Source organism: Amia ocellicauda, chromosome 1 (genome assembly GCF_036373705.1).
Source record: "Amia ocellicauda isolate fAmiCal2 chromosome 1, fAmiCal2.hap1, whole genome shotgun sequence".
NCBI lineage: Eukaryota > Metazoa > Chordata > Actinopteri > Amiiformes > Amiidae > Amia > Amia ocellicauda.
Genome location: NC_089850.1, coordinates 80,683 through 224,861, shown reverse-complemented (window position 1 = coordinate 224,861; position 144,179 = coordinate 80,683). Strand labels below are relative to the sequence as shown.

At 42.9% G+C, this 144,179-nt stretch overlaps 33 non-coding genes across 33 annotated transcripts; all 33 read left to right on the top strand.

Moving 5' to 3' along the window:
* The first annotated feature begins 33,500 nt into the window (after nucleotides 1-33,500).
* On the top strand, nucleotides 33,501-33,571 carry trnag-gcc (transfer RNA glycine (anticodon GCC)). The gene has a single exon. It is a non-coding gene; the product is annotated as a tRNA-Gly (tRNA).
* Nucleotides 33,572-40,201: 6,630 nt separating this feature from the next.
* Nucleotides 40,202-40,272, top strand: trnag-gcc (transfer RNA glycine (anticodon GCC)). Its single transcript has one exon. It is a non-coding gene; the product is annotated as a tRNA-Gly (tRNA).
* A 6,204-nt stretch (nucleotides 40,273-46,476) lies between these two features.
* On the top strand, nucleotides 46,477-46,547 carry trnag-gcc (transfer RNA glycine (anticodon GCC)). The gene has a single exon. It is a non-coding gene; the product is annotated as a tRNA-Gly (tRNA).
* Nucleotides 46,548-48,201: 1,654 nt separating this feature from the next.
* On the top strand, nucleotides 48,202-48,272 carry trnag-gcc (transfer RNA glycine (anticodon GCC)). Its single transcript has one exon. It is a non-coding gene; the product is annotated as a tRNA-Gly (tRNA).
* A 4,691-nt stretch (nucleotides 48,273-52,963) lies between these two features.
* On the top strand, nucleotides 52,964-53,034 carry trnag-gcc (transfer RNA glycine (anticodon GCC)). The gene has a single exon. It is a non-coding gene; the product is annotated as a tRNA-Gly (tRNA).
* A 2,056-nt stretch (nucleotides 53,035-55,090) lies between these two features.
* Nucleotides 55,091-55,161, top strand: trnag-gcc (transfer RNA glycine (anticodon GCC)). Its single transcript has one exon. It is a non-coding gene; the product is annotated as a tRNA-Gly (tRNA).
* Nucleotides 55,162-56,697: 1,536 nt separating this feature from the next.
* trnag-gcc (transfer RNA glycine (anticodon GCC)) lies at nucleotides 56,698-56,768 on the top strand. The gene has a single exon. It is a non-coding gene; the product is annotated as a tRNA-Gly (tRNA).
* A 3,021-nt stretch (nucleotides 56,769-59,789) lies between these two features.
* Nucleotides 59,790-59,860, top strand: trnag-gcc (transfer RNA glycine (anticodon GCC)). Its single transcript has one exon. It is a non-coding gene; the product is annotated as a tRNA-Gly (tRNA).
* Nucleotides 59,861-60,450: 590 nt separating this feature from the next.
* On the top strand, nucleotides 60,451-60,521 carry trnag-gcc (transfer RNA glycine (anticodon GCC)). The gene has a single exon. It is a non-coding gene; the product is annotated as a tRNA-Gly (tRNA).
* A 2,354-nt stretch (nucleotides 60,522-62,875) lies between these two features.
* Nucleotides 62,876-62,946, top strand: trnag-gcc (transfer RNA glycine (anticodon GCC)). The gene has a single exon. It is a non-coding gene; the product is annotated as a tRNA-Gly (tRNA).
* An 872-nt stretch (nucleotides 62,947-63,818) lies between these two features.
* Nucleotides 63,819-63,889, top strand: trnag-gcc (transfer RNA glycine (anticodon GCC)). The gene has a single exon. It is a non-coding gene; the product is annotated as a tRNA-Gly (tRNA).
* Nucleotides 63,890-66,245: 2,356 nt separating this feature from the next.
* Nucleotides 66,246-66,316, top strand: trnad-guc (transfer RNA aspartic acid (anticodon GUC)). The gene has a single exon. It is a non-coding gene; the product is annotated as a tRNA-Asp (tRNA).
* A 1,833-nt stretch (nucleotides 66,317-68,149) lies between these two features.
* On the top strand, nucleotides 68,150-68,220 carry trnag-gcc (transfer RNA glycine (anticodon GCC)). Its single transcript has one exon. It is a non-coding gene; the product is annotated as a tRNA-Gly (tRNA).
* Nucleotides 68,221-70,015: 1,795 nt separating this feature from the next.
* On the top strand, nucleotides 70,016-70,086 carry trnag-gcc (transfer RNA glycine (anticodon GCC)). The gene has a single exon. It is a non-coding gene; the product is annotated as a tRNA-Gly (tRNA).
* Nucleotides 70,087-70,934: 848 nt separating this feature from the next.
* trnag-gcc (transfer RNA glycine (anticodon GCC)) lies at nucleotides 70,935-71,005 on the top strand. Its single transcript has one exon. It is a non-coding gene; the product is annotated as a tRNA-Gly (tRNA).
* A 590-nt stretch (nucleotides 71,006-71,595) lies between these two features.
* Nucleotides 71,596-71,666, top strand: trnag-gcc (transfer RNA glycine (anticodon GCC)). Its single transcript has one exon. It is a non-coding gene; the product is annotated as a tRNA-Gly (tRNA).
* Nucleotides 71,667-73,849: 2,183 nt separating this feature from the next.
* Nucleotides 73,850-73,920, top strand: trnag-gcc (transfer RNA glycine (anticodon GCC)). The gene has a single exon. It is a non-coding gene; the product is annotated as a tRNA-Gly (tRNA).
* A 2,776-nt stretch (nucleotides 73,921-76,696) lies between these two features.
* On the top strand, nucleotides 76,697-76,767 carry trnag-gcc (transfer RNA glycine (anticodon GCC)). Its single transcript has one exon. It is a non-coding gene; the product is annotated as a tRNA-Gly (tRNA).
* A 1,183-nt stretch (nucleotides 76,768-77,950) lies between these two features.
* Nucleotides 77,951-78,021, top strand: trnag-gcc (transfer RNA glycine (anticodon GCC)). Its single transcript has one exon. It is a non-coding gene; the product is annotated as a tRNA-Gly (tRNA).
* An 872-nt stretch (nucleotides 78,022-78,893) lies between these two features.
* Nucleotides 78,894-78,964, top strand: trnag-gcc (transfer RNA glycine (anticodon GCC)). The gene has a single exon. It is a non-coding gene; the product is annotated as a tRNA-Gly (tRNA).
* Nucleotides 78,965-80,220: 1,256 nt separating this feature from the next.
* Nucleotides 80,221-80,291, top strand: trnag-gcc (transfer RNA glycine (anticodon GCC)). Its single transcript has one exon. It is a non-coding gene; the product is annotated as a tRNA-Gly (tRNA).
* A 1,679-nt stretch (nucleotides 80,292-81,970) lies between these two features.
* trnag-gcc (transfer RNA glycine (anticodon GCC)) lies at nucleotides 81,971-82,041 on the top strand. The gene has a single exon. It is a non-coding gene; the product is annotated as a tRNA-Gly (tRNA).
* Nucleotides 82,042-83,577: 1,536 nt separating this feature from the next.
* On the top strand, nucleotides 83,578-83,648 carry trnag-gcc (transfer RNA glycine (anticodon GCC)). The gene has a single exon. It is a non-coding gene; the product is annotated as a tRNA-Gly (tRNA).
* A 734-nt stretch (nucleotides 83,649-84,382) lies between these two features.
* trnag-gcc (transfer RNA glycine (anticodon GCC)) lies at nucleotides 84,383-84,453 on the top strand. The gene has a single exon. It is a non-coding gene; the product is annotated as a tRNA-Gly (tRNA).
* Nucleotides 84,454-85,043: 590 nt separating this feature from the next.
* trnag-gcc (transfer RNA glycine (anticodon GCC)) lies at nucleotides 85,044-85,114 on the top strand. Its single transcript has one exon. It is a non-coding gene; the product is annotated as a tRNA-Gly (tRNA).
* Nucleotides 85,115-87,297: 2,183 nt separating this feature from the next.
* trnag-gcc (transfer RNA glycine (anticodon GCC)) lies at nucleotides 87,298-87,368 on the top strand. The gene has a single exon. It is a non-coding gene; the product is annotated as a tRNA-Gly (tRNA).
* A 2,497-nt stretch (nucleotides 87,369-89,865) lies between these two features.
* Nucleotides 89,866-89,936, top strand: trnag-gcc (transfer RNA glycine (anticodon GCC)). Its single transcript has one exon. It is a non-coding gene; the product is annotated as a tRNA-Gly (tRNA).
* Nucleotides 89,937-91,519: 1,583 nt separating this feature from the next.
* Nucleotides 91,520-91,590, top strand: trnag-gcc (transfer RNA glycine (anticodon GCC)). Its single transcript has one exon. It is a non-coding gene; the product is annotated as a tRNA-Gly (tRNA).
* Nucleotides 91,591-92,235: 645 nt separating this feature from the next.
* On the top strand, nucleotides 92,236-92,306 carry trnag-gcc (transfer RNA glycine (anticodon GCC)). Its single transcript has one exon. It is a non-coding gene; the product is annotated as a tRNA-Gly (tRNA).
* A 1,583-nt stretch (nucleotides 92,307-93,889) lies between these two features.
* Nucleotides 93,890-93,960, top strand: trnag-gcc (transfer RNA glycine (anticodon GCC)). The gene has a single exon. It is a non-coding gene; the product is annotated as a tRNA-Gly (tRNA).
* A 1,852-nt stretch (nucleotides 93,961-95,812) lies between these two features.
* trnag-gcc (transfer RNA glycine (anticodon GCC)) lies at nucleotides 95,813-95,883 on the top strand. The gene has a single exon. It is a non-coding gene; the product is annotated as a tRNA-Gly (tRNA).
* A 1,286-nt stretch (nucleotides 95,884-97,169) lies between these two features.
* trnag-gcc (transfer RNA glycine (anticodon GCC)) lies at nucleotides 97,170-97,240 on the top strand. The gene has a single exon. It is a non-coding gene; the product is annotated as a tRNA-Gly (tRNA).
* A 1,002-nt stretch (nucleotides 97,241-98,242) lies between these two features.
* Nucleotides 98,243-98,313, top strand: trnas-gcu (transfer RNA serine (anticodon GCU)). The gene has a single exon. It is a non-coding gene; the product is annotated as a tRNA-Ser (tRNA).
* The last annotated feature ends 45,866 nt before the right edge of the window (nucleotides 98,314-144,179 follow it).

The following is a 144,179-nucleotide window of genomic DNA, read 5'->3' as shown; positions in this document are numbered from 1 at the left end:
ACAAGTGTCCTATCCACTCCAAATTTTAGTTGGGCACCCCCAATTTACCCTGTCATGTCTGTGCCAAATTTCAGACCCCTGTATTCAAAGGGTATATTGAAGGAAGTCTTGAAAGTGATCTGAGTGTATGGCATCCAAAGTCGCATATATATTTATGGGTTGTAACATCCAATCATGTGATATAAATCCCTAACTCCGAAACATGATGTCCAAACTATCAGGTGTCCTATCCACTCCAAATTTTCGTTGGGCAACCCCAATGTACCCTGTCATGTCTGTGCTTAATTTCAGAACCCTGTTTTGAAAGGGGCAGGTTTCAGGAAGTTTTGAAAGTGATCTGAGTGTTTGGTATCCAATCTCGCATATAAACGTATGGGTTATTAGATCTAATCATGTGATATAAATCCTTAATTCCAAAACATGATATCCAATGAACAGGTGTCCTATCCACTTCAAATGTTAGTTGGGCACCGTTAATGTACCCTGGCATGTTTGTTCCAAACTTCAGACCCCTGTCTTCAAAGTAGCAGGTTTTAAAAAGTTTTGAAAGTGATCTGAGTGTATGGCATTCATACGCGCATAGAGATGTATGGGTTGTTACATCCAAACATGTGATATAAATCCCTAACTCTGAAACTTGATGTCCAAACTATCAGGTGTCCTATCCACTCCAAATTTTCGTTGGGCAACCCCAATGTACCCTGTCATGTCTGTGCCAAATTTCAGAACCCTGTTTTCAAAGGGGCAGGTTTCAGGAAGTTTTGAAAGTGATCTGAGTGTTTGGCATCCAATCTCGCATATAAACGTATGGGTTATTAGATCCAATCATGTGATATAAATCCCTAATTCCAAAACATGATATCCAAACAAACAGGTGTCCTATCCACTTCAAATGTTAATTGGGCACCGTTAATGTTCCATGGCATGTTTGTTCCAAACTTCAGACCCCTGTCTTCAAAGGGGCAGGTTTTAAAACGTTTTGGAAGTGATCTGAGTGTATGGCATCCATACTCGCATATAAATGTATGGGTTGTTACATCCAATCATGTGATATAAATCCCTAACTCTGAAACTTGATGTCGAAACAAACAAGTGTCCTATCCACTCCAAATTTTAGTTGGGCACCCCCAATTTACCCTGTCATGTCTGTGCCAAATTTCAGACCCCTGTATTCAAAGGGTATATTGTAGGAAGTCTTGAAAGTGATCGGAGTGTATGGCATCCATAGTCGCATATATATGTATGGGTTGTTACATCCAATCATGTGAAATAAATCCCTAACTTTGAAACATGATGTCCAAACTATCAGGTGTCCTATCCACTCCAAATTTTAGGTGGGAAACTCCAATGTATGCCGGCATGTCTGTGTCAAATCTCAGACCCCTGTATTCAAAGGGAAAGGCTTTATGAAGTTTTGAAAGTGATCTGAGTATATGGCATCCATACTCGCATACCTATGAAAGAGAATGCCGTTAAGCATAGTGTGGGAGCAAATCAGGCTGAGAGAAGCTTGTTTTGTATGGTTTTGCAATATCATCAATCTGTAAAGTTAGATATGCTCAATTGCATTGCATGTGCTTACTAATACAATTTTACAACATTTTAAGATGTTTCAGGTTAGATCTGACTTGTTTTGTATGGTTTTGCTATATCTTCATTCTGTAAAGTTAGATGAGCTCAATTGCATTGCATATGATTAGAAATACAATTTTACAACATTTCATTTTGTTTCAGGTTAGAATTAACTTGGTTTCAAGACTTTGATTAATTGTTATGTTTCATGGAAAATAGTAATGAAAGGTCTTCACCTAAGAAAGAGAATGATCTTAAGTATAGTGTGGGAGCAAATCAAGCTGAGAGAACCTTGTACTGTATGGTTTTGCAATATCATCATTCTGTAAATTTACATATGCTCAACTGCATTACATATGCTTCCAAATACAAATTGAAAACATTTCATGTTGTTTCAAGTGAGAATGAACTTGGTTTCAAGAATTTGATGAATTGTATTGTTGTTTTGCAAATATAAATCTAAGCTCTTCACCTATGACAGAGAATGCCCTTAAGTGTAGTGTGGGAACAAATCAGGCTGAGAGAAGCTTGTTTTGTATGGTTTTGCAATATCATCATTCTGTAAAGTTACATATGCTCAACTGCATTACATATGCTTCCAAAAAGAATTTGACAACATTTCATGTTGTTTCAGGTGAGAATGAACTTGGTTTCAAGATTTTAATGAATTGTAATGTTTTCTTGTAAATATACATGTAAACTCTTCACCTGTGAAAGAGATTGCCCTTAAGTTTAGTGTGGGAGCAAATCAGGCTGAGAGAAGCTTATTTTTGTATGGTATTGCAGTATTATCATTCTGTAAAGTTAGATATGCTCAACTGCATTGCATGTGCTTACAAATACAATTTTACAACAGTTTATGTCGTTTCAGGTTAGAGCTAACTTGCTTTGTATGGTATTGCAATATCTTCATTCTGTAAAATTAGATGTGCTTCACTGCATTACAAATGCTTAAAAATACAATTTAACAACATTTCATGTTGATTCAGGTTAGATCTGATTTGTTTTGTGTGGTTTTGCAATATCTTCATTCTGTAAAGATAGATATGCTCAATTGCATTGCATGTGCTTACAAATACAATTTTACAACATTTTAAGATGTTTCAGGTTAGATCTGACTTGTTTTGTATTGTTTTGCAATATCTTCATTCTGTAAATTTAGATGTGCTTCACTGCATTACATATGCTTACAAATACAATTTTACAACATATCATGTTGTTTCAGGTGAGAATGAACTTGGTTTCAAGATTTTAATGAATTGTAATGTTTTCTTGTAAAAATACATGTAAACTCTTCACCTATTACAGAGAATGCCCTTAAGTATTGTGTGGGAGCAAATCAGGCTGAGAGAAGCTTGTTTTGTATGGTTTTGCAATATCTTCATTCTGTAAAGTTAGATATGCTCAATTGCATTGCATGTGCTTACAAATACAATTTTAAAACATTTTAAGATGTTTCAGGTTAGATCTGACTTGTTTTGTGTGGTTTTGCAATATCTTCATTCTGTAAAGTTAGATGAGCTAAATTGCATTGCATATGGTTACAAATACAATTTTACAACATTTCATTTGGTTTCAGGTTAGAATTAACTTGGTTTCATGACTTTAATGAATTGTAATGTTTTCTTGTAAATATACATGTAAACTCTTCACCTATTACAGAGAATGCCCTTAAGCATAGTGTGGGAGCAAATAAAGCTAAGAGAAGCTTGTTTTGTATGGTTTTGCAATATCATCATTCTGTTAAAGTTACATATGTTCAACTGCATTACACATGCTTACAAATACAATTTGACAACATTTCATGTTGTTTCAGGTGAGAATAAACTTGGTTTCAAGATTTTAATGAATTGCTAGGTTTTCTTGCACATAGTAATGTAAGGTCTTCACCTATGACAGAGAATGATCTTAAGTATAGTGTGGGAGCAAATCAAGCTGAGAGAAGCTTGTTTTGTATGGTTTTGCAATATCTTCATTCTGTAAAGTTAGATGAGCTCAATTGCATTGCATATGGTTACAAATACAATTTTACAACATTTGATGTTGTTTCAGGTGAGAATGAACTTGGTTTCAAGATTATAATTAATTGTAATGTTTTCTTGTAAATATACATGTAAACTCTTCACCTGTGATAGAGATTGCCCTTAAGTTTAGTGTGGGAGTAAATCAGGCTGAGAGAAGCTTGTTTTTGTATGGTATTGCAGTATCATCATTCTGTAAAGTTAGATATGCTCAACTGCATTGCATGTGCTTACAAATACAATTTTACAACAGTTTATGTCGTTTCAGGTTAGAGCTAACTTGCTTTGTATGGTATTGCAATATCTTCATTCTGTAAAATTAGATGTGCTTCACTGCATTACAAATGCTTAAAAATACAATTTAACAACATTTCATGTTGTTTCAGGTTAGATCTGATTTGTTTTGTCTGGTTTTGCAATATCTTCATTCTGTAAAGATAGATATGCTCAATTGCATTGCATGTGCTTACAAATACAATTTTACAACATTTTAAGATGTTTCAGGTTAGATCTGACTTGTATTGTATTGTTTTGCAATATCTTCATTCTGTAAATTTAGATGTGCTTCACTGTATTACATATGCTTACAAATACAATTTTACAACATGTCATGTTGTTTCAGGTGAGAATGAACTTGATTTCAAGAATTTGATGAATTGTAATGTTGTTTTGCAAATTTAAATGTAAACTCTTCACCTATGACAGAGAATGCCCTTAAGTATAGTGTGGGAGCAAATCAGGCTGAGAGAAGCTTGTTTTGTATGTTTTTGCAATATCATCATTCTGTAAAGTTAGACATGCTCAATTGCATTACATATGTTTTTAAATACAATTTTACAACTTTTCATGTTGTTTCAGGTGAGAATAAACTTGGTTTCAAGATATTGATGAATTGTAATGTTTTCTTGTAAATACACATGTAAGGTCTTCAGCTATGACAGAGAATGCTTTTCTAATGCTAGTGTAGGAGCAAAACAGGCTAAGAGAATCTTGATTTGGAGAGAGTGAATGACATCCATACTCGTATATAAATGTTATGGGTTGTTACATCAAATCATGTGATTTAAATCCCTAACTCCGAAACATGATATCCCAACGAACAGATGTCCTATCCACTCCAAATTTTAGTTGGGCACCCCCAATTTACCCTGGCATGTTCGTGCCAAAGTTCAGACCCCTGTCTTCAAAGGGAAAGGTTATTGGAAGTTTTGAAAGTGATCAGAGTGTATGGCATCCAAACTCGCATATAAACGTACGGGTTGTTACATCCAATCATGTGATATAAATCCCTAACTCCGAAACATGATGTCTAAACTATCAGGTGTCCTATCCACTCCAAATTTTAGTTGGGCAACCCCTATGTACCCTGTCATGTCTGTGCCAAATTTCAGAACACTGTTTTCAATGGGGCAGGTTTCAGGAAGTTTTGAAAGTGATTTGAGTGTTTGGCATCCAATCCCACATATAAACGTATGGGTTATTAGATCCAATCATGTGATATAAATCCCTAACTCCAAAACATGATATCCAAACGAACAGGTGTCCTATCCACTTCAAATGTTAGTGGGCACCGTTAATGTACCCTGGCATTTTTGTTCCAAACTTCTGACCCCTGTCTTCAAAGGGGCAGGTTTCAGGAAGTTTTGAAAGTGATCTGAGTGTATGGCATCCAAACTCGCATATAAACGTATGGGTTGTTACATCCAAACATGTGATATAAATCCCTAACTCTGAAACTTGATGTCCAAACTATCAGGTGTCCTATCCACTCCAAATTTTCGTTGGGCACCCCCTCATGTCTGTGCCAAATTTCTGACCCCTGTATTCAAAGGGTATATTGTAGGAAGTCTTGAAAGTGATCTGAGTGTATGGCATCCATAGTCGCATATATATGTATGGGTTGTAACATCCAATCATGTGATATAAATCCTTTACTCCAAAACATGATATCCAAACGAACAGGTGTCCTATCCTCTTCAAATGTTAGTTGGGCACCGTTAATGTACTTTGGCATGTTTGTTCCAAACTTCAGACCCCTGTCTTCAAAGGGGCAGGTTTAACGAAGTTTTGAAAGTGATCTGAGTGTATGGCATCCATACTCGCATGTAAATGTATGGGTTGCTACTTCCAATCATGTGATATAAATCCCTAACTCTGAAACTTGATGTCGAAACAAAGAAGTGTCCTATCCACTCCAAATTTTAGTTGGGCACCCCCAATTTATCCTGTCATGTCTGTGCCACATTTCAGACCCCTGTATTCAAAGGGTATGTTGTAGGAAGTCTAGAAAGTGATCTGAGTGAATGGCATCCGTACTCGCATATAAACGTATGGGCTGTTACATCCAATCATGTGATATAAATCCCTAATACCAAACATGATGTCCAAAATAACAGGCCTCCCTTTGTCATATTCTCTCCAAATTTTAGTTGGGCAACCCCAATGTACCCTGTCATGTCTGTGCCAAATTTCAGACCCCTGTATTCAAAGGGTATATTGTAGGACGACTAGAAAGTGATCTGAGTGTATGGCATCCAAAGTCGCATATATATGTATGGGTTGTAACATCCAATCATGTGATATAAATCCCTAACTCCGAAACATGATGTCCAAACTATCAGGTGTCCTATCCACTCCAAATTTTCGTTAGGCAACCCCAATGTACCCTGTCATGTCTGTGCTTAATTTCAGAACCCTGTTTTCAAAGGGGCAGGTTTCAGGTAGTTTTGAAAGTGATCTGAGTGTTTGGTATCCAATCTCGCATATAAACGTATGGGTTATTAGATCTAATCATGTGATATAAATCCTTAATTCCAAAACATGATATCCAATGAACAGGTGTCCTATCCACTTCAAATGTTAGATGGGCACCTATAATGTACCCTGGCATGTTTGTTCCAAACTTCAGACCCCTGTCTTCAAAGGGGCAGGTTTTAAAAAAATTTGAAAGTGATCTGAGTGTATGGCATCCATACTCGCATATAAATGTATGGGTTGTTACATCCAATCATGTGATATAAATCCCTAACTCTGAAACTTGATGTCGAAACAAACAAGTGTCCTATCCACTCCAAATTTTAGTTGGGCACCCCCAATTTACCCTGTCATGTCTGTGCCAAATTTCAGACCCCTGTATTCAAAGGGTATATTGAAGGAAGTCTTGAAAGTGATCTGAGTGTATGGCATCCAAAGTCGCATATATATTTATGGGTTGTAACATCCAATCATGTGATATAAATCCCTAACTCCGAAACATGATGTCCAAACTATCAGGTGTCCTATCCACTCCAAATTTTCGTTGGGCAACCCCAATGTACCCTGTCATGTCTGTGCTTAATTTCAGAACCCTGTTTTGAAAGGGGCAGGTTTCAGGAAGTTTTGAAAGTGATCTGAGTGTTTGGTATCCAATCTCGCATATAAACGTATGGGTTATTAGATCTAATCATGTGATATAAATCCTTAATTCCAAAACATGATATCCAATGAACAGGTGTCCTATCCACTTCAAATGTTAGTTGGGCACCGTTAATGTACCCTGGCATGTTTGTTCCAAACTTCAGACCCCTGTCTTCAAAGTAGCAGGTTTTAAAAAGTTTTGAAAGTGATCTGAGTGTATGGCATTCATACGCGCATAGAGATGTATGGGTTGTTACATCCAAACATGTGATATAAATCCCTAACTCTGAAACTTGATGTCCAAACTATCAGGTGTCCTATCCACTCCAAATTTTCGTTGGGCAACCCCAATGTACCCTGTCATGTCTGTGCCAAATTTCAGAACCCTGTTTTCAAAGGGGCAGGTTTCAGGAAGTTTTGAAAGTGATCTGAGTGTTTGGCATCCAATCTCGCATATAAACGTATGGGTTATTAGATCCAATCATGTGATATAAATCCCTAATTCCAAAACATGATATCCAAACAAACAGGTGTCCTATCCACTTCAAATGTTAATTGGGCACCGTTAATGTTCCATGGCATGTTTGTTCCAAACTTCAGACCCCTGTCTTCAAAGGGGCAGGTTTTAAAACGTTTTGGAAGTGATCTGAGTGTATGGCATCCATACTCGCATATAAATGTATGGGTTGTTACATCCAATCATGTGATATAAATCCCTAACTCTGAAACTTGATGTCGAAACAAACAAGTGTCCTATCCACTCCAAATTTTAGTTGGGCACCCCCAATTTACCCTGTCATGTCTGTGCCAAATTTCAGACCCCTGTATTCAAAGGGTATATTGTAGGAAGTCTTGAAAGTGATCGGAGTGTATGGCATCCATAGTCGCATATATATGTATGGGTTGTTACATCCAATCATGTGAAATAAATCCCTAACTTTGAAACATGATGTCCAAACTATCAGGTGTCCTATCCACTCCAAATTTTAGGTGGGAACCTCCAATGTATGCCGGCATGTCTGTGTCAAATCTCAGACCCCTGTATTCAAAGGGAAAGGCTTTATGAAGTTTTGAAAGTGATCTGAGTATATGGCATCCATACTCGCATACCTATGAAAGAGAATGCCGTTAAGCATAGTGTGGGAGCAAATCAGGCTGAGAGAAGCTTGTTTTGTATGGTTTTGCAATATCATCATTCTGTAAAGTTAGATATGCTCAATTGCATTGCATATGGTAACAAATACAATTTTACAACATTTCATGTTGTTTCAGGTTAGATCTGACTTGTTCTGTATGGTTTTACAATATCTTAATTCTGTAAAGATAGATGAGCTCAATTGCAATGCATATGGTTACAAATACAATTTTACATCATTTCATGTTGTTTCAGGTTAGATCTGACTTGTTTTGTGTGGTTTTGCAATATCTTCATTTTGTAAAGTTAGATATGCTCAATTGCATTGCATGTGCTTACAAATACAATTTGACAACATTTCATGTTGTTTCAGGTTAGATCTGACTTGTTTTGTGTGGTTTTGCAAAATCTTCATTCTGTAAAGGTAGATGAGCTCAATTGCATTGCATATGGTAACAAATACAATTTTACAACATTTTAAGATGTTTCAGGTTAGATCTGACTTGTTTTGTATGGTTTTGCAATATCTTAATTCTGTAAAGATAGATGAGCTCATTTGCAATGCATATGGTTACAAATACAATTTTACATCATTTCATGTTGTTTCAGGTTAGATCTGACTTGTTTTGTGTGGTTTTGCAATATCTTCATTCTGTAAAGTTAGATATGCTCAATTGCATTGCATGTGCTTACAAATACAATTTTACATCATTTCTTGCTGTATCAGGTCAGAACTGACTTGGTTTCAAGAGTTAGATAAAGGGTGATGTTGTCTTGCAAATACACATGTAAGGTCTTCACCTATGAAAGAGAATGCCCTTTAGTATAGTGTGGGAGCAAATCAGGCTGAGAGAAGCTTGTTTTGTATTGTTTTGCAATATCTTTATTCTGTAAAGTTAGATATGCTCAACTGCATTGCATTATGCTTTCAAATACTATTTAACAACATCTCATGTTGTTTCAGGTGAGAATGAACTTGGTTTCAAGATTTTAATGAATTGTAATGTTTTCTTGTAAATATAGATGTAAACTCTTCACCTATGACAGAGAATGCCCTTGAGTATAGTGTGGGATGATATCAGGCTGAGAGAAGCTTGTTTTGGATGGTTTTGCAATATCTTTATTCTGTAAAGTTAGATAAGCTCAAATTGCATTGCATTATGTTTACAAATTCAATTTTACAACTTTACATGTTGTTTCAGGTGAGAATTAACTTGGTTTCAAGATTTTAATAAATTGTAATGTTTTCTTGTAAATACACATGTAAGGTCTTCAACTATGAAAGAGAATGCCCAAAAGTATAGTGTGGGAACAAATCAGGCTGAGAAGCTTGTTTTGTATTGTTTTGCAATATCATCATTCTGTAAAGTTACATATGCTCAACTGCATTGCATATGGTTTCAAATACAATTGAACAACATTTCATGTTGTTTTAGGTTAGATCTGACTTATTTTGTATGGTTTTGCAATATCTTCATTCTGTTAAGTTAAATATGCTCAACTGCATTACATATGCTTACAAATACAATTGAACAACATTTCATGTTGTTTCAGGTGAGAATTAACTTGGTTTCAAGATTTTAATGAATTGAAATATTTTCTTGTAAATACACATGTAAGGTCTTCACTTATGAAAGAGAATGCCCATAAGTATAGTGTGGGAGCAAATCAGGCTAAGAGAAGCTTGTTTTGGATGGTTTTGCAATATCTTCATTCTGTAAATTTAGATGTGCTTCACTGCATTACATATGCTTACAAATACAATTTGACAACATTTCATGTTGTTTCAGTATAGAACTGACTTGTTTTGTGTGGTTTTGCAATATCTTCATTCTGTAAAGGTAGATGTGCTCAATTGCATTGCATATGCTTACAAATTAAATTTGACAACATTTCTTGCTGTATCAGGTCAGAACTGACTTGGTTTCAAGAGTTTGATAAATGGTGATGTTTTCTTGTAAATATACATGTAAACTCTTCACCTATGAAGGAGAATGCCCTTAAGTATAGTGTGGGAGCAAATCAGGCTGAGAGAAGCTTGTTTTGTATGGTTTTGCAATATCATCATTCTGTAAAGTTAGATATGCTCAATTGCATTGACTGTGCTTACAAATACAATTTTACAAAATTTTAAGATGTTTCAGGTTTGATCTGACTTGTTTTGTATGGTTTTGCAATATCTTCATTCTGTAAAGTTAGATGAGCTCAATTGCATTGCATATGGTTACAAATTCAATTTTACATCATTTCATGTTGTTTCAGGTGAGAATGAACTTGGTTTCAAGATTTTCATGAATTGTAATGTTTTCTTGTAAATATACATGTATGCTCTTAACCTATGAAACAGATTGTCCTTAAGTATAGTGTGGGATCAAATCAGGCTGAGAGAAGCTTGTTGTGTATGGTTTTGCAATATCATCATTCTGTAAAGTTAGATATGCTCAATTGCATTGCATATACTTTACGTAACTTCCTTATTTTCTCTCATATTCCATTCAATCGCCATCAAAACTCTTGTGCTGAAAGTGGCAGCACATTTCTTTCACTCATACCAAACTCCCTTTTTTCAGCTTCCCAAGCCTCATCAACTTTTAAACCCCTTGTCAACTTCCTCAAACATTCATCAACATCGCTCAGACTCTCTGAAAACATCACTCTGTATCCTAACAGCTGTTCTTTCTCCTTTTCCTAATTTCTTACTAGACAATTCAAGTTATATTTATTGACATGTATTATTACTTTTTATACACATATTTTGCTCCATTATTTGAGTTAATAAATTCAGATATTTGCCTAATAAAATATATTTTTAGAAAATAAGCATTTTAATTTATTTCAATAATGATTCCCAGATACCTCAGGAAAACTAATTTTCAAAACATTTGTTCAGTCAATGATTTCACCAATGAAGAGCCTGCTTGGGCACTAAGACTGTCCGCCTCATATATGTCTTTATTGTGTCACTTCCTCCTATTGAAGTCCAATCTACACCGGTACAGGTTCAGAAGAACTGTTCCCAAAGCCAGATTGAACTGATCAATAGTTCATTTCTTACCTCTACACCTTGTATTTAGGGATCTTATATCTGGGGATTTCAAAAACTCTTCATTGTGGAACTCACAGCTACCAAATGACCACACCTTTAATTTCCTGGAGTATCTGGTTATCTATGTATTCATATCTTCACCAAATTTCTCAGATTCCCATTTCAAAAATTCGCTCTAATTCAATTTTCCACATTTCATTTTTTATTTCTGGTTCGTAAAACTCATTCTAATAGTATTTGTATGTTTTATTTTCTCCTTCAAAATTATGCAATACTAATTTTAGCTCACTTATTCAATGCTCATAATTTATATTTCTATAGTATCCTTAAAATTCTTACCCTTTGACTAATTCACTCATCTTAAATCCAAGGTCTAATTTTAACTTTTATTTCAGGTATTTTATGCAATGCACCAATAACCAAATATTTTCTAAAATAAGACTATAATATGTCACTATACTGCTTACATTCTCCTGCTATGGATTTTACATCAGGCTGTCACTCAGGGCTGCACCAGAGTGCTGCTCCTGTGGATTCCAGCCTTTAGTTTTCCTTTAATTTAACTTTACAGAATTTGTCCATAATATGATTTTTAACAAACAAATTCTTGTTCTTCTAAATCTTAGAGGACACCGTTACTATTTATTTACTTTATTAGTATTATTAATCTATGTATTTAGTGTATATTTTTTATTACTTTAACATTATTATATAGAATGCATTATTAATTTCTTATTTCTGATGCTTTATGCACTCTGTATACAGTTAAATGTCTAAATCCTCATTAATCTGTTGTTAAAACATCAATAACTGTGTAATTGTAAATATAATTCTGAAATTATTGGTTACTTCCCTTCTCAGTCTTATTCTGGACTATGCACAATATTAAAAATACAAAGCATACAAAACAGACATTTACCTTACATAACCTTCAGACTAATGTTTATATATATGTACATAAACACACAAAGCACATACAGATTGAAATCCAAAGATAATTCAGATATTAGATTAGTGGTGTGTTTTGTTGACCCTGCAGCGTCTCAAACAGCCCTTAGCATTTATTTATTCATTATATTGTTCTTATTAAAAATCAGATATAAAATAATCTTTGAATTACACTACTTTGGGGTTTTCTTGATCTATTATGATCAATTTCTTCTCTAAATTCTTATTATTCAGACAAAGAATTATAGAAACTGTCGGTTTTTATCTTGTCTTTACCATTTTAAGTTTAACATTTTAAACTTGTAGGAATTCACATACAGACACGTATTTTAACGCCATTATGCCAATCCTACCTTTGCCAACGATGGGGCTATATCGCTGGACTTTATGTACCTCAGGTTCCGTCTGGCTTTGACTGCCACTGACTGTCTCAGCGTACAAAGGTTTCCTTGCTTAACCTGGGGCTCAGCAGGCCTCGTCGTACCTTTCGGTTCCCTTGGTATCTCTCCCCGCAGATCTATCTTACCTGGAGTTCACCCTACTGTGAACCTCCGCTGTACAGTCAACATTTCTATTTTTTTTACCTCAACCTCTCCACAGGTTCTCTTTAAATTACAATCTGAGAGCCTCACACAATCCCGAGATCAAATCTAAATATACAGGGTGGTCATTTTTAAAGCTACTCACCCATATTTTGTTCCTGGGAGTGGAGGCAAGTTCAGATCCTCGTTCGTGACGCCAAGTTGTAGAACCGTCTCAGAAATAAGTGGAGAAGTCGCGGAGATAAAGCAAATAGAACTTTAATCGAGCCGGCTCGGAAGCCCCACGTCAGAAATAATTCCTTCAGTGAGACTTAATGTTTACAAACATGAGTACAACTTTATAGGAAAAATGACGTAACATCTTATGGCCGTTCATCCAATCGGAACATACAGGACCATGTCCGTTTACGATCTGTCCTCCCGTGAAGAGGTGATGGATAGAAAAAGCAGATGTCCGTCTTTGATGTGCACTAGGAAGATGCGATCCCACGGTGGTCATTTACCTAGTGTCAATCGCTCATTAACAGAAACATTCCTGCCTATCTTGAGAAACGATTAAGTCATAAACAAATTCACAGCAGACATCTGTAGGCAATTTCAGCACTGTGTAATCTTTCATTACTGACAGGAGATTCTAACAAACCAACCTTGTTGACCCTTTACTTGTCCTGCTAAATCTAATCTGCTCAGTCTGTATACAAACTACTTCTAATGCTAGTATTAATATAAAACATTATATAATTATCACAAAACACTTTCTTCAACATCCTATACAGAGTCTTAACTGAGGTCTGGGTCTGATTGGTACTTATTCCTCGTTCTGCATAGAAGATGATGACTGCATCGTGCCATCCAGAGGTTCGTCTGTGCCTCATTGGCTCATGTTGGCTGCATCTTTCTTGTTTAATGGATTAAAGTTCTGATTGGTACTTATTCCTCCTTCAGCCGGTTCAAACACTTGTCACCTGAGCATTGGTCCTACAGTGGTAGAGTTCTTGCCTGACACGTGGGAGTCCTGGGATCGATTTCGGCCAATGCATTTTCCTCGTTCTGCATAGACGACGATGACTACATCGTCCCATCCGGACGTTCCTGATACCCGCGCCTTTGTAATCCCGAGGTCTGGGTCTCATCGGTATTAATTCCTCATTCATCCACTTGATACCCTTCTCACCTGAGCATTGGTCCTACAGACGTAGAGACCTCACCTGCCACTCGGGAGGCCTTTGCTTGATTCGCGGCCAATGGTTTTCCCCGTTCTATATAGAAGAGGATGGCTATTATTGTAAGAACCAGACATTTGTGTCTGTCTCTCTCTCTCACTCACTCATCTATCTATAAAGATTGGTACTTCTTTCTACATCGTCCCATCCGGACGTTCCTGTTTCCCGCGCCTTAGTAATCCCGAGGTCTTGGTCTGATTGGTACTTATTCCTCGTTCAACCACTTGAAACCCTTGTCACCTGAGCAATGGTCCTACAGTGGTAGAGTTCTCGCCTGACACGCGGGACGCCTGGGATCGATTCTCGGCCAATGCATTTTCCTCGTTCTGCATAGACGACAATGACTACTTCGTCCCATCCGGACGTTCCTGATACCCACGCCTTAGTTATCCCAAGGTCTGGGTCTGATTGGGACTTATTCCTCCTGCATAGAAGACGATGACTGCATCGTGCCATCCAGACATTCGTCTGTGCCTCATTGGCTCGTGTGGACTGCATCTTTCTTGTTTAATGGGTTAATGTTCTGATTGGTACTTATTCCTCCTTCAGTCGGTTCAAACACTTGTCACCTGAGTATTGGTCCTACAGTGGTAGAGATCTCACCTGCCACTCGGGAGGTGTCTGCTTGATTCGCGGCCAATTTTTTTCCCCGTTCTATATAGAAGAGGTTGGCTATTATTGTAGGAACTAGAGATTTGTGTCTCTCTCTCTGTCACTCACTCACTCATCTATCTATAATGATTGTTACTTATTCCTCGTTCAACCACTTTAATCCCTTGTCACCTGAGCATTGGTCCTACAGTGGTAGAGATCTCACCTGCCACTCAGGAGGCCTTTGCTTGATTCGCGGCCAATGGCTTTCCCCGTTCTATATAGAAGAGGATGGCAAATAATTGCAACAACCAGACATTTGTGTCTGTCTCACTCACTCACTCATCTATCCAATTATCTTTAATGATTGGTACTTCTTTCCCATTCAACCACTTAAAACTACATCGTCCCATCCGGACGTTCCTGTAACCCGTGCCTTAGTAATCCCGAGATCTAAGTCTCATAGGTACTTATTCCTCTGTAGCGTTATTTTGGGTGTATTTTGATAAGAGCATTTTGGCTCTGAGCTGAAGCACTGATCTAAAGAAGACCTCTCCCCCCCAAAGTTATCAGATTTCCTTAACTCATCAGCTTGGAACTGGTTTGCATCAAAGTGACAGTTTACAGGAGGATGTCACCGAGAAGAGGCCAAATAGTTTGGAATTCTGCTATGAGATGTCTGGAGAAAGGGGCCTGTAGGTGATCAAAACTCTTTGAAGTGGACGAGAGCCGAAATCCCGACATAGAGCTACGAACCCGGGCCAACCGGCATTTCCAAAAGATGGCATGGATTGACATCAGTCATAAATCAAGCCCCCCTCCAATAGGACACTGGGGGATGAAACCGAAATCCAATCTCAAGAACTCAAGTACCAATCACCTATTGATCTGACAGACTATAAGGAACAGCGCACGGTCTCTCTCTCTCTCTCTCTCACCTGAACCAGAAACTCGCTGCCACAGCTCAACCTGTAGCTCTGTTGCCCGAACCGGAACCAGAAACCAACCAAGTCTTTGCCGGCAACAGAAGAGTTAAACTGGGAGAAGGAGATTGAGCCGTACGAAGAATTCTTTTAAAGGACTTTATTAAATAAAGAACTTTACAGACTGCGCTGCCCGCCTGTGCCCACCTGATCAGTGGAGTTTTACAGCTGGACAATTGACTAAGTCGACTGTATACGAAAGTGTCAGTCATTTAAATAGCTATTTGAGTCTTAAGAAACTTGACCCTTGGAACAAACAGGGCCCTGCTTTCCTCAAAGACTTTGTCTTCAAGTAACTACGGTGGAACCCTGCTTACAAAGAAGATTTTGTGCACAACCTTGGAGCCTTCAAACCAGTGGAAAATCTGTTTGGAAAAGACTCTACATTCGCAAAACCCCAACTTCCAGGTGAGTAGATAGTAGGGTTTTTTGGGCGCGGCCTATTTTGTTATGACGTATGCCCTAAGCTTATTAATATTCCTACGTCATAATTGGGGGGCGTGATTTTAGGTAGAGTTATTTCCTTAATTATTCCTATGTCATATCCGTCAGAAAGTGTACACCCATAAAACCCTGAACAACAAGGCCGCCCATAACCCATTGTTCTTGTTGTTCTTGTTGGTTAACTGTAGAGTGTGAATGGGTCGGCTCTTCCTGTAGTGGTTGGGTGGTCTTTTTTAAATATACATGTAATGGTTTAGTAAATCTAAACCGTTATAAGATCAACAAGTTCTGTTGTCTGTAATGGTCCCAGGTCTTAACAATGCCAGTTTTGAATAGTGCGTTTATCATATTCACACTGTCTCTGTCTCTGTCTGTCTCTCTCTCTCTCTCTCGCCCAATCATTTTATAAGATCAACAAGTTCTGTTGTCTGTAATGGTCCCAGGTCCTAACAATGCCTGTTTTGCATAGGGTACTTATGTTATCCACACTGTCTCTGTCTCTGTCTGTCTCTCTCTCTCTCTCGCCCAATCATTGTATAAGATCAACAAGTTCTGTTGTCTGTAATGGTGCCAGGTCCTAACAATGCCTGTTTTGCATAGGGTACTTATGTTATCCACACTGTATCTGGCTCTGTCTCTCCCCTCAAATTTAATTAAAAATAAAATTAAAAAAGAGTGTGTGTGTGTGTGGGTGTTTGTGTGTATAGGTTAATTGTTTTTGTAAAAAAAAAAAAAAGCTGTGGTTATTTTTTATCTCTCACATAATGTGTTCATTCATTTTACTTAAATACATTCTAGGGTCTTAAAGCTCATAAGGGTTAGACTTAAGATAAGGATATGCTTTTAAGGTATTTTAGCGGTCTCAATCCCTGATGATAAGGAATCATTTAAAAAATAAAAACAACTGATCACTCAATGCTAAATAGATCACAACACTCAATGCTAAATCACTCACACCATGGGGGGTGGGGGTGGGCTCAGACAACAGTAGGTATGGCGTGTGGTATCAAAACATTCAGAAAACTTTTAACCTATATAATTTATAAGCTTTGTAAAATAAACCCAAATATCTCTTTTGCTGGGATAAATGCTGTTCTGAGTAGTTTGTGACTTGTTTAATACCAAACAAAGCATCGCTATTAAAAAAAAAAAAAAAATCACTGTAAAAGCGCTAGTTATTTTAGATCTTTATAGTTATTTTCTTGGCTCAGGTTGTTTTTTAGCGCTTATAAAGGCCTGAAATATTGTTAGTGGTTGTTGACTATAGGTCTAGATGCTTAAAAATGTTTTTTTGAGAGACCAAAAGGTTCTAATAAAAGTTTAGAGTAGAGAGGAGAGAGATCGTCTCCATCTTGGTTTCTATTTGAAATTTGATGCAGTGTCATTTTATTGGTTGGTTTTGATATGTTAATTGGTAACAGGGCGGCACAAAGGCCAGACCAGAACAATGCCTTACAAGCAGATCCGGCATGTGGCCATCAGTATAAGTATGAAGGTCTGGTCTTCAGCTCGACAGACTCATACTGACCTTTCGATTTAAGACTAAAGATCAACAATGTCCGGAAACAACATCAGCGACTTTTTAGGTAAGTCTTCAGATTATTTTCATTGACTCAGAGCGTGTTGTGTGCATGTATTGTAAATAAGGCTATAACATCTGTTTTAAGTTCTGTAAAATTATTTTTCAGCCAGTCAACAGGAGTTAATTCCCAACGCTGAGGAGATCATCTGGAACAACGACGGTAAGATTTTTGTGTTTGCGCTCATGGGTTCTTATGTATGGGTGTGTGTGGTTTTGAAGCGGCTCATTAGAGTTATGAAAACATTTTAATATATATTAATGCCGGTCTCTTTAATTACACAGAAACTATCGAAAGGCCTGTGATTAATGTGTCCGAGGATCGACCAAGAGAAATGGTTGTCCCTAGACAGGCTGTCTGCCGACCGGGTAAGAACTAAACCCCCGTTTGTTTGTATAACGTTTCTGTAAGATGTTTGAGTCCAGTTTTGTTAATTTAAAAAAATTATCCTTTCTAACAGTATTAAGAAACGTGGTTTGAGACAACGAAAGGCCTTCCACATCGAGGGCTTGTTTCGTTTTACCTTCGAGAACAGTAACCTTTCAAGAATCTGAAAGGCCGTCAGCCCCAGATCTGATAGCTATGAGTATATATCTGCAGTCTGTAAATAAGAGGTTAAAGCTTTTTATAAAGCGGTGTGGTTAAAGGTTAAACATGTCTCTTACCTTCACAGCGGTGCAAAAAGCTAAACCAGCCGAAAAACATAAGAAACGATTATTCTGTGGAGGTAAGTAAGATCTTTCAAACTTTAATGTTTTTAAAAGGGCTTTGTTTGCCCGTTGAGGGCTAATATTTAAGCGATGTGTGCCTGTTTCCTGTAGGGCGGGGGGTTCTGGGAAAGATCTTTAGAAGTCCGGACAGGTCTAGGCTTGTTTCTGGGGAACGTGTTTAGAAATGACCGATTGCCGTACCATCTGGTTAGGAAGTTAAGCCGTCCGAAAGGGTTTAGTAAGTTGTTTGGCTTATCTCCCACTATTATACTTCTGTTTTAAAGTGGTTGTGGGAAAAGGCTTGAAGGTGTTCATTGTATTTAATATTTAAACAGATCGTGAAAACGTTTGTGAAACAGGAAGTCCCGGGATCAGGAAGCGTTTACACTTGGAAGGTTCGTTTAAAAATGAAATGTTGTTGTGTGTGTGTGTGTATAAAAGTGTTTTATTAACAATATTACAGTTTTTAAAGAAACATTTAAGAAACAGTTTATTTACAGCGGCTTCTCTGTTTTACATTTATTATCAAGTCCTAATAAATATATTGTCTGTAAATAATAAGGCGTTGTAGTGAATGTCTAAGGCTATTTTCAAAGGTCTAAAAAAGCTAAAGGTTTTGAATGTCCTGGACATGTTGTTTTAAGTTTGATTTCTGTCACCGTTTAAAGATGTAAATGTAATGTATATTTTTATTCTTCCCAAGACTCTTGGGATAGTCATTCTCTGGATGAGCTATTGAGGACAATTACCCCGTCAGTGGGATCAAACATCTTCCCCGGTGAGATCACCGAGAGGATCCCCCATGGTGGTCTTGGAGACCCCCCAACATCTACTCAGGCCACAGCCTTCTGGGGGTAATTCAACACCCCAGATTCAGCCCGCCGCATTGTCGGGCGGAACAAATACAGCCATCCAACAACCTCAGGGGTCGCCGTCAGTCAGGGCTGACACACCACCCAACGACGGCCTGGTTTCAACATCGTCCCCCCAGACCCGTTTCTTGGCTACAGAAACGCGGAACAGTACCCCGCGCTTGGCCAGGGTGTCACCGCAAAGGCCTTCATGGTCTCCGTCCGTGAGTATACGCTCGCTCCCTGCCTCCTTCGACCGAGATTTACCGGAGCGACCATCCTTTGAAGCTGAGCCAGGCCACCAGCCTACTTCCAGCTACTTCCTGAAGGTCGGCATGAGTTGCTACATACTTTGTTACAAAATCAAAGACTTGTGTTAGTGGGGCAAAACCTGGTGATAGAGTGCCAAAACACCCTTATTAATACCCTTACTAACTAATTGTACCGTATTTAATGTTTTAATAGACACAAAACGCCTTACTATTGTGGGTTGTTGGAAAAATAAAAAATAAATTAAAAAATGTCCGGACTTGGTAAAAGAACTCACGAACTAAAGGATTATGAACAAGCTAGGGCCCCAAAAAGACCTTCCCGAGAGAACATCCCCGGCCCTGTTGTGAACTCCTCTGATGTCCCAATGAACCTGGAACTATTACAAATGATAAATGATTTAAATAACCCCCAATTACCACCGATAGAAGGTGAATTAACAGACTTACCGGTGAACCCCGACCTGTTACTGATGGTCAATGATCTAAATAACCCCCTCCCACCGGTAGCGCCTATACAGGTTCACCCCCTAGTTCACCCTGATTTGTTTGAAATGGTGGAGGCTTTGGAGGAGCTACCCCGACCAAATTCTGCCCCTATTATAAATTATTTGAGTCAATTAGAACACAGGATGGCTGCAGAAGCAGCCGTCACTATAGAGGAGGATCTTGACATTAACCGGTTGGATATCTTTGAAGGACTTTTACAGGCTTTAAATGAGCCTCCTCAAAAAGGGGGTTTTGTAGATGTCAGCGTTTTTTTGCAGAACTTTTAAATTGTGACAATTATGCAGAAATATTTGTCAACATACACGAGGCCTTGCAAAACATGCTTGAACAGGTTGCTGAAAGGGTCAGACCTCAAGATGTTGTACAGTTAGAACTCCGAGGGGATGATTTGTTTAGCAACCTATCTGTAATGCTGAGTGGAGATAATTTAGATGTTGATGAATTTCTGGCTAAAATCGAAGCGTTGTTGCAAAGTAACGCGGCCATCTTAGCTGATGAAAGTCTGTCTCTGGTAATGAATGTGGTTCGTAACCCTAAGGGTGGGGCGCTTAGAAGACTGTCGAAATGCTTGAAGAACGACATAATTAGGACCAAGCTCAGGCAATTAGTGGTGAGTTCCAGTGGGGACAATAAGCTCTGTTTTGCTTACAGTTTAATAAAACTACTCACCCCCGACATGCCTGAACCCCAAGCTCTGCAAGAGGCTTTAATGCTTCATCAGAGGGCCGGCTTAAACTCTCAACAGATGATTGCCTTTTCAGACATTACCAAGTTTGAGGAGTTGTTGTCTTTAAAAATTGTTGTGTGGTACCGTTGTGAGGTAAAGGAAGTATTTGTGAAATTTCAGACACATCCTGAAACCCATACACAGACTCTGTTTCTCTTCCTAAGTGATAGACATTACTTTGGAATAAAGAGTTTGACGGCTTTTTTGGGTTGTTCGTATGTTTGTCATTGGTGTTATAAGGCCTTCAATGATAAGCTTAAGCACCGCTGTGACGGTTACTGTAACGTCTGTTTCAATCCGCAATGTCGTAAGGATTTGGCCCCTACCATCCGATGTAAAGATTGCTTAAGGATTTGTCTCTCAGCGTTCTGTTTTTCCGAGCATAAGGAACAGAGGGCCGCTGCTGAGGGGGTAAAAAAACGGAGTTATTGTGATCAAACTAAATATTGCCCGCAGTGTTGCCTCCAGTACCGTTTTCATGAGGTTAAACCACACAAATATCTGGAGCCGAGATGCAGGATCTGTAATGCTGATTTAACCCCGGGGTCCGAGCACCAGTGCTTTATTCAGCCGGTTAAAAAGGAGCCTCCGCACAACCGGTATGTCTTTTTTTATTTTGAATGTCGGCAAGAAAACGGGGTCCATGTTGCTAATTATATACACTGTATTGACATGTTGGATCGTGAGTGGTCAGCTAGCGGTGAGAGTTGTGTCAAGGATTTCTTTACGCGGTATCGCGGTCCAAAATACCTCAATTACACATTTATTGCCCACAATGCTAAGGGTTATGATTCTTACATTTTGATGAAGTATCTGGTGGAAAATGGGGTGACCCCAAAAATAATAGCTCAGATCATGTGTTTCACTGACGAAGCTTTCAACCAACGTTACATAGACTCGTTAAATTTCCTCCCCATGAAATTGAGCGCTTTGCCTAAAGCTCTGGGTTTTGAGGCTCAGAAGAAAGGTTGGTTCTGCCATTTTTTTAATACTAAGGACACTCAAAATTATCGAGGGTCCTACCCGCCCGTCTCTTATTATGGGGTTGATACTATGATGTCTCATGAGAGGGAGGAATTCTTTAAATGGTACAATATGGTTAAGGGAGGTGTTTTTGATTTCAGAGAAGAGATGGCCGCTTATTGTAAAAATGATGTGGTGATCCTTAAAGAAGCCTGTGTGCGTTTCCGTGCTGAGGTTATCAACACCTCGGGTCTCGACCCTTTGCAAAGTGTGACCATAGCGTCTCTCTGCATGAAAATGTATCGGTCCAATTTCTTGCAGAAAAACGCTATAGCGGTCACCACTTCTGACAACTATCGTGCTAGACAAAATAACTTTTCGACTGTCTCCATACAGTGGCTGGAATACCTGAGTGCCAGGGATAACATCTTCATCAGACATGCTTTAAATCAAGGGGAAGTCAAAATGGGGCCTTACTACTTAGACGGTTTTAGCGGCGTACCGCTTATGAGTATGCTGGTTGTATTTACCATGGCTGTCCTCAGTGCTTCGACCCAAACACCTTTAACACCGTAACACAAAAACTCTGCGGTGATATGTACTATGATTTCCAGGAACGAATTGAAACTTTAAAAAACACCTATGGTTTGAACGTGCTGGTGATTTGGGAACACGAGTGGACGATCCTGAAGCAACAGGATGCGGGGGTACAACGGTTTATGGAAACATTGGACTTTCCTGAACGTCTAGAGCCCCGGGATGCATTATTTGGGGGTCGTACCAACGCCCTCTGTTTACATTATGAGGTAAAGGAGGGTGAGAGAGTAGATTACTATGATTTCACCAGTCTGTACCCTTATGTCAACAAGACCAAAATGTACCCGGTGGGGCATCCAACCATTGTTTATCGTGACTTTCTCGAAATCGGACATTACTTTGGTTTGATCAAGGTCACCATGTACCCTCCTCGTGAGCTGTTCTTACCAGTGTTGCCTTGCAGGTGTTCGGGAAAATTGATGTTCCCTCTGTGTAGAACGTGTGTGGAAACTGAAAATCAGACTACCTCTTGTCTGCACAGTGATGAAGAGAGAGCGCTGACGGGTGTCTGGTGTAGCATTGAGCTTGACAAGGCGGTGGAGAAAGGTTACAGAGTCGGTAAGGTGTATGAGGTTTGGCATTTTTCTGAAAAATCTGATACTCTTTTTGCTGATTACATTATGACCCATCTGAAAGGGAAACAGGAGGCATCGGGCTATCCCTCATGGTGTGTTGACGCCGCGGCCAAAGAGCGATACGTTCAGCAATATTTTGAAAAGGAAGGGATCCGTCTAGAGCCGGGGAACATAACTGTAAACCCCGCCAAGAGACAAATGTCCAAACTGATTTTAAACAGTCTGTGGGGTCAGTTTGGGGAAAGAAATAACCGTCTAAACACAACCTTGATTAAAACCCCTGAACAGTTTATAGAATTTATGTTTTCCAAACAACATGCTGTATCACACTTTCAATTCTTAAATGACCATGTGGCACAGGTCCAGTGGAGGGCCCCTAAAGATTTCCCCACCAAACAGGGGAACGTTAATGTTTTCATAGCGGTTTTTACCACGGCTTACGCCCGGCTTGAACTGTACAACTTAATGGATCAGTTGCAGGAACGCACGCTCTATCATGATACTGACTCTGTAATCTTTGTCACCAAGCCAGGGGATTGGGTCCTGCCCCTCGGGGACTACCTTGGGGAGTTAACGAGCGAACTAGATCCTCAGGACCACATAGTGGAGTTTATTTCAGGGGGTCCTAAGACTTACGCATACAGAACGGCTGCGGGTAAGACCTGTATGAAAGTTAAGGGTTTCACTCTGAACCATTGTAACAACAAGCTCATTAACATCAAGTCTCTGACGACCCTGGTACAAAGTTTTGTAACCGAGAAAGACACCTCCTCGTGAGATTATTACTGCCGGAAATCAGATCTATTGCAATAAAAAAGGGGTACACGTTGGAAAATAGATCACTAAACAAATGGTTCAGGGTGGTGTACAATAAAAGAGTGTTGAAGACTGATTATACCACTCTGCCTTATGGATATTAGCGGTGGTTTTGATAACAGACTTCAACACCCTTTCTCCTGTATTATAGCCGGTCCCTCCAATTCGGGTAAGAGCTATCTTATAAAGAACATCATAGAAGATGTGGACGCAACCGTGTCCCAAGCTCTTGACAACATAGTGTTGTGTTACTCTTTTTCAAGGTAAAAAAAGCCGCACTATTAATTTAAACGCCAATTATATAATTCTTTTTAAAAACCCCAGAGATAAACTACAGGTCACCGTCTTGGCTCGTCAAATGTACCCAAACCAGACCAAGTTCTTTTTGGAGGCATTGAGGATGCCACAAAAAAACCCTACGGGTACTTGATTGCGGACTTAAAAGCACAAACCCCAGAAGACTTTCGCCTCAGAACAGGTTTGTGCCCGCCCGATTGGCCGGCAGTGTATGTGCTAAAGAAAAGGAAATAAATAAGAATGTCTGTTCGGATTTAAAGAAATCTGCCGCTTTTGCAAATGTTATTTGAGGGGAGCCCGCACCATAGGAAAGCTGTGCTGGCAGGGGCCCCCTCGGATTTGATCGAGACCCTGTGTGAAATAGCTTTTAACATCTTACGCGGTAATATACCCCTAACCCCTTCTCAACATTCTAAACTCAAAAAACAAAAAGCGGTTATCAAGATCATCGCTAATAAGAAGTATTCTATTAAAAGAAAAAGAAAGAAGATTAATCAAACCGGGGGTTTTATTGGCCCGCTGTTGAGCATAGCCGTGCCTTTCCTAACCAGTCTTCTAGCTTCCAGAGTGGGTTAATAATGGAATATGCTCAGAAAATGTTTTTGATCCCTCAGGAGCAGCTTGAGAAACTGAGAAAAAATGTTGTCGGGCCAGAGCCCATTAGACAAACGGCCAAAAACAACCTGGACTCTGAAATGAAAGCTATACTGGCCAGGGCCGATTTAAATCAGTATTCCAAAGCCCAGTTGTATAGCAACACGTTACAGCGCTACCTCCGTCTGGTTAGACAGGGTGAAAAAGATCAAAACACTTTAACTTTAACCATGGCCTCTCAAGAAAATGGTTCTGGGGCTGATGCGGGGGCTATGGTTGATAAAGATGTTGCGGTGACCGAACCTGTTGAGAGTTCAGAGGGAGATGTTGTAACTGATGTTTTGAGAAACATGCCATCCAGATACAAAAGACATGCAGAATATATCCTGCACAAAATGGTTCAGAAACCGCAGGTAACGGCTTGGAATGAACAGGGTGAATTTGTTTTTAAAGGACAACTGATCAAAGGTTCACACATGTTTGATTTGTTGAAGAGTGTCACTAGCACTAATAAGGTACCCGATAGTCGCCGACCTGTAGGCTGGAATGCTTTCCTATGCTTTTCCAACAGTTCCTAACCAGGAAACGCGACAAAAAATCCGTCTGTGTAAAGAGGTGGAGACTGATCTGACTCCGATATCTCATTACTCTGACCGTGCTGAGCGACCATCCTCAGGATCTATCCATCGTTGTGAAGCTTATTAATCTCATGTTTTTATTTGTCCCCCCTGTAAATAATGACCCGACAAACAATTTTTTTTTATTTTTTTTTCAAATGTTGTACATTTATTTATAACATAACCCCTGCTTTGTATAAGAATTGTGTTGAATAAAAACAAAACTAATGATTCAAAGGCTGTTTTCATTATTTTTTCACCTTAACACGCATGACATCTTTTAAAATCCTCACAAGAACACCCCCTCTGTATACATGGCAGGCTAGGGTCATAAGTCATTGTGTTATAAGGGGGGGTCCACAGTGTCCTGACAAACTGCCACTTTTTTATCATTTTAGCCTAAATCCTCACTGTACAAGGCCATAATATTGGGGTATGACCTTCCTTTAGATCTATGATATAAGAAAAACACACATTGTTGACCACAAGTGAAGGTCTGAAGACTTTGTACTTGACGACCGCTGTAAATGGTTTCTTGACAGTTGTTGAGCAGAAAGTTATTGATCTTCTGAGGGAAAGTCTGAAATCCGGGGGGTTTCCATAGGAATAAAAAAATTCACCACGGTGGTCCTCCCTTAGATAAATAGCCAGCCAATGTTCTCCGGGCATATTTTTAGGGTGTGTGTTGATTATGTACATTGCAGGTAAATTCTTGATCTTAAATTTAGGCAGCTGGTCGCAGGCGTAGACTCCTTGAAACAGTTTCCGTGAGCCGGCCAGGGCATTCATGATGTGGTTGAGCTCTCTGGTGTTCATTTTAATAATAATCATACAGAACATTTCTCCTCTGATTCACCTCAATAATGTTGTCAAACACAGCGTACACGACCATATTTACAGTGCGTGGTAGAGGCTGCTTGAAACGCATCTCCAAACGCATATTGCCCGTCTTCATCAGTGAAAAATGTTGTCCACACTCTTCGTCAGGGGTCAGGTTGAAACCGTACAGGGTGTAACCGCTGCAGTATTCCCGGCGATCGATCAGCAGAGGTTGATCCTTGAGATGGCGACCCGTAGCCAGTACTAGACTGTAATATTCACGAACCGCATTGCCGTTTTCAAAGTCAGGTTGAAAAGGTCTGGATGGAACCTGCACACCATCGACGTACAACGCTATAAATTCCGCGTTATAATGTTTAAAGTTAAAGGGGTTCTTGTTGTAAACCCCGGTAAATGCATCATTATCCACGAGACCTATAATAACCTGTTTTGGGAGCTGTCCTAGAAACAGATTTTCCTGTTTCATCACCCGTGTCCCTGCGGGGATACTGTGGACTTTCATATAGACTCTTTCGATCGGGTACTTGGCGTTTGCCGTCATTAACGCCTGCGCATGTCCTAGTTTAACCGCCGGGGAGACGGACACTTTTTTCACAAACAGCGAGGCCGATAATATGGTCAGTTTATATTTTTCAGTATCAGGGGTCATCAGACAAAAAGCACTTTTACTACAGATCATTTTAATTTTAATGTCTACCCCGTTGAGCATGAGTTTTTCTTGGAAAAATATGTCTGCATGGATATGCCCCATTAGCTCAAAGGTCCGCTCTTCTGTTGAAAAGGCCGTTCTTTTTTGCAAACCCTTATTGAGTCCCTCTGGATCCTTGTCGTCCATAGCTTCCGGTGTGTCTTTGAAGAAAAGGCCGGGGCTGAACTGTTTGCTTAGGGTCTCCTCACTATAATTAAGGATACACTGCATCATGGCTCTATAGGGGTAAGTATTGCTGCTTTGACTAATGAGCCGATCTCCCAGGGTCACATCCACCTGTGAAAACATGGTGGCCACCGGGTAATTGATGACCCCAGCATTGGCCATCTTCTCGATTGCATCGCCATCCTCAGCAGTCACTTTACAGTTCATTAAAATAAATGTGTTATTCAAATCAATGTAATCCTCGCCATTGCCGGCTATAAAAAACTCCAGAGGGGCCGTGTCTGAAATTGCGGAAAGAGGGGGAATCTCTACATATATGCTCTTATCTATACTCGTTTGAGTGTATGGAACTGTAAACAGATCCAGTTCTGATTTGACGCATTCTTCCGATAGACTGTGGACAAAAGACACGTTTAAAAGATGTATCCTGAGGCTCTATTTGTCTTTCTTTGAGACTTTCTTTTTGCAGGTTTTTTCTTGTGCTGCTTCCTTCTCCGAGTGTTTCCACGATATGTTGGAGAATGAGCGATTCTTCGTTTTTTGTTAGCCACGGATCTTCGTCGCCCTGGTGGACACATGCTGTTTCTTCTTTTACCCCCCCTCCTCGCCATTACCATGAGACCCAAACCCTCCTGATGCTCATGGCTAGCTGCCCGGTTCATAACATTGGTGAACACATCACTAACAATGTTTTTAGCCGCTGATTTCAAGTGGGGTCTGGCTATAGCAAAGCCTCTCTTAAGCAGGGGTACGGCCATTCTAAAGAGACCACGAAAGAGCCCTCCTAGACCGGCACCATACATTGTGGGGGCTCCTACAAAACCGGGCAAGCCGTTCCCGGCTTGCGTCTTGTAATAATCCACATAGGCGCTAGGATCTACATAACCCCTCGAGGTAGCCATTTTAATAATGTACACACTGTTTCAGGGGTCGAAAATGTAGTTTGACAATAACGTTGATATTCTGATCCGATTTTACTTCGATCGTGATGTTGTCAAAGTGGGTCTTTGAGACTGGTACGTAGTGTGGCTTGTCATAAGTAATTGTGACCATGTCATTGCTTTTACCTTTAATAAGTACATTTCTCAAAAGGGGGACATAACTATCCCCGACCCTCTGGTGGGTTATGATATCCGTATACACATAAAGAGTGTAAAAGCCGCCCCTGATGTCAGCCGGGAAGGGGGCCACCACTTCTGAGAACCTGCTCTCTGTGTCAGAATAGAACCCTAATATACGCCCCAGTTGGCCGCTGGTTTGAATGCTAATACCTGGTTTTGACACCTTGTACACTCTGTTTTTAATAGGGTTGTAATATAGCTTGATGTTGGGGGTGCCTTCTGAGAACTGTTTATGCATCTCATCTAATATTTTATCCACATTGTCATAATAACCTCCTTGTATCGTGAATGTCCATTGACTCTTTTTAACATCATCAAAAATGGCGAAGGTGGCATCCTTATCTTGTAAAACAGCCCAAGTGTAAGGATACTGTATTTCCGCCAACCCCACTTCCCACGACCCCCTTAGATCTATAGATTTTCCAAATTGTACCGTGTAACTGGATATTTCATTTTTAGGATATATATCGAGAGAGGCGTTACTGGGTAGAGTCACGTAGAAGCCTCCTGATTCCATCTTGAGTATCGAAAGTAATGCCCCCAACACACCCGCGGGCATGTTGTTATAAGGATTGAATATCGCAAACCTGTTGTTCCGGGACCCAACTATTGAACTTTTCAGGCCATCCAAGCCATTTCACCAACACATATTTTTTCCGGTTCTGGGTTTTTTCAGCTAATATCTTTTCAACTCTGTATACACTGTCTTTACCCACAATAATTTTTTGTAACTCGGTTTCGTAAAACGTTCCTTCTATATCCTCCCCATCATAGTCTTTTAACCGGTACACGGGGGGGTCTCTAGCCAACTGTTCGGTAACTGTAAAATATTAGTCAGAAAATGTTTGTTCATAACCTTTGGCAAAAGTACTCCTTAGCTTTGAAACGCGAACCACATCACCGATGTTGAACTTATAAGTAGTTTTTCCCTTCTTAATAAATGGTCCCTATAAATTTTTATAGACCTTAAAAGAATTACTTTGATCAACATCTATAGGCTTCATTTTAATACTGGTGTGATACCCTTGGTTGTAAGCATCGATAAAATCCTGAACTTTATCAAAATACTTGAACGTGTTGACCGCTGTAAAATATCTCCACATTTTGGTCTTTATGGTGCGGTTAAACCTCTCCACTACCGATGCCTTAAGCTCATTACCGGTGGTGAAATTATGTATTTTGTGTCTCTTCAGTAGATTCTGAAATTCTCTGTTGAGAAACTTTTTTCCTTTATCAGTCTGCAGTTTTTTAGGAAATCGACCCTGGGACAATATATCCTCAAAGGCCGTTGTCACCGCCCGACCTGTTTTATTATGTAGAATGCGAGCCCAGGCATATTTTGATAACACATCGATACACATCAACATAAATTTGTGACCATTGTTATGTTTTGATAAATTTGACATATCGACTAGATCCATTTGCCATTGTGAGTCTATGTCAGTTGCATATACGTGGTTTCTTTTAAAGTTAATCCTGAGAGGTTTATTTAAGGTATAGGCGTCTTGTTCCCGTAAGCATTCTGAAACAACCACATCGTTAACCTTCACTCCGGCCTCAGCGAGTCCTCTTTGAAAACCCTTCTTACCCGCCAAACCCCCAACCTTGGCTGGGTTGTAGTATAGTTCCTGCATTTGGAGAGCTTGCCGAGTCATTCTGTCAAATAACCACACAGACCCACACTATGCACAAAGTTTTTATACAAGGTTTTTTATTCAACTTCAGGAGAGCAGATACCCCTTTTTAGACATTTGAGAAAAGTATAACATACACAACAATTTTTTCTACGGTCCAGACAAAAAGAAATCAGATGATTGGTTACTTGATCTATATCAACAAATACCTGTTTCTTTATCTTGTAGGCACACACCTCAGTTACATATGTAAATAAAACAACAAAAAAGTAAACAGGTGTATTAAACATGCTCAGTAAAAGGTCATACAGATGTTGATGAAATGGCCTAATATCATTCTTGGCCCCCTTGAGCGCTTCATCCCAGTGTTCGTACCCCCCGGTCTTTGTTACAGCAGCCATTAACTTTTCCTTTTCTGTAGAGAAAAGGCTTGCGTTGGCTACTTTTCTGTCAAGCACATGGTGTAATAGCGCTCTCAGGTTAGCTGCAGAGTGTTGATGACAGAACCAGTTGCAGAAGCAGTCCAGAACATTCCCCATATTCAAAGTCCCTTAGTTCAGGTCAGAGTCTGAATCAGTGGCGTAGATGTCGAATTCTTCGTCGCTGCCCCCAGCTTTAATTTCTTTACGGAAGAAATAAGCTTTTAGCTTGCCAGCGGTTTTTCTACTCGGCTCATCCAGGTCATTGAGCAGCTGACCAAGTTTCTCTATTATAAACGGCTCCTTTTTCAGCTCCAGCAAAATCTCATCTATGATTTTCTGGACTTGTCCCGCAGTGACATGTATGTGGGAGTAAGACAGCGCCTTGATTAGTGCCGGTTTCAGCCACGGTTTGTTCAGTCTTCTGTAGAACACGTTGAAATAGAACAGGAAATAGTTACGGTCTGGTTCAAACAAACAACTGTGTCTCAACTGACTGGGGTGATTCACGTCACACCCCCGACAGACTTCTTTCAGAGCTCGGTCGATGAGAGCACTCAGAATATACACCAGGGTGCTTTTAACCACTCTGCTTACTTGGTCACATACCCCGGGCATAAATCCTGCGTCTTCATCACGCCCCCGGGACAGTCCGATGCTCATTGGGTCGCCTGGTGGTTTGTGGGGTGTTTCTACATCCATTGGACTGACCCCCTCCTGAGACGCACAGACGGTAGACAGTTCGGCAAAAATCGAGGCCCCCCATGAGCTCCAGAGGCTGGGGATCACCGAGACTCATTTGGACATCCATCGCACCGCATGTTGTTTCGTCCTGAGGGACCGGGGTCTGAGGTCTTGGAGGGTAACCGCAGTCAGAGGGTTCCGGAGTGTATACAAAATCTGGGGAATAGAACCAGGGGAGATCCCGGGTTTGAAGAGGCATGTAGAGCCTGTCGACGTCCGCAGCTTTCGGGTAAGACATTCTCTTTAATTTTAAACCATGAATGAATTGTTGCGCCTTTTATCCTATCTCTTCACTACGTCACGACACACCGTCCTCTTAGAAAAGAGTAGCCCCTGAGCCGTCAGACCCCCCTCCAAAACCCCACACGTCGTCTGTTTTATCATCGTCCTCGTCCTTCAAGGGGGATATATAATCCATAATCCATCATATTCTCCTTCTAACCGAATCCAGTTGCGAACATTTGGTCAAGATGTCAAAACCGTCATTTATACAGGTTATGACCTCTTTCAAGAATGGCCAGTCCACGGCGTCAAACATAATTTCAGTAACCTGTTTTTCTGGATCCTCCACACCCCCTTCAATAGGGTTTGTAATCAGGGTACTCCTAAACAAAACCTTACGATCTGTAGTTAGAGATAGACTCTTCACCACTCTACCATAGTTCGGCAAGCTTTCCCATTCACACCTTTCAAAACCCTGAGTCGGAGACTCCGTTTCGCATTCTCTTGGTCCCTCTTGCAAGCCTTCTAGAGTCTTATCCACAAGCCCCAGATCTCTACAGGCCATCACCTTCAACCAGTCCTCATAAGAGTATTCAATTACCATCTCAAAAGGTTCCAACGTACCCTCCTTCTCTCCCAAAGCAAAAAGCTCCACTCCAACATAGCTGGGGTCCCTTTTAAAGCGGTAACCCCGTCGACCCCCCCAGAACAACACCCAGGAGCATTCAATCTTCAAATTGGTGAGTACAGGAACCCTTGCCCGGGATTGTTTCTTGCGGGGTTTCATGTTGATGTCGCTGGACATGTTGAATAAGCGGGATGTATCAGATGCTGAGAATTAAAGAGGTATTGCCTAAAAGCAGCGCGGGTTCTTAAATAAAGAGGAGAGTTTCGGGGCGTTGCCTTCAGAGGGGTGGGGGTATTTATGGGTGGCCTTGTTGTTCAGGGTTTTATGGGTGTACACTTTCTGACGGATATGACATAGGAATAATTAAGGAAATAACTCTACCTAAAATCACGCCCCCCAATTATGACGTAGGAATACTAATAAGCTTAGGGCATACGTCATAACAAAATAGGCCGCGCCCAAAAAACCCTACTATCTACTCAGGTGCATCGACTGAGTGGAAGTTCTTTGACAAAGCCGAACCGGACTGCCTTTGTTCCAACCACACGGACCTCATGCCGTGTGCTGTTATCTGAGCCCGAAGCCAGAGAGGCCTCTCTGCGACAAAGTTCAGATAAGTTTAACAGTTTGGAGTTCATGATTCATGACATTTGAGAAATCAAAAAGAAATTTTTATCTGTGATTCATAACTCTAGAATGTGTAATATCATTTAGTTTTCTTAAATATAAATGTGTGTTGCATTAAACTGTTTTGTTGATAATTTTAGAAATAAAATCTGTCAACGCCGAGAAATATCTTCTCATTCCTGTTTAACTGTTGAGTCTGAAATTGACACAAGTTATTAGACATTAGATTATTGGTGGCCCTGCCTATCCTTAATCATTGAATAATAATCAGTTAAGGGAAATTGTGGTAACAAATAATGATAGGATCTTTCTCAGCACCTAAACGTAAATGAGACTGATATATATATATAATGAGAAGTTACCTGACATAAATACTAACCTGCGTAGTTATTTAATGCCTGACTAATAATACTAACGAGAGATTCACCTTCGTCTTACTAACCGGTAATATAGTCAATGTGTTTATAACCTTTTTTGTTTAAGGACTTGTGTTATCATATGTGATCCCATGGTCTTTGATTTGGTCACGGAAGTGATTTGTCTTTGATTTGTTGATCTAGAGTTGAATTTTAATCAGTTTTTCCGTTTTGTATAATTAGTGTCTGTCTCACTAACTCATCTATCTATAATGATTGGTACTTCAATCTACATCGTCCCATCCGGACGTTCCTGTTTCCCGCGCCTTAGTAATCCTGAGGTCTGGGTCTGATTGGTACTTTTTCCTCCTTCTGCATAGACGACGATGACTGCATCGTGCCATCCAGAGGTTCGTCTGTGCCTCATTGGCTCGTGTTGGCTGCATCTTTCATGTTTAATGGGTTAAAGTTCTGATTGGTAATTATTCCTCATTCAACCACTTGAAACCCTTGTCACCTGAGCATTGGTCCTACAGTGGTAGAGATCTCACCTGCCACTCGGGAGGTGTATGCTTGATTCGCGGCCAATGGTTTTCCCCATTCTATGTAGAAGAGGATGGCAATTATTGTAACAACCAGACATTTGTGTCTGTCTCTCTCTTTCAATCACTCATCTATCTATAGAGATTGGTACCTTTTTCTACATCGTCCCATCCGGACGTTCCTCTTTCCCGTGCCTTAGTTATCCCGAGGTCTGGGTATGATTGGAACTTATTCCTCTTTCAACCATTTGAAACCCTTGTCACCTGAGCATTGGTCCTACAGTGGTAGAGATCTCAGCTGCCACGCTGGGAATTCATTGCTTGATTCGCGGCCAATGGTTTTCCCCGTTCTATATAGTAGAGGATGGCAAATAATTGATACAACCAGACATTTGTGTCTGTCTCACTCACTCACTCATCTATCCAATTATCTTTAATGATTAGTACTTCTTTCCCATTCAACCACTTAAGATTTTCATAACCTGAGCATTGGTTGTTCAGTGGTAGAATTCTCGCCTGCCACGCGGGAGGCCCGGGTTCGATTCCCAGCCAATGCATTTTCCTCGTTCTGCAAAGAAGACAATGATTACATCATCCCATCCGGACGTTACTGTAACCCGTGATTTAGTAATCCCGAGATCTAAGTCTCATCGGTACTTACCCTCGTTCATCCACTTGAAACCCTTGTCACCTGAGCATTGGTCCGACAGTGGTAGAGATCTCACCTGCCACTCGGGAGGTTGTTGCTTGATTCGCGGCCAATGGTTTTCCCCATTCTATGTAGAAGAGGATGGCTATTATTGTAACAACCAGACATTTGTGTCTGTCTCTCTCTCTCTTTCACTCACTCACTCATCTATCTATAATGATTGGTACTTCTTTCTACATCGTCCCATCCGGACGTTCCTGTTTCCCGCGCCTTAGTAATCCCGGGGTCTTGGTCTGATTGGTACTTATTCCTCGTTCATCCACTTGATACCCTTGTCACCTGAGCATTGGTCCTACAGTGGTAGAGATCTCACCTGCCACTCGGAGGTGTCTGCTTGATTCGTGGCCAATTTTTTTCTCCGTTCTATATAGAAGAGGATGGGAATTATTGTAACAACCAGACATTTGTGTCTGTCTCTCTCTCTCTCTTTCACTCACTCACTCATCTATCTATAATGATTGGTACTTCTTTGTACATCATCCCATCCGGACGTTACTGTAACCTGTGACTTAGTAATCCCGAGATCTAAGTCTCATCGGTACTTATTCCTCGTTCATCCACTTGAAACCCTTGTCACCTGAGCATTTGTGCTACAGTGGTAGATATCTCACCTTCCACTCGGGAGGTTGTTGCTTGATTCGCGGCCAATGGTTTTCCCCATTCTATGTAGAAGAGGATGGCTATTATTGTAACAACCAGACATTTGTGTCTGTCTCTCTCTCTCTCACTAACTCAGTCATCTATTTATAATGATTGGTACTTCTTTCATCTTCGTCCCATCTGGACATTCCTGATACCCGCGCCTTAGTAATCCTGAGGTCTGGGTCTGATTGGTACTTTTTCCTCCTTCTGCATAGATGACGATGACTGCATCGTGCCATCCAGAGGTTCGTCTGTGCCTCATTGGCTCGTGTTGGCTGCATCATTCATGTTTTATGGGTTAGAGTTCTGATTGGTACTTATTCCTCCTCCAGCCGGTTCAAACACTTATCACCTGAGAATTGGTCCTACAGTGGTAAAGATCTCACCTGCCACTCGGGAGGTGTCTGCTTGATTCGCGGCCAATTTTTTTCTCCGTTCTATATAGAAGAAGTTAGCTATTATAGTAACAACCAGACTTTTGTCTCTCTCTCTCTGTCACTCACTCAGTCATCTATCTATAATGATTGATACTTATTCCTTGTTCAACTACTCGAAACCCTTGTCACCTGAGCATTGGTCCTACAGACGTAGAGACCTCACCTGCCACGCGGGAGTCCCGTGTTCGATTCCCGGCCAATGCATTTTCCTCGTTCTTCAAAGTAGACAATGATTACATCGTCCCATCCGGACGTTACTGTAACCTGTGACTTAGTAATCCCGAGATCTAAGTCTCATCGGTACTTATTCCTCGTTCATCCACTTGAAACCCTTGTCACCTGAGCATTTGTGCTACAGAGGTAGATATCTCACCTTCCACTCGGGAGGTTGTTGCTTGATTCACGGCCAATGGTTTTCCCCATTCTATGTAGAAGAGGATGGCTATTATTGTAACAACCAGACATTTGTGTCTGTCTCTCTCTCTCTCACTAACTCAGTCATCTATTTATAATGATTGGTACATCTTTCATCTTCGTCCCATCTGGACATTCCTGATACCCGCGCCTTAGTAATCCTGAGGTCTGGGTCTGATTGGTACTTTTTCCTCCTTCTGCATAGATGACGATGACTGCATCGTGCCATCCAGAGGTTCGTCTGTGCCTCATTGGCTCGTGTTGGCTGCATCATTCATGTTTTATGGGTTAGAGTTCTGATTGGTACTTATTCCTCCTCCAGCCGGTTCAAACACTTATCACCTGAGAATTGGTCCTACAGTGGTAAAGATCTCGCCTGCCACTCGGGAGGTTGTTGCTTGATTCGCGGCCAATGGTTATCCTCGATCTATATAGAAGAGGATGGCTATTATTGTAACAACCAGACATTTGTGTCTGTCTCTCTCTCTCACTAACTCAGTCATCTATTAATAATGATTGGTACTTCTTTCTACTTCTTCCCATCTGGACGTTCCTGATACCCGCGCCTTAGTAATCCTGAGGTCTGGGTCTGATTGGTACTTATTCATTGTTCAACCATTTGAAACCCTTGTCACCTGACCATTGGTCCAACAGTGGTAGAGATCTCACCTTCCACTCGGGAGGTTGTTGCTTGATTCGCAGCCAATGGTTTTCCCCATTCTATGTAGAAGAGGATGGCTATTATTGTAACAACCAGACATTTGTGTCTGTCTCTCTCTCTCTCTCTCTCACTCACTCATCTATCTGTAAAGATTGGTACCTCTTTCTACATCGTCCCATCCAGACGTTCCTGTTTCCCGTGCCCTAGTTATCCCGAGGTCTGGGTATAATTGGAACTTATTCCTCTTTCAACCATTTGAAACCCATGTCACCTGAGCATTGGTCCCACAGTGGTAGAGATCTCACCTGCCACTCGGGAGGTTGTTGCTTGATTCGCGGACAATGGTTATCCTCGATCTATATAGAAGAGGATGGCTATTATTGTAATAACCAGACATTTGTGTCTGTCTCTCTCTCTCACTCATCTATCTGTAAAGATTGGTACCTCTTTCTACATCGTCCCATCCGGACGTTCCTGTTTCCCGTGCCTTAGTAATCCTGAGGTCTGGGTCTGATTGGTACTTTTTCCTCCTTCTGCATAGACGACGATGACTGCATCGTGCCATCCAGAGGTTCGTCTGTGCCTCATTGGCTCGTGTTGGCTGCATCATTCATGTTTTATGGGTTAGAGTTCTGATTGGTACTTATTCCTCCTCCAGCCGGTTCAAACACTTATCACCTGAGAATTGGTCGTACAGTGGTAGAGATCTCACCTGCCACTCGGGAGGTTGTTGCTTGATTCGCGGCCAATGGTTATCCTCGATCTATATAGAAGAGGATGGCTATTATTGTAACAACCAGACATTTGTGTCTGTCTCTCTCTCTCACTAACTCAGTCATCTATTTATAATGATTGGTACTTTTTTCTACTTCGTCCCATCTGGACGTTCCTGATACCCGCGCCTTAGTAATCCTGAGGTCTAAGTCTGATTGGTACTTATTCATCGTTCAACCATTTGAACCCCTTGTCACCTGACCATTGGTCCGACAGTGGTAGAGATCTCACCTTCCACTCGGGAGGTTGTTGCTTGATTCGCGGCCAATGGTTTTCCCCATTCTACGTAGAAAAGGATGGCTATTATTGTAACAACCAGACATTTGTGTCTGTCTCTCTCTCTCACTCACTCATCTATCTATCGAGATTGCTACCTCTTTCTACATCGTCCCATCCGGACGTTCCTGTTTCCCGTGCCTTAGTTATCCCAGGGTTTGGGTATGATTGGAACTTATTCCTCTTTCAACCATTTGAAACCCTTGTCACCTGAGCATTGGTCCTACAGTGGTAGAGATCTCAGCTGCCACGCGGGAATTCATTGCTTGATTCGCGGCCAATGGTTTTCCCCGTTCTATATAGAACAGGATGGCAAATAATTGCAACAACCAGACATTTGTGTCTGTCTCTCTCTCTCACTCATCTATCTGTAAAGATTGGTACCTCTTTCTACATCGTCCCATCCGGACGTTCCTGTTTCCCGTGCCTTAGTTATCCCGAGGTCTGGGTATGATTGGTACTTTTTCCTCTTTCTGCATAGACGACGATGACTGCATCGTGCCATCCAGAGGTTCGTCTGTGCCTCATTGGCTCGTGTTGGCTGCATCATTCATGTTTTATGTGTTAAAGTTCTGATTGGTACTTATTCCTCCTTCAGCCATTTCAAACACTTGTCACCTGAGCATTGGTCCTACATTGGTAGAGATCTCACCTGCCACTCGGGAGGTGTCTGCTTCATTCGCGGCCAATTTTTTTCTCCGTTCTATATAGAAGAGGTTGGCTATTATTGTAACAACCAGACATTTGTCTCTCTCTCTCTGTCACTCACTCACTCATCTATCTATAATGATTGTTACTTATTCCTCGTTCATCCACTTGATACCCTTGTCACCTAAGCATTGGTCCTACAGTGGTAGAGATCTCAGCTGCCACGCGGCAATTAATTGCTTGATTCGCGGCCAATGGTTTTCCCCGTTCTATATAGTAGAGGATGGCAAGTAATTGCTACAACCAGACATTTGTGTCTGTCTCACTCACTCACTCATCTATCCAATTATCTTTAATGATTAGTACTTCTTTCCCATTCAACCACTTAAGATTTTCATAACCTGAGCATTGGTTGTTCAGTGGTAGAATTCTCGCCTGCCACGCGGGAGGCTTGTGTTCGATTCCCGGCCAATGCATTTTACTCGTTCTGCAAAGAAGACAATGATTACATCATCCCATCCGGACGTTACTGTAACCCGTGACTTAGTAATCCCGAGATCTAAGTCTCATCGGTACTTATTCCTCGTTCATCCACTTGAAACCCTTGTCACATGAGCATTGGTCCGACAGTGGTAAAGATCTCACCTGCCACTCGGGAGGTTGTTGCTTGATTCGCGGCCAATGGTTTTCCCCATTCTACGTAGAAAAGGATGGCTATTATTGTAACAACCAGACATTTGTGTCTGTCTCTCTCTCTCACTAACTCAGTCATCTATTTATAATGATTGGTACTTCTTTCTACTTCGTCCCATCTGGACGTTCCTGATACCCGCGCCTTAGTAATCCTGAGGTCTAAGTCTGATTGGTACTTATTCATCGTTCAACCATTTGAACCCCTTGTCACCTGACTATTGGTCCGACAGTGGTAGAGATCTCACCTTCCACTCGGGAGGTTGTTGCTTGATTCGCGGCCAATGGTTGTCTCCGTTCTATATAGAAGAGGAAGGGAATTATTGTAACAACCAGACATTTGTGTCTGTCTCTCTCTCTCATTCACTCATCTATCTATAAAGATTGGTACCTCTTTCTACATCATCCCATCCGGACGTTACTGTAACCCGTGACTTAGTAATCCCGAGATCTAAGTCTCATCGGTACTTATTCCTCGTTCATCCACTTGAAACCCTTGTCATCTGAGCATTGGTCTGACAGTGGTAGAGATCTCACCTGCCACTCGGGAGGTTGTTGCTTGATTCGCGGCCTATGGTTATCCTCGATCTATATAGAAGAGGATGGCTATTATTGTAATAACCAGACATTTGTGTATGTCTCTCTCTCTCACTCACTCATCTATCTACAAAGATCGGTACCTCTTTCTACATCGTCCCATCCAGATGTTCCTGTTTCCCGTGCCTTAGTTATCCCGAGGTCTGGGTATGATTGGAACTTATTCCTCTTTCAACCATTTGAAACCCATGTTACCTGAGCATTGGTCCTACATTGGTAGAGATCTCAGCTGCCACGCGGGAATTCATTGCTTGATTCGCGGCCAATGGTTTTCCCCGTTCTATATAGAACAGGATGGCAAATAATTGCAACAACCAGACATTTGTGTCTGTCTCTCTCTCTAACTCACTCATCTATCTATAAAGATTGGTACCTCTTTCTACATCGTCCCATCCGGACGTTCCTGTTTCCCGTGCCTTAGTTATCCCGAGGTCTGGGTCTGATTGGTACTTATTCATCGTTCAACCATTTCAAACCCTTGTCACCTGACCATTGGTCCGACAGTGGTAGACATCTCACCTGCCACTCGGGAGGTGTTTGCTTGATTCGCGGCCAATGGTTATCCTCGATCTATATAGAAGAGGATGGCTATTATTGTAACAACCAGACATTTGTGTCTTTCTGTCTCTCTCTCTCACTAACTCAGTCATCTATTTATAATGATTGGTACTTCTTTCTACTTCGTCCCATCTGGACGTTCCTGATACCCGCACCTTAGTAATCCTGAGGTCTGGGTCTGATTGGTACTTTTTCCTTCTTCTGCATAGACGACGATGACTGCATCGTGCCATCCAGAGGTTCGTCTGTGCCTCATTGGCTTGTGTTGGCTGCATCATTCATGTTTTATGGGTTAAAGTTCTGATTGGTACTTATTCCTCCTTCAGCCGGTTCAAACACTTATTACCTGAGAATTGGTCCTACAGTGGTAGAGATCTCACCTGCCACTCGGGAGGTGTCTGTTTGATTCGCGGCCAATTTTTTTCTCCGTTCTATATAGAAGAGGTTAGCTATTATTGTAACAACCAGACATTTGTCTCTCTCTCTCTGTCACTCACTCACTCATCTATCTATAATGATTGTTACTTATTCCTTGTTCAACTACGCGAAACCCTTGTCACCTGAGCATTGGTCCTACAGACGTAGAGACCTCACCTGCCACTCGGGAGGCCTTTGCTTGATTCGCGGCCAATGGTTTTCCCCGTTCTATATAGTAGAGGATGGCAAATAATTGCAACAACCGGACATTTGTGTCTGTCTCACTCACTCACTCATCTATCCAATTATCTTTAATGATTGGTACTTCTTTTCCATTCAACCACTTAAGATTTTCGTAACCTGAGCATTGGGTGTTCAGTGGTAGAATTCTCACCTGCCACGCGGGAGGCCCGGGTTCGATTCCCGGCCAATGCATTTTCCTCGTTCTGCAAAGAAGTCAATGATTACATCGTCCCATCCGGACGTTACTGTAACCCGTGACTTAGTAATCCCGAGATCTAAGTCTCATCGGTACTTATTCCTCTTTCATCCACTTGAAACCCTTGTCACCTGACCATTGGTCCGACAGTGGTAGAGATCTCACCTGCCACTCGGGAGGTTGTTGCTTGATTCGCGGCCAATGGTTTTCCCCATTCTATGTAGAAGAGGATGGCTATTATTGTAACAACCAGACATTTGTGTCTGTCTCTCTCTCTCTTTCACTCACTCACTCATCTATCTATAATGATTGGTACTTCTTTCTACATCATCCCATCCGAACGTTCCTGTTTCCCGCGCCTTAGTAATCCCGAGGTCTTGGTCTGATTGGTACTTATTCATCGTTCAACCATTTCAAACCCTTGTCACCTGACCATTGGTCCGACAGTGGTAGAGATCTCACCAGCCACTCGGGAGGTTGTTGCTTGATTCGCGGCCAATGGTTATCCTCGATCCTTATAGAAGAGGATGGCTATTATTGTAACAACCAGACATTTGTGTCTGTCTTTCTCTCTCTTTCACTCACTCACTCATCTATCTATAATGATTGGTACTTCTTTCTACATCATCCCATCCGGACGTTCCTATTTCCCGCGCCTTAGTAATCCCGAGGTCTTGGTCTGATTGGTACTTTTTCCTCCTTCTGCATAGACGACGATGACTGCATCGTGCCATCCAGAGGTTCGTCTGTGCCTCATTGGCTCGTGTTGGCTGCATCATTCATGTTTTATGGGTTAAAGTTCTGATTGGTACTTATTCCTCCTTCAGCCGGTTCAAACACTTATCACCTGAGAATTGGTCCTACAGTGGTTGAGATCTCACCTGCCACTCGGGAGGTGTCTGCTTGATTCGCGGCCAATTTTTTTCTCCGTTCTATATAGAAGAGGTTAGCTAATATTGTAACAACCAGACATTTGTCTCTCTCTCTCTGTCACTCACTCACTCATCTATCTATAATGATTGGTACTTCTTTCTACATCATCCCATCCGGACGTTCCTGTTTCCCGCGCCTTAGTAATCCCGAGGTCTTGGTCTGATTGGTACTTATTCATCGTTCAACCATTTCAAACCCTTGTCACCTGACCATTGGTCCGACAGTGGTAGACATCTCACCTGCCACTCGGGAGGTGTTTGCTTGATTCGCGGCCAATGGTTATCCTCGATCTATATAGAAGAGGATGGCTATTATTGTAACAACCAGACATTTGTGTCTTTCTGTCTCTCTCTCTCACTAACTCAGTCATCTATTTATAATGATTGGTACTTCTTTCTACTTCGTCCCATCTGGACGTTCCTGATACCCGCACCTTAGTAATCCTGAGGTCTGGGTCTGATTGGTACTTTTTCCTCCTTCTGCATAGACGACGATGACTGCATCGTGCCATCCAGAGGTTCGTCTGTGCCTCATTGGCTCGTGTTGGCTGCATCATTCATGTTTTATGGGTTAAAGTTCTGATTGGTACTTATTCCTCCTTCAGCCGGTTCAAACACTTATCACCTGAGAATTGGTCCTACAGTGGTAGAGATCTCACCTGCCACTCGGGAGGTGTCTGCTTGATTCGCGGCCAATTTTTTTCTCCGTTCTATATAGAAGAGGTTAGCTATTATTGTAACAAGCAGACATTTGTCTCTCTCTCTCTGTCACTCACTCACTCATCTATCTATAATGATTGGTACTTCTTTCTACATCATCCCATCTGGACGTTCCTGTTTCCCGCGCCTTAGTAATCCCGAGGTCTTGGTCTAATTGGTACTTATTCCTCGTTCATCCACTTGAAACCCTTGTCACCTGAGCATTTGTGCTACAGTGGTAGAGATCTCACCTTCCACTCGGGAGGTTGTTGCTTGATTCGCGGCCAATGGTTATCCTCGATCTATATAGAAGAGGAAGGCTATTATTGAAACAACCAGACATTTGTGTCTGTCTCTCTCTCTCATTCACTCACTCACTCATCTATCTATAATGATTAGTACTTCTTTCTACATCGTCCCATCCGGACGTTACTGTAACCCGTGACTTAGTATTCCCGAGATCTAAGTCTCATCGGTACTTATTCCTCGTTCATCCACTTGAAACCCTTTTCACCTGAGCATTTGTGCTACAGTGGTAGAGATCTCACCATCCACTCGGGAGGTTGTTGCTTGATTCGCGGCCAATGGTTATCCTCGATCTATATAGAAGAGGATGGCTATTATTGTAACAACCAGACATTTGTGTCTGTCTCTCTCTCTCTTTCACTCACTCACTCATCTATCTATAATGATTGGTACTTCTTTCTACATCATCCCATCCGAACGTTCCTGTTTCCCGCGCCTTAGTAATCCCGAGGTCTTGGTCTGATTGGTACTTATTCATCGTTCAACCATTTCAAACCCTTGTCACCTGACCATTGGTCCGACAGTAGTAGAGATCTCACCTGCCACTCGGGAGGTTGTTGCTTGATTCGCGGCCAATGGTTATCCTCGATCTATATAGAAGAGGATGGCTATTATTGTAACAACCAGACATTTGTGTCTGTCTCTCTCTCTCATTCACTCACTCACTCATCTATCTATAATGATTAGTACTTCTTTCTACATCATCCCATCCGGACGTTCCTGTTTCCCGCGCCTTAGTAATCCCGAGGTCTTGGTCTGATTGGTACTTATTCATCGTTCAACCATTTCAAACCCTTGTCACCTGACCATTGGTCCGACAGTAGTAGAGATCTCACCTGCCACTCGGGAGGTTGTTGCTTGATTCGCGGCCAATGGTTATCCTCGATCTATATAGAAGAGGATGGCTATTATTGTAACAACCAGACATTTGTGTCTTTCTGTCTCTCTCTCTCACTAACTCAGTCATCTATTTATAATGATTGGTACTTCTTTCTACTTCGTCCCATCTGGACGTTCCTGATACCCGCGCCTTAGTAATCCTGAGGTCTGGGTTTGATTGGTACTTTTTCCTCCTTCTGCATAGACGACGATGACTGCATCGTGCCATCCAGAGGTTCGTCTGTGCCTCATTGGCTCGTGTTGGCTGCATCATTCATGTTTTATGGGGTAAAGTTCTGATTGGTACTTATTCCTCCTTCAGCCGGTTCAAACACTTATCACCTGAGAATTGGTCCTACAGTGGTAGAGATCTCACCTGCCACTCGGGAGGTGTCTGCTTGATTCGCGGCCAATTTTTTTCTCCGTTCTATATAGAAGAGGTTAGCTATTATTGTAACAACCAGACATTTGTCTCTCTCTCTCTGTCACTCACTCACTCATCTATCTTTAATGATTGGTACTTCTTTCTACATCGTCCCATCCGGACGTTACTGTAACCCGTGACTTAGTATTTCCGAGATCTAAGTCTCATTGGTACTTATTCCTCGTTCATCCACTTGAAACCCTTGTCACCTGAGCATTTGTGCTACAGTGGTAAAGATCTCACCATCCACTCGGGAGGTTGTTGCTTGATTCGCGGCCAATGGTTATCCTCGATCTATATAGAAGAGGATGGCTATTATTGTAACAACCAGACATTTGTGTCTGTCTCTCTCTCTCTTTCACTCACTCACTCATCTATCTATAATGATTGGTACTTCTTTCTACATCATCCCATCCGGACGTTCCTGTTTCCCGCGCCTTAGTAATCCCGAGGTCTTGGTCTGATTGGTACTTTTTCCTCCTTTTGCATAGACGACGATGACTGCATCGTGCCATCCAGAGGTTCGTCTGTGCCTCATTGGCTCGTGTTGGCTGCATCATTCATGTTTTATGGGTTAAAGTTCTGATTGGTACTTATTCCTCCTTCAGCCGGTTCAAACACTTATCACCTGAGAATTGGTCCTACAGTGGTAGAGATCTCACCTGCCACTCGGGAGGTGTCTGCTTGATTCGCGGCCAATTTTTTTCTCCGTTCTATATAGAAGAGGTTAGCTTTTATTGTAACAACCAGACATTTGTCTCTCTCTCTCTGTCACTCACTCACTCATCTATCTTTAATGATTGGTACTTCTTTCTACATCGTCCCATCCGGACGTTACTGTAACCCGTGACTTAGTATTTCCGAGATCTAAGTCTCATTGGTACTTACTCCTCGTTCATCCACTTGAAACCCTTGTCACCTGAGCATTTGTGCTACAGTGGTAGAGATCTCACCATCCACTCGGGAGGTTGTTGCTTGATTCGCGGCCAATGGTTATCCTCGATCTATATAGAAGAGGATGGCTATTATTGTAACAACCAGACATTTGTGTCTGTCTCTCTCTCTCTTTCACTCACTCACTCATCTATCTATAATGATTGGTACTTCTTTCTACATCATCCCATCCGGACGTTCCTGTTTCCCGCGCCTTAGTAATCCCGAGGTCTTGGTCTGATTGGTACTTTTTCCTCCTTTTGCATAGACGACGATGACTGCATCGTGCCATCCAGAGGTTCGTCTGTGCCTCATTGGCTCGTGTTGGCTGCATCATTCATGTTTTATGGGTTAAAGTTCTGATTGGTACTTATTCCTCCTTCAGCCGGTTCAAACACTTATCACCTGAGAATTGGTCCTACAGTGGTAGAGATCTCACCTGCCACTCGGGAGGTGTCTGCTTGATTCGCGGCCAATTTTTTTCTCCGTTCTATATAGAAGAGGTTAGCTTTTATTGTAACAACCAGACATTTGTCTCTCTCTCTCTGTCACTCACTCACTCATCTATCTATAATGATTGTTACTTATTCCTTGTTCAACTACTCGAAAGCCTTGTCACCTGAGCATTGGTCCTACAGACGTAGAGACCTCACCTGCCACTCGGGAGGCGTTTGCTTGATTCGCGGCCAATGGTTTTCCTCGATCTATATAGAAGAGGATGGCTATTATTGTAACAACCAGACATTTGTCTCTCTCTCTCTGTCACTCACTCACTCATCTATCTATAATGATTGGTACTTCTTTCTACATCATCCCATCCGGACGTTCCTGTTTCCCGCGCCTTAGTAATCCCGAGGTCTTGGTCTGATTGGTACTTATTCATCGTTCAACCATTTCAAACCCTTGTCACCTGACCATTGGTCCGACAGTGGTAGAGATCTCACCTGCCACTCGGGAGGTTGTTGCTTGATTCGCGGCCAATGGTTATCCTCGATCTATATAGAAGAGGATGGCTATTATTGTAACAACCAGACATTTGTGTCTGTCTCTCTCTCTTTCACTCACTCACTCATCTATCTATAATGATTGGTACTTCTTTCTACATCATCCCATCCGGACGTTCCAATTTCCCGCGCCTTAGTAATCCCGAGGTCTTGGTCTGATTGGTACTTATTCATCGTTCAACCATTTCAAACCCTTGTCACCTGACCATTGGTCCGACAGTGGTAGAGATCTCACCTGCCACTCGGGAGGTGTTTGCTTGATTCGCGGCCAATTTTTTTCTCCGTTCTATATAGAAGAGGTTGGCTATTATTGTAACAACCAGACATTTGTCTCTCTCTCTCTGTCACTCACTCACTCATCTATCTATAATGATTGTTACTTATTCCTTGTTCAAACACTCGAAACCCTTGTCACCTGACCATTGGTCCGACAGTGGTAGAGATCTCACCTGCCACTCGGGAGGCCTTTGCTTGATTCGCAGCCAATGGTTTTCCCCGTTCTATATAGTAGAGGATGGCAAATAATTGCAACAACCAGACATTTGTGTCTGTCTCACTCACTCACTCATCTATCCAATTATCCATCCATCTGGACGGTCTTGATACCCGCGCCTTAGTAATCCTGAGGTCTGGGTCTGATTGGTACGTTTTCCTCCTTCTGCATAGACGACGATGACTGCATCGTGCCATCCAGAGGTTCGTCTGTGCCTCATTGGCTCGTGTTGGCTGCATCATTCATGTTTAAGGGTTAAAGTTCTGATTGGTACTTATTCCTCCTTCAGCCGGTTCAAACACTTATCACCTGAGAATTGGTCCTACAGTGGTAGAGACCTCACCTGCCACTCGGGAAGCCTTTGCTTGATTCCCGGCCAATGGTTTTCCCCGTTCTATATAGTAGAGGATGGCAAATAATTGCAACAACCAGACATTTGAGTCTGTCTCACTCACTCACTCATCTATCCTATTATCTATAATGATTGGTACTTCTTTCCCATTCAAACACTTACGATTTTCATAACCTGAGCATTGGCTGTTCAGTGGTAGAATTCTCGCCTGCCACGCGGGAGGCCCGGGTTCGATTCCCGGCCAATGCATTTTCCTCGTTCTGCAAAGAAGACAATGATTACATCGTCCCATCCGAACGTTACTGTAACCCGTGACTTAGTAATCCCGAGATCTAAGTCTCATCGGTACTTATTCCTCTTTCATCCACTTGAAACCCTTGTCACCTTAGCATTTGTGCTACAGTGGTAGAGATCTCACCATCCACTCGGGAGGTTGTTGCTTGATTCGCGGCCAATGGTTATCCTCGATCTATATAGAAGAGGATGGCTATTATTGTAACAACCAGACATTTGTGTCTGTCTCTCGCTCTCTCTCACTCACTCATCTATCTTTAAAGATTGGTACCTCTTTCTACATCGTTCCATCCAGACGTTCCTGTTTCCCGTGCCTTAGTTATCCCGAGTTCTGGGTATGATTGGAACTTATTCCTCTTTCAACCATTTGAAACCCATGTCACCTGAGCATTGGTCCTACAGTGGTAGAGATCTCAGCTGCCACGCGGGAATTCATTGCTTGATTCGTGGCCAATGTTCTTCCCCGTTCTATATAGAAGAGGTTAGCTATTATTGTAACAACCAGACAGTTGTCTCTCTCTCTCTGTCACTCACTCACTCATCTATCTATAATGATTGGTACTTCTTTCTACATCATCCCATCCGGACGTTACTGTAACCCGTGACTTAGTATTCCCGAGATCTAAGTCTCATCGGTACTTATTCCTCGTTCATCCACTTGAAACCCTTGTCACCTGAGCATTTGTGCTACAGTGGTAGAGATCTCACCATCCACTAGGGAGGTTGTTGCTTGATTCGCGGCCAATGGTTATCCTCGATCTATATAGAAGAGGATGGCTATTATTGTAACAACCAGACATTTGTGTCTGTCTCTCTCTCTTTTCACTCACTCACTCATCTATCTATAAAGATTGGTACTTCTTTCTACATCATCCCATCCGGACGTTCCTGTTTCCCGCGCCTTAGTAATCCCGAGGTCTTGGTCTGATTGGTACTTATTCATCGTTCAACCATTTCAAACCCTTGTCACCTGACCATTGGTCCGACAGTGGTAGACATCTCACCTGCCACTCGGGAGGTGTTTGCTTGATTCGCGGCCAATGGTTATCCTCGATCTATATAGAAGAGGATGGCTATTATTGTAACAACCAGACATTTGTGTCTTTCTGTCTCTCTCTCTCACTAACTCAGTCATCTATTTATAATGATTGGTACTTCTTTCTACTTCGTCCCATCTGGACGTTCCTGATACCCGCGCCTTAGTAATCCTGAGGTCTGGGTCTGATTGGTACGTTTTCCTCCTTCTGCATAGACGACGATGACTGCATCGTGCCATCCAGAGGTTCGTCTGTGCCTCATTGGCTCGTGTTGGCTGCATCATTCATGTTTAAGGGTTAAAGTTCTGATTGGTACTTATTCCTCCTTCAGCCGGTTCAAACACTTATCACCTGAGAATTGGTCCAACAGTGGTAGAGACCTCACCTGCCACTCGGGAAGCCTTTGCTTGATTCCCGGCCAATGGTTTTCCCCGTTCTATATAGTAGAGGATGGCAAATAATTGCAACAACCAGACATTTGAGTCTGTCTCACTCACTCACTCATCTATCCTATTATCTATAATGATTGGTACTTCTTTCCCATTCAACCACTTAAGATTTTCATAACCTGAGCATTGGCTGTTCAGTGGTAGAATTCTCGCCTGCCACGCGGGAGGCCCGGGTTCGATTCCCGGCCAATGCATTTTCCTCGTTCTGCAAAGACGACAATGATTACATCGTCCCATCCGGACGTTACTGTAACCCATGACTTAGTAATCCCGAGATCTAAGTCTCATCGGTACTTATTCCTCTTTCATCCACTTGAAACCCTTGTCACCTTAGCATTTGTGTTACAGTGGTAGAGATCTCGCCATCCACTCGGGAGGTTGTTGCTTGATTCGCGGCCAATGGTTATCCTCGATCTATATAGAAGAGGATGGCTATTATTGTAACAACCAGACATTTGTGTCTGTCTCTCGCTCTCTCTCACTCACTCATCTATCTTTAAAGATTGGTACCTCTTTCTACATCGTCCCATCCAGACGTTCCTGTTTCCCGTGCCTTAGTTATCCCGAGGTCTGGGTATGATTGGAACTTATTCCTCTTTCAACCATTTGAAACCCATGTCACCTGAGCATTGGTCCTACAGTGGTAGAGATCTCAGCTGCCACGCGGGAATTCATTGCTTGATTCGTGGCCAATGTTCTTCCCCGTTCTATATAGAAGAGGTTAGCTATTATTGTAACAACCGGACAGTTGTCTCTCTCTCTCTGTCACTCACTCACTCATCTATCTATAATGATTGGTACTTCTTTCTACATCATCCCATCCGGACGTTACTGTAACCCGTGACTTAGTATTCCCGAGATCTAAGTCTCATCGGTACTTATTCCTCGTTCATCCACTTGAAACCCTTGTCACCTGAGCATTTGTGCTACAGTGGTAGAGATCTCACCATCCACTCGGGAGGTTGTTGCTTGATTCGCGGCCAATGGTTATCCTCGATCTATATAGAAGAGGATGGCTATTATTGTAACAACCAGACATTTGTGTCTGTCTCTCTCTCTCTTTCACTCACTCACTCATCTATCTATAATGATTGGTACTTCTTTCTACATCATCCCATCCGGACGTTCCTGTTTCCCGCGCCTTAGTAATCCCGAGGTCTTGGTCTGATTGGTACTTATTCATCGTTCAACCATTTCAAACCCTTGTCACCTGACCATTGGTCCGACAGTGGTAGACATCTCACCTGCCACTCGGGAGGTGTTTGCTTGATTCGCGGCCAATGGTTATCCTCAATCTATATAGAAGAGGATGGCTATTATTGTAACAACCAGACATTTGTGTCTTTCTGTCTCTCTCTCTCACTAACTCAGTCATCTATTTATAATGATTGGTACTTCTTTCTACTTCGTCCCATCTGGAAGTTCCTGATACCCGCACCTTAGTAATCCTGAGGTCTGGGTCTGATTGGTACTTTTTCCTCCTTCTGCATAGACGACGATGACTGCATCGTGCCATCCAGAGGTTCGTCTGTGCCTCATTGGCTCGTGTTGGCTGCATCATTCATGTTTTATGGGTTAAAGTTCTGATTGGTACTTATTCCTCCTTCAGCCGGTTCAAGCACTCATCACCTGAGAATTGGTCCTACAGTGGTAGAGATCTCACCTGCCACTCGGGAGGTGTCTGCTTGATTCGCGGCCAATTTTTTTCTCCGTTCTATATAGAAGAGGTTAGCTATTATTGTAACAACCAGACATTTGTCTCTCTCTCTCTGTCACTCACTCACTCATCTATCTTTAATGATTGGTACTTCTTTCTACATCGTCCCATTCGGACGTTACTGTAACCCGTGACTTAGTAATCCCGAGATCTAAGTCTCATCGGTACTTATTCCTCTATCATCCACTTGAAACCCTTGTCACCTGAGCATTTGTGCTACAGTGGTAGAGATCTCACCATCCACTCGGGAGGTTGTTGCTTGATTCGCGGCCAATGGTTATCCTGCATAGACGATGATGACTGCATCGTGCCATCCAGAGGTTCGTCTGTGCCTCATTGGCTCGTGTTGGCTGCATCATTCATGTTTTATGGGTTAAAGTTCTGATTGGTTCTTATTCCTCCTTCAGCCGGTTCAAACACTTATCACCTGAGAATTGGTCCTACAGTGGTAGAGATCTCACCTGCCACTCGGGAGGTGTCTGCTTGATTCGCGGCCAATTTTTTTCTCCGTTCTATATTGAAGAGGTTAGCTATTATTGTAACAACCAGACATTTGTCTCTCTCTCTCTGTCACTCACTCACTCATCTATCTATAATGATTGTTACTTATTCCTTGTTCAACTACTCGAAACCCTTGTCACCTAAGCATTGGTCCTACAGACGTAGAGACCTCACCTGCCACTCGGGAGGCGTTTGCTTGATTCGCGGCCAATGGTTTTCCTCGATCTATATAGAAGAGGATGGCTATTATTGAAACAACCAGACATTTGTCTCTCTCTCTCTGTCACTCACTCACTCATCTATCTATAATGATTGGTACTTCTTTCTACATCATCCCATCCGGACGTTCCTGTTTCCCGCGCCTTAGTAATCCCGAGGTCTTGGTCTGATTGGTACTTATTCATCGTTCAACCATTTCAAACCCTTGTCACCTGACCATTGGTCCTACAGTGGTTGAGATCTCACCTGCCACTAGGTAGGTGTCTGCTTGATTCGCGTCCAATTTTTTTCTCCGTTCTATATAGAAGAGGTTAGCTATTATTGTAACAACCAGACATTTGTCTCTCTCTCTCTGTCACTCACACACTCATCTATCTATAATGATTGGTACGTCTTTCTACATCATCCCATCCGGACGTTCCTGTTTCCCGCGCCTTAGTAATCCCGAGGTCTTGGTCTGATTGGTACTTATTCATCGTTCAACCATTTCAAACCCTTGTCACCTGACCATTGGTCCGACAGTATTAGAAATCTCACCTGCCACTCGGGAGGTTGTTGCTTGATTTGCGGCCAATGGTTATCCTCGATCTATATAGAAGAGGATGGCTATTATTGTAACAACCAGACATTTGTGTCTGTCTCTCTCTCTCACTAACTCAGTCATCTATTTATAATGATTGGTACTTCTTTCTACTTCGTCCCATCTGGACGTTCCTGATACCCGCGCCTTAGTAATCCTGAGGTCTGGGTCTGATTGGTACTTTTTCCTCCTTCTGCATAGACGACGATGACAGCATCGTGCCATCCAGAGGTTCGTCTGTGCCTCATTGGCTCGTGTTGGCTGCATCATTCATGTTTTATGGGTTAAAGTTCTGATTGGTTCTTATTCCTCCTTCAGCCGGTTCAAACACTTATCACCTGAGAATTGGTCCTACAGTGGTAGAGATCTCACCTGCCACTCGGGAGGTGTCTGCTTGATTCACGGCCAATTTTTTTCTCCGTTCTATATTGAAGAGGTTAGCTATTATTGTAACAACCAGACATTTGTCTCTCTCTCTCTGTAACTCACTCACTCATCTATCTATAATGATTGTTACTTATTCCTTGTTCAACTACTCGAAACCCTTGTCACCTGAGCATTGGTCCTACAGACGTAGAGACCTCACCTGCCACTCGGGAGGCGTTTGCTTGATTCGCGGCCAATGGTTTTCCTCGATCTATATAGAAGAGGATGGCTATTATTGTAACAACCAGACATTTGTCTCTCTCTCTCTGTCACTCACTCACTCATCTATCTATAATGATTGGTACTTCTTTCTACATCATCCCATCCGGACGTTCCTGTTTCCCGCGCCTTAGTAATCCCGAGGTCTTGGTCTGATTGGTACTTATTCATCGTTCAACCATTTCAAACCCTTGTCACCTGACCATTGGTCCGACAGTATTAGAAATCTCACCTGCCACTCGGGAGGTTGTTGCTTGATTCGCGGCCAATGGTTATCCTCGATCTATATAGAAGAGGATGGCTATTATTGTAACAACCAGACATTTGTGTCTCTCTCTCTCTTTCACTCACTCACTCATCTATCTATAATGATTGGTACTTCTTTCTACATCATCCCATCCGGACGTTCCTGTTTCCCGCGCCTCAGTAATCCCGAGGTCTTGGTCTGATTGGTACTTATTCATCGTTCAACCATTTCAAACCCTTGTCACCTGACCATTGGTCCGACAGTGGTAGACATCTCACCTGCCACTCGGGAGGTGTTTGCTTGATTCGCGGCCAATGGTTATCCTCGATCTATATAGAAGAGGATGGCTATTATTGTAACAACCAGACATTTGTGTCTTTCTGTCTCTCTCTCTCACTAACTCAGTCATCTATTTATAATGATTGGTACGTCTTTCTACTTCGTCCCATCTGGACGTTCCTGATACCCGCACCTTAGTAATCCCGAGGTCTTGGTCTGATTGGTACTTATTCATCGTTCAACCATTTCAAACCCTTGTCACCTGACCATTGATCCGACAGTGGTAGAGATCTCACCTGCCACTCGGGAGGTGTCTGCTTGATTCGCGGCCAATTTTTTTCTCCGTTCTATATAGAAGAGGTTGGCTATTATTGTAACAACCAGACATTTGTCTCTCTCTCTCTGTCACTCACTCACTCATCTATCTATAATGATTGTTACTTATTCCTTGTTCAACCACTCGAAACCCTTGTCACCTGACCATTGGTCCGACAGTGGTAGAGATCTCACCTGCCACTCGGGAGGCCTTTGCTTGATTCGCGGCCAATGGTTTTCCCCGTTCTATATAGTAGAGGATGGCAAATAATTGCAACAACCAGACATTTGTGTCTGTCTCACTCACTCACTCATCTATCCAATTATCTTTAATGATTGGTAATTCTTTCCCATTCAACCACTTAAGATTTTCATAACCTGAGCATTGGTTGTTCAGTGGTAGAATTCTCGCCTGCCACGCGGGAGGCCCTGGTTCGATTCCCGGCCAATGCATTTTCCTCGTTCTGCAAGGAAGACAATGATTACATCGTCCCATCCGGACGTTACTGTAACCCGTGACTTAGTAATCCCGAGATCTAAGTCTCATCGGTACTTATTCCTCTTTCATCCACTTGAAACCCTTGTCACCTGAGCATTTGTGCTACAGTGGTAGAGATCTCACCATCCACTCGGGAGGTTGTTGCTTGATTCGTGGCCAATGGTTATCCTCGATCTATATAGAAGAGGATGGCTATTATTGTAACAACCAGACATTTGTGTCTGTCTCTCTCTCTTTCACTCACTCACTCATCTATCTATAATGATTGGTACTTCTTTCTACATCATCCCATCCGGACGTTCCTGTTTCCCGCGCCTTAGTAATCCCGAGGTCTTGGTCTGATTGGTACTTATTCATCGTTCAACCATTTCAAACCCTTGTCACCTGACCATTGGTCCGACAGTGGTAGAGATCTCACCTGCCACTCGGGAGGTTGTTGCTTGATTCGCGGCCAATGGTTATCCTCGATCTATATAGAAGAGGATGGCTATTATTGTAACAACCAGACATTTGTGTCTGTCTCTCTCTCTTTCACTCACTCACTCATCTATCTATAATGATTGGTACTTCTTTCTACATCATCCCATCCGGACGTTCCAATTTCCCGCGCCTTAGTAATCCCGAGGTCTTGGTCTGATTGGTACTTATTCATCGTTCAACCATTTCAAACCCTTGTCACCTGACCATTGGTCGGACAGTGGTAGAGATCTCACCTGCCACTCGGGAGGTGTTTGCTTGATTCGCGGCCAATTTTTTTCTCCGTTCTATATAGAAGAGGTTGGCTATTATTGTAACAACCATACATTTGTCTCTCTCTCTCTGTCACTCACTCACTCATCTATCTATAATGATTGTTACTTATTCCTTGTTCAAACACTCGAAACCCTTGTCACCTGACCATTGGTCCGACAGTGGTAGAGATCTCACCTGCCACTCGGGAGGCCTTTGCTTGATTCGCAGCCAATGGTTTTCCCCGTTCTATATAGTAGAGGATGGCAAATAATTGCAACAACCAGACATTTGTGTCTGTCTCACTCACTTACTCATCTATCCAATTATCCATCCATCTGGACGTTCCTGATACCCGCGCCTTAGTAATCCTGAGGTCTGGGTCTGATTGGTACGTTTTCCTCCTGCTGCATAGACGATGATGACTGCATCGTGCCATCCAGAGGTTCGTCTGTGCCTCATTGGCTCGTGTTGGCTGCATCATTCATGTTTTATGGGTTAAAGTTCTGATTGGTACTTATTCTTCCTTCTGCCGGTTCAAACACTTATCACCTGAGAATTGGTCCTACAGTGGTAGAGATCTCACCTGCCACTCGGGAGGTGTCTGCTTGATTCGCGGCCAATTTTTTTCTCCGTTCTATATAGAAGAGGTTAGCTATTATTGTAACAACCAGACATTTGTCTCTCTCTCTCTGTCACTCACTCACTCATCTATCTATAATGATTGTTACTTATTCCTTGTTCAACTAGTCGAAACCCTTGTCACCTGAGCATTGGTCCTACAGACGTAGAGATCTCACCATCCACTCGGGAGGTTGTTGCTTGATTCGCAGCCAATGGTTATCCTCGATCTATATAGAAGAGGTTGGCTATTATTGTAACAACCAGAAATTTGTGTCTGTCTCTCTCTCTCTTTCACTCACTCACTCATCTATCTATAATGATTGGTACTTCTTTCTACATCATCCCATCCGGACGTTCCTATTTCCCGCGCCTTAGTAATCCCGAGGTCTTGGTCTGATTGGTACTTATTCATTTCAACCATTTCAAACCCATGTCACCTGACCATTGGTCCGAAGTGGTAGAGATCTCACCTGCCACTCGGGAAGCCTTTGCTTGATTCCCGGCCAATGGTTTTCCCCGTTCTATATAGTAGAGGATGGCAAATAATTGCAACAACCAGACATTTGTGTCTGTCTCACTCACTCATTCATCTATCCAATTATCTTTAATGATTGGTACTTCTTTCCCATTCAACCACTTAAGATTTTCATAAGCTGAGCATTGGTTGTTCAGTGGTAGAATTCTCGCCTGCCACGCGGGAGGCCTGGGTTCGATTCCCGGCCAATGCATTTTCCTCGTTCTGCAAAGAAGACAATGATTACATCGTCCTATCCGGACGTTACTGTAACCCGTGACTTAGTAATCCCGAGATCTAAGTCTCATCGGTACTTATTCCTCTTTCATCCACTTGAAACCCTTGTCACCTTAGCATTTGTGCTACAGTGGTAGAGATCTCACCATCCACTCGGGAGGTTGTTGCTTGATTCGCGGCCAATGGTTATCCTCGATCTATATAGAAGAGGATGGCTATTATTGTAACAACCAGACATTTGTGTCTGTCTCTCGCTCTCTCTCACTCACTCATCTATCTTTAAAGATTGGTACCTCTTTCTACATCGTCCCATCCAGACGTTCCTGTTTCCCGTGCCTTAGTTATCCCGAGGTCTGGGTATGATTGGAACTTATTCCTTTTTCAACCATTTGAAACCCATGTCACCTGAGCATTGGTCCTACAGTGGTAGAGATCTCAGCTGCCACGCGGGAATTCATTGCTTGATTCGTGGCCAATGTTCTTCCCCGTTCTATATAGAACAGGATGGCAAATAATTGTAACAACCAGACATTTGTGTCTGTCTCTCTCTCTCACTCACTCATCTATATATAAAGATTGGTACCTCTTTCTACATCGTCCCATCCGGACGTTCCTGTTTCCCGTGCCTTAGTTATCCCGAGGTCTGGGTCTGATTGGTACTTATTCCTCCTTCAGCCGGTTCAAACACTTGTCACCTGAGCATTGGTCCTACAGTGGTAGAGATCTCACCTGCCACTCGGGAGGTGTCTGCTTGATTCGCAGCCAATTTTTTTCTCCTTCTATATAGAAGAGGTTGGCTATTATTGTAACAACCAGACATTTGTCTCTCTCTCTCTGTCACTCACTCACTCATCTATCTATAATGATTGTTACTTATTCCTTGTTCAATCACTCGAAACCCTTGTCACATGAGCATTGGTCCTACAGACGTAGAGACCTCACCTGCCACTCGGGAGGCCTTTGCTTGATTCGCGGCCAATGGTTTTCCCCGTTCTATATAGTAGAGGATGGCAAATAATTGCAACAACCAGACATTTGTGTCTGTCTCACTCACTCACTCATCTATCCAATTATCCATCCTTCTGGACGGTCCTGATACCCGCGCCTTAGTAATCCTGAGGTCTGGGTCTGATTGGAACTTTTTCCTCCTTCTGCATAGACGACGATGACTGCATCGTGCCATCCAGACGTCTGTGCCTCATTGGCTCGTGTTGGCTGCATCATTCATGTTTTATGGGTTAAAGTTCTGATTGGTACTTATTCCTCCTTCAGTCGGTTCAAACACTTATCACCTGAGAATTGGTCCTACAGTGGTAGAGAACTCACCTGCCACTCGGGAGGCCTTTGCTTGATTCGCGGCCAATGGTTTTCCCCGTTCTATATAGTAGAGGATGGCAAATAATTGCAACAACCAGACATTTGTGTCTGTCTCACTCACTCACTCATCTATCCTATTATCTATAATGATTGGTACTTCTTTCCCATTCAACCACTTAAGATTTTCATAACCCTAGCATTGGTTGTTCAGTGGTAGAATTCTCGCTTGCCACGCGGGAGGCCCGGGTTCGATTCCCGGCCAATGCAATTTTCCCCTTTCTGCAAAGAAGACAATGATTACATCGTCCCATCCGGACGTTACTGTAACCCGTGATTTAGTAATCCCGAGATCTAAGTCTCATCGGTACTTATTCCTCGTTCATCCACTTGAAACCCTTGTCGCCTGAGCATTGGTCCGACAGTGGTAGAGATCTCACCTGCCACTCGGGAGGTTATTTCTTGATTCGCGGCCAATGGTTTTCCCTATTCTATGTAGAAGAGGATGGCTATTATTGTAACAACCAGACATTTGTGTCTGTCTCTCTCTCTCATTCACTCACTCACTCATCTATCTATATTGATTGGTACTTCTTTCTACATCATCCCATCCGGACGTTCCTGTTTCCCGCGCCTTAGTAATCCCGAGGTCTTGGTCTGATTGGTACTTATTCATCGTTCAACCATTTCAAACCCTTGTCACCTGACCATTGGTCCGACAGTAGTAGAGATCTCACCTGCCACTCGGTAGGTTGTTGCTTGATTCGCGGCCAATTGTTATCCTCGATCTATATAGAAGAGGATGGCTATTATTGTAACAACCAGACATTTGTGTCTTTCTGTCTCTCTCTCTCACTAACTCAGTCATCTATTTATAATGATTGGTACTTCTTTCAACTTCGTCCCATCTGGACGTTCCTGATACCCGCGCCTTATTAATCCTGAGGTCTGGGTCTGATTGGTACGTTTTCCTCCTTCTGCATAGACGACGATGACTGCATCGTGCCATCCAGAGGTTCGTCTGTGCCTCATTGGCTCGTGTTGGCTGCATCATTCATGTTTTATGGGTTAAAGTTCTGATTGGTACTTATTCCTCCTTCAGCCGGTTCAAACACTTATCACCTGAGAATTGGTCCTACAGTGGTAGAGATCGAACCAGCCACTCGGGAGGTGTCTGCTTGATTCGCGGCCAATTTTTTTCTCCGTTCTATATAGAAGAGGTTAGCTATTATTGTAACAACCAGACATTTGTCTTTCTCTCTCTGTCACTCACTCACTCATCTATCTATAATGATTGTTACTTATTCCTTGTTCAACTACTCGAAACCCTTGTCACCTGAGCATTGGTCCTACAGACGTAGAGACCTCACCTGCCACTCAGGAGGCCTTTGCTTGATTAGCGGCCAATGGTTTTCCTCGTTCTATATAGTAGAGGATGGCAAATAATTGCAACAACCAGACATTTGTGTCTGTCTCACTCACTCACTCATCTATCCTATTATCTATAATGATTGGTACTTCTTTCCCCGTTCAGTGATAGAATTCTCGCCTGCCACGCGGGAGGCCCGGGTTTGATTCCCGGCCAATGCATTTTCCTCGTTCTGCAAAGAAGACAATGATTACATCGTCCCATCCGGCCGTTACTGTAACCCGTGACTTAGTAATCCCGAGATCTAAGTCTCATCGGTACTTATTCATCGTTCAACCATTTCAAACCCTTGTCACCTGACCATTGGTCCGACAGTAGTAGAGATCTCACCTGCCACTCGGGAGGTTGTTGCTAGATTCGCGGCCAATTGTTATCCTCGATCTATATAGAAGAGGATGGCTATTATTGTAACAACCAGACATTTGTGTCTTTCTGTCTCTCTCTCTCACTAACTCAGTCATCTATTTATAATGATTGGTACTTCTTTCTACTTCGTCCCATCTGGACGTTCCTGATACCCGCGCCTTATTAATCCTGAGGTCTGGGTCTGATTGGTACTTTTTCCTCCATCTGCATAGACGACGATGACTGCATCGTGCCATCCAGAGGTTCGTCTGTGCCTCATTGGCTCGTGTTGGCTGCATCATTCATGTTTTATGGGTTAAAGTTCTGATTGGTACTTATTCCTCCTTCAGCCGGTTCAAACACTTATCACCTGAGAATTGGTCCTACAGTGGTAGAGACCTCACCTGCCACTCGGGAAGCCTTTGCTTGATTCCCGGCCAATGGTTTTCCCCGTTCTATATAGTAGAGGATGGCAAATAATTGCAACAACCAGACATTTGTGTCTGTCTCACTCACTCACTCATCTATCCTATTATCTATAATGATTGGTACTTCTTTCCCATTCAACCACTTAAGATTTTCATAACCTGAGCATTGGCTGTTCAGTGATAGAATTCTCGCCTGCCACGCGGGAGGCCCGGGTTCGATTCCCGGCCAACGCAATTTCCTCGTTCTGCAAAGAAGACAATGATTACATCGTCCCATCCGGACGTTACTGTAACCCGTGACTTAGTAATCCCGAGATCTAAGTCTCATCGGTACGTATTCCTCTTTCATCCACTTGAAACCCTTGTCACCTGAGCATTTGTGCTACAGTGGTAGAGATCTCACCATCCACTCGGGAGGTTGTTGCTTGATTCGCGGCCAATGGTTATCCTCGATCTATATAGAAGAGGATGGCTATTATTGTAACAACCAGACATTTGTGTCTGTCTCTCTCTCTCTTTCACTCACTCACTCATCTATCTATAATGATTGGTACTTCTTTCTACATCATCCCATCCGGACGTTCCTGTTTCCCGCGCCTTAGTAATCCCGAGGTCTGGGTCTGATTGGTACTTATTCATCGTTCAACCATTTCAAACCCTTGTCACCTGACCATTGGTCCGACAGTAGTAGAGATCTCACCTGCCACTCGGGAGGTTGTTGCTAGATTCGCGGCCAATTGTTATCCTCGATCTATATAGAAGAGGATGGCTATTATTGTAACAACCAGACATTTGTGTCTTTCTGTCTCTCTCTCTCACTAACTCAGTCATCTATTTATAATGATTGGTACTTCTTTCTACTTCGTCCCATCTGGACGTTCCTGATACCCGCGCCTTATTAATCCTGAGGTCTGGGTCTGATTGGTACTTTTTCCTCCATCTGCATAGACGACGATGACTGCATCGTGCCATCCAGAGGTTCGTCTGTGCCTCATTGGCTCGTGTTGGCTGCATCATTCATGTTTTATGGGTTAAAGTTCTGATTGGTACTTATTCCTCCTTCAGCCGGTTCAAACACTTATCACCTGAGAATTGGTCCTTCAGTGGTAGAATTCTCGCCTGCCACGCGGGAGGCCCGGGTTCGATTCCCGGCCAATGCATTTTCCTCGTTCTGCAAAGAAGACAATGATTACATCGTCCCATCCGGCCGTTAATAATGGCTATTATTGTAACAACCAGACATTTGTGTCTTTCTGTCTCTCTCACTAACTCAGTCATCTATTTATAATGATTGGTACTTCTTTCTACTTCGTCCCATCTGGACGTTCCTGATACCCGCGCCTTATTAATCCTGAGGTCTGGGTCTGATTGGTACTTTTTCCTCCATCTGCATAGACGACGATGACTGCATCGTGCCATCCAGAGGTTCGTCTGTGCCTCATTGGCTCGTGTTGGCTGCATCATTCATGTTTTATGGGTTAAAGTTCTGATTGGTACTTATTCCTCCTTCAGCCGGTTCAAACACTTATCACCTGAGAATTGGTCCTACAGTGGTAGAGATCTCACCAGCCACTCGGGAGGTGTCTGCTTGATTCGCGGCCAATTTTTTTCTCCGTTCTATATAGATGAGGTTAGCTATTATTGTAACAACCAGACATTTGTCTCTCTCTCTCTGTCACTCATCTTTCCTATTATCTATAATGATTAGTACTTCTTTCCCATTCAACCACTTAAGATTTTTATAACCTGAGCATTGGTTGTTCAGTGGTAGAATTCTCGCTTGCCACGCGGGAGGCCCGGGTTCGATTCCCGGCCAATGCATTTTCCTCGTTCTGCAAAGAAGACAATGATTACATCATCCCATCTGGACGTTACTGTAACCCGTGATTTAGTAATCCCGAGATCTAAATCTCATCGGTACTTATTCCTCGTTCATCCACTTGAAACCCTTGTCACCTGAGCATTGGTCCGACAGTGGTAGAGATCTCACCTGCCACTCGGTAGGTTGTTTCTTGATTCACGGCCAATGGTTTTCCCCATTCTATGTAGAAGAGGATGGCTATTATTGTAACAACCAGACATTTGTGTCTGTCTCTCTCTCTCACTCACTCATCTATATATAAAGATTGGTACCTCTTTCTACATCGTCCCATCCGGACTTTCCTGTTTCCCGTGCCTTAGTTATCCCGAGGTCTGGGTCTGATTGGTACTTATTCCTCCTTCAGCCGGTTCAAACACTTGTCACCTGAGCATTGGTCCTACAGTGGTAGAGATCTCACCTGCCACTCGGGAGGTGTCTGCTTGATTCGCGGCCAATTTTTTTCTCCGTTCTATATAGAAGAGGTTGGCTATTATTGTAACAACCAGACATTTGTCTCTCTCTCTCTGTCACTCACTCACTCATCTATCTATAATGATTGTTACTTATTCCTTGTTCAACCACTCGAAACCCTTGTCACCTGAGCATTGGTCCTACAGACGTAGAGAGCTCACCTGCCACTCGGGAGGCCTTTGCTTGATTCGCGGCCAATGGTTTTCCTCGTTCTATATAGTAGAGGATGGCAAATAATTGCAACAACCAGACATTTGTGTCTGTCTCACTCACTCACTCATCTATCCTATTATCCATCCATCTGGACGTTCCTGATACCCGCGCCTTAGTAATCCTGAGGTCTGGGTCTGATTGGAACTTTTTCCTCCTTCTGCATAGACGACGATGACTGCATCGTGCCATCCAGACGTCTGTGCCTCATTGGCTCGTGTTGGCTGCATCATTCATGTTTTATGGGTTAAAGTTCTGATTGGTACTTATTCTTCCTTCAGCCGGTTCAAACACTTATCACCTGAGAATTGGTCCTACAGTGGTAGAGATCTCACCTGCCACTCGGAAGGTGTCTGCTTGATTCGCGGCCAATTTTTTTCTCCGTTCTATATAGAAGAGGTTAGCTATTATTGCAACAACCAGACATTTGTCTCTCTCTCTCTGTCACTCACTCACTCATCTATCTATAATGATTGTTACTTATTCCTTGTTCAACTAGTCGAAACCCTTGTCACCTGAGCATTGGTCCTACAGACGTAGAGATCTCACCATCCACTCGGGAGGTTGTTGCTTGATTCGCGGCCAATGGTTATCCTCGATCTATATAGAAGAAGATGGCTATTATTGTAACAACCAGACATTTGTGTCTGTCTCTCTCTCTCTTTCACTCACTCACTCATCTATCTATAATGATTGGTACTTCTTTCTACATCATCCCATCCGGACGTTCCTATTTCCCGCGCCTTAGTAATCCCGAGGTCTTGGTCTGATTGGTACTTATTCATTTCAACCATTTCAAACCCATGTCACCTGACCATTGGTCCGAAGTGGTAGAGATCTCACCTGCCACTCGGGAGGTGTCTGCATGATTCGCGGCCAATTTTTTTCTCCGTTCTATATAGAAGAGGTTAGCTATTATTGTAACAAACAGACATTTGTCTCTCTCTCTCTGTCACTCACTCACTCATCTATCTATAATGATTGTTACTTATTCCTTGTTCAATCACTCGAAACACTTGTCACATGAGCATTGGTCCTACAGACGTAGAGACCTCACCTGCCACTCGGGAGGCCTTTGCTTGATTCGCGGCCAATGGTTTTCCCCGTTCTATATAGTAGAGGATGGCAAATAATTGCAACAACCAGACATTTGTGTCTGTCTCACTCACTCACTCATCTATCCAATTATCCATCCATCTGGACGTTCCTGATACCCGCGCCTTAGTAATCCTGAGGTCTGGGTCTGATTGGAACTTTTTCCTCCTTCTGCATAGACGACGATGACTGCATCGTGCCATCCAGAGGTTCGTCTGTGCCTCATTGGCTCGTGTTGGCTGCATCATTCATGTTTTATGGGTTAAAGTTCTGATTGGTACTTATTCCTCCTTCAGCCGGTTCAAACACTTATCACCTGAGAATTGGTCCTACAGTGGTAGAGACCTCACCTGCCACTCGGGAAGCCTTTGCTTGATTCCCGGCCAATGGTTTTCCCACGTTCTATATAGTAGAGGATGGCAAATAATTGCAACAACCAGACATTTGTGTCTGTCTCACTCACTCACTCATCTATCCAATTATCTTTAGTGATTGGTACTTCTTTCCCATTCAACCACTTAAGATTTTCATAAGCTGAGCATTGGTTGTTCAGTGGTAGAATTCTCGCCTGCCACGCGGGAGGCCCGGGTTCGATTCCCGGCCAATGCATTTTCCTCGTTCTGCAAAGAAGACAATGATTACATCGTCCCATCCGGACGTTACTGTAACCCGTGACTTAGTAATCCCGAGATCTAAGTCTCATCGGTACTTATTCCTCTATCATCCACTTGAAACCCTTGTCACCTGAGCATTTGTGCTACAGTGGTAGAGATCTCACCATCCACTCGGGAGGTTGTTGCTTGATTCGCGGCCAATGGTTATCCTGCATAGACGATGATGACTGCAACGTGCCATCCAGAGGTTCGTCTGTGCCTCATTGGCTCGTGTTGGCTGCATCATTCATGTTTTATGGGTTAAAGTTCTGATTGGTACTTATTCTTCCTTCAGCCGGTTCAAACACTTATCACCTGAGAATTGGTCCTACAGTGGTAGAGATCTCACCTGCCACTCGGGAGGTGTTGCTTGATTCGCGGCTAATTTTTTTCTCCTTCTATATAGAAGAGGTTGGCTATTATTGTAACAACCAGACATTTGTGTCTGTCTCTCTCTCTCTTTCACTCACTCACTCATCTATCTATAATGATTGGTACTTCTTTCTACATCATCCCATCCGGACGTTCCTATTTCCTGCGCCTTAGTAATCCCGAGGTCTTGGTCTGATTGGTACTTATTCATTTCAACCATTTCAAACCCATGTCACCTGACCATTGGTCCGAAGTGGTAGAGATCTCACCTGCCACTCGGGAAGCCTTTGCTTGATTCCCGGCCAATGGTTTTCCCCGTTCTATATAGTAGAGGATGGCAAATAATTGCAACAACCAGACATTTGTGTCTGTCTCACTCACTCATTCATCTATCCAATTATCTTTAATGATTGGTACTTCTTTCCCATTCAACCACTTAAGATTTTCATAAGCTGAGCATTGGTTGTTCAGTGGTAGAATTCTCGCCTGCCACGTGGGAGGCCTGGGTTCGATTCCCGGCCAATGCATTTTCCTCGTTCTGCAAAGAAGACAATGATTACATCGTCCCATCCGGACGTTACTGTAACCCGTGACTTAGTAATCCCGAGATCTAAGTCTCATCGGTACTTATTCCTCTTTCATCCACTTGAAACCCTTGTCACCTTAGCATTTGTGCTACAGTGGTAGAGATCTCACCATCCACTCGGGAGGTTGTTGCTTGATTCGCGGCCAATGGTTATCCTCGATCTATATAGAAGAGGATGGCTATTATTGTAACAACCAGACATTTGTGTCTTTCTGTCTCTCTCTCTCACTAACTCAGTCATCTATTTATAATGATTTGTACTTCTTTCTACTTCGTCCCATCTGGACGTTCCTGATACCCGCGCCTTATTAATCCTGAGGTCTGGGTCTGATTGGTACTTATTCCTCCTTCAGCCGGTTCAAGCACTTATCACCTGAGAATTGGTCCTACAGTGGTAGAGATCTCACCAGCCACTCGGGAGGTGCCTGCTTGATTCGCGGCCAATTTTTTTCTCCGTTCTATATAGAAGAGGTTAGCTATTATTGTAACAACCAGACATTTGTCTCTCTCTCTCTGTCACTCACTCACTCATCTATCTATAATGATTGTTACTTATTCCTTGTTCAATCACTCGAAACACTTGTCACATGAGCATTGGTCCTACAGACGTAGAGACCTCACCTGCCACTCGGGAGGCCTTTGCTTGATTCGCGGCCAATGGTTTTCCCCGTTCTATATAGTAGAGGATGGCAAATAATTGCAACAACCAGACATTTGTGTCTGTCTCACTCACTCACTCATCTATCCAATTATCCATCCATCTGGACGTTCCTGATACCCGCGCCTTAGTAATCCTGAGGTCTGGGTCTGATTGGAACTTTTTCCTCCTTCTGCATAGACGACGATGACTGCATCGTGCCATCCAGAGGTTCGTCTGTGCCTCATTGGCTCGTGTTGGCTGCATCATTCATGTTTTATGGGTTAAAGTTCTGATTGGTACTTATTCCTCCTTCAGCCGGTTCAAACACTTATCACCTGAGAATTGGTCCTACAGTGGTAGAGATCTCACCTGCCACTCGGGAGGTTGTTTCTTGATTCGCGGCCAATGGTTTTCCCCATTCTATGTAGAAGAGGATGGCTATTATTGTAACAACCAGACATTTGTGTCTGTCTCTCTCTCTCTTTCACTCACTCACTCATCTATCTATAATGATTGGTACTTCTTTCTACATCATCCCATCCGGACGTTCCTGTTTCCCGCGCCTTAGTAATCCCGAGGTCTTGGTCTGATTGGTACTTATTCATCGTTCAACCATTTCAAACCCTTGTCACCTGACCAATGGTCCGACAGACGTAGAAATCTCACCTGCCACTCGGGAGGTTGTTGCTTGATTCGCGGCCAATGGTTATCCTCGATCTATATAGAAGAGGATGGCTATTATTGTAACAACCAGACAATTGTGTCTCTCTCTCTCTTTCACTCACTCACTCATCTATCTATAATGATTGGTACTTCTTTCTACATCATCCCATCCGGACGTTCCTGTTTCCCGCGCCTTAGTAATCACGAGGTCTTGGTCTGATTGGTACTTATTCATCGTTCAACCATTTCAAACCCTTGTCACCTGACCATTGGTCCGACAGTGGTAGACATCTCACCTGCCACTCGGGAGGTGTTTGCTTGATTCGCGGCCAATGGTTATCCTCGATCTATATAGAAGAGGATGGCTATTATTGTAACAACCAGACATTTGTGTCTTTCTGTCTCTCTCTCTCACTAACTCAGTCATCTATTTATAATGATTGGTACGTCTTTCTACTTCGTCCCATCTGGACGTTCCTGATACCCGCACCTTAGTAATCCCGAGGTCTTGGTCTGATTGGTACTTATTCATCGTTCAACCATTTCAAACCCTTGTCACCTGACCATTGGTCCGACAGTGGTAGAGATCTCACCTGCCACTCGGGAGGTGTCTGCTTGATTCGCGGCCAATTTTTTTCTCCGTTCTATATAGAAGAGGTTGGCTATTATTGTAACAACCAGACATTTGTCTCTCTCTCTCTGTCACTCACTCACTCATCTATCTATAATGATTGTTACTTATTCCTAGTTCAACCACTCGAAACCCTTGTCACCTGACCATTGGTCCGACAGTGGTAGAGATCTCACCTGCCACTCGGGAGGCCTTTGCTTGATTCGCGGCCAATGGTTTTCCCCGTTCTATATAGTAGAGGATGGCAAATAATTGCAACAACCAGACATTTGTGTCTGTCTCACTCACTCACTCATCTATCCAATTATCTTTAATGATTGGTAATTCTTTCCCATTCAACCACTTAAGATTTTCATAACCTGAGCATTGGTTGTTCAGTGGTAGAATTCTCGCCTGTCATGCGGGAGGCCCTGGTTCGATTCCCGGCCAATGCATTTTCCTCGTTCTGCAAGGAAGACAATGATTACATCGTCCCATCCGGACGGTACTGTAACCCGTGACTTAGTAATCCCGAGATCTAAGTCTCATCGGTACTTATTCCTCTTTCATCCACTTGAAACCCTTGTCACCTGAGCATTTGTGCTACAGTGGTAGAGATCTCACCATCCACTCGGGAGGTTGTTGCTTGATTCGCGGCCAATGGTTATCCTCGATCTATATAGAAGAGGATGGCTATTATTGTAACAACCAGACATTTGTGTCTGTCTCTCTCTCTTTCACTCACTCACTCATCTATCTATAATGATTGGTACTTCTTTCTACATCATCCCATCCGGACGTTCCTGTTTCCCGCGCCTTAGTAATCCCGAGGTCTTGGTCTGATTGGTACTTATTCATCGTTCAACCATTTCAAACCCTTGTCACCTGACCATTGGTCCGACAGTGGTAGAGATCTCACCTGCCACTCGGGAGGTTGTTGCTTGATTCGCGGCCAATGGTTATCCTCGATCTATATAGAAGAGGATGGCTATTATTGTAACAACCAGACATTTGTGTCTGTCTCTCTCTCTTTCACTCACTCACTCATCTATCTATAATGATTGGTACTTCTTTCTACATCATCCCATCCGGACGTTCCAATTTCCCGCGACTTAGTAATCCCGAGGTCTTGGTCTGATTAGTACTTATTCATCGTTCAACCATTTCAAACCCTTGTCACCTGACCATTGGTCCGACAGTGGTAGAGATCTCAGCTGCCACGCGGGAATTCATTGCTTGATTCGTGGCCAATGTTCTTCCCCGTTCTATATAGAACAGGATGGCAAATAATTGTAACAACCAGACATTTGTGTCTGTCTCTCTCTCTCACTCACTCATCTATATATAAAGATTGGTACCTCTTTCTACATCGTCCCATCCGGACGTTCCTGTTTCCCGTGCCTTAGTTATCCCGAGGTCTGGGTCTGATTGGTACTTATTCCTCCTTCAGCCGGTTCAAACACTTGTCACCTGAGCATTGGTCCTACAGTGGTAGAGATCTCACCTGCCACTCGGGAGGTGTCTGCTTGATTCGCAGCCAATTTTTTTCTCCTTCTATATAGAAGAGGTTGGCTATTATTGTAACAACCAGACATTTGTCTCTCTCTCTCTGTCACTCACTCACTCATCTATCTATAATGATTGTTACTTATTCCTTGTTCAATCACTCGAAACCCTTGTCACATGAGCATTGGTCCTACAGACGTAGAGACCTCACCTGCCACTCGGGAGGCCTTTGCTTGATTCGCGGCCAATGGTTTTCCCCGTTCTATATAGTAGAGGATGGCAAATAATTGCAACAACCAGACATTTGTGTCTGTCTCACTCACTCACTCATCTATCCAATTATCCATCCTTCTGGATGTTCCTGATACCCGCGCCTTAGTAATCCTGAGGTCTGGGTCTGATTGGAACTTTTTCCTCCTTCTGCATAGACGACGATGACTGCATCGTGCCATCCAGACGTCTGTGCCTCATTGGCTCGTGTTGGCTGCATCATTCATGTTTTATGGGTTAAAGTTCTGATTGGTACTTATTCCTCCTTCAGTCGGTTCAAACACTTATCACCTGAGAATTGATCCTACAGTGGTAGAGAACTCACCTGCCACTCGGGAGGCCTTTGCTTGATTCGCGGCCAATGGTTTTCCCCGTTCTATATAGTAGAGGATGGCAAATAATTGCAACAACCAGACATTTGTGTCTGTCTCACTCACTCACTCATCTATCCTATTATCTATAATGATTGGTACTTCTTTCCCATTCAACCACTTAAGATTTTCATAACCCTAGCATTGGTTGTTCAGTGGTAGAATTCTCGCTTGCCACGCGGGAGGCCCGGGTTCGATTCCCGGCCAATGCAATTTTCCCCTTTCTGCAAAGAAGACAATGATTAAATCGTCCCATCCAGACGTTACTGTAACCCGTGATTTAGTAATCCCGAGGTCTTGGTCTGATTGGTACTTATTCTTCATTCAACCATTTCAAACCCTTGTCGCCTGACCATTGGTCCGACAGTAGTAGAGATCTCACCTGCCACTCGGGAGGTTGTTGCTTGATTCGCGGCCAATTGTTATCCTCGATCTATATAGAAGAGGATGGCTATTATTGTAACAACCAGACATTTGTGTCTTTCTGTCTCTCTCTCTCACTAACTCAGTCATCTATTTATAATGATTGGTACTTCTTTCTACTTCGTCCCATCTGGACGTTCCTGATACCCGCGCCTTATTAATCCTGAGGTCTGGGTCTGATTGGTACGTTTTCCTCCTTCTGCATAGACGACGATGACTGCATCGTGCCATCCAGAGGTTCGTCTGTGCCTCATTGGCTCGTGTTGGCTGCATCATTCATGTTTTATGGGTTAAAGTTCTGATTGGTACTTATTCCTCCTTCAGCCGGTTCAAACACTTATCACCTGAGAATTGGTCCTACAGTGGTAGAGATCTCACCAGCCACTCGGGAGGTGTCTGCTTGATTCGCGGCCAATTTTTTTCTCCGTTCTATATAGAAGAGGTTAGCTATTATTGTAACAACCAGACATTTGTCTTTCTCTCTCTGTCACTCACTCACTCATCTATCTATAATGATTGTTACTTATTCCTTGTTCAACTACTCGAAACCCTTGTCACCTGAGCATTGGTCCTACAGACGTAGAGACCTCACCTGCCACTCAGGAGGCCTTTGCTTGATTAGCGGCCAATGGTTTTCCTCGTTCTATATAGTAGAGGATGGCAAATAATTGCAACAACCAGACATTTGTGTCTGTCTCACTCACTCACTCATCTATCCTATTATCTATAATGATTGGTACTTCTTTCCCCGTTCAGTGATAGAATTCTCGCCTGCCACGCGGGAGGCCCGGGTTTGATTCCCGGCCAATGCATTTTCCTCGTTCTGCAAAGAAGACAATGATTACATCGTCCCATCCGGCCGTTACTGTAACCCGTGACTTAGTAATCCCGAGATCTAAGTCTCATCGGTACTTATTCATCGTTCAACCATTTCAAACCCTTGTCACCTGACCATTGGTCCGACAGTAGTAGAGATCTCACCTGCCACTCGGGAGGTTGTTGCTAGATTCGCGGCCAATTGTTATCCTCGATCTATATAGAAGAGGATGGCTATTATTGTAACAACCAGACATTTGTGTCTTTCTGTCTCTCTCTCTCACTAACTCAGTCATCTATTTATAATGATTGGTACTTCTTTCTACTTCGTCCCATCTGGACGTTCCTGATACCCGCGCCCTATTAATCCTGAGGTCTGGGTCTGATTGGTACTTTTTCCTCCATCTGCATAGACGACGATGACTGCATCGTGACATCCAGAGGTTCGTCTGTGCCTCATTGGCTCGTGTTGGCTGCATCATTCATGTTTTATGGGTTAAAGTTCTGATTGGTACTTATTCCTCCTTCAGCCGGTTCAAACACTTATCACCTGAGAATTGGTCCTACAGTGGTAGAGATCTCACCAGCCACTCGGGAGGTGTCTGCTTGATTCGCGGCCAATTTTTTTCTCCGTTCTATATAGAAGAGGTTAGCTATTATTGTAACAACCAGACATTTGTCTCTCTCTCTCTGTCACTCATCTATCCTATTATCTATAATGATTAGTACTTCTTTCCCATTCAACCACTTAAGATTTTTATAACCTGAGCATTGGTTGTTCAGTGGTAGAATTCTCGCTTGCCACGCGGGAGGCCCGGGTTCGATTCCCGGCCAATGCATTTTCCTCGTTCTGCAAAGAAGACAATGATTACATCATCCCATCTGGACGTTACTGTAACCCGTGATTTAGTAATCCCGAGATCTAAATCTCATCGGTACTTATTCCTCGTTCATCCACTTGAAACCCTTGTCACCTGAGCATTGGTCCGACAGTGGTAGAGATCTCACCTGCCACTCGGTAGGTTGTTTCTTGATTCACGGCCAATGGTTTTCCCCATTCTATGTAGAAGAGGATGGCTATTATTGTAACAACCAGACATTTGTGTCTGTCTCTCTCTCTCACTCACTCATCTATATATAAAGATTGGTACCTCTTTCTACATCGTCCCATCCGGACTTTCCTGTTTCCCGTGCCTTAGTTATCCCGAGGTCTGGGTCTGATTGGTACTTATTCCTCCTTCAGCCGGTTCAAACACTTGTCACCTGAGCATTGGTCCTACAGTGGTAGAGATCTCACCTGCCACTCGGGAGGTGTCTGCTTGATTCGCGGCCAATTGTTATCCTCGATCTATATAGAAGAGGATGGCTATTATTGTAACAACCAGACATTTGTGTCTTTCTGTCTCTCTCTCTCACTAACTCAGTCATCTATTTATAATGATAGGTACTTCTTTCTACTTCGTCCCATCTGGACGTTCCTGATACCCGCGCCTTATTAATCCTGAGGTCTGGGTCTGATTGGTACTTTTTCCTCCATTCTGCATAGACGACGATGACTGCATCGTGCCATCCAGAGGTTCGTCTGTGCCTCATTGGCTCGTGTTGGCTGCATCATTCATGTTTTATGGGTTAAAGTTCTGATTGGTACTTATTCCTCCTTCAGCCGGTTCAAACACTTATCACCTGAGAATTGGTCCTTCAGTGGTAGAATTCTCGCCTGCCAAGCGGGAGGCCCGGGTTCGATTCCCGGCCAATGCATTTTCCTCGTTCTGCAAAGAAGACAATGATTACATCGTCCCATCCGGCCGTTAATAATGGCTATTATTGTAACAACCAGACATTTGTGTCTTTCTGTCTCTCTCACTAACTCAGTCATCTATTTATAATGATTGGTACTTCTTTCTACTTCGTCCCATCTGGACGTTCCTGATACCCGCGCCTTATTAATCCTGAGGTCTGGGTCTGATTGGTACTTTTTCCTCCATCTGCATAGACGACGATGACTGCATCGTGCCATCCAGAGGTTCGTCTGTGCCTCATTGGCTCGTGTTGGCTGCATCATTCATGTTTTATGGGTTAAAGTTCTGATTGGTACTTATTCCTCCTTCAGCCGGTTCAAACACTTATCACCTGAGAATTGGTCCTACAGTGGTAGAGATCTCACCAGCCACTCGGGAGGTGTCTGCTTGATTCGCGGCCAATTTTTTTCTCCGTTCTATATAGATGAGGTTAGCTATTATTGTAACAACCAGACATTTGTCTCTCTCTCTCTGTCACTCATCTATCCAATTATCTTTAATGATTGGTACTTCTTTCCCATTCAACCACTTAAGATTTTTATAACCTGAGCATTGGTTGTTCAGTGGTAGAATTCTCGCTTGCCACGCGGGAGGCCCGGGTTCGATTCCCGGCCAATGCATTTTCCTCGTACTGCAAAGAAGACAATGATTACATCATCCCATCTGGACGTTACTGTAACCCGTGATTTAGTAATCCCGAGATCTAAATCTCATCGGTACTTATTCCTCGTTCATCCACTTGAAACCCTTGTCACCTGAGCATTGGTCCGACAGTGGTAGAGATCTCACCTGCCACTCGGTAGGTTGTTTCTTGATTCACGGCCAATGGTTTTCCCCATTCTATGTAGAAGAGGATGGCTATTATTGTAACAACCAGACATTTGTGTCTGTCTCTCTCTCTCTTTCACTCACTCACTCATCTATCTATAATGATTGGTACTTCTTTCTACATCATCCCATCCGGACGTTCCTGTTTCCCGCGCCTTAGTAATCCCGAGGTCTTGGTCTGATTGGTACTTATTCATCGTTCAACCATTTCAAACCCTTGTCACCTGACCATTGGTCCGACAGTAGTAGAGATCTCACCTGCCACTCGGGAGGTTGTTGCTAGATTCGCGGCCAATTGTTATCCTCGATCTATATAGAAGAGGATGGCTATTATTGTAACAACCAGACATTTGTGTCTTTCTGTCTCTCTCTCTCACTAACTCAGTCATCTATTTATAATGATTGGTACTTCTTTCTACTTCGTCCCATCTGGACGTTCCTGATACCCGCGCCTTATTAATCCTGAGGTCTGGGTCTGATTGGTACTTTTTCCTCCTTCTGCATAGACGACGATGACTGCATCGTGCCATCCAGAGGTTCGTCTGTGCCTCATTGGCTCGTGTTGGCTGCATCATTCATGTTTTATGGGTTAAAGTTCTGATTGGTACTTATTCCTCCTTCAGCCGGTTCAAACACTTATCACCTGAGAATTGGTCCGACAGTGGTAGAGATCTCACCTGCCACTCGGGAGGTTGTTTCTTGATTCGCGGCCAATGGTTTTCCCCATTCTATGTAGAAGAGGATGGCTATTATTGTAACAACCAGACATTTGTGTCTGTCTCTCTCTCTCTTTCACTCACTCACTCATCTATCTATAATGATTGGTACTTCTTTCTACATCATCCCATCCGGACGTTCCTGTTTCCCGCGCCTTAGTAATCCCGAGGTCTTGGTCTGATTGGTACTTATTCATCGTTCAACCATTTCAAACCCTTGTCACCTGACCAATGGTCCGACAGTGGTAGAGATCTCACCTGCCACTCGGGAGGTTGTTGCTTGATTCGCGGCCAATGGTTATCCTCGATCTATATAGAAGAGGATGGCTATTATTGTAACAACCAGACATTTGTGTCTTTCTGTCTCTCTCTCTCACTAACTCAGTCATCTATTTATAATGATTGGTACTTCTTTCTACTTCGTCCCATCTGGACGTTCCTGATACCCGCGCCTTATTAATCCTGAGGTCTGGGTCTGATTGGTACTTATTCCTCTATCATCCACTTGAAACCCTTGTCACCTGAGCATTTCTGCTACAGTGGTAGAGATCTCACCATCCACTCGGGAGGTTGTTGCTTGATTCGCGGCCAATGGTTATCCTGCATAGACGATGATGACTGCATCGTGCCATCCAGAGGTTCGTCTGTGCCTCATTGGCTCGTGTTGGCTGCATCATTCATGTTTTATGGGTTAAAGTTCTGATTGGTACTCATTCCTCCTTCAGCCGGTTCAAACACTTATCACCTGAGAATTGGTCCTACAGTGGTAGAGATCTCACCTGCCACTCGGGAGGTGTCTGCTTGATTTGCGGCTAATTTTTTTCTCCTTCTATATAGAAGAGGTTGGCTATTATTGTAACAACCAGACATTTGTGTCTGTCTCTCTCTCTCTTTCACTCACTCACTCATCTATCTATAATGATTGGTACTTCTTTCTACATCATCCCATCCGGACGTTCCTATTTCCAGCGCCTTAGTAATCCCGAGGTCTTGGTCTGATTGGTACTTATTCATTTCAACCATTTCAAACCCATGTCACCTGACCATTGGTCCGAAGTGGTAGAGATCTCACCTGCCACTCGGGAAGCCTTTGCTTGATTCGCGGCCAATGGTTTTCCCCGTTCTATATAGTAGAGGATGGCAAATAATTGCAACAACCAGACATTTGTGTCTGTCTCACTCACTCATTCATCTATCCAATTATCTTTAATGATTGGTACTTCTTTCCCATTCAACCACTTAAGATTTTCATAAGCTGAGCATTGGTTGTTCAGTGGTAGAATTCTTGCTTGCCACGCGGGAGGCCCGGGTTCGATTCCCGGCCAATGCATTTTCCTCGTACTGCAAAGAAGACAATGATTACATCATCCCATCTGGACGTTACTGTAACCCGTGATTTAGTAATCCCGAGATCTAAATCTCATCGGTACTTATTCCTCGTTCATCCACTTGAAACCCTTGTCACCTGAGCATTGGTCCGACAGTGGTAGAGATCTCACCTGCCACTCGGTAGGTTGTTTCTTGATTCACGGCCAATGGTTTTCCCCATTCTATGTAGAAGAGGATGGCTATTATTGTAACAACCAGACATTTGTGTCTGTCTCTCTCTCTCTTTCACTCACTCACTCATCTATCTATAATGATTGGTACTTCTTTCTACATCATCCCATCCGGACGTTCCTGTTTCCCGCGCCTTAGTAATCCCGAGGTCTTGGTCTGATTGGTACTTATTCATCGTTCAACCATTTCAAACCCTTGTCACCTGACCATTGGTCCGACAGTAGTAGAGATCTCACCTGCCACTCGGGAGGTTGTTGCTAGATTCGCGGCCAATTGTTATCCTCGATCTATATAGAAGAGGATGGCTATTATTGTAACAACCAGACATTTGTGTCTTTCTGTCTCTCTCTCTCACTAACTCAGTCATCTATTTATAATGATTGGTACTTCTTTCTACTTCGTCCCATCTGGACGTTCCTGATACCCGCGCCTTATTAATCCTGAGGTCTGGGTCTGATTGGTACTTTTTCCTCCTTCTGCATAGACGACGATGACTGCATCGTGCCATCCAGAGGTTCGTCTGTGCCTCATTGGCTCGTGTTGGCTGCATCATTCATGTTTTATGGGTTAAAGTTCTGATTGGTACTTATTCCTCCTTCAGCCGGTTCAAACACTTATCACCTGAGAATTGGTCCTACAGTGGTAGAGATCTCACCTGCCACTCGGGAGGTGTCTGCTTGATTCGCGGCCAATTTTTTTCTCCGTTCTATATAGAAGAGGTTGGCTATTATTGTAACAACCAGACATTTGTCTCTCTCTCTCTGTCACTCACTCACTCATCTATCTATAATGATTGTTACTTATTCCTTGTTCAACCACTCGAAACCCTTGTCACCTGAGCATTGGTCCTACAGACGTAGAGAGCTCACCTGCCACTCGGGAGGCCTTTGCTTGATTCGCGGCCAATGGTTTTCCTCGTTCTATATAGTAGAGGATGGCAAATAATTGCAACAACCAGACATTTGTGTCTGTCTCACTCACTCACTCATCTATCCTATTATCCATCCATCTGGACGTTCCTGATACCCGCGCCTTAGTAATCCTGAGGTCTGGGTCTGATTGGAACTTTTTCCTCCTTCTGCATAGACGACGATGACTGCATCGTGCCATCCAGACGTCTGTGCCTCATTGGCTCGTGTTGGCTGCATCATTCATGTTTTATGGGTTAAAGTTCTGATTGGTACTTATTCTTCCTTCAGCCGGTTCAAACACTTATCACCTGAGAATTGGTCCTACAGTGGTAGAGATCTCACCTGCCACTCGGGAGGTGTCTGCTTGATTCGCGGCCAATTTTTTTCTCCGTTCTATATAGAAGAGGTTAGCTATTATTGCAACAACCAGACATTTGTCTCTCTCTCTCTGTCACTCACTCACTCATCTATCTATAATGATTGTTACTTATTCCTTGTTCAACTAGTCGAAACCCTTGTCACCTGAGCATTGGTCCTACAGACGTAGAGATCTCACCATCCACTCGGGAGGTTGTTGCTTGATTCGCGGCCAATGGTTATCCTCGATCTATATAGAAGAAGATGGCTATTATTGTAACAACCAGACATTTGTGTCTGTCTCTCTCTCTCTTTCACTCACTCACTCATCTATCTATAATGATTGGTACTTCTTTCTACATCATCCCATCCGGACGTTCCTATTTCCCGCGCCTTAGTAATCCCGAGGTCTTGGTCTGATTGGTACTTATTCATTTCAACCATTTCAAACCCATGTCACCTGACCATTGGTCCGAAGTGGTAGAGATCTCACCTGCCACTCGGGAGGTGTCTGCTTGATTCGCGGCTAATTTTTTTCTCCTTTCTATATAGAAGAGGTTGGCTATTATTGTAACAACCAGACATTTGTCTCTCTCTCTCTGTCACTCACTCACTCATCTATCTATAATGATTGTTACTTATTCCTTGTTCAACCACTCGAAACCCTTGTCACCTGAGCATTGGTCCTACAGACGTAGAGACCTCACCTGCCACTCGGGAGGCCTTTACTTGATTCGCGGCCAATTGTTTTCCCCGTTCTATATAGTAGAGGATGGCAAATAATTGCAACAACCAGACATTTGTGTCTGTCTCACTCACTCACTAATCTATCCTATTATCCATCCATCTGGACGTTCCTGATACCCGCGCCTTAGTAATCCTGAGGTCTGGGTCTGATTGGAACTTTTTCCTCCTTCTGCATAGACGACGATGACTGCATCGTGCCATCCAGACGTCTGTGCCTCATTGGCTCGTGTTGGCTGCATCATTCATGTTTTATGGGTTAAAGTTCTGATTGGTACTTATTCCTCCTTCAGCCGGTTCAAACACTTATCACCTGAGAATTGGTCCTACAGTGGTAGAGACCTCACCTGCCACTCGGGAAGCCTTTGCTTGATTCCCGGCCAATGGTTTTCCCCGTTCTATATAGTAGAGGATGGCAAATAATTGCAACAACCAGACATTTGTGTCTGTCTCACTCACTCATTCATCTATCCAATTATCTTTAATGATTGGTACTTCTTTCCCATTCAACCACTTAAGATTTTCATAAGCTGAGCATTGGTTGTTCAGTGGTAGAATTCTCGCCTGCCACGCGGGAAGCCCGGGTTCGATTCCCGGCCAATGCATTTTCCTCGTTCTGCAAAGAAGACAATGATTACATCGTCCCATCCGGACGTTACTGTAACCCGTGACTTAGTAATCCCGAGATCTAAGTCTCATCGGTACTTATTCCTCTATCATCCACTTGAAACCCTTGTCACCTGAGCATTTGTGCTACAGTGGTAGAGATCTCACCATCCACTCGGGAGGTTGTTGCTTGATTCGCGGCCAATGGTTATCCTGCATAGACGATGATGACTGCATCTTGCCATCCAGAGGTTCGTCTGTGCCTCATTGGCTCGTGTTGGCTGCATCATTCATGTTTTATGGGTTAAAGTTCTGATTGGTACTTATTCTTCCTTCAGCCGGTTCAAACACTTATCACCTGAGAATTGGTCCTACAGTGGTAGAGATCTCACCTGCCACTCGGGAGGTGTCTGCATGATTCGCGGCCAATTTTTTTCTCCGTTCTATATAGAAGAGGTTAGCTATTATTGTAACAAACAGACATTTGTCTCTCTCTCTCTGTCACTCACTCACTCATCTATCTATAATGATTGTTACTTATTCCTTGTTCAATCACTCGAAACACTTGTCACATGAGCATTGGTCCTACAGACGTAGAGACCTCACCTGCCACTCGGGAGGCCTTTGCTTGATTCGCGGCCAATGGTTTTCCCCGTTCTATATAGTAGAGGATGGCAAATAATTGCAACAACCAGACATTTGTGTCTGTCTCACTCACTCACTCATCTATCCAATTATCCATCCATCTGGACGTTCCTGATACCCGCGCCTTAGTAATCCTGAGGTCTGGGTCTGATTGGAACTTTTTCCTCCTTCTGCATAGACGACGATGACTGCATCGTGCCATCCAGAGGTTCGTCTGTGCCTCATTGGCTCGTGTTGGCTGCATCATTCATGTTTTATGGGTTAAAGTTCTGATTGGTACTTATTCCTCCTTCAGCCGGTTCAAACACTTATCACCTGAGAATTGGTCCTACAGTGGTAGAGACCTCACCTGCCACTCGGGAAGCCTTTGCTTGATTCCCGGCCAATGGTTTTCCCACGTTCTATATAGTAGAGGATGGCAAATAATTGCAACAACCAGACATTGGTGTCTGTCTCACTCACTCACTCATCTATCCAATTATCTTTAGTGATTGGTACTTTTTTCCCATTCAACCACTTAAGATTTTCATAAGCTGAGCATTGGTTGTTCAGTGGTAGAATTCTCGCCTGCCACGCGGGAGGCCCGGGTTCGATTCCCGGCCAATGCATTTTCCTCGTTCTGCAAAGAAGACAATGATTACATCGTCCCATCCGGACGTTACTGTAACCCGTGACTTAGTAATCCCGAGATCTAAGTCTCATCGGTACTTATTCCTCTATCATCCACTTGAAACCCTTGTCACCTGAGCATTTGTGCTACAGTGGTAGAGATCTCACCATCCACTCGGGAGGTTGTTGCTTGATTCGCGGCCAATGGTTATCCTGCATAGACGATGATGACTGCAACGTGCCATCCAGAGGTTCGTCTGTGCCTCATTGGCTCGTGTTGGCTGCATCATTCATGTTTTATGGGTTAAAGTTCTGATTGGTACTTATTCTTCCTTCAGCCGGTTCAAACACTTATCACCTGAGAATTGGTCCTACAGTGGTAGAGATCTCACCTGCCACTCGGGAGGTGTTGCTTGATTCGCGGCTAATTTTTTTCTCCTTCTATATAGAAGAGGTTGGCTATTATTGTAACAACCAGACATTTGTGACTGTCTCTCTCTCTCTTTCACTCACTCACTCATCTATCTATAATGATTGGTACTTCTTTCTACATCATCCCATCCGGACGTTCCTATTTCCCGCGCCTTAGTAATCCCGAGGTCTTGGTCTGATTGGTACTTATTCATTTCAACCATTTCAAACCCATGTCACCTGACCATTGGTCCGAAGTGGTAGAGATCTCACCTGCCACTCGGGAAGCCTTTGCTTGATTCCCGGCCAATGGTTTTCCCCGTTCTATATAGTAGAGGATGGCAAATAATTGCAACAACCAGACATTTGTGTCTGTCTCACTCACTCATTCATCTATCCAATTATCTTTAATGATTGGTACTTCTTTCCCATTCAACCACTTAAGATTTTCATAAGCTGAGCATTGGTTGTTCAGTGGTAGAATTCTCGCCTGCCACGTGGGAGGCCTGGGTTCGATTCCCGGCCAATGCATTTTCCTCGTTCTGCAAAGAAGACAATGATTACATCGTCCCATCCGGACGTTACTGTAACCCGTGACTTAGTAATCCCGAGATCTAAGTCTCATCGGTACTTATTCCTCTTTCATCCACTTGAAACCCTTGTCACCTTAGCATTTGTGCTACAGTGGTAGAGATCTCACCATCCACTCGGGAGGTTGTTGCTTGATTCGCGGCCAATGGTTATCCTCGATCTATATAGAAGAGGATGGCTATTATTGTAACAACCAGACATTTGTGTCTTTCTGTCTCTCTCTCTCACTAACTCAGTCATCTATTTATAATGATTGGTACTTCTTTCTACTTCGTCCCATCTGGACGTTCCTGATACCCGCGCCTTATTAATCCTGAGGTCTGGGTCTGATTGGTACTTATTCCTCCTTCAGCCGGTTCAAGCACTTATCACCTGAGAATTGGTCCTACAGTGGTAGAGATCTCACCAGCCACTCGGGAGGTGCCTGCTTGATTCGCGGCCAATTTTTTTCTCCGTTCTATATAGAAGAGGTTAGCTATTATTGTAACAACCAGACATTTGTCTCTCTCTCTCTGTCACTCACTCACTCATCTATCTATAATGATTGTTACTTATTCCTTGTTCAATCACTCGAAACACTTGTCACATGAGCATTGGTCCTACAGACGTAGAGACCTCACCTGCCACTCGGGAGGCCTTTGCTTGATTCGCGGCCAATGGTTTTCCCCGTTCTATATAGTAGAGGATGGCAAATAATTGCAACAACCAGACATTTGTGTCTGTCTCACTCACTCACTCATCTATCCAATTATCCATCCATCTGGACGTTCCTGATACCCGCGCCTTAGTAATCCTGAGGTCTGGGTCTGATTGGAACTTTTTCCTCCTTCTGCATAGACGACGATGACTGCATCGTGCCATCCAGAGGTTCGTCTGTGCCTCATTGGCTCGCGTTGGCTGCATCATTCATGTTTTATGGGTTAAAGTTCTGATTGGTACTTATTCCTCCTTCAGCCGGTTCAAACACTTATCACCTGAGAATTGGTCCTACAGTGGTAGAGACCTCACCTGCCACTCGGGAAGCCTTTGCTTGATTCCCGGCCAATGGTTTTCCCACGTTCTATATAGTAGAGGATGGCAAATAATTGCAACAACCAGACATTTGTGTCTGTCTCACTCACTCACTCATCTATCCAATTATCTTTAATGATTGGTACTTCTTTCCCATTCAACCACTTAAGATTTTCATAAGCTGAGCATTGGTTGTTCAGTGGTAGAATTCTCGCCTGCCACGCGGGAGGCCCGGGTTCGATTCCCGGCCAATGCATTTTCCTCGTTCTGCAAATAAGACAATGATTACATCGTCCCATCCGGACGTTACTGTAACCCGTGACTTAGTAATCCCGAGATCTAAGTCTCATCGGTACTTATTCCTCGTTCATCCACTTGAAACCCTTGTCACCTGAGCATTGGTCCGACAGTGGTAGAGATCTCACCTGCCACTCGGGAGGTTGTTTCTTGATTCGCGGCCAATGGTTTTCCCCATTCTATGTAGAAGAGGATGGCTATTATTGTAACAACCAGACATTTGTGTCTGTCTCTCTCTCTCTTTCACTCACTCACTCATCTATCTATAATGATTGGTACTTCTTTCTACATCATCCCATCCGGACGTTCCTGTTTCCCGCGCCTTAGTAATCCCGAGGTCTTGGTCTGATTGGTACTTATTCATCGTTCAACCATTTCAAACCCTTGTCACCTGACCAATGGTCCGACAGACGTAGAAATCTCACCTGCCACTCGGGAGGTTGTTGCTTGATTCGCGGCCAATGGTTATCCTCGATCTATATAGAAGAGGATGGCTATTATTGTAACAACCAGACATTTGTGTCTCTCTCTCTCTTTCACTCACTCACTCATCTATCTATAATGATTGGTACTTCTTTCTACATCATCCCATCCGGACGTTCCTGTTTCCCGCGCCTTAGTAATCCCGAGGTCTTGGTCTGATTGGTACTTATTCATCGTTCAACCATTTCAAACCCTTGTCACCTGACCATTGGTCCGACAGTGGTAGACATCTCACCTGCCACTCGGGAGGTGTTTGCTTGATTCGCGGCCAATGGTTATCCTCGATCTATATAGAAGAGGATGGCTATTATTGTAACAACCAGACATTTGTGTCTTTCTGTCTCTCTCTCTCACTAACTCAGTCATCTATTTATAATGATTGGTACGTCTTTCTACTTCGTCCCATCTGGACGTTCCTGATACCCGCACCTTAGTAATCCCGAGGTCTTGGTCTGATTGGTACTTATTCATCGTTCAACCATTTCAAACCCTTGTCACCTGACCATTGGTCCGACAGTGGTAGAGATCTCACCTGCCACTCGGGAGGTGTCTGCTTGATTCGCGGCCAATTTTTTTCTCCGTTCTATATAGAAGAGGTTGGCTATTATTGTAACAACCAGACATTTGTCTCTCTCTCTCTGTCACTCACTCACTCATCTATCTATAATGATTGTTATCCACTCGGGAGGTTGTTGCTTGATTCGCAGCCAATGGTTATCCTCGATCTATATAGAAGAGGTTGGCTATTATTGTAACAACCAGACATTTGTGTCTGTCTCTCTCTCTCTTTCACTCACTCACTCATCTATCTATAATGATTGGTACTTCTTTCTACATCATCCCATCCGGACGTTCCTATTTCCCGCGCCTTAGTAATCCCGAGGTCTTGGTCTGATTGGTACTTATTCATTTCAACCATTTCAAACCCATGTCACCTGACCATTGGTCCGAAGTGGTAGAGATCTCACCTGCCACTCGGGAAGCCTTTGCTTGATTCCCGGCCAATGGTTTTCCCCGTTCTATATAGTAGAGGATGGCAAATAATTGCAACAACCAGACATTTGTGTCTGTCTCACTCACTCATTCATCTATCCAATTATCTTTAATGATTGGTACTTCTTTCCCATTCAACCACTTAAGATTTTCATAAGCTGAGCATTGGTTGTTCAGTGGTAGAATTCTCGCCTGCCACGCGGGAGGCTTGGGTTCGATTCCCGGCCAATGCATTTTCCTCGTTCTGCAAAGAAGACAATGATTACATCGTCCTATCCGGACGTTACTGTAACCCGTGACTTAGTAATCCCGAGATCTAAGTCTCATCGGTACTTATTCCTCTTTCATCCACTTGAAACCCTTGTCACCTTAGCATTTGTGCTACAGTGGTAGAGATCTCACCATCCACTCGGGAGGTTGTTGCTTGATTCGCGGCCAATGGTTATCCTCGATCTATATAGAAGAGGATGGCTATTATTGTAACAACCAGACATTTGTGTCTGTCTCTCGCTCTCTCTCACTCACTCATCTATCTTTAAAGATTGGTACCTCTTTCTACATCGTCCCATCCAGACGTTCCTGTTTCCCGTGCCTTAGTTATCCCGAGGTCTGGGTATGATTGGAACTTATTCCTTTTTCAACCATTTGAAACCCATGTCACCTGAGCATTGGTCCTACAGTGGTAGAGATCTCAGCTGCCACGCGGGAATTCATTGCTTGATTCGTGGCCAATGTTCTTCCCCGTTCTATATAGAACAGGATGGCAAATAATTGTAACAACCAGACATTTGTGTCTGTCTCTCTCTCTCACTCACTCATCTATATATAAAGATTGGTACCTCTTTCTACATCGTCCCATCCGGACGTTCCTGTTTCCCGTGCCTTAGTTATCCCGAGGTCTGGGTCTGATTGGTACTTATTCCTCCTTCAGCCGGTTCAAACACTTGTCACCTGAGCATTGGTCCTACAGTGGTAGAGATCTCACCTGCCACTCGGGAGGTGTCTGCTTGATTCGCAGCCAATTTTTTTCTCCTTCTATATAGAAGAGGTTGGCTATTATTGTAACAACCAGACATTTGTCTCTCTCTCTCTGTCACTCACTCACTCATCTATCTATAATGATTGTTACTTATTCCTTGTTCAATCACTCGAAACCCTTGTCACATGAGCATTGGTCCTACAGACGTAGAGACCTCACCTGCCACTCGGGAGGCCTTTGCTTGATTCGCGGCCAATGGTTTTCCCCGTTCTATATAGTAGAGGATGGCAAATAATTGCAACAACCAGACATTTGTGTCTGTCTCACTCACTCACTCATCTATCCAATTATCCATCCTTCTGGACGTTCCTGATACCCGCGCCTTAGTAATCCTGAGGTCTGGGTCTGATTGGAACTTTTTCCTCCTTCTGCATAGACGACGATGACTGCATCGTGCCATCCAGACGTCTGTGCCTCATTGGCTCGTGTTGGCTGCATCATTCATGTTTTATGGGTTAAAGTTCTGATTGGTACTTATTCCTCCTTCAGTCGGTTCAAACACTTATCACCTGAGAATTGATCCTACAGTGGTAGAGAACTCACCTGCCACTCGGGAGGCCTTTGCTTGATTCGCGGCCAATGGTTTTCCCCGTTCTATATAGTAGAGGATGGCAAATAATTGCAACAACCAGACATTTGTGTCTGTCTCACTCACTCACTCATCTATCCTATTATCTATAATGATTGGTACTTCTTTCCCATTCAACCACTTAAGATTTTCATAACCCTAGCATTGGTTGTTCAGTGGTAGAATTCTCGCTTGCCACGCGGGAGGCCCGGGTTCGATTCCCGGCCAATGCAATTTTCCCCTTTCTGCAAAGAAGACAATGATTAAATCATCCCATCCGGACGTTACTGTAACCCGTGATTTAGTAATCCCGAGGTCTTGGTCTGATTGGTACTTATTCTTCGTTCAACCATTTCAAACCCTTGTCGCCTGACCATTGGTCCGACAGTAGTAGAGATCTCACCTGCCACTCGGGAGGTTGTTGCTTGATTCGCGGCCAATGGTTATCCTCGATCTATATAGAAGAGGATGGCTATTATTGTAACAACCAGACATTTGTGTCTGTCTCTCTCTCTCTTTCACTCACTCACTCATCTATCTATAATGATTGGTACTTCTTTCTACATCATCCCATCCGGACGTTCCTGTTTCCCGCGCCTTAGTAATCCCGAGGTCTGGGTCTGATTGGTACTTATTCATCGTTCAACCATTTCAAACCCTTGTCACCTGACCATTGGTCCGACAGTAGTAGAGATCTCACCTGCCACTCGGGAGGTTGTTGCTAGATTCGCGGCCAATTGTTATCCTCGATCTATATAGAAGAGGATGGCTATTATTGTAACAACCAGACATTTGTGTCTTTCTGTCTCTCTCTCTCACTAACTCAGTCATCTATTTATAATGATTGGTACTTCTTTCTACTTCGTCCCATCTGGACGTTCCTGATACCCGCGCCTTATTAATCCTGAGGTCTGGGTCTGATTGGTACTTATTCCTCCTTCAGCCGGTTCAAGCACTTATCACCTGAGAATTGGTCCTTCAGTGGTAGAATTCTCGCCTGCCAAGCGGGAGGCCCGGGTTCGATTCCCGGCCAATGCATTTTCCTCGTTCTGCAAAGAAGACAATGATTACATCGTCCCATCCGGCCGTTAATAATGGCTATTATTGTAACAACCAGACATTTGTGTCTTTCTGTCTCTCTCACTAACTCAGTCATCTATTTATAATGATTGGTACTTCTTTCTACTTCGTCCCATCTGGACGTTCCTGATACCCGCGCCTTATTAATCCTGAGGTCTGGGTCTGATTGGTACTTTTTCCTCCATCTGCATAGACGACGATGACTGCATCGTGCCATCCAGAGGTTCGTCTGTGCCTCATTGGCTCGTGTTGGCTGCATCATTCATGTTTTATGGGTTAAAGTTCTGATTGGTACTTATTCCTCCTTCAGCCGGTTCAAACACTTATCACCTGAGAATTGGTCCTACAGTGGTAGAGATCTCACCAGCCACTCGGGAGGTGTCTGCTTGATTCGCGGCCAATTTTTTTCTCCGTTCTATATAGATGAGGTTAGCTATTATTGTAACAACCAGACATTTGTCTCTCTCTCTCTGTCACTCATCTATCCAATTATCTTTAATGATTGGTACTTCTTTCCCATTCAACCACTTAAGATTTTTATAACCTGAGTATTGGTTGTTCAGTGGTAGAATTCTCGCTTGCCACGCGGGAGGCCCGGGTTCGATTCCCGGCCAATGCATTTTCCTCGTACTGCAAAGAAGACAATGATTACATCATCCCATCTGGACGTTACTGTAACCCGTGATTTAGTAATCCCGAGATCTAAATCTCATCGGTACTTATTCCTCGTTCATCCACTTGAAACCCTTGTCACCTGAGCATTGGTCCGACAGTGGTAGAGATCTCACCTGCCACTCGGTAGGTTGTTTCTTGATTCACGGCCAATGGTTTTCCCCATTCTATGTAGAAGAGGATGGCTATTATTGTAACAACCAGACATTTGTGTCTGTCTCTCTCTCTCTTTCACTCACTCACTCATCTATCTATAATGATTGGTACTTCTTTCTACATCATCCCATCCGGACGTTCCTGTTTCCCGCGCCTTAGTAATCCCGAGGTCTTGGTCTGATTGGTACTTATTCATCGTTCAACCATTTCAAACCCTTGTCACCTGACCATTGGTCCGACAGTAGTAGAGATCTCACCTGCCACTCGGGAGGTTGTTGCTAGATTCGCGGCCAATTGTTATCCTCGATCTATATAGAAGAGGATGGCTATTATTGTAACAACCAGACATTTGTGTCTTTCTGTCTCTCTCTCTCACTAACTCAGTCATCTATTTATAATGATTGGTACTTCTTTCTACTTCGTCCCATCTGGACGTTCCTGATACCCGCGCCTTATTAATCCTGAGGTCTGGGTCTGATTGGTACTTTTTCCTCCTTCTGCATAGACGACGATGACTGCATCGTGCCATCCAGAGGTTCGTCTGTGCCTCATTGGCTCGTGTTGGCTGCATCATTCATGTTTTATGGGTTAAAGTTCTGATTGGTACTTATTCCTCCTTCAGCCGGTTCAAACACTTATCACCTGAGAATTGGTCCGACAGTGGTAGAGATCTCACCTGCCACTTGGGAGGTTGTTTCTTGATTCGCGGCCAATGGTTTTCCCCATTCTATGTAGAAGAGGATGGCTATTATTGTAACAACCAGACATTTGTGTCTGTCTCTCTCTCTCTTTCACTCACTCACTCATCTATCTATAATGATTGGTACTTCTTTCTACATCATCCCATCCGGACGTTCCTGTTTCCCGCGCCTTAGTAATCCCGAGGTCTTGGTCTGATTGGTACTTATTCATCGTTCAACCATTTCAAACCCTTGTCACCTGACCAATGGTCCGACAGTGGTAGAGATCTCACCTGCCACTCGGGAGGTTGTTGCTTGATTCGCGGCCAATGGTTATCCTCGATCTATATAGAAGAGGATGGCTATTATTGTAACAACCAGACATTTGTGTCTTTCTGTCTCTCTCTCTCACTAACTCAGTCATCTATTTATAATGATTGGTACTTCTTTCTACTTCGTCCCATCTGGACGTTCCTGATACCCGCGCCTTATTAATCCTGAGGTCTGGGTCTGATTGGTACTTATTCCTCTATCATCCACTTGAAACCCTTGTCACCTGAGCATTTCTGCTACAGTGGTAGAGATCTCACCATCCACTCGGGAGGTTGTTGCTTGATTCGCGGCCAATGGTTATCCTGCATAGACGATGATGACTGCATCGTGCCATCCAGAGGTTCGTCTGTGCCTCATTGGCTCGTGTTGGCTGCATCATTCATGTTTTATGGGTTAAAGTTCTGATTGGTACTTATTCCTCCTTCAGCCGGTTCAAACACTTATCACCTGAGAATTGGTCCTACAGTGGTAGAGATCTCACCTGCCACTCGGGAGGTGTCTGCTTGATTTGCGGCTAATTTTTTTCTCCTTCTATATAGAAGAGGTTGGCTATTATTGTAACAACCAGACATTTGTGTCTGTCTCTCTCTCTCTTTCACTCACTCACTCATCTATCTATAATGATTGGTACTTCTTTCTACATCATCCCATCCGGACGTTCCTATTTCCAGCGCCTTAGTAATCCCGAGGTCTTGGTCTGATTGGTACTTATTCATTTCAACCATTTCAAACCCATGTCACCTGACCATTGGTCCGAAGTGGTAGAGATCTCACCTGCCACTCGGGAAGCCTTTGCTTGATTCGCGGCCAATGGTTTTCCCCGTTCTATATAGTAGAGGATGGCAAATAATTGCAACAACCAGACATTTGTGTCTGTCTCACTCACTCATTCATCTATCCAATTATCTTTAATGATTGGTACTTCTTTCCCATTCAACCACTTAAGATTTTCATAAGCTGAGCATTGGTTGTTCAGTGGTAGAATTCTCGCTTGCCACGCGGGAGGCCCGGGTTCGATTCCCGGCCAATGCATTTTCCTCGTACTGCAAAGAAGACAATGATTACATCATCCCATCTGGACGTTACTGTAACCCGTGATTTAGTAATCCCGAGATCTAAATCTCATCGGTACTTATTCCTCGTTCATCCACTTGAAACCCTTGTCACCTGAACATTGGTCCGACAGTGGTAGAGATCTCACCTGCCACTCGGTAGGTTGTTTCTTGATTCACGGCCAATGGTTTTCCCCATTCTATGTAGAAGAGGATGGCTATTATTGTAACAACCAGACATTTGTGTCTGTCTCTCTCTCTCTTTCACTCACTCACTCATCTATCTATAATGATTGGTACTTCTTTCTACATCATCCCATCCGGACGTTCCTGTTTCCCGCGCCTTAGTAATCCCGAGGTCTTGGTCTGATTGGTACTTATTCATCGTTCAACCATTTCAAACCCTTGTCACCTGACCATTGGTCCGACAGTAGTAGAGATCTCACCTGCCACTCGGGAGGTTGTTGCTAGATTCGCGGCCAATTGTTATCCTCGATCTATATAGAAGAGGATGGCTATTATTGTAACAACCAGACATTTGTGTCTTTCTGTCTCTCTCTCTCACTAACTCAGTCATCTATTTATAATGATTGGTACTTCTTTCTACTTCGTCCCATCTGGACGTTCCTGATACCCGCGCCTTATTAATCCTGAGGTCTGGGTCTGATTGGTACTTTTTCCTCCTTCTGCATAGACGACGATGACTGCATCGTGCCATCCAGAGGTTCGTCTGTGCCTCATTGGCTCGTGTTGGCTGCATCATTCATGTTTTATGGGTTAAAGTTCTGATTGGTACTTATTCCTCCTTCAGCCGGTTCAAACACTTATCACCTGAGAATTGGTCCGACAGTGGTAGAGATCTCACCTGCCACTTGGGAGGTTGTTTCTTGATTCGCGGCCAATGGTTTTCCCCATTCTATGTAGAAGAGGATGGCTATTATTGTAACAACCAGACATTTGTGTCTGTCTCTCTCTCTCTTTCACTCACTCACTCATCTATCTATAATGATTGGTACTTCTTTCTACATCATCCCATCCGGACGTTCCTGTTTCCCGCGCCTTAGTAATCCCGAGGTCTTGGTCTGATTGGTACTTATTCATCGTTCAACCATTTCAAACCCTTGTCACCTGACCAATGGTCCGACAGTGGTAGAGATCTCACCTGCCACTCGGGAGGTTGTTGCTTGATTCGCGGCCAATGGTTATCCTCGATCTATATAGAAGAGGATGGCTATTATTGTAACAACCAGACATTTGTGTCTTTCTGTCTCTCTCTCTCACTAACTCAGTCATCTATTTATAATGATTGGTACTTCTTTCTACTTCGTCCCATCTGGACGTTCCTGATACCCGCGCCTTATTAATCCTGAGGTCTGGGTCTGATTGGTACTTATTCCTCTATCATCCACTTGAAACCCTTGTCACCTGAGCATTTCTGCTACAGTGGTAGAGATCTCACCATCCACTCGGGAGGTTGTTGCTTGATTCGCGGCCAATGGTTATCCTGCATAGACGATGATGACTGCATCGTGCCATCCAGAGGTTCGTCTGTGCCTCATTGGCTCGTGTTGGCTGCATCATTCATGTTTTATGGGTTAAAGTTCTGATTGGTACTTATTCCTCCTTCAGCCGGTTCAAACACTTATCACCTGAGAATTGGTCCTACAGTGGTAGAGATCTCACCTGCCACTCGGGAGGTGTCTGCTTGATTTGCGGCTAATTTTTTTCTCCTTCTATATAGAAGAGGTTGGCTATTATTGTAACAACCAGACATTTGTCTCTCTCTCTCTCTCTCTTTCACTCACTCACTCATCTATCTATAATGATTGTTACTTATTCCTTGTTCAACCACTCGAAACCCTTGTCACCTGAGCATTGGTCCTACAGACGTAGAGAGCTCACCTGCCACTCGGGAGGCCTTTGCTTGATTCGCGGCCAATGGTTTTCCCCGTTCTATATAGTAGAGGATGGCAAATAATTGCAACAACCAGACATTTGTGTCTTTCTCACTCACTCACTCATCTATCCAATTATCCATCCATCTGGACGTTCCTGATACCCGCACCTTAGTAATCCTGAGGTCTGGGTCTGATTGGTAATTTTTCCTCCTTCTGCATAGACGACGATGACTGCATCGTGCCATCCAGAGGTTCGTCTGTGCCTCATTGGCTGGTGTTGGCTGCATCATTCATGTTTTATGGGTTAAAGTTCTGATTGGTACTTATTCCTCCTTCAGCCGGTTCAAACACTTATCACCTGAGAATTGGTCCTACAGTGGTAGAGACCTCACCTGCCACTCGGGAAGCCTATGCTTGATTCCCGGCCAATGGTTTTCCCCGTTCTATATAGTAGAGGATGGCAAATAATTGCAACAACCAGACATTTGTGTCTGTCTCACTCACTCACTCATCTATCCAATTATCTTTAATGATTGGTACTTCTTTCCCATTCAACCACTTAAGATTTTCATAACCTGAGCATTGGTTGTTCAGTGGTAGAATTCTCGCTTGCCACGCGGGAGGCCCGGGTTCGATTCCCGGCCAATGCATTTCCCTCGTTCTGCAAAGAAGACAATGATTACATCGTCCCATCCGGACGTTACTGTAACCCGTGACTTAGTAATCCCGAGATCTAAGTCTCATCGGTACTTATTCCTCGTTCATCCACTTGAAACCCTTGTCACCTGAGCATTGGTCCGACAGTGGTAGAGATCTCACCTGCCACTCGGGAGGTTGTTTCTTGATTCGCGGCCAATGGTTTTCCCCATTCTATGTAGAAGAGGATGGCTATTATTGTAACAACCAGACATTTGTGTCTGTCTCTCTCTCTCTTTCACTCACTCACTCATCTATCTATAATGATTGGTACTTCTTTCTACATCATCCCATCCGGACGTTCCTGTTTCCCGCGCCTTAGTAATCCCTAGGTCTTGGTCTGATTGGTACTTATTCATCGTTCAACCATTTCAAACCCTTGTCACCTGACCAATGGTCCGACAGTGGTAGAGATCTCACCTGCCACTCGGGAGGTTGTTGCTTGATTCGCGGCCAATGGTTATCCTCGATCTATATAGAAGAGGATGGCTATTATTGTAACAACCAGACATTTGTGTCTTTCTGTCTCTCTCTCTCACTAACTCAGTCATCTATTTATAATGATTGGTACTTCTTTCTACTTCGTCCCATCTGGACGTTCCTGAAACCCGCGCCTTAGTAATCCTGAGGTCTGGGTCTGATTGGTACTTATTCTTCGTTCAACCATTTCAAACCCTTGTCACCTGACCATTGGTCCGACAGTAGTAGAGATCTCACCTGCCACTCGGGAGGTTGTTGCTTGATTCGCGGCCAATTGTTATCCTCGATCTATATAGAAGAGGATGGCTATTATTGTAACAACCAGACATTTGTGTCTTTCTGTCTCTCTCTCTCACTAACTCAGTCATCTATTTATAATGATTGGTACTTCTTTCTACTTCGTCCCATCTGGACGTTCCTGATACCCGCGCCTTATTAATCCTGAGGTCTGGGTCTGATTGGTACTTTTTCCTCCTTCTGCATAGACGACGATGACTGCATCGTGCCATCCAGAGGTTCGTCTGTGCCTCATTGGCTCGTGTTGGCTGCATCATTCATGTTTTATGGGTTAAAGTTCTGATTGGTACTTATTCCTCCTTCAGCCGGTTCAAACACTTATCACCTGAGAATTGGTCCTACAGTGGTAGAGATCTCACCTGCCACTCGGGAGGTGTCTGCTTGATTCGCGGCCAATTTTTTTCTCCGTTCTATATAGAAGAGGTTAGCTATTATTGTAACAACCAGACATTTGTCTCTCTCTCTCTGTCACTCACTCACTCATCTATCTATAATTATTGTTACTTATTCCTTGTTCAACTACTCGAAACCCTTGTCTCCTGAGCATTGGTCCTACAGACGTAGAGACCTCACCTGCCACTCGGGAGGCCTTTGCTTGATTCGCGGCCAATGGTTTTCCTCGTTCTATATAGTAGAGGATGGCAAATAATTGCAACAACCAGACATTTGTGTCTGTCTCACTCACTCACTCATCTATCCAATTATCTTTAATGATTGGTACTTCTTTCCCATTCAACCACTTAAAATTTTCATAACCTGAGCATTGGTTGTTCAGTGGTAGAATTCTTGCTTGCCACGCGGGAGGCCCGGGTTCGATTCCCGGCCAATGCATTTTCCTCGTTCTGCAAAGAAGACAATGATTACATCGTCCCATCCGGACGTTACTGTAACCCGTGACTTAGTAATCCCGAGGTCTAAGTCTCATCGGTACTTATTCATCGTTCAACCATTTCAAACCCTTGTCACCTGAGCATTGGTCCGACAGTAGTAGAGATCTCACCTGCCACTCGGGAGGTTGTTGCTTGATTCGCGGCCAATTGTTATCCTCGATCTATATAGAAGAGGATGGCTATTATTGTAACAACCAGACATTTGTGTCTGTCTCTCTCTCTCACTCACTCATCTATATATAAAGATTGGTACCTCTTTCTACATCGTCCCATCCGGACTTTCCTGTTTCCCGTGCCTTAGTTATCACGAGGTCTGGGTCTGATTGGTACTTATTCCTCCTTCAGCCGGTTCAAACACTTATCACCTGAGAATTGGTCCTACAGTGGTAGAGACCTCACCTGCCACTCGGGAAGCCTTTGCTTGATTCCCGGCCAATGGTTTTCCCCGTTCTATATAGTAGAGGATGGCAAATAATTGCAACAACCAGACATTTGTGTCTGTCTCACTCACTCACTCATCTATCCAATTATCTTTAATGATTGGTACTTCTTTCCCATTCAACCACTTAAGATTTTCATAACCTGAGCATTGGTTGTTCAGTGGTAGAATTCTCGCTTGCCACGCGGGAGGCCCGGGTTCGATTCCCGGCCAATGCATTTCCCTCGTTCTGCAAAGAAGACAATGATTACATCGTCCCATCCGGACGTTACTGTAACCCGTGACTTAGTAATCCCGAGATCTAAGTCTCATCGGTACTTATTCCTCGTTCATCCACTTGAAACCCTTGTCACCTGAGCATTGGTCCGACAGTGGTAGAGATCTCACCTGCCACTCGGGAGGTTGTTTCTTGATTCGCGGCCAATGGTTTTCCCCATTCTATGTAGAAGAGGATGGCTATTATTGTAACAACCAGACATTTGTGTCTGTCTCTCTCTCTCTTTCACTCACTCACTCATCTATCTATAATGATTGGTACTTCTTTCTACATCATCCCATCCGGACGTTCCTGTTTCCCGCGCCTTAGTAATCCCTAGGTCTTGGTCTGATTGGTACTTATTCATCGTTCAACCATTTCAAACCCTTGTCACCTGACCAATGGTCCGACAGTGGTAGAGATCTCACCTGCCACTCGGGAGGTTGTTGCTTGATTCGCGGCCAATGGTTATCCTCGATCTATATAGAAGAGGATGGCTATTATTGTAACAACCAGACATTTGTGTCTTTCTGTCTCTCTCTCTCACTAACTCAGTCATCTATTTATAATGATTGGTACTTCTTTCTACTTCGTCCCATCTGGACGTTCCTGAAACCCGCGCCTTAGTAATCCTGAGGTCTGGGTCTGATTGGTACTTATTCTTCGTTCAACCATTTCAAACCCTTGTCACCTGACCATTGGTCCGACAGTAGTAGAGATCTCACCTGCCACTCGGGAGGTTGTTGCTTGATTCGCGGCCAATTGTTATCCTCGATCTATATAGAAGAGGATGGCTATTATTGTAACAACCAGACATTTGTGTCTTTCTGTCTCTCTCTCTCACTAACTCAGTCATCTATTTATAATGATTGGTACTTCTTTCTACTTCGTCCCATCTGGACGTTCCTGATACCCGCGCCTTATTAATCCTGAGGTCTGGGTCTGATTGGTACTTTTTCCTCCTTCTGCATAGACGACGATGACTGCATCGTGCCATCCAGAGGTTCGTCTGTGCCTCATTGGCTCGTGTTGGCTGCATCATTCATGTTTTATGGGTTAAAGTTCTGATTGGTACTTATTCCTCCTTCAGCCGGTTCAAACACTTATCACCTGAGAATTGGTCCTACAGTGGTAGAGATCTCACCTGCCACTCGGGAGGTGTCTGCTTGATTCGCGGCCAATTTTTTTCTCCGTTCTATATAGAAGAGGTTAGCTATTATTGTAACAACCAGACATTTGTCTCTCTCTCTCTGTCACTCACTCACTCATCTATCTATAATTATTGTTACTTATTCCTTGTTCAACTACTCGAAACCCTTGTCTCCTGAGCATTGGTCCTACAGACGTAGAGACCTCACCTGCCACTCGGGAGGCCTTTGCTTGATTCGCGGCCAATGGTTTTCCTCGTTCTATATAGTAGAGGATGGCAAATAATTGCAACAACCAGACATTTGTGTCTGTCTCACTCACTCACTCATCTATCCAATTATCTTTAATGATTGGTACTTCTTTCCCATTCAACCACTTAAGATTTTCATAACCTGAGCATTGGTTGTTCAGTGGTAGAATTCTTGCTTGCCACGCGGGAGGCCCGGGTTCGATTCCCGGCCAATGCATTTTCCTCGTTCTGCAAAGAAGACAATGATTACATCGTCCCATCCGGACGTTACTGTAACCCGTGACTTAGTAATCCCGAGGTCTAAGTCTCATCGGTACTTATTCATCGTTCAACCATTTCAAACCCTTGTCACCTGAGCATTGGTCCGACAGTAGTAGAGATCTCACCTGCCACTCGGGAGGTTGTTGCTTGATTCGCGGCCAATTGTTATCCTCGATCTATATAGAAGAGGATGGCTATTATTGTAACAACCAGACATTTGTGTCTGTCTCTCTCTCTCACTCACTCATCTATATATAAAGATTGGTACCTCTTTCTACATCGTCCCATCCGGACTTTCCTGTTTCCCGTGCCTTAGTTATCACGAGGTCTGGGTCTGATTGGTACTTATTCCTCCTTCAGCCTGTTCAAACACTTGTCACCTGAGCATTGGTCCTACAGTGGTAGAGATCTCACCTGCCACTCGGGAGGTGTCTGCTTGATTCGCGGCCAATTTTTTTCTCCGTTCTATATAGAAGAGGTTGGCTATTATTGTAACAACCAGACATTTGTCTCTCTCTCTCTGTCACTCACTCACTCATCTATCTATAATGATTGTTACTTATTCCTTGTTCAACCACTCGAAACCCTTGTCACCTGAGCATTGGTCCTACAGACGTAGAGAGCTCACCTGCCACTCGGGAGGCCTTTGCTTGATTCGCGGCCAATGGTTTTCCCCGTTCTATATAGTAGAGGATGGCAAATAATTGCAACAACCAGACATTTGTGTCTTTCTCACTCACTCACTCATCTATCCAATTATCCATCCATCTGGACGTTCCTGATACCCGCACCTTAGTAATCCTGAGGTCTGGGTCTGATTGGTAATTTTTCCTCCTTCTGCATAGACGACGATGACTGCATCGTGCCATCCAGAGGTTCGTCTGTGCCTCATTGGCTGGTGTTGGCTGCATCATTCATGTTTTATGGGTTAAAGTTCTGATTGGTACTTATTCCTCCTTCAGCCGGTTCAAACACTTATCACCTGAGAATTGGTCCTACAGTGGTAGAGACCTCACCTGCCACTCGGGAAGCCTTTGCTTGATTCCCGGCCAATGGTTTTCCCCGTTCTATATAGTAGAGGATGGCAAATAATTGCAACAACCAGACATTTGTGTCTGTCTCACTCACTCACTCATCTATCCAATTATCTTTAATGATTGGTACTTCTTTCCCATTCAACCACTTAAGATTTTCATAACCTGAGCATTGGTTGTTCAGTGGTAGAATTCTCGCCTGCCACGCGGGAGGCCTTTGCTTGATTCGCGGCCAATGGTTTTCCCCGTTCTATATAGTAGAGGATGGCCAATAATTGCAACAACCAGACATTTGTGTCTTTCTCACTCACTCACTCATCTATCCAATTATCCATCCATCTGGACGTTCCTGATACCCGCACCTTAGTAATCCTGAGGTCTGGGTCTGATTGGTAATTTTTCCTCCTTCTGCATAGACGACGATGACTGCATCGTGCCATCCAGAGGTTCGTCTGTGCCTCATTGGCTGGTGTTGGCTGCATCATTCATGTTTTATGGGTTAAAGTTCTGATTGGTACTTATTCCTCCTTCAGCCGGTTCAAACACTTATCACCTGAGAATTGGTCCTACAGTGGTAGAGACCTCACCTGCCACTCGGGAAGCCTTTGCTTGATTCCCGGCCAATGGTTTTCCCCGTTCTATATAGTAGAGGATGGCAAATAATTGCAACAACCAGACATTTGTGTCTGTCTCACTCACTCACTCATCTATCCAATTATCTTTAATGATTGGTACTTCTTTCCCATTCAACCACTTAAGATTTTCATAACCTGAGCATTGGTTGTTCAGTGGTAGAATTCTCGCTTGCCACGCGGGAGGCCCGGGTTCGATTCCCGGCCAATGCATTTTCCTCGTTCTGCAAAGAAGACAATGATTACATCGTCCCATCCGGACGTTACTGTAACCCGTGACTTAGTAATCCCGAGATCTAAGTCTCATCGGTACTTATTCCTCGTTCATCCACTTGAAACCCTTGTCACCTGAGCATTGGTCCGACAGTGGTAGAGATCTCACCTGCCACTCGGGAGGTTGTTTCTTGATTCGCGGCCAATGGTTTTCCCCATTCTATGTAGAAGAGGATGGCTATTATTGTAACAACCAGACATTTGTGTCTGTCTCTCTCTCTCTTTCACTCACTCACTCATCTATCTATAATGATTGGTACTTCTTTCTACATCATCCCATCCGAACGTTCCTGTTTCCCGCGCCTTAGTAATCCCGAGGTCTTGGTCTGATTGGTACTTATTCATCGTTCAACCATTTCAAATCCTTGTCACCTGACCATTGGTCCGACAGTGGTAGAGATCTCACCTGCCACTCGGGAGGTTGTTGCTTGATTCGCGGCCAGTGGTTATCCTCGATCCTTATGGAAGAGGATGGCTATTATTGTAACAACCAGACATTTGTGTCTGTCTCTCTCTCTCTTTCACTCACTCACTCATCTATCTATAATGATTGGTACTTCTTTCTAGATCATCCCATCCGGACGTTCCTATTTCCCGCGCCTTAGTAATCCCGAGGTCTTGGTCTGATTGGTACTTTTTCCTCCTTCTGCATAGACGACGATGACTGCATCGTGCCATCCAGAGGTTCGTCTGTGCCTCATTGGCTCGTGTTGGCTGCATCATTCATGTTTTATGGGTTAAAGTTCTGATTGGTACTTATTCCTCCTTCAGCCGGTTCAAACACTTATCACCTGAGAATTGGTCCTACAGTGGTAGAGATCTCACCTGCCACTCGGGAGGTGTCTGCTTGATTCGCGGCCAATTTTTTTCTCCGTTCTATATAGAAGAGGTTAGCTATTATTGTAACAACCAGACATTTGTCTCTCTCTCTCTGTCACTCACTCACTCATCTATCTATAATGATTGTTACTTATTCCTTGTTCTACTACTCGAAACCCTTGTCACCTGAGCATTGGTCCTACAGACGTAGAGACCTCACCTGCCATTCGGGAGGCCTTTGCTTGATTCGCGGCCAATGGTTTTCCTCGTTCTATATAGTAGAGGATGGCAAATAATTGCAACAACCAGACATTTGTGTCTGTCTCACTCACTCACTCATCTATCCTATTATCTATAATGATTAGTACTTCTTTCCCATTCAACCACTTAAGATTTTCATAACCTGAGCATTGGTTGTTCAGTGGTAGAATTCTCGCCTGCCACGCGGGAGGCCCGGGTTCGATTCCCGGCCAATGCATTTTCCTCGTTCTGCAAAGAAGACAATAATTACATCGTCCCATCCGGACGTTCCTGTTTCCCGCGCCTTAGTAATCCCGAGGTCTTGGTCTGATTGGTACTTATTCATCGTTCAACCATTTCAAACCCTTGTCACCTGAGCATTGGTCCGACAGTAGTAGAGATCTCACCTGCCACTCGGGAGGTTGTTGCTTGATTCGCGGCCAATTGTTATCCTCGATCTATATAGAAGAGGATGGCTATTATTGTAACAACCAGACATTTGTGTCTTTCTGTCTCTCTCTCTCACTAACTCAGTCATCTATTTATAATGATTGGTACTTCTTTCTACTTCGTCCCATCTGGACGTTCCTGATACCCGCGCCTTATTAATCCTGAGGTCTGGGTCTGATTGGTACTTTTTCCTCCTTCTGCATAGACGACGATGACTGCATCGTGCCATCCAGAGGTTCGTCTGTGCCTCATTGGCTCGTGTTGGCTGCATCATTCATGTCTTATGGGTTAAAGTTCTGATTGGTACTTATTCCTCCTTCAGCCGGTTCAAACACTTATCACCTGAGAATTGGTCCTACAGTGGTAGAGATCTCACCTGCCACTCGGGAGGTGTCTGCTTGATTCGCGGCCAATGGTTTTCCCCATTCTATGTAGAAGAGGATGGCTATTATTGTAACAACCAGACATTTGTGTCTGTCTCTCTCTCTCTTTCACTCACTCACTCATCTATCTATAATGATTGGTACTTCTTTCTACATCATCCCATCCGGACGTTCCTGTTTCCCGCGCCTTAGTAATCCCGAGGTCTTGGTCTGATTGGTACTTATTCCTCATTCAACCACTTGAAACCTTTGTCACCTGAAAATTGGTGGTTCAGTGGTAGAGATCTGGCAAATAATTGCAACAACCAGACATTTGTGTCTGTCTCACTCACTCACTCATCTATCCAATTATCTTTAATGAGTGGTACTTCTTTCCCATTCAACCACTTAAAATTTTCATGACCTGAGCATTGGTTGTTTAGCGGTAGAATTCTCGCCTGCTATGCGGGAGGCCCGGGTTTGTTTCCCGGCCAATGCATTTTCCTAGTTCTGCAAAGAAGACCATGACTACATCGTCCCATCCGCACGTTCCTGATACCCGTGTCTTAGTAATCCCGAGGTCTGGGTCTGCTTGGTACTTATTCCTCCTTCTGCATGGAAGACGATGACTGCATCGTGCCATCCAGATGTTCGTTTGTGCCTCACTGGATCATGTTGGCTGCATGTTTCTTGTTTAATGGGTTAAAGTTCTGATTGGTACTAATTCCTCCTTCAGCCGGTTCAAACACTTGTCACCTGAGCATTGGTCCTACAGTGGTAGAGATCTCACCTGCCACTCGGGAGGTCGTTGCTTGATTCGCGGCTAATGGTTTTCCCCGTTCTATATAGAAGAGGATGGCTATTATTGTAAAAACCAGACATTTGTGTCTGTCTCTCTCACTCACTCATTCATCTATTTATTATGATTGTTACTTATTCCTTGTTCAACCACTCGAAACCCTTGTCACCTGAGCATTGATCCTACAGACGTAGAGACCTCACATGCCACTCGGGACGTTGTTGCTTGATTCGCGGCCAATGGTTTTACCCGTTCTATATAGAAGAGGATGGCTATTATTGTAACAACCAGACATTTGTGTCTGTCTCTCTCTCTCACTCACTCATCTATCTATAATGATTGGTACTTCTTTCTACATCGTCCCATCCGGACGTTCCTGTTTCCCGCGCCTTAGTCATCCCGAAGTCTGGGTCTGATTAGTACTTATTCCTCATTCAACCACTTGAAACCCTGGTCACCCGAGCATTGGTGGTTCAGTGGTAAGAGTCTCGCCTGCCACGCAATAGGTCCGGGTTCGATTTCCGGCCGATGCATTTACCTCATTCTGCAAAGACGACGATGACTACATCGTCCCATCCGGACGTTACTGTAACCCGTGCCTTTGTATTCCCGAGATCAAAGTCTCATCGGTACTTATTCCTCGTTCATCCACTTGATACCCTTGTCACCTGAGCATTAGTCCTACAGTGGTGGTAGAGATCTCAGCTGCCACTCGGGAGGTCGTTGATTGATTCGCGTCCAATGGTTTTCCCTGTTCTATATAGAAGAGGATGGCTATTATTGTAAGAACCAGACATTTGTGTCAGTCTCTCTCTCTCACTCACTCATCTATCTATAATGATTGGTACTTCTTTCTACATCGTCCCATCAGGACGTTCCTGTTTCCCACGCCTTAGTAATCCCGAGGTCTGGGTCTGATTGGTACTTATTCCGCGTTCAACCACTTGAATCCCTTGTCACCTGAGCAATGGTCCTACAGTGGTAGAGTTCTCGCCTGACACGCGGGAGGCCTGTAATTGATTCTCAGCCAATGCATTTTCCTAGTTCTGCATAGACGAAAATGACTACTTCGTCCCATCCGGACGTTCCTGATACCCACGCCTTAGTTATCCCAAGGTCTGAGTCTGATTGGGACTTATTCCTCCTTCTGCATAGAAGACGATGACTGCATCGTGCCATCCAGGCATTTGTCTGTGCCTCATTGGCTCGTGTTGGCTGCATCTTTCTTGTTTAATGGGTTAAAGTTCTGATTGGTACTTATTCCTCCTTCAGCCGGTTCAAACACTTGTCACCTGAGTATTGGTCCTACAGAGGTAGAGATCTCACCTGCCACTCGGGAGGTGTCTGCTTGATTCGCGGCCAATTTTTTTCCCCATTCTATATAGAAGAGGTTGGCTATTATTGTAGGAACCAGACATTTGTGTCTCTCTCTCTGTCACTCACTCACTCATCTATCTATAATGATTGTTACTAATTCCTCGTTCAACCACTTGAATCCCTTGTCACCTGAGCATTGGTCCTACAGTGGTAGAGATCTGACCTGCCACTCAGGAGGCCTTTGCTTGATTCGCGGCCATTGGTTTTCCCTGTTCTATATAGAAGAGGATGGCAAATAATTGCAACAACCAGACATTTGTGTCTGTCTCACTCACTCACTCATCTATCCAATTATCTTTAATGATTGGTACTTCTTTCCCATTCAACCACTTAAAACTACATCGTCCCATCCGGACGTTCCTGTAGCCCGTGCCTTAGTAATCCCGAGATCTAAGTCTCATAGGTACTTATTCCTCTGTAGCGTTATTTTGGGTGTATTTTGATAAGAGATAAGGAGATAAGGCTCTGAGCTGAAGCACTGTTCTAAAGAATAGCTCTCCCCCCCCAAAGTTATCAGATTTCCTTAGCTCATCAGCTTGGAACTGGTTTGCATCAAAGTGACAGTTTTGGGGAGGATGGCACCGAGAAGAGGCCAAATAGTTTGGAATTCTGCTATGAGATGTCTGGAGAAAGGGGCTTGTAGGTTAAAAAAACTCTTTGAAGTGGACGAGAGCCGAAATCCCGACATAGAGCTACGAACCCGGGCCAACTGGCATTTCCAAAACATGGCATGGATTGATATCAGTCATAAATCAAGCCCCCCTCCAATAGGACACTGGGGGATGAAACCGAAATCCAATCTCAAGAACTCAAGAACCAATCACCTATTGATCTGACAGACTATGAGGAACAGCGCACGGTCTCTCTCTCTCTCTCACCTGAACCAGAAACTCGCTGCCACAGCTCAACCTGTAGCTCTGTTGCCCGAACCGGAACCAGAAACCAACCAAGTCTTTGCCGGCAACAGAAGAGTTAAACTGGGAGAAGGAGATTGAGCTGTACGAAGAATTCTTTTAAAGGACTTTATTAAATGAAGAACTTTACAGACTGCGCATGCCCGCCTGTGCCCACCTGATCAGTGGAGTTTTACAGCTGGACAATTGACTGTATACGAAAGTGTCAGTCATTTAAATAGCTATTTAAGTCTTAAGAAACTTGACCCTTGGAACAAACAGGGCCCTGCTTTCCTCAAAGACTTTGTCTTCAAGTAACTTCAGTGGAACCCTGCTTACAAAGAAGATTTTGTGCACAACCTTGGAGCCTTCAAACCAGTGGAAAATCTGTTTGGAAAAGACGCTACATTCGCGAAACCCCAACTTCCAGGTGCATCGACTGAGTGGAAGTTCTTGGACAAAGCCGAACCGGACTGCCTTTGTTCCAACCACACGGACCTCGTGCCGTGTGCTGTTATCTGAGCCCGAAGGCAGAGAGGCCTCTCTGCGACAAAGTTCAGATAAGTTTAACAGTTTGGAGTTCATGATTCATGACTTTTGAGAAATCAATTAGAAATGTTAATCTGTGATTCATAACTCTAGAATGTGTAATATTATTTAGTTTTCTTAAATATAAATGTGTGTTGCATTAAACTGTTTTGTTGATAATTTTAGAAATAAAATCTGTCAACGCCGAGAAATATCGTCTCATTCCTGTTTAACTGTTTAGTCTGAAATTGACACATGTTATTAGACATTAGATTATTGGTGGCCCTGCCTTGATCATTGAATAATAATCAGTTAAGGGAAATTGTGGTAACAAGTAATGATATGATCTTTCTCGGCACCTAAACGTAAATGAGACTGATATATATATAACGAGAAGTTAACTGACATAAATACTAACCTGCGTAGTTATTTAATGTCTGACTAATAATACTAACGAGAGACTCACCTTTGTCTTACTAACCGGTAGTGTAGTCAATGTGTTTATAACCTTTTTTGTTAAAGGATTTGTGTTATCATATGCGATCCCATGGTCTTTGATTTGGTCACGGAAGTGATTTGTCTTTGATTTGTTGATCTAGAGTTGAATTTTAATTAGTTTTTCCCTTTTGTATAATTAGTGTAGTGCTACATTTAGTCTTTGTTTTGAATAAATTTGACAATTTATATCTTTGGAATTGGTGTCTGCGTCCAATTATTACAGAAATTGAGTTCTACAAGATTCCAGGATTCGTTATAAGGTGATACTATAAATTCACTTCTTTAATTTAAATTTATAAGTGTACCTTACGCTACATAATTGGTGCCCCGTGTGAGGAATCTTAGACTGAAAAGAACTAATTTCTGTAATAGTTATTGGATAGCTTTGTCCAGAAATCCAGATTCCAAAGTTTTGAAACAAGAAAACTTTTGTAGGCACGATACACTGTTTGTTCTCTAGAGGACGCTCTACAACTGCCCACGTGGTATGTGTATGGTTTCCAAAGTCACAAAAGGTTAAGTCTGTTTTAGTTACTTGTGATAAATTGTTGATATCCTAAGCATTGGCATTAGAGTCATTAGGTGATTAATCGAGTACTGTTCGGTTGGGTTGTTACTGAATAGCCAAAACAATGATTACCCAAATGTCCCCATGTGAAGCATTGATTGTAAAGGTACCAGGAACAGAGATTCCTGAATTCCTTGGATGCCTATGCAGTTTGGACTTTGAAGTAGAGTTACGTCGAACTCAGTTGTTAACCGACACTACGACGCAACTCGAAAAAGAGTCGATAGAGGTGGTGAAAGTTATGGCTAGCTTAGCACTTGCGAGCTCAAGGTTAGTGAACTGGAGCATAAGCAAGTTTGAAAAACTGAAAAAGCTAGGTGAAAAGTATGCTAAAGCGAAAGAAGAAAGAGCCAAATGGCATGGAATGGTTTTAGAATTTGAAGGAAAGCTAGATACTTGTGGAAAACAAGTCATTGTGTTGAATGCTGAAAAAGAGGACTTAATTGAAAAGAGAGAGCAATTAGGAAATGATTTAAGACAATGTCAAGTTGAATTGGAAACAACTCTGATCCAAGTAAAAGGTCTGCAAAATAACAGATGTAAAGCGGTTGAAAATGAAAGGATAGTTTTGAAGGACCGGGATGTTTTGGAAATGCGTCTTAGCAAAACAGTCAGGGAGAAAGATTTGGGCACTGTAAAAATGGAGATACTCGAAGGCGAGGTCATACATTTAAAAAGGGACAGTGAAGAAATGAGGAGAGTAAATCAGGTGCTTAGGGGAGAACTCAAATCAACTGAAGTTGAAAATGAGCGTCTCAAGCAACAAATAGGGGCCCTGAAAGCTGCCTCTCGGTGGGCTGCAAATCCGACACCTGACAGCGTAAAGGAACAGCCGGAACCGGCCAATGCACGGAGTCGCACACCGTCTCCACATTTAGTCCCCGGGTTGCCTCGTCCTGATCGTACCCCTCCCTGTAGTCTTTCTCCACCCAGGGTAAGAAGCTCGTCGCACAGACGAACTTCCTCTCCCGAGAGTCCTGACCGAAAGGTTAACATGCGCCAGTTGAGAGAACTGGCTAAAGATTGTGAAACCTTTAACCCAGCAGACAAGTAAGGAAATGTGGAAGCGTATATTAAGGACATTAAGTATGCTTTGCGTTTCTATCCTGAGGCTACGGAGAAGGAAAAGGTTCTCCTAATCCGCAAAACTACCTCTCGCCAAGTCCATTCTTGGATGGAGAGGCAAGGGTCCATGGTCTGCGATAGTTTTCAACGCTTGTGCAGAGCATTAATTAGGGACTATTCCAGGTTCATTGATCCAGTGGCAGCAGTGACTGCCGCACACCAGATCAAACAGGGTAAGCATGAGTCCCCCCGTGATTACTATGAAAAGCTTAGGAAAACCTATTTTGCGGGTCAAGATCGACCCGGGGCTGAGGAAGAGGTTGTTTGTTGCTAATTTGTTCCCAACGATTAAGGAAATGATCATATTACATGCAGACGCAACGTATATGAACATAGCTGAAATTCGTAAAATGGCACAGAAAAAAGAAAGAAAATCCTAAGTGGAGTAAGAGTAAAACAAGGTACAAGAAAAAGTATAAAGGAAAGAAATCTGCTCCTAGCCCAGTTGGGTTAACTCAGTCTCTGAGCAATGTTGCAGTTTCTGAGCTACTGCTACGCTTAGCTCTGCTCCCTTTGCCCCCTCTTCCCAAACTGGAAGTTAGTAGCCAGGGTAAAGGGCCGGACTCGCCACCTGAGGCATGACTAGCTCTGGAACCACCCACTGTCCACGCCTCCGTGTTTTTGATTAGATGTGAGGAACAGCAGGGGGGTTTCTCTGACACATCAGCCCACTGGGACCTCCCAGTGGGGGAAGATGCCTGCATGCAAGCTGAACCTTTGTTGATGTTACTGGGTGATCTGACACAGAGAGGCAAAGCCAAGCAAGTTTACATAGAAGTGACCATTGAGAATGTGTGGGAGTGTGAAGCCTTGTTGGACACTGGGGCTGAAATTTGTTTAATGTCTGCCACCACATTTGGCAACCTGAAACAAATTATGGAAACCTCAGACCAACGACTGAAAGTGGAAGCTTGTAGTGTGAACATTACAAGTTACACAGAGACTAAGGCACAGCTCACTCGAAAGGCGTTGTTAGAGTTCACCTTTGGGAAGATTAAGTTGGTTCATCCAGTTTATATTTCCAAATTTGAAACAGAGAAGTTGATCATTGGTCAGGATCTATTGAACAGGTTGTGGGCTCAAGTTGAATCACCAAAGCAGGTGGAATTGAATGACAGATATGATACAGCCACCAAGGTACAACTTCCCAATGAGACAATTTTTGTGCATGTCCCTAAAGGGGGCACCAGCTTACCATGTAAGCCAACCATACGAACCCAGGTCCCTACCAACTATTACAGATATAGTGAAGGTCAGGTGCCTGAATAACACTTGAATTCCCAGTTACCTCCCTCTGTTAATCAACTTCCACTTATTGGTTACTGTCAGTAACCATACTCAATCCTGAGTAATACCAATACCAATTGTTTTTTTGTTTTAATGTACTTGTGTTATAATATGTAACCTGTATATGTGCTAGTATAGGATTGTCAATTTGATTGGAATACATTCTGCTTAAATAATGAACTATTAGTTTGTTTTCTTTGATTTCTCTGGGTCATGAATGGTGAAGTCCACTGTTGAATTCTGTTACATAACTTTGAGATAAATGCTTAACGTCTTATTTTGTCTTGAAGGCGATAACATCCTAGTCGACCTCAGTCCCATTCAAGAAAGGGGGTATGTAGCGTTATGTTGGGTGTATTTGGATGAGAGCATTTGGGCTCTGAGCTGAAGCAATGATCTAAAGAAGACCTCCCCCCCCCCCAAAGTTATCAGATTTCCTTAGCTCATCAGCTTGGAACTGGTTTGCATCAAAGTGACAGTTTTGGGGAGGATGGCACAGAGAAGAGGCCAAATAGTTCGGAATTCTGCTATGAGATGTCTGGAGAAAGGGGCCTGTAGGTGATAAAAACTCTTTGAAGTGGACGAGAGCCGAAATCCCGACATAGAGCTACGAACCCGGGCCAACCGGCATTTCCAAAAGATGGCATTGATTGACATCAGTCATAAATCAAGCCCCCCTCCAATAGGACACTGGGGGATGAAACCGAAATCCAATCTCAAGAACTCAAGAACCAATCATCTATTGATCTGACAGACTATAAGGAACAGCGCACGGTCTCTCTCTCTCTCTCTCACCTGAACCAGAAACTCGCTGTCACAGCTCAACCTGTCGCTGTTTTGCCCGAACCGGAACCAGAAACCAACCAAGTCTTTGCCGGCAACAGAAGAGTTAAACTGGGAGAAGGAGATTGAGCCGTACGAAGAATTCTTTTAAAGGACTTTATTAAATAATGAACTTTACAGACTGCGCTGCCCGCCTGTGCCCACCTGATCAGTGGAGTTTTACAGCTGGACAATTGACTAAGTCGACTGTATACGAAAGTGTCAGTCATTTAAATAGCTATTTGAGTCTTAAGAAACTTGACCCTTGGAACAAACAGGGCCCTGCTTTCCTCAAAGACTTTGTCTTCAAGTAACTACGGTGGAACCCTGCTTACAAAGAAGATTTTGTGCACAACCTTGGAGCCTTCTGTCTGTCTCTCTCTCTCTCTCTCGCCCAATCATTTTATAAGATCAACAAGTTCTGTTGTCTGTAATGGTCCCAGGTCCTAACAATGCCTGTTTTGCATAGGGTACTTATGTTATCCACACTGTATCTGGCTCTTTCTCTCCCCTCAAATTTAATTAAAAATAAAATTAAAAAAGAGTGTGTGTGTGTGTGGGTGTTTGTGTGTATAGGTTAATTGTTTTTGTAAAAAAAAAAAAAAAAAAAAAAAAGCTGTGTTTATATTTTATCTCTCACATAATGTGTTCATTCGTTTTACTTAAATACATTCTAGGGTCTTAAAGCTCATAAGAGTTAGACTTAAGATAAGGATATGCTTTTAAGGTATTTTAGCGGTCTCAATCCCTGATGATAAGGAATCGTATAAAAAATAAAAACAACTGATCACTCAATGCTAAATAGATCACAACACTCAAGGCTAAATCACTCACACCATGGGGGGCGGGGGTGGGCTCAGACAACAGTAGGTATGGCGTGTGGTATCAAAACATTCAGAATACTTTTAACGTATATAATTTATAAGCTTTGTAAAATAAACCCAAATATCTCTTTTGCGGGGATAAACGCTGTTCTGAGTAGTTTGTGGCTTGTTTAATACCAAACAAAGCATCGCTATTAAAAAAAAAAAAAAATCACTGTAAAAGCGCTAGTTATTTTAGATCTTTATAGTTATTTTCTTGGCTCAGGTTGTTTTTTAGCGCTTATAAAGGCCTGAAATATTCTTAGTGGTTGTTGACTATAGGTCTAGATGCTTAAAAATGTTTTTTTGAGAGACCAAAACGTTCTAATTAAAGTTTGGAGTAGAGAGGAGAGAGATCGTCTCCATCTTGGTTTGTATTTGAAATTTGATGCAGTGTCATTTTATTGGTTGGTTTTGATATGTTAATTGGTAACAGGGCGGCACAAAGGCCAGACCAGAACAATGCCTTACAAGCAGATCCGGCATGTGGCCATCAGTATAAGTATGAAGGTCTGGTCTTCAGCTCGACAGACACATACTGACCTTTCGATTTAAGACTAAAGATCAACAATGTCCGGAAACAACATCAGCGACTTCGATTTATACGAGTTTTTAGGTAAGTCTTCAGATTATTTTCATTGACTCAGAGCGTGTTGTGTGCATGTATTGTAAATAAGGCTATAACATCTGTTTTAAGTTCTGTAAAATAATTTTTCTGCCAGTCAACAGGAGTTAATTCCCAACGCTGAGGAGATCATCTGGAACAACGACGGTAAGATTTTTGTGTTTGCGCTCATGGGTTCTTATGTATGGGTGTGTGTGGTTTTGAAGCGGCTCATTAGAGTTATGAAAATGTTTAATATATATTAATGCCGGTCTCTTTAATTACACAGAAACTATCGAAAGGCCTGTGATTAATGTCTCCGAGGATCGACCAAGAGAAGTGGTTGTCCCTAGACAGGCTGTCTGCCGACCGGGTAAGAACTAAACCCCCGTTTGTTTGTATAACGTTTCTGTAAGATGTTTGAGTCCAGTTTTGTTAATTTAAAAAAATTATCCTTTCTAACAGTATTAAGAAACGTGGTTCAAGACTACGAAAGGCCTTCCACATCGAGGGCTTGTTTCGTTTTACCTTCAAGAACCGTAACCTTTCAAGAATCTGAAAGGCCGTCAGCCCCAGTATCTGATAGCTGTGAGTATATATCTGCAGTCTGTAAATAAGAGGTTAAAGCTTTTTATAAAGCGGTGTGGTTAAAGGTTAAACATGTCTCTTACCTTCACAGCGGTGCAAAAAGCTAAACCAGCCGAAAAACATAAGAAACGATTATTCTGTGGAGGTAAGTAAGATCTTTCAAACTTTAATGTTTTTAAAAGGGCTTTGTTTGCCCGTTGAGGGCTAATATTTAAGCGTTGTGTGCCTGTTTCCTGTAGGGCGGGGGGTTCTGGGAAAGATCTTTAGAAGTCCGGACAGGTCTAGGCTTGTTTCTGGGGAACGTGTTTAGAAATGACCGATTGCCGTACCGTCTGGTTAGGAAGTTAAGCCGTCCGAAAGGGTTTAGTAAGTTGTTTGGCTTATCTCCCGCTATTATACTTCTGTTTTAAAGTGGTTGTGGGAAAAGGCTTGAAGGTGTTCATTGTATTTAATATTTAAACAGATCGTGAAAACGTTTGTGAAACAAGAAGTCCCGGGATCAGGAAGCGTTTACACTTGGAAGGTTCGTTTAAAAATGAAATGTTGTTGTGTGTGTGTGTATAAAAGTGTTTTATTAACAATATTACAGTTTTTAAAGAAACATTTAAGAAACAGTTTATTTACAGCGGCTTCTCTGTTTTACATTTATTATCAAGTCCTAATAAATATATTGTCTGTAAATAATAAGGCGTTGTAGTGAATGTCTAAGGCTATTTTCAAAGGTCTAAAAAAGCTAAAGGTTTTGAATGTCCTGGACATGTTGTTTTAAGTTTGATTTCTGTCACCGTTTAAAGATGTAAATGTAATGTATATTTTTATTCTTCCCAAGACTCTTGGGATAGTCATTCTGTGGATGAGCTATTGAGGACAATTACCCCGTCTAAGTGGGATCAAAAATCTTCCCCGGTGAGATCACCGAGAGGATCCCCCACGGTGGTCTTGGAGACCCCCCAACATCTACTCAGGCCACAGCCTTCTGGGGGTAATTCAACACCCCAGATTCAGCCCGCCGCATTGTCGGGCGGAACAAATACAGCCATCCAACAACCTCAGGGGTCGCCGTCAGTCAGGGCTGACACACCACCCAACGACGGCCTGGTTTCAACATCGTCCCCCCAGACCCGTTTCTTGCCTACAGAAACGCGGAACAGTACCCCGCGCTTGGCCAGGGTGTCACCGCAAAGGCCTTCATGGTCTCCGTCCGTGAGTATACGCTCGCTCCCTGCCTCCTTCGACCGAGATTTACCGGAGCGACCATCCCTTGAAGCTGAGCCAGGCCACCAGCCTACTTCCAGCTACTTCCTGAAGGTCGGCATGAGTTGCTACATACTTTGTTACAAAATCAAAGACTTGTGTTAGTGGGGCAAAACCTGGTGATAGAGTGCCAAAACACCCTTATTAATACCCTTACTAACGAATTGTACCGTATTTAATGTTTTAATAGACACAAAACGCCTTACTATTGTGGGTTGTTGGAAAAATAAAAAATAAATTAAAAAATGTCCGGACTTGGTAAAAGAACTCACGAACTAAAGGATTATGAACAAGCTAGTGCCCCAAAAAGACCTTCCCGAGAGAACATCCCCGGCCCTGTTGTGAACTCCTCTGATGTCCCAATGAACCTGGAACTATTACAAATGATAAATGATTTAAATAACCCCCAATTACCACCGATAGAATGTGAATTAACAGACTTACCGGTGAACCCCGACCTGTTACTGATGGTCAATGATCTAAATAACCCCCTCCCACCGGTAGCGCCTATAGAGGTTCACCCCCTAGTTCACCCCGATTTGTTTGAAATGGTGGAGGCTTTGGAGGAGCTACCCCGACCAAATTCTGCCCCTATTATAAATGATTTGAGTCAATTAGAACACAGGATGGCTGCAGAAGCTGCCGTCACTATAGAGGAGGATCTTGACATTAACCGGTTGGATATCTTTGAAGGACTTTTACAGGCTTTAAATGAGCCTCCTCAAAAAGGGGGTTTTGTAGATGTCAGCGGTGGGGGTGTTCGGAATGTGGAGGGTTCTGAGACTGATAAGGCTGTGGAGGACATGCTCTGTGAGAATGTAGGGGGTGAAGGCTTTGTTCAAAATGATGATGTGTCCAAGAGTTCCAGTGAGCTCGTGATTATAGATAGACTGGCCTATAACAATTTTGAAATGATTCAGCGTTTTAATTTTGCAGAACTTTTAAATTGTGACAATTATGCAGAAATATTTGTCAACATACACGAGGCCTTGCAAAACATGCTTGAACAGGTTGCTGAAAGGGTCAGACCTCGAGATGTTGTACAGTTAGAACTCCGAGGGGATGATTTGTTTAGCAACCTATCTGTAATGCTGAGTGGAGATAATTTAGATGTTGATGAATTTCTGGCTAAAATCGAAGCGTTGTTGCAAAGTAACGCGGCCATCTTAGCTGATGAAAGTCTGTCTCTGGTAATGAATGTGGTTCGTAACCCTGAGGGTGGGGCGCTTAGAAGACTGTCGAAATGCTTGAAGAATGACATAATTAGGACCAAGCTCAGGAAATTAGTGGTGAGTTCCAGTGGGGACAATAAGCTCTGTTTTGCTTACAGTTTAATAAAACTACTCACCCCCGACATGCCTGAACCCCAAGCTCTGCAAGAAGCTTTAATGCTTCATCAGAGGGCCGGCTTAAACTCTCAACAGATGATTGCCTTTTCAGACATTACCAAGTTTGAGGAGTTGTTGTCATTAAAAATTGTTGTGTGGTACCGTTGTGAGGTAAAGGAAGTATTTGTGAAATTTCAGACACATCCTGAAACCCATACACGGACTCTGTTTCTCTTCCTAAGTGATAGTCATTTCTTTGGAATAAAGAGTTTGACGGCTTTTTTGGGTTGTTCGTATGTTTGTCATTGGTGTTATAAGGCCTTCAATGATAAGCTTAAGCACCGCTGTGATGGTTACTGTAACGTCTGTTTCAATCCGCAATGTCGTAAGGGTTTGGCCCCTACCATCCGATGTAAAGATTGCTTAAGGATTTGTCTCTCAGCGTTCTGTTTTTCCGAGCATAAGGAACAGAGGGCCGCTGCTGAGGGGGTTAAAAAACGGAGTTATTGTGATCAAACTAAATATTGCCCGCAGTGTTGCCTCCAGTACCGTTTTCATGAGGTTAAACCACACAAATGTCTGGAGCCGAGATGCAGGATCTGTAATGCTGATTTAACCCCGGGGTCCGAGCACCAGTGCTTTATTCAGCCGGTTAAAAAGGAGCCGCCGCACAACCGGTATGTCTTTTTTGATTTTGAATGTCGGCAAGAAAACGGGGTCCACGTTGCTAATTATATACACTGTATTGACATGTTGGATCGTGAGTGGTCAGCTAGCGGTGAGAGTTGTGTCAAGGATTTCTTTACGCGGTATCGCGGTCCAAAATACCTCAATTACACATTTATTGCCCACAATGCTAAGGGTTATGATTCTTACATTTTGATGAAGTATCTGGTGGAAAATGGGGTGACCCCAAAAATAATAGCTCAGGGTAGCAAGATCATGTGTTTCACCGACGAAGCTTTCAACCAACGTTACATAGACTCGTTAAATTTCCTCCCCATGAAATTGAGTGCTTTGCCTAAAGCTCTGGGTTTGAGGCTCAGAAGAAAGGTTGGTTCTGCCATTTTTTTAATACTAAAGACACTCAAAATGATCGAGGGTCCTACCCGCCCGCCTCTTATTATGGGGTTGATACTATGATGTCTCATGAGAGGGAGGAATTCTTTAAATGGTACAATATGGTTAAGGGAGGTGTTTTTGATTTCAGAGAAGAGATGGCCGCTTATTGTAAAAATGATGTGGTGATCCTAAAAGAAGCCTGTGTGCGTTTCCGCGCTGAGGTTATCAACACCTCAGGTCTCGACCCTTTGCAAAGTGTGACCATAGCGTCTCTCTGCATGAAAATGTATCGGTCCGATTTCTTGCAGAAAAACACTATAGCGGTCACCACTTCTGACAACTATCGTGCTAGACAAAATAACTTTTCGACTGTCTCCATACAGTGGCTGGAATAACTGAGTGCCAGGGATAACATCTTAATCAGACATGCTTTAAATCAAGGGGAAGTCAAAATGGGGCCTTACTACTTAGACGATTTTAGCGACGTGTCCGGGCGGCGTACCGCTTATGAGTTTGCTGGTTGTATTTACCATGGCTGTCCTCAGTGCTTCGACCCAAACACCTTTAACCCCATAACACAAAAACTCTGCGGTGATATGTACTATGATTTCCAGGAACGAATTGAAACTTTAAAAAACACCTATGGTTTGAACGTGCTGCTGATTTGGGAACACAAGTGGACGATCCTGAAGCAACAGGATGCGGGGGTACAACGGTTTATGGAAACCTTGGACTTTCCTGAACGTCTAGAGCCCCGGGATGCGTTATTTGGGGGTCGTACCAACGCCCTCTGTTTACATTATGAGGTAAAGGAGGGTGAGAGAGTATATTACTATGATTTCACCAGTCTGTACCCTTATGTCAACAAGACCAAAATGTACCCGGTGGGGCATCCAACCATTGTTTATCGTGACTTTCTCGAAATCGGACATTACTTTGGTTTGATCAAGGTCACCATGTTCCCTCCTCGCGAGGTGTTCTTGCCAGTGTTGCCTTACAGGTGTTCGGGAAAATTGATGTTACCTCTGTGTAGAACGTGTGTGGAAACTGAAAATCAGACTACCTCTTGTCTGCACAGTGATGAATAGAGAGCGCTGACGGGTGTCTGATGTAGCATTGAGCTTGACAACGCGGTGGAGAAAGGTTACAGAGTCGGTAAGGTGTATGAGGTTTGGCATTTTTCTGAAAAATCTGATACTCTTTTTGCTGATTACATTATGACCCATCTGAAAGGGAAACAGGAGGCATCGGGCTATCCCTCATGGTGTGTTGACGCCGCGGCCAAAGAGCGATATGTTCAGCAATATTTTGAAAAGGAAGGGATCCGTCTAGAGCCGGGGAACATAACTGTAAACCCCGCCAAGAGACAAATGTAATGGGGAAATAAATAACCGTCTAAACACAACCTTGATTAAAACCCCTGAACAGTTTATAGAATTTATGTTTTCCAAACAACATGCTGTATCACACTTTCAATTCTTAAATGACCACGTGGTACAGGTCCAGTGGAGGGCCCCTAAAGATTTCCCCACCAAACAGGGGAACGTTAATGTTTTCATAGCGGTTTTTACCACGGTTTACGCCCGGCTTGAACTGTACAACTTAATGGATCAGTTGCAGGAACGCACGCTCTATCATGATACTGACTCTGACTAACCTTTGTCACCAGGCCAGGGGATTGGGTCCCGCCCCTCGGGGACTACCTTGGGGAGTTAACGAGCGAACTAGATCCTCAGGACCACATAGTGGAGTTTGTTTCAGGGGGTCCTAAGACTTACGCATACAGAATGGTTGCAGGTTAGACCTGTATGAAAGTTAAGGGTTTCACTCTGAACCATTGTAACAACAAGCTCATTAACATCAAGTCTCTGACGACCCTGGTACAAAGTTTTGTAACCGAGAAAGACGCGCCTCCTCGTGAGATTATTACTGCTGGAAATCAGATCTATCGCAATAAAAAGGGGTACACGTTGGAAAATAGATCACTAAACAAGTGGTTCAGGGTGGTGTACAATAAAAGAGTGTTGAAGACTGATTATACCACTCTGTCTTATGGATATTAGCGGTGGTTTTGATAACAGACTTCAACACCCTTTTTCCTGTATTATAGCCGGTCCCTCCAATTCGGGTAAGAGCTATCTTATAAAGAACATCATAGAAGATGTGGACGCAACCGTGTCCCAAGCTCTTGACAACATAGTGTGGTGTTACTCTTGCTGGCAACCTCTCTACGATGATTTGGCTTCGAAAAAAAAAATCTGAAATTTGTGCAAGGTCTCCCCGCCTCGTTGTGTGACGATGACTTGTTCCCGCCCGGTCAAACTAATCTAGTGATCCTTGATGACCTGATGGAGCAGGCCGGTGACAACAGTGAAGTGGAAAAAGCTTTCACAAAGTACACTCATCATAGGAATTTAAGTATTATTTATTTAGTTCAAAATCTATTTTTTCAAGGTAAAAAAAGCTGCACTATTAATTTAAACGCCTATTATATAATTCTTTTTAAAAACCCCAGAGATAAACTACAGGTCACCGTCTTGGCTCGTCAAATGTACCCTAACCAGACCAAGTTCTTTTTGGAGGCATTTGAGGATGCCACCAAAAAACCCTACGGGTACTTGATTGTGGACTTAAAAGCACAAACCCCAGAAGACTTTCGCCTCAGAACAGGTTTGTGCCCGCCCGATTGGCTGGCAGTGTATGTGCTAAAGAAAAGGAAATAAATAAGAATGTCTGTTCGGATTAAAAGAAATCTGCCGCTTTTTCCAAATGTTATTTGAGGGGAGCCTGCGCCATAGGAAAGCTGTGCTGGCAGGGGCCCCCTCGGATTTGATCGAGACCCTGTGTGAAATAGCTTTTAACATCTTACGTGGTAATATACCCCTAACCCCTTCTCAACATTCTAAACTCAAAAAAACAAAAAGCGGTTATCAAGATCATCACTAATAAGAAGTATTATATTAAAAGAAATAGAAAGAAGATTAATCAAACCGGGGGTTTTATTGGCCCGCTGTTGAGCATAGCCGTGCCTTTCCTAACCAGTCTTCTAGCTTCCAGAGTGGGTTAATAATGGAATATGCTCAGAAAATGTTTTTGATCCCTCAGGAGCAGCTTGAGAAACTCAGAAAAAATGTTGTCGGGCCAGAGCCCATTAGACAAACGGCCGAAAATAACCTGGACTCTGAAATGAAAGCTATACTGGCCAGGGCCGATTTAAATCAGTATTCCAAAGCCCAGTTGTATAGCAACACGTTACAGCGCTACCTCCGTCTGGTTAGACAGGGTGAAAAAGATCAAAACACTTTAACTTTAACCATGGCCTCTCAAGAAAATGGTTCTGGGGCTGATGCGGGGGGTACGGTTGATAAAGATGTTGCAGTGACCGAACCTGTTGAGAGTTCAGAGGGAGATGTTGTAACTGATGTTTTGAGAAACATGCCGGCCAGAAGCAAAAGACATGCAGAATATATCCTGCACAAAATGATTCAGAAACCGCGGGTAACGGCTTGGAATGAACAGGGTGAATTTGTTTTCAAAGGACAACTGATCAAAGGTTCACACATGTTTGATTTGTTGAAGAGTGTCACTAGCACTAATAAGGTACCCGATAGTCGCCGACCTGTAGGCTGGAATGCTTTCCTACAGGCGATGGCCTGTCTGAACATGCCCCAATCATCAGTTCCTAACCAGGAAACGCGACAAAAAATCCGTCTGTGTAAAGAGGTGGAGACTGATCTGACTCCGATATCTCATTACTCTGACCGTGCTGAGCGACCATCCTCAGGATCTATCCATCGTTGGGAAGCTTATTAATCTCATGTTTTTATTTGTCCCCCCTGTAAATAATGACCCGACAAACAATTTTTTATTTTATTTTTTTTATTTTCAAATGTTGTACATTTATTTATAACATAACCCCTGCTTTGTATAAGAATTGTGTTGAATAAAAACAAAACTAATGATTCAAAGGCTGTTTTCATTATTTTTTCACCTTAACACGCATGACATCTTTTAAAATCCTCACAAGAACACCCCCTCTGTATACATGGCTGGCTAGGGTCGTAAGTCATTGTGTTATAAGGGGGGGTCCACAGTGTCCTGACAAACTCTGCCACTTTTTTACCATTTTGGCATAAATCCTCACTGTACAAGGCCATAATATCGGGGTATGACCTTCCTTTAGATCTATGATATAAGAAAAACACACAGTGTTGACCACAAGTGAATGTCTGTAGACTTTGTACTTGACGTCCGCTGTAAATGGTTTCTTGACAGTTCTTGACAGAAAGCTATTGATCTTCCGAGGGAAAGGTCTGAAATCCGGGGGGTTTCCATAGGAATCAAAAAATTCACCACGGTGGTCTTCCCTTAGATAAATAGCCAGCCAATGTTCTCCGGGCATATTTTTAGGGTGTGTGTTGATTATGTACATTGCAGGTAAATTCTTCATCTTAAATTTAGGCAGCTGGTCGCAGGCGTAGACTCCTTGAAACAGTTTCCGTGAGCCGGCCAGGGCATTCATGATGTGGTTGAGCTCTCTGGTGTTCATTTTAATAATAATCATACAGAACGTTTCTCCTCTGATTCACCTCAATAATGTTGTCAAACACAGCGTACACGACCATATTTACAGTGCGTGGTAGAGGCTGCTTGAAACGCATCTCCAAACGCATATTGCCCGTCTTCATCAGTGAAAAATGTTGTCCACACTCTTCGTCAGGGGTCAGGTTGAAACCGTACAGGGTGTAACCGCTGCAGTATTCCCGGCGATCGATCAGCAGAGGTTGATCCTTGAGATGGCGACCTGTAGCCAGTACTAGACTGTAATATTCACGAACCACATTGCCGTTTTCAAAGTCAGGTTGAAAAGGTCTGGATGGAACCTGCACACCATCGACGTACAACGCTATAAATTCTGCGTTATAATGTTTAAAGTTAAAGGGGTTCTTGTTGTAAACCCCGGTAAATGCATCATTATCCACGAGACCTGTTTTGGGAGCTGTCCTAGAAAAAGATTTTCCTGGTTCATCACCCGTGTCCCTGCGGGGATACTGTGGACTTTCAAATAGACTCTTTCGATCGGGTACTTGGCGTTTGCCGTCATTAACACCTGCGCATGTCCTAGTTTAACCGCCGGGGAGACGGACACTTTTTTCACAAACAGCGAGGCCGATAATATGGTCAGTTTATATTTTTCAGTATCAGGGGTCATCAGACAAAAAGCACTTTTACTACGGATCATTTTAATTTTAATGTCTACTCCGTTGAGCATGAGTTTTTCTTGGAAAAATATGTCTGCATAAATATGCCCCATTAGCTCAAAGGTCCGCCCTTCTGTTGAAAAGGCCTTTCTTTTTTGCAAACCCTTATTGAGTCCCTCTGGATCGTTGTTGTCCATAGCTTCCGGGGTGTCTTTGAAGAAAAGGCCGGGGCTGAACTGTTTGCTTAGGGTCTCCTCACTATAATTAAGGATACACTCCATCATGGCTCTATAGGGGTAAGTATTGCTGATTTGACTAATGAGCCGATCTCCCAGGGTCACATCCACCTGTGAAAACATGGTGGCCACCGGGTAATTGATGACCCCAGCGTTGGCCGTCTTCTCGATTGCATCGCCATCCTAATCAGTCACTTTACAGTTCATTAAAATAAATGTGTTATTCAAATCAATATAATCCTCTCCATTGCCGGCTATAAAAAACTCCAGAGGGGCCGTGTCTGAAATTGCGGAAAGAGGGGGAATCTCTACATATATGCTCTTATCTATACTCATTTGTGTGTATGGAACTGTAAACAGATCCAGTTCTGATTTGACGCATTCTTCCGATAGACTGTGAACAAAAGACATGTTTAAAAGATGTATCCTGAGGCTCTATTTGTCTTTCTTTGAGACTTTCTCTTTGCAGGTTTTTTCTTGTGCTGCTTCCTTCTCCGAGTGTTTCCACGATATGTTGGAGAATGAGCGATTCTTCATTTTTTGTTAGCCACGGATCTTCGTCGCCCTGGTGGACACATGCTGTTTCTTCTTTTACCCCCCCTCCTCGCCATTACCATGAGACCCAAACCCTCCTGATGCTCATGGCTAGCTGCCCGGTTCATAACATTGGTGAACACATCACTAACAATGTTTTTAGCCGCTGATTTCAAGTGGGGTCTGGCTATAGCAAAGCCTCTCTTAAGCAGGGGTACGGCCATTCTAAAGAGACCTCGAAAGAGCCCTCCTAGACCGGCACCATACATTGTGGGGGCTCCTACAAAACCGGGCAAGCCGTTCCCGGCTTGCGTCTTGTAATAATCCACATAGGCGCTAGGATCTACATAACCCCTCGAGGTAGCCATTTTAATAATGTACACACTGTTTCATGGGTCGAAAATGTAGTTTGACAATAACTTTACCGAAGCGGAAGGGTACGTTGATATTCTGATCCGATTTTACTTCGATCGTGATGTTGTCAAAGTGGGTCTTTGAGACTGGTACGTAGTGTGGCTTGTCATAAGTAATTGTGACCATGTCATTGCTTTTACCTTTAATAAGTACATTTCTCAAAAGGGGGACATAACTATCCCCGACCCTCTGGTTGGTTATGATATCCGTATACACATAAAGAGTGTAAAAGCCGCCCCTGATGTCAGCCGGGAAGGGGGCCACCACTTCTGAGAACCTGCTCTCTGTGTCAGAATAGAACCCTAATATACGCCCCAGTTGGCCGCTGGTTTGAATGCTAATACCTGGTTTTGACACCTTGTACACTCTGTTTTTAATAGGGTTTTAATATAGCTTGATGTTGGGGGTGCCTTCTGAGAACTGTTTATGCATCTCATCTAATATTTTATCCACATTGTCATAATAACCTCCTTGTATTGTGAATGTCCATTGACTCTTTTTAACATCATCAAAAATGGCGAAGGTGGCATGCTTATCTTGTAAAACAGCCCAAGTGTAAGGATACTGTATTTCCGCCAACCCCACTTCCCACGACCCCCTTAGATCTATAGATTTTCCAAATTGTACCGTGTAACTGGATATTTCATTTTTAGGATATATATCGAGAGAGGCGTTACTGGGTAGAGTCACGTAGAAGCCTCCTGATTCCATCTTGAGTATCGAAAGTAATGCCCCCAACACACCCGCGGGCATGTTGTTAAAAGGATTGAATATCGCAAACCTGTTGTTCCGGGACCCAACTATTGAACTTTTCAGGCCATCCAAGCCATTTCACCAACACATATTTTTTCCGGTTCTGGGTTTTTTCAGCTAATATCTTTTCAACTCTGTATACACTGTCTTTACCCACAATAATTTTTTGTAACTCGGCTTCGTAAAACGTTCCTTCTATATCCTCCCCGTCATAGTCTTTTAACCGGTACACGGGGGGGTCTCTAGCCAGCTGTTCGGTAACTGTAAAATATTAGTCAGAAAATGTTTGTTCATAACCTTTGGCAAAAGTACTCCGTAGCTTTGAAACCCGAACCACATCACCGATGTTGAACTTATAAGTAGTTTTTCCCTTCTTAATAAATGGTCCGTATAAATTTTTATAGACCTTAAAAGAATTACTTTGATCAACATCTATAGGCTTCATTTTAATACTGGTGTGATACCCTTGGTTGTAAGCATCGATAAAATCCTGAACTTTATCAAAATACTTGAACGTGTTGACCGCTATAAAATATCTCCACATTTTGGTCTTTATGGTGCGGTTAAACCTCTCCACTACCGATGCCTTAAGCTCATTACCGGTGGTGAAATGATGTATTTTGTGTCTCTTCAGTAGATTCTGAAATTCTCTGTTGAGAAACTCTTTTCCTTTATCAGTCTGCAGTTTTTTAGGACATCGACCCTGGGACAATATATCCTCAAAGGCCCTTGTCACCGCCCGACCTGTTTTATTATGTAGAATGCGAGCCCAGGCATATTTTGATAACACATTGATACACATCAACATAAATTTGTGACCATTGTTATGTTTTGATAAATTTGACATATCGACTAGATTCATTTGCCATTGTGAGTCTATGTCAGTTGTATATACGCGGTTTCTTTTAAAGTTAATCCTGAGAGGTTTATGTAAGGTATAGGCGTCTTGTTCCCGTAACCATTCTGAAACAACCACATCGTTAACCTTCACTCCGGCCTCAGCGAGTCCTCTTTGAAAACCCTTCTTACCCGCCAAACCCCCAATCTTGGCTGGGTTGTAGTATAGTTCCTGCATTTGGGGAGCTTGCCGAGTCATTCTGTCAAATAACCACACAGACCCACACTATGCGCAAAGTTTTTATACAAGGTTTTTTATTCAACTTCAGGAGAGCAGATACCCCTTTTTAGACATTTGAGAAAAGTATAACATACACAACAATTTTTTCTACGGTCCAGACAAAAAGAAATCAGATGATTGGTTACTTGATCTATATCAACAAATACCTGTTTCTTTATCTTGTAGGAACACACCTCAGTTACATATGTAAATAAAACAACAATATGGCCTATTTTAAAAGTAAACAGAGGTGTATTAAACATGCTCAGTAAAAGGTCATACAGATGTTGATGAAATGGCCTAATATCATTCTTGGCCCCGTTGAGCGCTTCATCCCAGTGTTCGTACCCCCCGGTCTTTGTTACAGCAGCCATTAACTTTTCCAGGTTTGAAAGTTGATCCTCATCGATGGTTAAATCTGTAGAGAAAAGGCTCGCGTTGGCTACTTTTCTGTCAAGCACATGGTGTAATAGCGCTCTCAGGTTAGCTGCAGAGTGTTGCAGAGGGTTCCGGAGTGTATACAAAATCTGGGGAATAGAACCAGGGGAGATCCCGGGTTTGAAGAGGCATGTAGAGCCTGTCGACGTCCGCAGCTTTCGGGTAAGACATTCTCTTTAATTTTAAACCATGAATGAATTGTTGTGCCTTTTATCCTATCTCTTCACTACGTCACGACACACCGTCCTCTTAGAAAAGAGTAGCCCCTGAGCTGTCAGACCCCCCTCCAAAACCCCACACGTCATCTGTTTTATCATCGTCCTCGTCCTTCAAGGGGGATATATAATCCATAATCCAGCATATTCTCCTTCTAACCGAATCCAGTTGCGAACATTTGGTCAAGATGTCAAAACCGTCATTTATACAGGTTATGACCTCTTTCAAGAACGGCCAGTCCACGGCGTCAAACATAATTTCAGTAAGCTGTTTTTCTGGATCCTCCACACCCCCTTCAATAGGGTTTTTAATCAGGGTACTGCTAAACAAAACCTTACGATCTGTAGTTAGAGATAGACTCTTCACCACTCTACCATAGTTCTGCAAGCTTTCCCATTCACACCTTTCAAAACCCTGAGTCAGAGACTCCGTTTCGCATTCTCTTGGACCCTCTTGCAAGCCTTCTAGAGTCTTATCCACAAGCCCCAGATCTCTCCAGGCCATCACCTTCAACCAGTCCTCATAAGAGTATTCAATTACCATCTCAAAAGGTTCCAACGTACCCTTCTTATCTCCCAAAGCAAAAAGCTCCACTCCAACATAGCTGGGGTCCCTTTTAAAGCGGTAACCCCGTCGACCCCCCCAGAACAACACCCAGGAGCGTTCAATCTTCAAATTGGTGAGTACAGGAACCCTTGCCCGGGATTGTTTCTTGCGGGGTTTCATGTTGATGTCTCTGGACATGTTGAAGAAGCGGGATGTTTCAGATGCTGAGAATTAAAGAGGTATTGCCTAAAAGCAGCACGGGTTCTTAAATAGAGAGGAGAGTTTCGGGGCGTTGCCTTCAGAGGGGTGGGGGTATTTATGGGTGGCCTTGTTGATCAGGGTTTTATGGGTGTACACTTTCTGACGGATATGACATAGGAATAATTAAGGAAATAACTCTACCTAAAATCACGCCCCCCAATTATGACGTAGGAATACTAATAAGCTTAGGGCATATGTCATAACAAAATAGGCCGCGCCCAAAAAACCCTACTATCTACTCAGGTGCATCGACTGAGTGGAAGTTCTTGGACAAAGCCGAACCGGACTGCCGTTCCAACCACACGGACCTCGTGCCGTGTGCTGTTATCTGAGCCCGAAGCCAGAGAGGCCTCTCTGCGACGAAGTTCAGATAAGTTTAACAGTTTGGAGTTCATGATTCATGACATTTGAGAAATCAATTAAAAATGTTAATCTGTGATTCATAACTCTAGAATGTGTAATATCATTTAGTTTTCTTAAATATAAATGTGTGTTGCATTAAACTGTTTTGTTGATAATTTTAGAAATAAAATCTGTCAACGCCGAGAAATATCTTCTCATTCCTGTTTAACTGTTTAGTCTGAAATTGACACAAGTTATTAGACATTAGATTATTGGTGGCCCTGCCTATCCTTAATCATTGAATAATAATCAGTTAAGGGAAATTGTGGTAACAAGTAATGATAGGATCTTTCTCGGCACCTAAACGTAAATGAGACTGATATATATATAACGAGAAGTTACCTGACATAAATACTAACCTGCGTAGTTATTTAATGTCTGACTAATAATACTAACGAGAGACTCACCTTTGTCTTACTAACCGGTAATGTAGTAAATGTGTTTATAACCTTTTTTGTTTAAGGATTTGTGTTATCATATGCGATCCCATGGTCTTTGATTTGGTCACGGAAGTGATTTGTCTTTGATTTGTTGATCTAGAGTTGAATTTTTTTTATTATTTTTTCCGTTTTGTATAATTAGTGTCTGTCTCACTCACTCATCTATCTATAATGATTGGTACTTCTATCTACATCGTCCCATCTGGACGTTCCTGTTTCCCGCGCCTTAGTAATCCCGAGGTCTGGGTCTGATTGGTACTTATTCCTCGTTCAACCACTTGAAACCCTTGTCACCTGAGCAATGATCCTACAGTGGTAGAGTTCTCGCCTGACACGTGGGAGTCCTGGGATCGATTTCGGCCAATGCATTTTCCTCGTACTGCATAGAAGACGATGACTACATCGTCCCATCCGGACGTTCCTGTTTCCCGTGCCTTACTTATCCCGAGGTCTGGGTCTGATTGGTACTTATTCCTCGTTCAACCATTTGAAACCCTTGTCAACTGAGCATTGGTCCAACAGTGGTAGAGATCTCACCTGCCACTCGGGAGGTCGTTGCTTGATTCGCGGCCAATGGTTTTCACCATTCTATATAGAAGAGGATGGCTATTATTGTAAGAACCAGACATTTGTTTCTGTCTCTCTCACTCACTTACTCATCTATCTTAATGATTGGTACTTCTTTCTATATCGTCCCTTCCGGACGTTCCTGTTTCCCGCGCCTTAGTAATCCCGAGGTCTTGGTCTGATTGGTACTTATTCCTCGTTCAACCACTTGAAACCCTTGTCACCTGAGCAATGGTCCTACAGTGGTAGAGTTCTCGCCTGACACGCGGGACGCCTGGGATCAATTCTCGGCCAATGCATTTTCCTCGTTCTGCATAGACAACGATGACTACATCGTCCCATCCGGACGTTCCTGATACCCGCGCCTTAGTGATCCTGAGTGTAGAACCATCTCAGAAATAAGTGGAGAAGTCGCGGAGATAAAGCAAATAGAACTTTAATCGAGCCGGCTCGGAAGCCCCACGTCAGAAATAATTCCTTCAGTGAGACTTAATGTTTACAAACATGAGTACAACTTTATAGGAAATATGACGTAACATCTTATGGCCATTCATCCAATCGGAAGATACAGGTCCGGGTCCGTTTACGATCTGTCCTCCCGTGAAGAGGTGATCGATACAAAAAGCAGATGTCCGTCTTTGATGTGCACTAGGAAGATGCGATCCCACGGAGGTCATTTACCTAGTGTCAATCACTCATTAACAGAAACATTCCTGCCTATCTTGAGAAACGATTAAGTCATAAACAAATTCACAGCAGACATCTGTAGGCTATTTCAGCACTGTGTAATCTTTCATTACTGACAGGAGATTCTAGCAAACCAACCTTGTTGACCCTTTACTTGTCCTGCTAAATCTAATCTGCTCAGTCTGTATACAAACTACTTCTAATGCTAGTATTAATATAAAACATTATATAATTATCACAAAACACTTTCTTCAACATCCTATACAGACTCTTCATTCCCTCCTTTTTGGCAATAGAGCGAAGCGAATAGAAGCCAAAATAATCGTGTTTGTCAGTTACAATAATTTCTTCCTCCTGAGGGGCAGGTGGTATAGTGCTGCGTTTTCAGCTCCCATCCATCTCAACCTGCCACCTACGAGGTGTGTATGTATGTACGGTGAGGTATTCAAATAATCAGGGGATAGGAATGTCTTTTTCTTTGCCTGATCAGGCAAACAATTATATCATAACTATACCTTAATGAATATTGAGCTCTCTTATGGAAATTGCAGTGGCCACCTACAATTTCCTGGAGCTTTACTGTATATCTCAAATTATATTTCATCCTGCCCCAGGTCATAAATGTCAATCCCCAGTTACATAATACATACATTGTTTTGCTTCTAAAGGAATACAAAAGTCAGCAAAAATGTTATTTTTACAAATTCAGTTATTCACATATATTTCTGTTGCATTTTAATTTATAAACATTGTACATTCCATACATCTCAAGAGAAGGGCAATGGACTTATTCTTACTTCATGACTCTTATTCTATTCATTTGAGTAATTTGACATCTCCACCAAAATTACATTATAAATTAACTACCAATACAAGAATATATGCTACTGCAGATGTCATTTGAGCTGTTTTCACAATGTATTGCAGATTCCTATAATCTGGATTACCTTTAATAGCAGTATTTTCACTTATTTCTCCATTAAGTCAAGCATCACTTCAGCGTTGTGGACCTCAACATCGGTCTGTTCAAGATGCCGTGAGGCTGTCTTTAAAGCCGCGCCCTCGGCCTACTGTGTCTCAAGGAGAACACCAGTGTCTTCTCCATATGCACCTCTACCACTACGGGTCAGGCATGTTCGCACAACATCAGAGATCCTCCTTATAAAAGGCATCTCTATCACATGGACAGTAGTTGACATTCACACAATCTATAAGGTTTCCAGTAAAGGGACAATTCAAAATAATAATCTTGATCCCAATTAATCACAGATTATTTCAGTACAGCACTCAGCTGTCGTCAGCAGCATCATATCTCCTGTGTTACTGAATCAATTTTACTTCCTAGTGTAAATACTCTTTTGTGTGGAGCTGTCAAACTTTCAAAACAATGTGCTTATCAATTTGCTTTTATCTGACTTAAATATCTGAGACTATTTTAATAATTATTACAGCAGCTCTTTCAACAACATAGTTAATAGTTGTTAGCTAAATGATGGCTGTTATTAATCTTTTCCTCAATTAATTCTTTATAAATGAACCATCATTTGAAATTATTTCCACAACTCCTATTATTCCTATTTTCATTATTATTATTTATTTCTCTAATATTTCCTTCCAACATTGCCAGTGTCTTGATTTGTATTTTACCCATTAATGGACATTCATTGTCTCCATATATAAATTTACTTCGAATAAACCTTCATCTTTAAGAATAGATTATATAATTCCTTTTATAATTCCATCCTTATTCTACTAAACCTTGTAATGAATGCTGTACACATCTTTGCATAAACATAATCATTATATTTCCCAAAAGTCAGAACCAAATTGGCACTGCTCTAAAGCCAATTCTATCACCCAATAGACTTATGCAGTAAAACTTTTTTTTTTTTTTTTTTTAACTAGAGCAAATATGTATTATTCGTTCATTTCAAAGCATTGGCTTTGTTATCACATACAATTTTTAGAACTAGTTTTTCACTCAATTCCCATATACAATAATACAATACACCATAGTAGCATTATTCAGTGTGTATCCACTTACATCACATTGAAACATCACATATCATTTCACACTTCAGTCACACATCCAAACACCACAATTCTTTCAATCCAGTAGTCACTCTATTAAACTATGGAAAGGATAGTTAATGAAATGCCCATAGTCCTACCAGTCTCTGTATCCTTCAATTGCGCTTAGATTTAAAAGAGGTTGGAGCATGACTATTCATGTTTCTTTTCAATCTATTTCCATATTGTTTCTTCAGGCCTTTCTCCAACTTTTCCTGAAAGATACAATTATATTATTTTCAGCACCTGAAATCAATCAGAAATGCATTGTTAATGCTCTGTCCGTCTATTCCTGGACATCGCCACCCTCCTGTTGTCAATTGGAATCAGCAGAGTTAGTTAGTTTATCACTTTCACAATATTATGGTAAGCATCGTATGCTTCCACCATCCCCCTCCCTCCTGTCCGTCCACACACACTGACATCAGTGGCCATGAGGACGGATTATGGGCCGCAGCACTTAGAGTGAAGGCCAGTGCGAGAGGGGAGACTATGCACTGAAGTGTCATGGCATGTGAGTAGGGAACCTGTGGACTAAATGTGAGGGAAATTCATTGTTGCTGGTTCCTGTGAAGACAGATAATAGTAGTTATTTTCCTATTCATCTGTATCAACATCAGTATTATTAGCATTAGTAATGTAACTATTCTTGATTTCCCTGGACATCACTGTCGGTTGACAATGTTGCATGGTTTGTAGTAGTACATCTGTATTTAGTTACAAGGCAGCTCTCTTATCTCTTTCAGTGGGGAGCTGACCTCACAGACACTTTCACTGCCCCAACCCCCCCCCCCCTTTTTTTTTTTTTTTTTTTTTTTGTTTGGGGGGGTGAATCCCTTCCTGATTAATAGGGTATTTCTGTTTGTGAAGCAGTATTTCCATTTAGTTTCAAGACTTTAGATTTTAAACTATATCTCATTCAATGATTTATTTATTTTACATTAAGTTATACTTTAAGTTACTTCCTTATTTTCCCTCATATTCCATTCAATCGCCATCAAAACTCTTGTGCTGAAAGTGGCAGCACATTTCTTTCACACATACCAAACTCCCTTTTTACAGCTTCCCAAGCCTCATCAACTTTTAAACCCCTTGTCAACTTCCTCAAACCTTCATCAACATCACTCAGACCCTCTGAAAACATCACTCTGTATCCTAACAGCTGTTCTTTCTCCTTTTCCTAATTTCTTACTAGACAATTCAAGTTATATTTATTGACATGTATTATTACTATTTATACACATATTTTGCTCCATTATTTGAGTTAATAAATTCAGATATTTTCCTAATAAAATATATTTTTAGAAAATAAGCATTTTAATTTATTTCAATAATGATTCCCAGATACCTCAGGAAAACTAATTTTCAAAACATTTGTTCAGTCAATGATTTCACCAATGAAGAGCTGGTTGTTACAATAATAGCCATCCACTTCTATATAGAACGGGGAAAACCATTGGCTGCGAAAGTAGATAGTAGGGTTTTTTGGGCGCGGCCTATTTTGTTATGACATATGCCCTAAGCTCATTAATATTCCTACGTCATAATTGGGGGGCGTGATTTTAGGTAGAGTTATTTCCTTAATTATTCCTACGTCATATCCGTCAGAAAGTGTACACCCATAAATACCCCCACCCCTCTGAAGGCAACGTCCTGAAACTCTCCTCTCTATTTAAGAACCCGCGCTGCTTTTCGGCAATACCTCTTTAATTCTCAGCATCTGAAACATCCCGCTTCTTCAACATGTCCAGCGACATCAACATGAAACCCCGCAAGAAACAATCCCGGGCAAGGGTTCCTGTACTCACCAATTTGAAGATTGAACGCTCCTGGGTGTTGTTCTGGGGGGCTCGACGGGGTTACCGCTTTAAAAGGGACCCCAGCTATGTTGGAGTGGAGCTTTTTGCTTTGGGAGAGAAGGAGGGTACGTTGGAACCTTTTGAGACGGTAATTGAATACTCTTATGAGGACTATCTAGTCTATCTCTAACTACCGATCGCAAGGTTCTGTTTAGCAGTACCCTGATTACAAACCCTATTGAAGGGGGTGTGGAGGATCCAGAAAAACAGGTTACTGGCCGTTTTTGAAAGAGGTTATAACCTTTATAAATGACGGTTTTGACATCTTGACCAAATGTTCGCTACTGGATTCGGTTAGAAGGAGAATATGCTGGATTATGGATTATATATCCCCCTTGAAGGACGACGACGATGATAAAACAGACGACATGTGGGGTTTTGGAGGGGGGTCTGACGGCTCAGGGGCTACTCTCTTCTAAGAGGGCGGTGTGTCGTGACGTAGTGAAGAGATAGGATAAAAGGCGCAAAAATTCATTCATGGTTTAAAATGAAAGAGAATGTCTTACCCAAAAGCTGCGGACATCGACAGTCTCTACAGGCCTCTTCAAACCCGGGATCTCCCCTGGATCTATTCCCCAGATTTTGTATACACTCCGGAACCCTCTGACTGCGGCTACCCTCCAAGACCTCAGCCTCCGGTCCCTTAGGACGAAACAGCATGCTGTGCGACGGATGTCCAAATGAGTCTCGGTGATCCCCAGCCTCTGGAGCTCATGGAGGGCCTCGATTTTGCCGAACTGTCTACCGTCTGTGCGTCTCAGGCGGAGGTCGGTCCAATGGATGTAGAAACACCCCACAAACCACCAGGCGACCCAATGAGCATCGGATTGTCCCGGGGGCGTGATGAAGACGCAGAATTTATGCCCGGGGTATGTGACCAAGTAAGCAGAGTGGTTAAAAGCACCCTGGTGTATATTCTGAGTGCTCTCATCGACCGAGCTCTGAAAGAAGTCTGTCGGGGCTGTGAAGTGAATCACCCCAGTCAGTTGAGACACAGTTGTTTGTTTGAACCAGACCGCTACTATTTCCTGTTCTATTTCAACGTGTTTTATAGAAGACTGAACAAACCGTGGCTGAAACCGGCGCTAATCAAGGCACTGTCTTACTCCCACATACATGTCACCGCGGGACAAGTCCAGAAAATCATAGATGAGATTTTGCTGGAGCTGAAAAAGGAGCCGTTTATAATAGAGAAACTTGGTCAGCTGCTCAATGACCTGGATGAGCCGAGTAGAAAAACCGCTGGCAAGCTAAAAGCTTATTGCTTCCGTAAAGAAGTTAAAGCTGGGGGCAGCGACGAAGAATTCGACATCTACACCACTGATTCAGACTCTGACCTGAACTAAGGGACTTTGAACATGGGGAATGTTCTGGACTGCTTCTGCAACTGGTTCTGTCATCAACACTCTGCAGCTAACCTGAGAGCGCTATTACACCATGTGCTTGACAGAAAAGTAGCCAACGCAAGCCTTTTCTCTACAGATTTAACCATCGATGAGGATCAACTTTCAAACCTGGAAAAGTTAATGGCTGCTGTAACAAAGACCGGGGGTACGAGCACTGGGATGAAGCGCTCAAGGGGGCCAAGAATGATATTAGGCCATTTCATCAACATCTGTATGACCTTTTACTGAGCATGTTTAATACACCTCTGTTTACTTTTAAAATAGGCCATATTGTTGTTTTATTTACATATGTAACTGAGGTGTGTGCCTACAAGATAAAGAAACAGGTATTTGTTGATATAGATCAAGTAACCAATCATCTGATTTCTTTTTGTCTGGACCGTAAAAAAAATTGTTGTTTATGTTATACTTTTCTCAAATGTCTAAAAAGGGGTATCTGTGCCTCCTGTTTCCCTTTCAGATGGGTCATAATGTAATCAGCAAAAAGAGTATCAGATTTTTCAGAAAAATGCCAAACCTCATACACCTTACCGACTCTGTAACCTTTCTCCACCGCCTTGTCAAGCTCAATGCTACACCAGAAACCCGTCAGCGCTCTCTCTTCATCACTGCGCAGACAAGAGGTAGTCTGATTTTCAGTTTCCACACACGTTCTACACAGAGGGAACATCAATTTTCCCGAACACCTGTAAGGCAACACGGGTAAGAACAGCTCGCGAGGAGGGTACATGGTGACCTTGATCAAACCAAAGTAATGTCCGATTTCGAGAAAGTCACGATAAACAATGGTTGGATGCCCCACCGGGTACATTTTGGTCTTGTTGACATAAGGGTACAGACTGGTGAAATCATAGTAATCTACTCTCTCACCCTCCTTTACCTCATAATGTAAACAGAGGGCGTTGGTACGACCCCCAAATAACGCATCCCAGGGCTCTAGACGTTCAGGAAAGTCCAAGGTTTCCATAAACCGTTGTACCCCCGCATCCTGTTGCTTCAGGGTCGTCCACTCGTGTTCCCAAATCACCAGCACGTTCAAACCATAGGTGTTTTTTAAAGTTTCAATTCCTTCCTGGAAATCATAGTACATATCACCGCAGAGTTTTTGTGTTACAGGGTTAAAGGTGTTTGGGTCGAAGCACTGAGGACAGCCATGGTAAATACAACCAGCAAACTCATAAGCGGTACGCCGCACGGACACGTCGCTAAAACCGTCTAAGTAGTAAGGCCCCATTTTGACTTCCCCTTGATTTAAAGCATGTCTGATGAAGATGTTATCCCTGGCACTCAGGTATTCCAGCCACTGTATGGAGACAGTCGAATAGTTCTTTTGTCTAGCACGATAGTTGTCAGAAGTGGTGACCGCTATAGTGTTTTTCTGCAAGAAATTGGACCGATACATTTTCATGCTGAGAGACGCTATGGTCACACTTTGCAAAGGGTCGAGACCCGAGGTGTTGATAACCTCAGCGCGGAAACGCACACAGGCTTCTTTAAGATCACCACATCATTTTTACAATAAGCTGCCTTTCTCTTCTCGGAAATCAAAAACACCTCCCTTAACCGTATTGTACCATTTAAAGAATGCCTCCCTCTCATGAGACATCATAGTATCAACCCCATAATAAGCGGCGGGCGGGTAGGATCCTCGATAATTTTGAGTGTCTTTAGTATTAAAAAAATGGCAGAACCAACCTTTCTTCTGAGCCTCAAAACCCAGAGCTTTAGGCAAAGCGCTCAATTTCATGGGGAGGAAATTTAACGAGTCTATGTAACGTTGGTTGAAAGCTTCGTCGGTGAAACACATGATCTTGCTACCCTGAGCTATTATTTTTGGGGTCACCCCATTGTCCACCAGATACTTCATCAAAATGTAAGAATCATAACCCTTAGCATTGTGGGCAATAAATGTGTAATTGAGGTATTTTGGACCGCAATACCGTGTAAAGAAATCCCTGACACAACTCTCACCGCTAGCTGACCACTCACGATCCAACATGTCAATACAGTGTATATAATTAGCAACATGGACCCCATTTTCTTGCCGACATTCAAAATCAAAAAAGACATACCGGTTGTGTGGCGGCTCCTTTTTAACCGGCTGAATAAAGCACTGGTGCTCGGACCCCGGGGTTAAATCAGCATTACAGATCCTGCATCTCGGCTCCAGACATTTGTGTGGTTTAACCTCATGAAAACGGTACTGGAGGCAACACTGCGGGCAATATTTAGTTTGATCACAATAACTCAGTTTTCTAACCCCCTCAGCAGCTGCCCTCTGTACCTTATGCTCGGAAAAACAGAACGCTGAGAGACAAATCCTTAAGCAACCTTTACATTTGATGGTGGGGGCCAAACCCTTACGACATTGCGGATTGAAACAGACGTTACAGTAACCTCACAGCGGTGCTTAAGCTTATCATTGAAGGCCTTATAACACCAATGACAAACATACGAACAACCCAAAAAAGCCGTTAAACTCTTTATTCCAAAGTAATGACTATCACTTAGGAAGAGAAACAGAGTCTGTGTATGGGTTTCAGGATGTGTCTGAAATTTCACAAATACTTCCTTTACCTCACAACGGTACCACACAACAATTTTTAATGACAACAACTCCTCAAACTTGGTAATGTCTGAAAAGGCAACCATCTGTTGAGAGTTTAAGCCGGCACTCTGATGAAGCATTAAAGCCTCTTGCAGAGCTTGGCGTTCAGGCATGTCGGGGGTGAGTAGTTTTATTAAACTGTAAGCAAAACAGAGCTTATTGTCCCCACTGGAACTCACCACTAATTGCCTGAGCTTGGTCCTAATTATGTCGTTCTTCAAGCATTTCGACAGCCTTCTAAGCGCCCCACCCTCAGGGTTACGAACCACATTCATTACCAGAGACAGACTTTCATCAGCTAAGATGGCCGCGTTACTTTGCAACAACGCTTCGATTTTAGCCAGAAATTCATCAACAGCTAAATTATCTCCACTCAGCATTACAGAGAGGTTGCTAAACAAATCATCCCCTCTGAGTTCTAACTGTACAACATCTCGAGGTCTGACCCTTTCAGCAACCTGTTCAAGCATGTTTTGCAAGGCCTCGTGTATGTTGACAAATATTTCCGCATAATTGTCACAATTTAAAAGTTCTGCAAAATTAAAACGCTGAATCATTTCAAAATTGTTATAGGCCGGTCTATCTATAATCACGGGATCACTGGAACTCTTGGACACATCATCATTTTGAACAAAGCCTTCACCCCCTACATTCTCACAGAGCATGTCCTCCACAGCCTTATCAGTCTCAGAACCCTCCACATTCCGAACACCCCCACCGCTGACATCTACAAAACCCCCTTTTTGAGGAGGCTCATTTAAAGCCTGTAAAAGTCCTTCAAAGATATCCAACCGGTTAATGTCAAGATCCTCCTCTATAGTGACGGCTGCTTCTGCCGCCATCCTGTGTTCTAATTGACTCAAATCATTTATAATAGGGGCAGAATTTGGTCGGGGTAGCTCCTCCAAAGCCTCCACCATTTCAAACAAATCGGGGCGAACTAAGGGGTGAACCTCTATAGGCGCTACCGGTGGGAGGTGGTTATTTAGATCATTGACCATCTGTAACAGGTCGGGGTTCACCGGTAAGTCTGTTAATTCACATTCTATCGGGGGTAGTTGGGGGTTATTTAAATCATTTAACATTTGTAATAGTTCCAGGTTCATTGGGACATCAGAGGAGTTCACAACAGGGCCGGGGATGTTCTCTCGGGAAGGTCTTTTTGGGGCCCTAGCTTGTTCATAATCCTTTAGTTCGTGAGTTCTTTTACCAAGTCCAGACATTTTTTAATTTATTTTTTATTTTTCCAACAACCCACAATAGTAAGGCGTTTTGTGTCTATTAAAACATTAAATACGGTACAATTCGTTAGTAAGGGTATTAATAAGGGTGTTTTGGCTCTCTATCACCAGGTTTTGCCCCACTAACACAAGTCTTTGATTTTGTAACAAAGTATGTAGCAACTCATGCCGACCTTCAGGAAGTAGCTCCGGGGGCTGGTGGCCTGGCTCAGCTTCAAGGGATGGTCGCTCCGGTAAATCTCGGTCAAAGGAGGCAGGGAGCGAGCGTATACTCACGGACGGAGACCAAGAAGGCCTTTGCGGTGACACCCTGGCTAATCGCGGGGTACTGTACAAGAAACGGGTCTGGGGGGACGATGTTGAAATGTGGTGTGTCAGCCCTGACTGACGGCGACCCCTGAGGTTGTTGGGTGGCTGTATTTGTTCTGCCCGACAATACGGCGGGCTGAATCTGGGGTGTTGAATTACCCCCAGAAGGCTGTGGCCTGAGTAGATGTTGGGGGGTCTCCAAGACCACCGTGGGGGATCCTTTCGGTGATCTCACCGGGGAAGATGTTTGATCCCACTTAGACGGGGTAATTGTCCTCAATAGCTCATCCACAGAATGACTATCCCAAGAGTCTTGGGAAGAATAAAAATATACATTACATTTACATCTTTAAACGGCAACAGAAATCAAACTTAAAACAACATGTCCAGGACATTCAAAACCTTTAGCTTTTTTAGACCTTTGAAAATAGCCTTAGACATTCACTACAATGCTTTATTATTTACAGACAATATATTTATTAGGACTTGATAAAATCTAAAACTTTATAATAAATGTAAAACAGAGAAGCCGCTGTAAATAAGCTGTTTCTTAAATGTTTCTTTAAAAACTGTAATATTGTTAATAAAAAACTTTTATACACACACACACAACAACATTTCATTTTAAAACGAACCTTCCAAGTTTAACGCTTCCTGATCCCGGGACTTCCTGTTTCACAAACGTTTTCACGATCTGTTTAAATATTAAATACAATGAACACATTCAAGCCTTTTCCTACAACCACTTTAAAACAGAAGTATAATAGCGGGAGATATGCCAAACAACTTACTAAACCCTTTCGGACGGCTTAACTTCCTAACCAGACGGTACGGCAATCGATCATTTCTAAACAAGTTTCCCAGAAACAAGCCTAGACCTGTCCGGACTTCTAAAGATCTTTCCCAGAACCCCTCGCCCTACAGGAAATAGGCACACATTGCTTAAATATTAGCCCTCAACAGGCAAACAAAGCCCTTTTAAAAACATTACAGTTTGAGAGATCTTACTTACCTCCACAGAATAATCGTTTCTTACGTTTTTCGGCTGGTTTAGCTTTTTGCACCGCTGTGAAGGCAAGAGACATGTTTAACCCTTAACCTCACCGCTTTATAAAAAGCTTTAACCTCTTATTTACAGACTGCAGATATATACTCATAGCTATCAGATACTGGGGATGACGGCCTTTCAGATTCTTGAAAGGTTACGGTTCTCGAAGGTAAAACGAAACAAGCCCTCGATGTGGAAGGCCTTTCGTTGTCTCGAACCACGTTTCTTAATACTGTTAGAAAGGATATTTTTTTTAAATTAACAAAACTGAACTCAAACATCTTACAGAAACGTTATACAAACAAAACGGGGGTTTAGTTCTTACCCGGTCAGCAGACAGCCTGTCTAGGGACAACCACTTCTCTTGGTCGATCCTCGGAGACATTAATCACAGGCCTTTCGATAGTTTCTGTGTAATTAAAGAGACCGGCATTAATATATATTAAACCGTTTTCATAACTCTAATGAGCCGCTTCAAAACCACACACACCCATACATAAGAACCCATGAGCGCAAACACAAAAAGCTTACCGGCGTTGTTCCAGATGATCTCCTCAGCGTTGGGAATTAACTCCTGTTGACTGGCTGAAAAATAATTTTACAGAACTTAAAACAGATGCTATAGCCTTATTTACAATACATGTACACAACACGCTCTGAGTCAATGAAAATAATCTGAAGACTTACCTAAAAACTCGTTTAAATCGAAGTCGCTGATGTTGTTTCCGGCCATTGTTGATCTTTAGTCTTAAATCGAAAGGTCAGTATGAGTCTGTCGAGCTGAAGACCCGACCTTCATACTTATACTGATGGCCACATGCCGGATCTGCTTGTAAGGCATTGTTTTGGTCTGGCCTTTGTGCCGCCCTGTTACCAATTAACATATCAAAACCAACCAATAAAATGACACTGCATCAAATTTCAAATAGAAACCAAGATGGAGACGAGCTCTCTCCTCTCTACTCTAAACTTTTATTAGAACCTTTTGGTCTCTCAAAAAAACATTTTTAAGTATCTACACCTATAGTCAACAACCACTAAGAATATTTAAGGCCTTTATAAGCGCTAAAAAACAACCTCAGCCAAGAAAATAACTATAAAGATCTAAAATAACTAGCGCTTTTACAGTGATTATTATTTTATTTTTTTAATAGCGATGCTTTGTTTGGTATTATACAAGTCACAAACTACTCAGAACAGCGTTTATCCCCGCAAAAGAGATATTTGGGTTTATTTTACAAAGCTTATAAATTATATAGGTTAAAAGTATTCTGAATGTTTTGATACCACATGCCATACCTACTGTTGTCTGAGCCCACCCCCGCCCCCATGGTGTGAGTGATTTAGCCTTGAGTGTTGTGATCTATTTAGCATTGAATGATCAGTTGTTTTTATTTTTTAAACGATTCCTTATCATCAGGGATTGAGACAGCTAAAATACCTTAAAAGCATATCCTTATCTTAAGTCTAACTCTTATGAGCTTTAAGACCCTAGAATGTATTTAAGTAAAACGAATGAACACATTATGTGAGAGATAAAATATAACCACAGCAGCTTTTTTTTTTTTTTTTTACAAAAACAATTAACCTATACACACAAACACCCACACACACTCTTTTTTAATTTTATTTTTAATTAAATTTGAGGGGAGAGACAGAGCCAGAGACAGTGTGGATAACATAAGGACCCTATGCAAAACAGGTATTGTTAGGAACTGGTGGTATTATAGACAATATAACTTGTTGATCTTATAAAATGATTGGGCGAGAGAGAGAGAGAGACAGACAGAGACAGAGACAGTGTGAATATGATAAACGCACTATTCAAAACTGGCATTGTTAAGACCTGGGACCATTACAGACAACAGAACTTGTTGATCTTATAACGGTTTAGATTTACTAAACCATTACATGTATATTTAAAAAAAGACCCCCAACCACTACAGGAAGATCCGACCCATTCACACTCTACAGTTGACCAACAAGAACAACAAGAACAACAGGTTATGGGTGGCCTTGATGTTCAGGGTTTTATGGGTGTACACTTTCTGACGGATATCACGTAGGAATAATTAAGGAAATAACTCTACCTAAAATCACGCCACCCAATTATGACGTAGGAATATTAATAAGCTTAGGGCATACGTCATAACAAAATAGGCCGCGCCCAAAAAACCCTGCTATCTACTGTCGGCATGAGTTGCTACATACTTTGTTACAAAATCAAAGACTTGTGTTAGTGGGGCAAAACCTGGTGATAGAGAGCCAAAACACCCTTATTAATACCCTTACTAACGAATTGTACCGTATTTAATGTTTTAATAGACACAAAACGCCTTACTATTGTGGGTTGTTGGAAAAATAAAAAATAAATTAAAAAATGTCTGGACTTGGTAAAAGAACTCACGAACTAAAGGATTATGAACAAGCTAGGGCCCCAAAAAGACCTTCCCGAGAGAACATCCCCGGCCCTGTTGTAAACTCCTCTGATGTCCCAATGAACCTGGAACTATTACAAATGTTAAATGATTTAAATAACCCCCAACTACCCCCGATAGAATGTGAATTAACAGACTTACCGGTGAACCCCGACCTGTTACAGATGGTCAATGATCTAAATAACCACCTCCCACCGGTAGCGCCTATAGAGGTTCACCCCCTAGTTCGCCCCGATTTGTTTGAAATGGTGGAGGCTTTGGAGGAGCTACCCCGACCAAATTCTGCCCCTATTATAAATGATTTGAGTCAATTAGAACACAGGATGGCGGCAGAAGCAGCCGTCACTATAGAGGAGGATCTTGACATTAACCGGTTGGATATCTTTGAAGGACTTTTACAGGCTTTAAATGAGCCTCCTCAAAAAGGGGGTTTTGTAGATGTCAGCGGTGGGGGTGTTCGGAATGTGGAGGGTTCTGAGACTGATAAGGCTGTGGAGGACATGCTCTGTGAGAATGTAGGGGGTGAAGGCTTTGTTCAAAATGATGATGTGTCCAAGAGTTCCAGTGATCCCGTGATTATAGATAGACCGGCCTATAACAATTTTGAAATGATTCAGCGTTTTAATTTTGCAGAACTTTTAAATTGTGACAATTATGCGGAAATATTTGTCAACATACACGAGGCCTTGCAAAACATGCTTGAACAGGTTGCTGAAAGGGTCAGACCTCGAGATGTTGTACAGTTAGAACTCAGAGGGGATGATTTGTTTAGCAACCTCTCTGTAATGCTGAGTGGAGATAATTTAGCTGTTGATGAATCTCTGGCTAAAATCGAAGCGTTGTTGCAAAGTAACGCGGCCATCTTAGCTGATGAAAGTCTGTCTCTGGTAATGAATGTGGTTCGTAACCCTGAGGGTGGGGCGCTTAGAAGGCTGTCGAAATGCTTGAAGAATGACATAATTAGGACCAAGCTCAGGCAATTAATGGTGAGTTCCAGTGGGGACAATAAGCTCTGTTTTGCTTACAGTTTAATAAAACTACTCACCCCCGACATGCCTGAACGCCAAGCTCTGCAAGAGGCTTTAATGCTTCATCAGAGTGCCGGCTTAAACTCTCAACAGATGGTTGCCTTTTCAGACATTACCAAGTTTGAGGAGTTGTTGTCATTAAAAATTGTTGTGTGGTACCGTTGTGAGGTAAAGGAAGTATTTGTGAAATTTCAGACACATCCTGAAACCCATACACAGACTCTGTTTCTCTTCCTAAGTGATAGTCATTACTTTGGAATAAAGAGTTTGACGGCTTTTTTGGGTTGTTCGTATGTTTGTCATTGGTGTTATAAGGCCTTCAATGATAAGCTTAAGCACCGCTGTGAGGTTACTGTAACGTCTGTTTCAATCCGCAATGTCGTAAGGGTTTGGCCCCCACCATCCGATGTAAAGATTGCTTAAGGATTTGTCTCTCAGCGTTCTGTTTTTCCGAGCATAAGGTACAGAGGGCAGCTGCTGAGGGGGTTAGAAAACTGAGTTATTGTGATCAAACTAAATATTGCCCGCAGTGTTGCCTCCAGTACCGTTTTCATGAGGTTAAACCACACAAATGTCTGGAGCCGAGATGCAGGATCTGTAATGCTGATTTAACCCCGGGGTCCGAGCACCAGTGCTTTATTCAGCCGGTTAAAAAGGAGCCGCCACACAACCGGTATGTCTTTTTTGATTTTGAATGTCGGCAAGAAAATGGGGTCCACGTTGCTAATTATATACACTGTATTGACATGTTGGATCGTGAGTGGTCAGCTAGCGGTGAGAGTTGTGTCAGGGATTTCTTTACACGGTATTGCGGTCCAAAATACCTCAATTACACATTTATTGCCCACAATGCTAAGGGTTATGATTCTTACATTTTGATGAAGTATCTGGTGGAAAATGGGGTGACCCCAAAAATAATAGCTCAGGGTAGCAAGATCATGTGTTTCACCGACGAAGCTTTCAACCAACGTTACATAGACTCGTTAAATTTCCTCCCCATGAAATTGAGCGCTTTGCCTAAAGCTCTGGGTTTTGAGGCTCAGAAGAAAGGTTGGTTCTGCCATTTTTTTAATACTAAAGACACTCAAAATTATCGAGGATCCTACCCGCCCGCCGCTTATTATGGGGTTGATACTATGATGTCTCATGAGAGGGAGGCATTCTTTAAATGGTACAATTCGGTTAAGGGAGGTGTTTTTGATTTCCGAGAAGAGAAAGGCCGCTTATTGTAAAAATGATGTGGTGATCCTTAAAGAAGCCTGTGTGCGTTTCCGCGCTGAGGTTATCAACACCTCGGGTCTCGACCCTTTGCAAAGTGTGACCATAGCGTCTCTCTGCATGAAAATGTATCGGTCCAATTTCTTGCAGAAAAACGCTATAGCGGTCACCACTTCTGACAACTATCGTGCTAGACAAAATAACTATTCGACTGTCTCCATACAGTGGCTGGAATACCTGAGTGCCAGGGATAACATCTTCATCAGACATGCTTTAAATCAAGGGGAAGTCAAAATGGGGCCTTACTACTTTTAGTTTTAGCGACGTTTCCGTGCGGCGTACCGCTTATGAGTTTGCTGGTTGTATTTACCATGGCTGTCCTCAGTGCTTCGACCCAAACACCTTTAACCCCGTAACACAAAAACTCTGCGGTGATATGTACTATGATTTCCAGGAACGAATTGAAACTTTAAAAAACACCTATGGTTTGAACGTGCTGGTGATTTGGGAACACGAGTGGACGACCCTGAAGCAACAGGTTGCGGGGGTACAACGGTTTATGGAAACCTTGGACTTTCCTGAACGTCTAGAGCCCCGGGATGCGTTATTTGGGGGTCGTACCAACGCCCTCTGTTTACATTATGAGGTAAAGGAGGGTGAGAGAGTAGATTACTATGATTTCACCAGTCTGTACCCTTATGTCAACAAGACCAAAATGTACCCGGTGGGGCATCCAACCATTGTTTATCGTGACTTTCTCGAAATCGGACATTACTTTGGTTTGATCAAGGTCACCATGTACCCTCCTCGCGAGCTGTTCTTACCGTGTTGCCTTACAGGTGTTCGGGAAAATTGATGTTACCTCTGTGTAGAACGTGTGTGGAAACTGAAAATCAGACTACCTCTTGTCTGCACAGTGATGAATAGAGAGCGCTGACGGGTGTCTGGTGTAGCATTGAGCTTGACAAGGCGGTGGAGAAAGGTTACAGAGTCGGTAAGGTGTATGAGGTTTGGCATTTTTCTGAAAAATCTGATACTCTTTTTGCTGATTACATTATGACCCATCTGAAAGGGAAACAGGAGGCATCGGGCTATCCCTCATGGTGTGTTGACGCCGCGGCCAAAGAGCGATACGTTCAGCAATATTTTGAAAAGGAAGGGATCCGTCTAGAGCCGGGGAACATAACTGTAAACCCCGCCAAGAGACAAATGTCCAAACTGATTTTAAACAGTCTGTGGGGTAAGTTTGGGGAAAGAAATAATCGTCTAAACACAACCTTGATTAAAACCCCTGATCAGTTTATAGAATTTATGTTTTCCAAACAACATGCTGTATCACACTTTCAATTCTTAAATGACCACGTGGCACAGGTCCAGTGGAGGGCCCCTAAAGATTTCCCCACCAAACAGGGCAACGTTAATGTTTTCATAGCGGTTTTTACCACGGCTTACACCCGGCTTGAACTGTACAACTTAATGGATCAGTTGCAGGAACGCACGCTCTATCATGATACTGACTCTTTAAACTTTGTCACCAGGCCAGGGGATTGGGTCCCTCCCCTCGGGGACTACCTTGGGGAGTTAACGAGCGAACTAGATCCTCAGGACCACATAGTGGAGTTTGTTTCAGGGGGTCCTAAGACTTACGCATACAGAACGGCTGCGGGTAAGACATGTATGAAAGTTAAGGGTTTCACTCTGAACCATTGTAACAACAAGCTCATTAACATCATGTCTCTGACGACCCTGGTACAAAGTTTTGTAACCAAGAAAGACGCGCCTCCTTGTGAGATTATTACTGCCGGAAATCAGATCTATCGCAAGGTCTCCCCGCCTCATTGTGTGACGATGACTTGTTCCCGCCCGGTCAAACTAATCTAGTGATCCTTGATGACCTGATGGAGTGAAGTGGAAAAAGCTTTCACAAAGTACACTCATCATAGGAATTTAAGTATTATTTATTTAGTTCAAAATTTATTTTTTCAAGATAAAAAAGCCGCACTATTAATTTAAACGCCAATTATATAATTATTTTTAAAAACCCCAGAGATAAACTACAGGTCACCGTCTTGGCTCGTCAAATGTACCCTAACCAGACCAAGTTCTTTTTGGAGGCATTTGAGGATGCCACCAAAAAACCCTACGGGTACTTGATTGCGGACTTAAAAGCACAAACCCCAGAAGACTTTCGCCTCAGAACAGGTTTGTGCCTGCCCGATTGGCCGGCAGTGTATGTGCTAAAGAAAAGGAAATAAATAAGAATGTCTGTTCGGATTAAAAGAAATCTGCCGCTTTTGCAAATGTTATTTGAGGGGAGCCCACGCTATAGGAAAGCTGTGCTGGCAGGGGCCCCCTCGGATTTGATCGAGACCCTGTGTAAAATAGCTTTAAACATCTTACGCGGTAATATACCCCTAACCCCTTCTCAACATTCTAAACTCAAAGAACAAAAAGCTGTTATCAAGATCATCGCTAATAAGAAGTATTCTATTAAAAGAAAAAGAAAGAAGATTAATCAAACCAGGGGTTTTATTGGACCGCTGTTGAGCATAGCCGTGCCTTTCCTAACCAGTCTTCTAGCTTCCAGAGTGGGTTAATAATGGAATATGCTCAGAAAATGTTTTTGATCCCTCAGGAGCAGCTTGAGAAACTGAGAAAAAATGTTGTCGGGCCAGAGCCCATTAGACAAACGGCCGAAAACAACCTGGACTCTGAAATGAAATCTATACTGACCAGGGCCGATTTAAATCAGTATTCCAAAGCCCAGTTGTATAGCAACACGTTACAGCGCTACCTCCGTCTGGTTAGACAGGGTGATAAAGATCAAAACATTTTAACTTTAACCATGGCCTCTCAAGAAAATGGTTCTGGGGCTGATGCGGGGGCTACGGTTGATAAAGATGTTGTGGTGACCGAACCTGTTGAGAGTTCAGAGGGAGATGTTGTAACTGATGTTTTGAGAAACATGCCGGCCAGAAGCAAAAGACATGTAGAATATATCCTGCACAAAATGGTTCAGAAACCGCGGGTAACGGCTTGGAATGTACAGGATGAATATGTTGAGCGACTATCCTCAGGATCTATCCATCATTGGGAAGCTTATTAATCTCATGTTTTTATTTGTCCCCCCCTGTAAATAATGACCCGACAAACAATGTTTTTTTTTTTTTTTTTTAATTTCAAATGTTGTACATTTATTTATAACATAACCCCTGCTTGTGTTGAATATAAACAAAACTAATGATTCAAAGGCTGTTTTCATTATTTTTTCACCTTAACACTCATGACCTCTTTTAAAATCCTCGCAAGAACACCCCATCTGTGTACATGGTTGGCTAGGGTCGTAAGGCAATGTGTTATAAGGGGGGGTCCACAGTGTCCTGACAAACTCTTTTTAATCTTTTTGGCCTAAATCCTCACTGTACAAGGCCATAATATTGGGGTATGACCTTCCTTTAGATCTATGATATAAGAAAAACACACAGTGTTGACCACAAGTGAATGTCTGTAGACTTTGTACTTGACGACCGCTGTAAATGGTTTCTTGACAGTTGTTGAGCTGAAAGTTATTGATCTTCCGAGGGAAAGGTCTGAAATCCGGGGGGTTTCCATAGGAATCAAAAAATTCACCACGGTGGTCCTCCCTTAGATAAATAGCCAGCCAATGTTCTCCGGGCATATTTTTAGGGTGTGTGTTGATTATGTACATAGCAGGTAAATTCTTGATCTTAAATTTAGGCAGCTGGTCGCAGGCGTAGACTCCTTGAAACAGTTTCCGTGAGCCGGCCAGGGCATTCATGATGTGGTTGAGCTCTCTGGTGTTCATTTTAATAATAATCATACGGAACGTTTCTCCTCTGATTCACCTCAATAATGTTGTCAAACACAGCATACACGACCATATTTACAGTGCGTGGTAGAGGCTGCTTGAAACGCATCTCCAAACGCATATTGCCCATCTTCATCAGTGAAAAATGTTGTCCACACTCTTCGGTCAGGTTGAAACCGTACAGGGTGTAACCGCTGCAGTATTCCCGGCGATCGATCAGCAGAGGTTGATCCTTGAGATGGCGACCCGTAGCCAGTACTAGACTGTAATATTCACGAACAGCATTGCCGTTTTCAAAGTCAGGTTGAAAAGGTCTGGATGGAACCTGCACACCATCGACGTACAACGCTATAAATTCCGCGTTATAATGTTTAAAGTTAAAGGGATTCTTGTTGTAAACCCCGGTAAATGCATCATTATCCACGAGACCTATAATAACCTGTTTTGGGAGCTGTCCTAGAAACAGATTTTCCTGGTTCATCACCCGTGTCCCTGCGGGGATACTGTGGACTTTCATATAGACTCTTTCGATCGGGTACTTGGCGTTTGCCATCATTAACGCCTGCGCATGTCCTAGTTTAACCGCCGTGCTGCTTCCTTCTTCGAGTGTTTCCACGATATGTTGGAGAATGAGCGATTCTTTGTTTTTTGTTAGCCACGGATCTTCGTCGCCCTGGTGGACACATGCTGTTTCTTCTTTTCCCCCCCTCCTCGCCATTACCATGAGACCCGAACCCTCCTGATGCTCATGGCTCGCTACCCGGTTCATAACATTGGTGAACACGTCACTAACAATGTTTTTAGCCGCTGATTTCAAGTGGGGTCTGGCTATAGCAAAGCCTCTCTTAAGTAGGGGTACGGCCATTCTAAAGAGCCCACGAAAGAGCCCTCCTAGACCGGCACCATACATTGTGGGGGCTCCTACAAAACCGGGCAAGCCGTTCCCGGCTTGCGTCTTGTAATAATCCACATAGGCGCTAGGATCGACATAACCCCTCGAGGTATCCATTTTAATAATGTACACACTGTTTCAGGGGTCGAAAATTTAGTTTGACAATAACTTTACCGAAGTGGAAGGGTACGTTGATATTCTGATCCGATTTTACTTCGATCGTGATGTTGTCAAAGTGGGTCTTTGAGACTGGTACGTAGTGCGGCTTGTCATAAGTAATTGTGACCATGTCATTGCTTTTACCATTAATAAGTACATTTCTCAAAAGGGGGACATAACTATCCCTGACCCTCTGGTGGGTTATGATATCCGTATACACATAAAGAGTGTAAAAGCCGCCCCTGATGTCAGCCGGGAAGGGGGCCACTACTTCTGAGAACCTGCTCTCTGTGTCAGAATAGAACCCTAATATACGCCCCAGTTGACCGCTGGTTTGAATGCTAATACCCGGTTTTGACACCTTATACACTCTGTTTTTAATAGGGTTGTAATATAGTTTGATGTTGGGGGTGCCTTCTGAGAACTGTTTATGCATCTCATCTAATATTTTATCCACATTGTCATAATAACCTCCTTGTATCGTGAATGTCCATTGACTCTTTTTAACATCATGGTGAAGTTGGTGTCCTTATCTTGTAAAACAGCCCAAGTGTAAGGATACTGTATTTCCACCAACCCCACTTCCCACGACCCCCTTAGATCTATAGATTTTCCAAATTGTACCGTGTAACCGGATATTTCATTTTTAGGATATATATCGAGAGAGGCGTTACTGGGTAGAGTCACGTAGAAGCCTCCTGATTCCATCTTGAATATCGAAAGTAATGCCCCCAACACACCTGCGGTCATGTTGTTATAAGGATTGAATATCGCAAACCTGTTGTTCCGGGACCCAACTATTGAACTTTTCAGGCCATCCATGCCATTTCACCAACACATATTTTTTCCGGT